This window comes from Phragmites australis, chromosome 10, assembly GCF_958298935.1.
Source record: "Phragmites australis chromosome 10, lpPhrAust1.1, whole genome shotgun sequence".
In the NCBI taxonomy this organism is placed as follows: Eukaryota; Viridiplantae; Streptophyta; class Magnoliopsida; order Poales; family Poaceae; genus Phragmites; species Phragmites australis.
Window position 1 is genome coordinate 1,111,511 of NC_084930.1, and position 106,381 is coordinate 1,217,891.

Genomic DNA, 106,381 nt, shown 5'->3' on the forward strand with positions numbered 1-106,381 from the left:
TGCCGACTCACGAGCCTTCTTTGTCGCTGTTGCTGGTGTTGGTGGTACTCGAGGTTGGATGGATGGCACTAACGGCTCAAGCAGCTTCGGCTCGGAGAGGTGACAGAGGGACCTGAGTGTGATGCCGTGGATGTACTCGTTAGGGTGCTAGAGGTTGTTGTGAAGGTTCTAGCAGATGAGGATCATCTCCAGCAATACCTTCCCCATGACAGTGTCGCGCTTGTCGTCTTAGCAAGGCTGTCGTCGAACTTGAGGTCCACCTTTATCTCGTTCGCGATCGAGCCTTTGCCAAAGTGCACAACTTCTCTATGGCCCCTAAGCCCGTCGGATCTGCTACGTAGGAAGTCGGTGGATCTAAGGGTAGGAGTTGGGAAAGAAGATAGATTATAATAATTTGATGTTGTTTGTTTTTTATTGTATAATCTACATTTAAGATTATAAAAATTATAATCTGAATGGTTAGAATTACAATAAAACAAACAAACAGACCTAACTAAACCGTAAGGATCAACTAGTCTACAACACGTACACTTAGATTAATACAGAAATTAATTGATGTAACCGTAGCTCGGAGAAGCCATTGTCGATCTCGGTCCCTCGGAGAAGAATAGCGACAGGAACCAGTACTAGGTTGAAGTGGCCACACATCAGTGATGCAGTGTTGAGGGCGAATCAAACACGTGCGTGAGTCATGGTGGGTCCAAGGCCCACGGTCAACTCGGCTTGTTAGCCGATATCACAACCAACCGATTGCTAACCAAAGAGAGTAGAGAAGCAAGGCAAAGGGCAACCAATCCATTGTAAGTATTTCCAAAGAGAGCAAAGATGCTAACCACTGCATGTCAACAGCCCACAAATCATCAGCCTACTCCATTGCTTCATCAGAGATTTGAAGGGTGTGATGAGTAGTGCCAACCATCATGTACACTGCATGTCAACGATACAGAAAGAGCAATTTGCCACATGACACAAACAGCGCACAATAAGGGCAGCACAGAAACAAACCCCACGATAAATCAAGTGCAGTCAGACATGGGATAAATCAAGTGACACAACTACGAGCACATTCAGACACAATGAAATACCCAAGGACAAGAAATAAAACACTGATCGCTTAATCTAGCATACCCAAACTGATATTATCACAATGTTAGCCGATGACAATGGAAACAGTAATCTAGGTACAAGCGGGCATTGCCAGTGGGCCAATCACGTACCACACCGCGCAAACACCCACCCCAGTGGCGCCAACAAGGAGCGCTATCCGTAATAGGACGACGAAAGTAAAACATCATGATGTGAATTGAAACTGAATAACTCTAGTAGATGGATAGGCTCCTTATAGTTCCACCACAGGGCCTTGTGTTGCCGCTCCAATGTTGATCGGAGCATCTTGAGCAAGCTCACTCGTCATCGTCTTCATCCTGCAAAGGAAGCAACAAACTTTAGCCTCCAGTTGGCAGTTCTAAACAAGCAGCTACCGACTTAGCCTTGTATCAACTTCGATTTGTGACCAACAACTAGACTTAACCGACCAATGAGAGTCTACTTGTCAAATCATCCGAGCGAGTTACTTCAAAGTTTGAAAAAGGGGTTATTAGGTAGATTAGATGCCGAACACATGGGCCTTCTTATTACTATCAAATTTCATGCAGTGAAGACAAGTTCAGTATGTGATACACGAAACAGACGTATACCTCTTCACTACCCTCGTCGTCATCCTCATCATTTACCTCGGACTTCGACTTGTCAGATTCCTCTTCGTCTTCCTCCTCTTCCTCCTTGGCAGGAGCCTTCTTGGCAGCAGTGCTCTGAACAAACCAAGACATGATTAGTACCGAATATTGGGATGCAGGATAAAGCACCAAGTATGCGTTCCTACCTCGCCCTTGTTATAGGCAGCAATGGCCTTGTTGTACTCTAGCTTGAGCTTATTGGCCTTGGCTACATAGGGAGCCTTGTCCTGCAATTAACAGCCACGTGTGTACGTTTCTCTAATCAGCACGATGTTGGTCAAATCTATCAACAACTACCACCAACTGAAAACAAACTAGACGGTGTCTCGAGGAGGCATACCGCATCGCTCAGGGATTTCCACCTGTCACCGGCTGCTTTTCCCACCTGAAAAGTTACACCAGCAGAAACAAGAAAATAATCACGACACCATATGAACTAACTAATCACAGATCACAGAGTAATTATTATCGGCTCGGCGACAAAAAAGAGTGGTTTTTAATGAACTTACAGCAGCAACAGACTTATTCTTGGGGTTCTTCTCCTTGAACTCCTTGCGGAATTCCTCCCTAACCACAACTAGATCAAACGACCACGCAAAAATAGAAAAAAATCTAGGAGGAGAAGAAAGGATCTCACATGAACACGAAGAAGGCACTGGGAGCCCTCTTGGGCTTGTTGGGGTCCTTGCCGGCCTTTCCCTTCCTGCCCTTGGCGGCAGGCTTCTCCGCTCCCTTGCTCTTCACCGCCAACCTAACAACAAGAGCGGGAGAGAAAAGAAAAGGTCAAAATCGAAATGTTTCGCGCGCCGTCGAACAGATCTGCCGCGACAAGAAGAAAAAGCAACACGAAAAGGGCGTGATTCTTACTTGGCGTCGGCCTTGACGGCGCCCTTGGATTTGGCCCCCTTCATGGCTGATTCCTACGGAAACACCCACGGAAACGGTCAGATCCGCGCGAGGCGAAGCGAACCCCGCTTCGAATCGGGCGAAACGGCGACGAATCGAGGGCGAATCGGGGGCTTACCTGGACGCGAGGAGAGGAGGGGAGAGCCTGGCCTGGAAGGGGAAAGGAAGGAGACACAGAGAGGGGGAGAGAGAGAGGGAGAGGGGCGTTGCAACGAGGGGATAAGAAGGATGCCCGACCCCGAGGGCATATCTGCGAATCCGCCCACTTTGCGAGGGCCCGCATCCAACTCCTAATTTGAATTTTCGTACCGATCGAGAGTTTTTCTCACCTGAAAGCGTACCCCACGCGATGACGCGTGGGTCCAACGAGTCGTGGGACCGGGATGTCATGCGGGTGAATACCCGGTGACGCCGCCCACGCACAAGTGGTGGAGGGGGTATTGGTGGTTACGCGAGAATCCAGGGGGTTAGATGGGAAAGTGGCGGCGGCAGGGGCTTGGGCGGGATTTTGGAAATTTTCGGCCGCGTTGATATTTTGCGCGGAAGCATGACAGGTGGGGACGGAGAGGTGGGTCCCGCAGGCCAGTGACCCACCCCCGGATATTTTCGGCCACGTCAGCGATCCGCGAGAAGAGGCGTGGTTGGCTGCTGGAGCGGGGTGCAGGGCGCCGTTGATCGCCTTGTGCTTCTCGCTGTGCTTTCTATGGCGCAAACCGTGGCCTGCTTCGCGGCTTTGCAGGCTCCGATCTCATCGATTTCAAATCTCTGGTTTTGCTGCTTTGCGGCGTTGCTTCGTTTGAGTTTTTTTTTTTATGATTAGCAGTGTTTTTTTTCTGATTGCACTACTAACTTGTGAGTCATGTAATTTTACCAATAATACATTGCAAGTTTTACCTTCGATCAATAGTTATTAGAACCTAGCTAAATTTTAAGTATGCTAAAACTAGTTATCGGACATGCAAGAAAGATATACCTATGATTATTCTATTTGTTTTTCGTTATTGCTGAATTGACTCGTAAAATATGCGACAGTGAATAAGGAATCATATAGAGCTAAATGTAGAGTATCGATTGCTTTTGCATAACCACAACTAGGTTTGGAAAACAGTGATAAAGCAATGATCAAAACTTCGACTATTATTACGAATGTCCTGTAGGATCAAATTACTCTTTGTGTTAACCATTACTCTTTACAATGCTCAAAAGGGCGTCAATTGATGCCTCAAGACTTCAAGAATAACCCAAGATTCCTACCGATCGTTGCTAGTATATCGAACAAGATTAATATGTTGCGGTGTTAGTGTCTCAAATTAGAATGGTGTTGGCGCTTGGGCAAGTTAAATTATATCCCACATCATCTTCTCCGACTTCGAACATTATAGAGTCCTGAATCATATGCGCTCTGGAGTGTCGTAAGATCAGAGAGACCAACTCGTCGAGACTCCAAAGGCCAACCCTATCCTAAGACCACTCCCAAAGCTAGTTTTGTTAGACATTAATTAGGTATCAATCTAAGTAAAAAGATGATGTGGCAAATAATATACTAGAATAAAAAAAATCCTATGCTACATACAATACGATTGCCCTTTGCATCCAAGGAGCCGTCTATACACCTAGGGGCTGAGTATAGTATGGAAACTATGTAAAATAGAGTCTATCATTTACATATTAACTATGATAGATTTAGAGTGGCTATCTAAAACTTGATAAATTTACCACAGATCAAAGTTTGTTTGAAGCGGTTGAATTGTAGATTTTTTTTGGATGAGGGATGAATTTTATATGATTCGCCCAATTGTTAGCGGAGTGGATTATACCTCTACAGCCCAGCAGCCCATACGGCCCATCTCCATCTCTGCGTGACTGACTGCTGCGTCCCTCCTCCCTCTCTCTCCGCCGTCGTCTCCATCTCATCCTCCAGCCGCGCTCCCTCCGCCACCTCCGACCCCCCTCCGCTCCCTCTGCGCCGCGCCTCGCCGCCCAAGCTTCAAGCTTCCTACGGGTACGAGGTGTGGCGAGTTGGCATGCCTTTTTTTTTTTTTGTCTTTCCGGGTGATCAATTACATTCCACGCATCTATTACCTGCGGAGAATAGAGATTCCGGTAGCGAGATTAGTATCAGCAGTTCCCACGTTTGCATTGCTTAGTATGGTTGGTCAGTTTGCTGCCCGTTTGTGCGAAACCCCAACTGGGTCTCTGAACCAATTGTTCCACTTGCTTCCTATCTGGGTTTATTGTTTGATTGATGTAGACAAGTCTGTGAGGAATCGAATGGCAATGTCATGTCCTCTTACTATTTTGTACCAGTTTCAATAGTTGCTATTAGGCAAATCCTAATGTCGTGTCATCAGCTTATGGATTTGCCAGGTCCGAGATGGAAGAAGGGCAAGGACAGCAAGGACTTTGCAGCTCTTGCAGCAGCTAATCCCATGTCGAGTATTGTTGCCGAGCTCCAGGCTTCGCTCAGAGATTCAGAATCTGTGGCGATTTTATCGGGCCAGGGCGGGGGCTCGGTTCTTGGAGTCCGACCACACCATGCCGCGCTTCTAAACCGTGCCTCCTTTGGCCGGGCCGTGGAAAATGCAGGAGAGGAGAGACAATGGTTCCAGCTGGGTCCCGAGGAGGTGTTCTTCCTTTGCCATGCTCTGAAGTGCATCACAGTTGAATCAGAGAACAAGAAGCAGATGGGTGAAGGGGAGCTGTGGGATCACTTGAGCTCCACTTCAGAGCCATTCCCTGAGATGTACAAGGCGTATGAACACCTTAGATTGAAGAACTGGGTGGTAAGGCCAGGATTGCAGTACGGTGCAGATTTTGTGGCTTACCGTCATCATCCAGCACTTGTCCACTCAGAGTTTGCAGTGATTGTACTTCCAGAAGGCAAAGTGTTCGACACTAGATGTGGCCGCCTGAAGGTGTGGTCTGATCTAATCTGCGCGCTACGAGCTTCTGGCAGTGTGGCCAAAACATTACTTGTTCTGACCATCAGCAGCAGGAGCTGTGAGCTGAGCTCCCCAGATTGTTTAGAACAGCTGGTTGTTCATGAGAGGACGATCACAAGATGGATACCCCGGCAGCGCTGTGAGCAACAACACAAACTGTGCAGAGAAGAATTCAATAGGGAAGAACAAGAGCACATAAGGGAGAGTGTAGTGTATGACTACTGGGGTCTAATACTAGGCTTCACCATTCTTTCTAGCTTACTTGTGTACAAGCTAAAGTTTTGACTAAAAAACTTAGCATTTTTGTATACTCACTTTGCTGAATGTGAATTTTCCATTTTATTGCAATCCTGTGATGGTACAGGGACATTGGTGTCTTGGTTTTCCATTTTTGTATACTCATTGTCAGTCTCAGTTAGGTTTCTAGATATCTTAACCGCAATTGACCGCACAGGGACATTGGTGTCGTGGTTTCTTGCTTAACCGTCTGTATGTCTTGAATATAACTATGGACTCGCATTTTCAGTACTCTGGAGGACTAGAAAATCGGTATCTGGAGTCTAGACGACCAACATCGCTTAAGCACATTGAAAAAAAAGGTACAGTAGATTCATTCCTTTATACATATGTGCAGAGTTTTTTCTCCTGTAGTTGAAGGATATAGGGTTTTCAGTACTTTTAACATGTACCAGTATCTTACAATTCGATAACGTGGAGATTAGCCTATTGTAAAAAAATTGAACATGCAATAGCTTGCTGAGATTTCTGTAGTAAAGATGACCAAGAAATTTTTTCTGACATGAAGCCTGCAAATATATATATATATATAAATCGTATTTATAATATACTCAACAATGTCATTGACATTTTCTTCTTTCAAGTGACAAATCTGCTTAGAGTAAATATTTTAACCAGCATCATTAGGGGATAATTAGATAATCTTGAAGGTGACTGGGGAAAGAATGACATTCACAACAATAGTGGCTTCTTCTTTCTATTTATTTGAGGCTCCCTGCTTTTTCATGTGGACTGCCTGCTCTATATGGTAATGCACTGTGTGATCCTTCCATATACCACTCTCGAGATACTTCTCGTACAAGCTAGCTTCACCATCATAGTTCACTGATAAAACGGCTGTGCTCCGTGTCCCATAGAGCCCCTTCACCAAGACAGAATTATGTCAAAGAATGTAAATGAGTTCATTGATGAAGTACTACTATGTGCTGGTGTAAAAAAAAATTAATTGAGAGGCTAGCAGATATAGTTTTTCAAGTAACTGAACTCTGAATGTACTTGTATCTGGAATTATGTCAAAGATCTTTTTTCTCACTTGGTCTGTTTGCACCTCGATGAAAATGGAGCTCAGACCATGCTCCCAATTGGGATCACAACCGGTGTTTGGCAGTCTATCTTTATCAGCCTTTGTGGTGTCAGTCATTAGCCTCTCAACTATATCCTTTGCTTCAACCTCAACGTCACCATGCTTCCTAAGAAGTTCCCTGAAGTTCTTACCAAGGCGAACCGCCTACAAGTGCATAAACAACAATGAAAAAGTTGCTCCTTTGGGCACCAACAAACCGTCTGCATGATTAGGGGTCTAAATTCTTGGTAGGGTGAATGGTCCCTAAGAGACAGAACAGCTTGCAATAATGCATTATCATCATATCTAACTTCTTGCACATGCTATGCCATTAATTGAGTTAAATGCTCTGTTGCTTATAACTAGGGAATTACTTTAGACGGTTCAGCTGTTGCTTTCTTGCATTTTTCCGAGCTCAATGTTTGCTTTGTGATCCTGAGTTTTAGTGCAGCTAAAATGAAATCATTAAATAACACCTCATAGGTCATTCAGCATTTCTATTTTTCTTACAGATATATCCTACCTGCTATGCAGAATAAGAGTATCCTGTGCATTTCTATTTGTGAGGCACTCTGAGAGTTCTATGTATCTACAAGTTGTCAATTTAGCATGAACTTGCTTGCTTACCTTCTGCCAAGGGCTGTCTAGCCTTGCATTGGACAACACATGGAGTCCTGGTGAGACGAGTTGAATCGTTGCAGGCTGCCCCTTAGGACGGTTCGACACGTAGACCATGACATTTGCGGTTAGATCAGCCAGTATAAGGTTGAAGCCATTGTATTCATCAGCTTCTTTTGCTACTTCAGTTGCAACTTCAAGCGGGCTCTTGTTGCTCTGCACGGTACAGATTCTGTGGATTATGTTTGGTCTTGAGGTACAATGTTACATCAAACATAATTTCATGTTCATTATCAGATTTTTCTTCTTCTTAAAATACATGCTATAGATTAGCAGCTGTAATTGAAGGAACCAATTAAAATGTTTCCAAAGGTAAAATTTTGGTTTCTATATGGGAATGGGGTACGCACATGTTCCTATGTGCAGTGTCTATACCAATCACTTTCAGAACAAAGGAATAATCAGATAGCGGCTGTATCAGCTGCTTAGGAGAGATTGTGACTAGAAAATATAGTTGATAATGCCAACTTGGGTTGTACAACAAATGAATATATCTTTCCCCTTACCACCTATAGTGACTCAATCATCAGATAAAAACACATATGAACTTGAATGATCTGGAAGAAGCTTTTGATATGTTTTGCTATATACCTGCAGGAACCTGAGGGGCAGGTCTCCCCTAGTTCGTGCGCCAGGCATGGCATCTGGCTCAAGCACATTGGTCAGGAAGGCAAGTCTGCCATCCTTGGTGCACCCCATCCATGTCCCTCCACCAAGTACATCCCTGCCCCCAAGAATCTTCTTTGAGCCTTCTCCCCACCATCCTACTGCTTTTGTAGGCCTGCATTAGTTCATCAAGAACAACAGATGAAGTGATGAACATTGAACTCCCAGCAATGTTGTTGTGTATTCTATATGTTTCTCTGACAGCATTTTGCTTTTGAGAACTGAGTGAACAAAGTGAGCTTGCATGCCAGGATGTTTATGGAACTTCTGTCAGTGAATATGTAATCCAGGAGGGGAAAAAGCTACTCAAATTTCAAAACACAGCCTCATACAGCAGAGCTATTACTTTCAGATTGGCGTACTACAAAAGATAAATAAAACCATGCAAAATCATGTACCTGCTGTGGAACTCATCTCTGTTGAGCAGCAGGATGAGTTGGTGCACAGGGTGAGCCTGCCAAATCCATGCAGCTATACACATGGCTTCACAGTTCTCAGGTGTTTTCTACTCCTTGGTTGGTTGTAAACAACTCCCTTGTTTCGCAACTATCTTGCGTGGTTAGCTGATAATTCTCCCTGCGCGTGCCTTTGTATTTATAGGGAGAAGGAAGGAAGGAGAGCCAGTGATGACAAGGAGCCCACAGAGTCTTTCGTTATTGCCTGCAACCAGGTGCACTGCAATCTGTCATTCTTCTGCCAGAGTTCCATCCTGTTAAATTACCAGGTTATTACTTTGCATCTGAGTTCTTGAGGGCCCCCTTCCTTACCACTGACTTCTTCTATATCTGGGGGAATATAGTAGTTCATGTCAGGATAGCTTCAGTTTGGTCCATTCTTGAGTTAAGATTTGGAACGGACTCTCTGTTACTTCTCTTTTTCCGAAACAGATGGCAGGAGCTCTGGCCATTCATTTCCAAGAGAGAAGCAAAATTACGCCCGTCCAAGAAGGACACCTGAGATAATATGGCTTAGTGCTTGCTTAGGAATGCAAATTTATGCCCTTTTCATGACTTACTAATTAAGCGCAGGGTCAAAATCAGCACCTGAATAACTAACTGTTAGCTAGACGAGAGTCTAGCAGCACCTGAAAACAGGCAGCAGCAGGCCCTGGGAAACTCATCCATATCTGAACGAAACCAAGGGTTAGGTTGGTTCACTCTGTAAATTGGATTGGATATACAAAACCGGTAAACAACGACCTTATCTTTCGAAGCATATATGACCCCCTGTCTCTGTGTATGATCAAAAGTCGAGTACTGAATCCACCTATCTGTTTCCCGTGGGTAGTTGACTTTGATGGCTCATACACGTGTCGCACTTGAATAACAGCATGCCTTGGCCCGCATGGCGGTTTTCAGGCATTCATTATCTACTTTATCCATTTTCAGGTACACGATGTTTCTTTCTTGTTGCAATGCATTTTTGTTCTTTCTCATCATGTTTATCCTCTCTTGTGACAGATATGTTATCCATTTAAAATGCCAGCGTCGTGTGACGGTTTCTTTTCTCTTTTAGAGACAGCAGCTAGATTGTTTAGTGGTAACATAGACGCCGTTGTTTATAGAATTAAATAACTTGTTGGCTCCTGTCAAGGCCATACGTCAAAAGGTTGCAGTACATTACTGCCTCTCAGAGTTGCCATAGATTAGATGTGATGCCAACTAAAGTTCTTAAGATTATTGCTACGACTAAACTTCACGACCGATCCATTTGACACCCATCTGAGACTTACCACAAAGTCAAGATATTTGGTTCTTTGGACCTTTTTCAGAGGGCTGGTCCTGCATTTGGTAAGGACGATAAGTTGGTTAAGTTGTTGGCTCGATCTCACTTATTTGGTTTAGTGGAGAATAGTCATGTGGCACTTGGTGGTTACATAATTGAAGGTACTTGTCATGTGGTGGCTGCTCATGCATTTCACAGTGTGTATTGTGTAAGAAGAGGTAGCCTGCCCGCCCATGCTTTAGAGCGGTGCAAATTACTGTACTAACTAGTTTGAGTGTAACTCTCGTGCATTCTTTTTTACGGAGTAACATGTATTGTCACAAGGTAGAAAACAACTGTTAATTTGTCACAAGATTTTTGTAGTGGTAGAGGCAAGCTTCTCTTTCTCTTTGTGAAACTGAAAAAGGAAGAGATGGAACATTTATTGTGGGTCAGCACAATTAGAAGGGCAATAACACAAGTGCTCATAGGTTGGGGGTCACCGCAACCTACCCTGTCGGCACCCAATTCAATTACTCATCTCACCACGCCAATGATCGATCGATGGATGCAGCACTGCAGGCGTGTACGTACGTTCCTTGAGAGTGATTGCCACCCACTATAATGCATTGCATGGTCGTCAGTCTAACATGCATGCACGCGTCCGTTATGATGAACTGCATGCAAATCAATTCCAAGGGAGCAGGGAAGCGGATGGATCGGATGGCTCATTTTGCCTGTTTTAAAAGCGAGGAAAAAGTTGGTGAGATGCTCATGCATTCAAGTGGATACATTTGCCTTTCCTTTGTTGTTTGGTATGCATAAGCAAGCTTCAAGTCATTGCGTCTATAAAGGTTTATTTGTGCGATGATTTAGTTATTCACGTTTTCTTTTGTAGATTACAAAGGGGGTTAAAACTCTCTTTGTGGTACAAGAGCAGCTACTAGAGTATACTTATTCAAGGTCCGTGCTGTATTCTAATCTCATATACTGATATATACCATGAAAACATTGTGTACATCTGCCAGATTGGTCCGGAAGCCAACACCGAACCATCACCGAGTAACGAACGTCCGGGAGCAGAGTGTCGTCCACCTGGCAGAAGTTGTGTGCGCCTAGCAGGCCGGGCGTCCCGTCCTTGGATCCAAGCAGGTTCACCCATCAGTCGGCGGCGGAACTTCACCTTGAACTCGTCCCAAGGCCCACCCGGGCTTAGCTTGTCTGGACCGCTCCCACCGGAACTCCGGCCGAAGCTCGAAATGGTGGATAGCTTGACTTCATCAGTGGCGCGTCCACCGTGGCGTGGTGATGAGGGCGCCCGGATTGGAGAAGAAGACGAGGACCGCAGCTATAGAGAGGGCGCCGGCGGTGCGGGTGCGACTGCATGGCAGGCGCCTGAATCGGTTGGTGATTGCGGGAGCAACAACCAAATAGCCGTTCCTACAAGTCAGCGGCGGCTGTAGATGCGCGCGCTCTCTCTCTCCCTATATAGGCTAGCGTTAATCTATAGTACCCTGGTATGGAATAGTTATTCCATACTCTAACTCACAAACAAAATAAGTATGATCCTAAATACTATGTCGTGTTCATAAATATATAGTACCCTGGTACTCTAACCAGCTGAACCAGCCAACCCCAAACCACACACAAAATAAGTATGATCGTAAACACTATGTCGTGTTCATAAATGTATTTACTTATACATGTAAATAGTTTACTTCATTAATTTTTGTTGTTGCAAAAGTTCAATATTTTTGGTGACGAAAGTTCAATACCGTTGAACCATCTATACGTATATTTAAGCACATATGCTATTCAAGTTATTCATAATTAGTAATATCTGTAGTCTATGTCTATAAACATCTCAATCTTAATTTGTTCATAAAAACAAGTCATATGCGTTTCATACTTAACACATCATAGGAATTAACTTCATTATGTCTCACAAAGTGTTTTGTAATAACTAATATCTTTCAGTATAAAGAAGTTACTACCTTATCATAAAAAATATTTAGATATATCATTAATAGTTTATGCATCGTGCTATGCCACTTATTCATAATTAGTAATATCAGTAGTCTATGCCTATAAACACATCATTCTTTGTTCGTAAAAACATGTCATATGTGTGTCTTACTTAACACATCCCAGATATTACAAATTTCATTATGTCTCACAATGTGCTGTGTATAATAACTAATATCTCTCAGTATAAAGAAGTGACTACCTGAAAATAAAAAACATTTAGATATCCAGTTAATAGTTCATATATCGTGCTACCAAAAAAATTGAACTTTTGCCAAAAAAATTGATGAAGTAAATTATTTATAAGTATAAGCAAATACATTTATGAACACGATATAGTGTTTACAATCATGCTTATTTGTGCGTGGATGAGGTGGTGAGAGGCTGGTTGGATCGGTGGAGTGATGGAGGATTGGCTCGTTCAGTTAGGTTAGAGTATGAAATAGCTATTCCATACCCAGAGTATACTATAGTAAAATTATATATATAGGAAATGCAACTCCGCAACATATTACACACACCATCTATCTCGGTTGTTCACTCTTCTCAACCATCAGTTAATTCTCACCTACCATATATATTTTTTCACCTAACCCTAGCACAAATCTCAATACAAATAGACGATCGAGATAGACTGTGCGTGTATCATATTGTGAATTTTTTTCCTTCCCTATATATACGTGGTACGGTACACGAGGAGTAGTGGTTTAAATTTGAAGTGAGTTTGTTATGAGCTCTTATTCGTATTCAAATTCAAATTTGTGTGGCCGGAGTTGTTGGGTTCAGTTGAAGTCGCGTTGGGTTTTTCTTTCTTGGTCTAAGTTTAGTTTACATACTACTAGGTACATTATGATTGTTAGGATGACACGATGGTTTGATTTTGGAGTATGGACGTTTCAACACATGCATGCATGAAACACGGTGAAGTAGTGAACGGTGGCGGCGGCCGGGCAATGCAAAACACAGGGCGGGACAGGAAAGCACAGCGGCAGAGCGATGCATTCTCTGGGAATGTTCCTTTCTCTCAGTGGGTCTGAGAGTCAGAGAAGCGACCGCGTTAGCAGTAGCTTAACATGCACCTTAATTTGGTCCCAAACCGCCACTAAATTGAATCGGTATATATGCAATTCGTTTTTTCTTTCCCGCGCTCATCTGAAAAGTATATACATCTCAAAAAGCAGTATATACATATCAGAAAGTAGTATATATATCTCAGAAAGTTTGTATATGTTTCATTTATAAAAAAGTATATACATATAAAAAATTATGTACACCACAGTTACAACATGTATATAAAAAATTGACCATTTTTGTCTTGAAGACGTCATATTTTTCTAACTCAACTCTTAATACTTCAAGTGCAAACTCCACAGAGTGATAAAAAAGATTATCAATATTCAAATGTATCTACAAAGCAAACAAAATGTAAGAAATCATTATATGCTATAAAAAACACAGTCACACTAATCACATCATGGTAAGCAAAAGATCTAGTTATAACATGCAAATCACACTATTTATATCATCTTGAACATCTCAGCTACAATATGGTAAAATAAAATAAGTTACAACATAGTAAAGACTCACGTTACAACATGTAAATAATACAATTACAATATGCTAAAAACTCTAGTTATAACAGGGTAAACTTGTTAAAAATCACCATGTAACTGCCTAAAAAAATAAACAGAAGTAATAGATGACTAAAAAAAATAAGGGAGATAAAGATCTTATATCCAGAAGCATCCACCCTGTGTACAGTGTCGTCATAACGCAAACAAACAACAATGTAATTAATAACCTACTACTCCACTTGTTTTCCATCACTGAATGAGTCGACAATGTCTTCACTGCTTAGCTGAACAAACATACCGAAACTGATAAGTTTCACATTGCAATACAAAAAATAAAAAGAAAAAAAAGAGGAGAGGTGATTCAAAATGAATAATTTGGCTAACAAAATATAGGAAATAAATAAAACAGTTGTGACTGGTTTCTTTCCTTTTTAGATCAGGGTCACGCTCTATCTTCTTCCTAAGAGCCGCAACCTTAGACATTAGTACTTATGGCTGTTGCCCTTTGGAATTGAAGAGAGAAATGTACTTGCTAGGATTGAACTCAGCCTCTCGCCAAGCATCTTGTATATGGCCCTCCGAAATTCCCGTGGGTCATCTATTATAGACTATTGCATAGCTTGCTTTTCATGTAGAGTGAACGACGACGTACATAACAGAAAAGAATCTTTATCATCTGTAAATTGCACATCCTCATCATCTTCACTGCCTCAACATCATCCTTTGAAGCTTTAGCTTGAGCTATATCAACAATACAATTTCTGTTATAACATCAAAGCATGAATTTTGAATTTTTTTTGAATAAGTGTGATGCCAACTAACCTTGAGATTACCATATCAAGTAGGTCCAAAGTTGTCCTTCCTAGTGTCAGCCAAGATAAGACTGTGCATCTTGCTGTTGTAGAGTATGCACCGCAATGTCTGGAACGGATTCAATTCAAGGCCTGACTAGAGATTGTCAAAGTAGAATATCTGCATATATACAAAGAACAAAAATCTAAAAGAACACAAAAATTAGAACCCAGAATAGAGACAAATATAACAAAGAGAATAGATAATAAAGTAGACCAAATGTGAATCAATAACTCACTATTAAGATGTTGCATCCAGTAATAGACGGTTTATTTGACTTGCCCTTTTCAACCCTCCATAGTCGTGCAACATCCCTCAAGTTATCAACTATAGCTTTGCACCAATTTACACCAGCAATCGTACCCAAATCCTCAACATATTTTGCATCACTAAGCCTGATATATGCATCCGTGCTCATGAATTGAAAGTGCATCTAGGCCCCTCTAAGTGGGTTTTGACTTATTGATGACAAAACGATTAAGGATCTAATATGTTTATCTAAGTTATGAACAGGTTTAAGTCTTAGTTGAGAAGATATATGACGTTTGACGCCCGTCGAAAAGAAAGGAGAAGCAACTAGGAGTACTCAATAGGATTTAAATTCTTTTATTTTTGAAATTGAGTCTAGGATAGCCGCTCTATTAAGAGGGTTGCATTTGATTGCTTGATTAGTGTCTCAATGCTCAAGATATCCTTTAGAACCAACAAGTTGAGAGACACACTCACCCACGGACACCGGGTTAGTTCTGCAAAGTTCACTGAGTCCGGATATTCCGGTGTTCACCGGATACTTCGGTACTCAGTATTTAGTCCGGAGTCTCCGAGGTAGACTCCGGTAGAGGGTGCTCGGTTCCGATTTATTTTTGTTGAAAAAGACCGGAGTCTCCGGTGTTCACCGGATACTCCGGTAGTTGGTGATTTTTAAGGCCGGAGTCTCCGAGGGAGACTCCGCCAGAGAGTCTCTGTTAAGCATTTATTTTTTATTTGAAAAAGACTGGAGTCTCCGGTGTTCACCGGATACTCCGGTAGGAGAAAAAGTTTTGACCGGAGTTTCCGAGGGAGACTCCGACAGGGGTGTCTCAGTTAGCATTTATTCTTTTTTGATAAAAAGACCAGAGTCTCCGGTGTTTACCGGATACTCCGGTACCTGGAGAGGCCAGAGGGTCCGGCAAGTCTCCGGATTTAGTCTTTTCGAAAGCCCTGTCAGGACCGGAGACTCCGGTGTTCACCGGAGACTCCGGTAACTTAACAGAATTGTAACGGCTAGTTCTGACACGTTCTGTGACCATTCTGACGCCGTTTTTGGATTTGGGGCCGGATACTCCGGTGTTCACCGGATACTCCGGTCAGGTCTGACAGAACAGTAACGGCTAGTTTTTGAGAGAGGGCTATAAATACTCCCACACCCCATGGCATTAAATGCTTACTGTTGCTGGTGAACTCTACAGCACTTTAAGAACATTCAAAGTTCCTCCAACCACCTCTAGTGCAAAGTTTACAAAATTTAGTGAGTTTGGGTTTGGAGAGAGTTTAAGCCACTTGTGCATTGAGTTCTTCCTCGAGCATTTGCTGTGATCTTTACTCTTGAAGCTTTGTGCTTCTAGACGGCAAGGCGTCGCCCGTAGAGCACCCAATCTTTGTGGAGTGCCATGGGAGGTTTGTAATCAACTTCAAATTGAGTAAGGAAATTCTAGCTTGATCTTTGTGGTCGCTAGAAGATGATAGGGTTGGAAAAGACCCGGCTCTTTGTGAGCTCCTCAACGGAGACGTAGGCACTTCTTTGTGAGGTGACCGAACTCCGGGATAATCTCTCGCGTTTTTATTTGTGCAATTTACTCAATCGTATGAATTTGTGATTTTTCATATAAATTGCCTTAGTGATCATCTTACTAGTATTAATTGTTATTTTAGCTCTGTGATAACTAGTAGACCTAGCTACAACTTTAGATTCTAGCTGCTCGCTTTAATTTGTAGTTGTTCTTGATTTCATGTATAGACCGGAGACTTCGGACTAGACCGGATACTCCGGACCAGACCGGAGTATCCGACCTTCACCGGAGTATCTGGCAGATTTAATCCGATGTTTTAGTTTTAATTTTCAGAAAAACCTATTCACCCCCCTCCCTCTAGGCACTTTCATGAATAACAGCACATTGAATGCAACCATGAAGAACAATATGATGGAGAAGTCATCATCAAATTTCCTTTGTTTGACCAACCAAGCAAGACCAGTTGGAAGAAGCTTTGCATTGGCATTTTGATGTACATGAATGCAACTAGCTTCCGAGAAATAGCCTGTCTTTAGAATTGAATATTGGAGGGTCCCCTCCAGTGCTTGACAAACCAATGACACAGTTAACTACATACACATTGACTTTTATCTCCTTCCCAGCAGTAATTTCTAAACACATTGTATCTGGGGTTTAGCTTGTCCATAAGCCACGAAAGAAAATCCTTGCTCGAGCCTGTTTGGTAGAAGACCTAGCAATCCATCGAAACCCATATGCTTAATCCTGGTTTTTCGTTGGTCGCTAAGTGCATCAACAAATATATTGAACTTTCTAGGGGAACAACGAGCAATAGAACTATTTCAGTATGTACCCTTGTCAACATCATCCTGCTCCTGTATGGAAAAAAACAATACCAAAATCAATAAAAAAAATAGTTGCAACTTGTACTATAAATGAATTGCAACTTCAAAAGAAAAAAAGATAGAACATTTACAATACAGAAAACAAGTTAATTGTAACTTACACTATAAACCAATTACTATAAATAATTACTACATTTTATAACATAAACCAATTAATACAGACATTCACATAACAGTTGCAACAACACTAAAAAAAGTAGTTACAATAACATAACACGAATGAGTTGCACCTAACACTACAATCCAATTACAATAGATCATACATCATACCGGTTACTACTACAAACACATATCAATTACAACATAAATAGTATATAAGTTGTAAGAGAAAAGAACTAGTCAACAAAGAAATACCAACGAATGCAGAACATAAAAAAAAAAAATACTTCACCTCATTAGCATATGTATGTGCGGCCTCCAGAAGAAGATGGCTAGTATCGGTAGTGCGACGCCTCTTCGGCAACACAAACTCATCATCATCGTCAACATTGTTATCGTCATCACATCGAACAATGGGAATCAGTTGCTTCTTGCTTACTACCTTCTTAGCTTGACCCTTCTTGTTGGCCTTGGGAGCATCAACATTACACAATGCCAGCAGGCGAGGGAAAGTCCACAACGCAGTAACCACTGCCAAAGCCCCAGTAGATGATCTAGTTGCACCTGTTCATGCTCCTATTTGAGGTGCACCTGGACCTGCACCTGCATCTAATACATTTTGAGAAGTGTCTAACTCAATCTCGATGAAAGCTCAACCTCGGAGGAATCTGTTTCGCCGGTCCAGTGACTTGGCATAAAAAGGCTGATCTTGAGTGATTTCGTCCACAAGTTTAATCTTCTTTATCTTTTCAGGTAATACACATTCTCTTCTCATTGTGGCACAAAGATCTCAAACAAATAAAGATGAGGATAAGCATTAGATGAAAAAAATGCCTCAATCAATATGACAAAAGAAAAATGAATCTAAATAATCACACATTATTGCAACTAATAAAAATGATGGTATATAATACAAAAACCATGATGCAACCAGTTACTACTGGTTATAACACTAGGTAACCATGTGCCCACAACGGTTATCAAATGTAACTGATTCAAAACAAATTGCAAACCAGTTGCAACTTACACATGATTTAGAATTTATTACAAAAATCAACATTCTAACTACGGTTTCAATAGAACAAACTGCTGATTTCATTTTCACACCCAAATCAGAAACCCCCTAAAACAACCAATTCATTTGAATTTCATCACAAATTGCGCTAGTCAACTAAAATCAACAAAACCAAACCCGAATCATTTACTGCTAACAAACAACATTCTCAAGTACCATTACTCAATTGCTGATGCTAGCAACCAACTGAGAAACCATAGATCGCAAAAATAGAATCTGATACACGCGGCGGGGGCAGATCACTCGTTCCTTCGAGATCGAGATCCTGATGAAGATGGGGTGCTGCTCGTTCAACACAGTGAAGGATGATGATGGAGGGATGCTCGAAGTAGAGGCAAGGCACTCGCAAACTTCTGCTCCACATCGTTGCGCCCCACCACTCTAAAATCCCGATGCGGCATCACTACATGCCAAATCCTGGGCGCATGGAAGGGTGGATGCTGGCAGCGGGGCTCCCCTGTAGGTGAATGGCGATGGTGATGCCCTCGAAGAAGAGAACCACCGCTCCCGCCACTACTCCCACCGGCGAATCCTGGTGCGGGATCCCTAGATCCTTGTGAGCAATGTCTACAAGCGCATGAAAGCTTGTTGGATGGCCGTGCAGCATTGGTTGCGGCGGATTTCGAAGGGCGGAGGTAGGATGCAGCGGAGCGATCACGGTAGGGTGGAAGCGATCACCATGATGGTGATGAGTGGGGGATTTTGAATCAAAATCAAAATGGAATGCCGGGGGGAAGGAAATACGAGGGGATCGTGCAAAGCGGTTCTAGAAAAAAGTAACAAAACCTTAGCACATGGGCTCGCATGATTTTTTAATAGCAATATAGCTACGGAAAAAATGGTTGCCGATTTTCACGTCAGCCACATTTTAAATAAAAAATAAAAAATAAAAAATAATTTGTAACCTAATTATTTACGATTTGGAAAACAAATGGTCTCAATTATTACAGTCAGTCAAGCCAGGCTGGCGAGTTGCAATCTCGCTATGCATATACTTGTAACAACTCTATGTCTGTAATTACAACTAATAGTTACAATCACTCTATACTACATGTTATAGCTTCTCTATGCGCGTAGTTGTAACTGGTTGCAATCGTTGCTCACAATGTGGGAACGTGCTCAATGCTTATAGTTGCAACATGTATTTGTAATCACCCTATGCTAATAATTGTAACTCCTTTATACACGAAGTTGCAATTGGTTGTAATCATTACTTATTCCCCAGTGGGACTGTGGGTGGGACCGTGCTCTATGCCTATAGTTGCAACATGTAATTGTAATCACTCTATGCTCATAGTTGTAACTATCGTTGTTCTGTCTCCATTGGGCCCGTAGAGTCGGTGGGTGGGAGTGCGCTCAGGGCGCAGGTGGCACGTGTTGGGTCTGTGGGGTTGGTGCGCACGTCAAAGCCTAGTTGGCTACTCGGTCGGGCACGTGCTAGGCCTATGTGTGCGTACCTGTAAAATATATATTATGTATCTAGGCAAACTGTAGTTTACTATTGCGGTACATCCCATTATAACTAAAAAACTGTCAGTTATAATCTGCGACAGGGAGTTACAATTTGCGAGACAAGAAGTTATAATCAGACGTATAAAAATTTGAGTTGCAATTGTGTTATGAATGAACGTAACTCGTGTTGCAATTATATATTTCTGGATGCGCGGTTGTAACTAGTCTATCTAGCGGATTGTAACTGACAGTTTTCTGAGTTGTAACTAGATGTAGCACAACAATAAACTACAATACATCTAAAATGTAACTCGATAGCTTCTCATGCTGTAATTATATACTTCTGGACATGCGATTATAACTGTTTTAATTAGCGGATTGTAACTGGTATTTTTCTGAATTGTAACTAGGGGTGATATAACAGTAAATTATAGTGTGGCTAGGCGCAGAATATGACGATGGCTATTATTATCTGGGGCTGGGGCTGGGCCGGGCCGCAGCATCCGGTGGTGCAACAAGACGTTGAGCTGCTGCTGCTGCCCTTTCCGCGTTTCTCATTCTGGCTTTGAACATGCCCCACTCGTCAAAGCAGCGTTGCCTGACTTTGCCGGCGCCTCCCGTCTCGGGGTTGCCCTGCCGCCCCAGCGTCGGCACCGCGCGATGCGCCACGTACTGCGCGTCCACCACCCCGATCTGCTCCTCTGCCTCCTGCATGCATGAAATGCGCGCAATGATTCATGCATGATCGTTGCACTCAAGAACTACGCATCTCCAGAAGACGAGAGCTAGAGATCTAGCTAGCTAGCTAGCTAGTGATCGATCGCCTTACGTCAACGCATCTCCAGAAGTTGCCGTCCAGCCCCCAGCCATGGACGAGGTCGTTCTGGACCATGTGCCAGGCGCACGCCCATGCGTCCCTGGAGAAGACGGGCGCCATGATCTCCACGAAGCCGCTGCACGGCCGCTGGTGCACGTCGGCGCAGTTGCCGGGCCCCCCGATGGTGTTCTTGTGGATCTCGCTGCCGTTCCTCCGGGTGGTGATCTCGTACGACTTCTTCCCCCGGGTGATGTCCAGCCCCGGCTGCGAGATCTCCAGCCCGTGCTTCCTCACCAGCCTCACGTACTCCTCGCCGTCGAAGGTCTCCACCCCGAGGTCCTCGTCCCAGATGAAGATGTATTCGTAGGGAGCCACTATGCTCGGGTGCAGGAACCGCTTCGCATACCACCTGCATTTTTAATTTTTCCATTTGTCAGTTTCAGGTTGCACCAATTAATGATTCGTCGATGAACTTGCAGTTGTGTTGCACCAATGCATGGCTGCTCCTCTCACCATTTGGCCTGCTTCCTGGCGCTGATGTGAAGGACCTGCTTGGACCACTCGAACTCGTCGTCCCACTCCGTCGTGCGCCCGTCGTAGTGGAACAGCACCACGTCGAAGTTATCGGAGAACTTGTGAACAGTCGCGTTCACGTTGGCTTTCTCACTGTACCCGACTGTCAGCGCCAAAAGGTACTTGCGAACAGGCGTGTCCTGCTCCATTCAGTCATTCAGCCCACAATGCAAGTTTATTTTTTTTAGCATTCTTTTAATTCCACAAGTTTAACACCGCATGCACACAAACATACAAATTTCCATTGATCAAACCATGAACAAGTTCAAAATGAAAAAAAAGTTGAGAGTTATTAAGACGGAAAGATAAGAAAAGGATCGGCAAAAATTAGACCTCTCGAGGGTTTCCCCACAGCCGGCGCAGGTGAAGATCAGACTCTGAAACCACGATATTCGGTGGCAGCCTCGCCGCGCCTTTCGGCTTTGCCGGCGCAACAATCTACAGCACATCAGATGCCGATCGAAAGTTCAGAATCGGACGATCGACGAAACCTGTGGCCGCGCAGTTTGAATTGAATTGTACTCCTACCTCTGAAGTAGTGGCATTTGGCCCCAGGACAGGAGTCGCCTCCACAGTTGAAGTGCTGTTTGTGACTGGCACCCAAAATCTGCCTAGTATGTTTCTGCCACTGAAGGTGGAGTTTGCATCATCACCACCCACACTCCAAGGGAATATGCCACATTGAAGCTACATGCATACACGGTCCAAAGGAAGATACACGTTCGTTCAGCCGATAAAGTTAGAAGCTCAAATTTTGATGGCAACTATATATATGCATGGCTAATGCTTACCTCTGCAGAGATGAAAATGGAGTCCGTAAAATATGTACTGAAATGTAATAAGATGGTCTGATTTGGTGTCTACTGTCGGGCAGATTAGTTTTCGCTTACCATGCTGGGTGCTGAGCTATGTTGAGAAATTCTATGCTGTTCACGCTAACTGGGTGACCGTTTTTGGTTCATTCATAATGCTCACCTTTGGTGTTACAGGAAAAAACAATTCTTACCTTTGGTGTTACAGGAAAAGAAACGCCGATGAGGAACCCGAGCGCTGCCGTAGCTAAGGCCATCAGGATGGGGTTTGCTTTCATTCTCACTATATATAGATTCACTAGGAAGATATATCACACCACACTGATGTTAGTCGAAAATCAAAAGTAGAATTGAGAGGGGAAGCTAGTACAATGGTGGTATTCGCTAACTGATGTACATGCATGCCATGCATCTCTCTCTTCTCTTTATATATAGATCTGAAATGGAATCATGGAAGTGTTCTGACCTTGATTCTAAAGGAGAATAGATTGAAGTACCCAAGTAGCAAGAGTAGAATCATGCATGTTAACTTGTACAAAGTAAGAGATCGAGCTGCCTTAGACTTGCATTGAAAGCAGTTTCTACGATGGATTGGCATCCATAACAGCTGACTTACAGCCCTATCACTTCAGTGCTCCCTAAGCTACACTAGTCAAAAACTAGCTAAGGCCGACCACATACATATATAGCTCAAGATGGATAGGACTAGCATTGCTTATTTTGCGGTTAAGGCGGTAATATATATATATATATATATATATATATATATATATATATATATATATATATATATATATATATATATATATATATATATATATATATATATAGGACACATATTCTATACTCCTAGGAGTATGTACTCCCACATGCAATATACCACCTAAACAAACACTTTATACTCTTTTATCATTTTTAGTATACTCTAATACTAATTCTAAGATACTCTAATATGAGTTGTATGAAAAAAAATTCAATGTTAGCCTTTCATTTTTGCTATATACTCTTTTTTATACATAAAAGAAGTATATACGCAAATTATGATAAAAATCATGGAATTTCATAAAAATTTTCGTGGGATTTGTATTGTAGTATCTTATAATTACTAATGAAGTATATTTAAAGTGATAAAGAAGTATAACACACGTGTAAAAGTGGTATATGAGAGGTGGGAGTACATACACCCAGGAGTACATACTAGTTTTCCTATATATATATATATATATATATATATATATATATATATATATATAGGAAAACTAGTATGTACTCCTGGGTGTATGTACTCCCACCTCTCATATACCACTTTTACACGTGTGTTATACTTCTTTATCACTTTAAATATACTTCATTAGTAATTATAAGATACTACAATACAAATCCCACGAAAATTTTTATGAAATTCCATGATTTTTATCATAATTTGCGTATATACTTCTTTTATGTATAAAAAAGAGTATATAGCAAAAATGAAAGGCTAACATTGAATTTTTTTTCATACAACTCATATTGGAGTATCTTAGAATTAGTATTAGAGTATACTAAAAATGATAAAAGAGTATAAAGTGTTTGTTTAGGTGGTATATTGCATGTGGGAGTACATACTCCTAGGAGTATAGAATAGGTGTCCTATATATATATATATATATATATATATATATATATATATATATATATGAAGCATATTTGGTACACCCAATAGTATGTACTCCTACATACGCATATTTCATTACGTATGGAGTATCTCATGTGATAAATGGTATGTACATGGAGTATATGAGTATATAAGATCATTCAAGTGATATGTATAGTTTTTTAGTTGGTTTGCACATTTTTTTAGTGTATTACATTTTATATACAAATACAAATGTATTATCAAAATCTAATAAAATTGATAGATTTCTTTTCTATTTTCATGTAGTTTATATTGGAGTATCTTAGAATGAGTATATAAGTATACTCATAGTGATAAATGAGTATATACAGTTTATTTATGTGGTATATTATAGTAGGGAGTATGTATATATGTTTGCTTGGTTGAAAAATGCTTTTCCAAAAGCTGCTGTTGAAAAATGCTTATAGAAAAGCTATTTTTGAATTGGTTTTTGATGCGGATGAAATATATAATATCTCTTTGAACATTATTCTTTAGAAGCTAAAAAACTCCTCGACTAGCTTCTAGCTTCTTAGTAATAATAATAGTCTTTTGCTAGCTTCTACTTCTCAGAAACTATTTTCAGAAATGGACTATTTGGTTTAATTTTCTGCTTTTGTGTAGCAAAAACTAACAGAAACTGAATCAAACAGGCTCATAGTTATACTAACGAAGACGTAGAATAGTGAAAAGGTCATGATGCATGGTGGATGCTAATTTACTACCTGCATGCACTAGGTGTTCTTCTATCAGTAAACTAGTTCTGGTGGCATATGCAGCAAGAATTGCACTTTTTATCAGTGCTTGTGACAGATCAATCTCTGCTCATTCCATGTTTGCAGCCAGGGTTCAATTATCGACGGTTACTGCTCGAAAATCGTGATAACCGAGCTTACCACTTCGCATCGATAATAGAAACTAACTGGTTTTCGAATTTGAATTCAAAAAATTCAAAAATAAAAATAAAAAACCCTAAAAACAAGAGACAATTCTAAGACCTTCTGTGAAAAAAATTCAAAATGTATTTTGCATCATATTCTATAGGGAGGAAGTTTTTTAAAAAAGAAAAAAATTGAAGTGTGCAATTCATTTATTAACTTATGTTAAGATAAATCTTAACATATAAACACATATTTTTTTGTGTAGGAATATCTTAAGAGGATCTATAAATTGGTTTCACTTCATTTAGATTTTTATTAATTTCTCCATGATTTTTACAAAGTTCACAAGCATAAAGTGATTATGTTAAGAAACAGCACTGTAATTAACCTTTTTATATCTACCATTATTTTTCCTACATAATCATAGTATAAGTAAACTAATAAAGTGGTTTCACTAATTTTGGAGGTGTGATGACCTAGTTATAAATTAATCTAGTTGCAAAACATTTACACAATCTTGCATGTAAAAAAATATTTCATGAGTTCATGTATTTTTAAAGGACATAGGATCATGCAATAAGACTAGCAAAATTGGTTTCATGATTTTTGGATTAGCAAAGAGTAAAGTATGCATTTAACTATGTTTAGCAAATATATTTTCTCACATAAAATATTCAACTTTTTTATGAGTATAAATACTTTTATCATGTAGATTATGTTACAAGGAAACCAACAAAGTTTGTTTGACTTGATTTGAAGCTCAGATGAATTAGTTATTGATTTTACAAGGTTAAACTATTTTTAGTTTTTTTTTAACTCCACTAAAATTCATGAAAACTGCTTGATAAATCGCTAAAACCGAACAGTTACCGATGAATTAAAAAATATGAAAAAACAACTCGATAAATCACTAAATGCGATCGGTAACCATAGCAAATCAACCGGTTACCGTTCAGTTAATTCGGTCTGAATTCTCACTGAATTTCAAATTTAAACGAGTGAATTTTGAGCGAATTCTCATTAAATTTTGCCTGATTATCATGATAACCGTAATTTTTGGTAGCCACAGGCGAGCAGTTTTCAGGTGCAAACGGTTTTGTGAACTTGTTTGCAGCTTGCTAGTCTACAGTAGGTATGCTTCTTGTCCTTTCTTTTTTTATTATCTTGCGGTGAAGGATGGCATTGACCGGCACAGGCTCCAAGGTCAACAACGCCAGCCATGCATGCACGAACGAGAATGTGATGTATACGGTATGGATGCTCTCTTCTTGCCCATATACTTATATATATGGATGATGATGAATATAATGGATCAGACCATGTGCTGCTTCGCATTGCATTCCTTGCACAGCATGAGACCAGCGGGAGGAGTGCGTGCCCTCTCGGATCGATGGCAACTCTCTCTAGCTAGCTCTTGTTCTCAAATGCCATCTGGTCCCCACAATACTATTCCCGTTTGCTGCCATCTGGCATTTTCTATTATTATTTCCGACGTGGCAGAACATGTGAAGTCGTCGCTTCTTTCTCCTCCCTTGCTTTGTTGGTTGCGGAAAAAAATTCTACACAGTCGTGCTGCAAATAGCTCACTTTAGAACACCATCTGGATACCACCACGTGTCCCCAAGCAACATCTCAAAGCTCGCAGCGCCAGGTCCTAGCGGTCGAGCCGAGAGAGTGATGGAGCCAAGCCTGCCAGGTCCAAGCGAGCGTTCGCGATGAGTGATCGAGCTGAGCCTTGCGCAGCTATCCATGGCGCGGGGGCGCTCGAGGGGTTGAAATGGTGGCGTCATGCTACCTCCTCGCCGTGGCGATGCTCTGCGCGGAGGAGGGAGTACATAGGACCTCGGGGAAGCTTAGCCGGACTCTCCTCCGTCGATTCCCTGCTCGGTCCTGCTGTTTTCCCGCCCCAATCGAGCTCACCCAGAGCGTCTTCCCCAACTCTGATCGCCGCTCCCTCGACTCCACCCGCTGCGCAGCTTCTCCAACCCAAACAAGCTCTTGCCCCCCGCGCCCCAGGGAAGTCCGATGTTTGGATCGCGTGAGAGCATCAAGATCATTTTGGCGCTTGTTTACGTAAACATGTGATGGATAAGCAGATAGAGTATGCTCAGTTGAATGTGTTGACTCACAGACAGTCAACTACAATTCTTATATTCCAAATATATGATATTATTGGATATACATTTTATATGAGAGCACAAGATAATAAGGACGCCAACCAAAATAGCTGTGTCCTTATAGATGCCTAAGACCGCAATAGCAATAGGAAGACCTACTATGGATTCATATAGGAGATCTATGAGCTCGACTATAGAGTATCAATGGTTCCTCTTTTTCGATACCAATGGGTTGGACTCCCATGGGGCGTGAAGATCGATAAGTACGGTATGACTACAGTGGACAAAAACTCGTTGGATACAGAGAAGAATAATTCATACTTGCAAACGATGTTATGCAAGTCTTGTATGTAAATGACTAGAACCCAGCTAACAAGGAGGAGCGTCACATGCTTCTTCAAGTAAAAAGAAGGACTGTCAGAGTGGAGAATGTCATCAATGAGGAAGACTACAATCAATTCGACGCACTACCTCCTTTTGAAGATGATGTCAATTTAGGTCTCATGGAAGACACCGATGAACCTCCCTATACATGCCATGATCATAATAAAGGTGAATCGTTAAGCCAGAATAAGTAGTTTTATTTGCATATTAATGAAAGACATGAATTACTATGTATGAGTTTATTTAAGATGTAATTATACCGTATTTATGTTATGTAAGCTTCAATTTGTAGTTTATGTTGGAATATGTCTTTATTATTGAGCACATTGATTTTTAATTTTTAATGAATTAGCAATAGCACACTCACTGTTGCTATGTATTACTATGTATTAATGAATTACTATGTATTAACGAAGGTGTCATTACTATTGATTTACATTAATTATAGGTATGGGCATATTTCTTTTTAATTTTTAATGACTTCAAAAATTATCCATAAAATTAAGATACATAGGAAGCTCCAATTATATTTTTTAATTAATTAGCAAGCTCCAATATAGTAATCTAGGTATGGACATATGTATTTTCTATTTTTATTGAATTAGAAGACTTAACAATGAAATTTAGGTATATAGAAAACTTAATTTTGGTATATAGCAAGTTCAAATTAAAATAAATATGTATTATGATTGGAGGTTAACAGAATGTTAATAAATGTAGATAGGACGAACACAATCGAGTACAATTGAGTAGTGCAATGGTTAGTTTGTTCGGACTTTGAGGCCACATGTCACAGGTTGGACGCTTGTGCTCAGAACAATTTTTTTTACTTCGCTATGCAGGGGGGGGAGGGGGTGTTTCACTGCCGGCTAAAGTCATGGGCTGGCTGTGAATCCCGCCTTCACTGCCAATACATATTTGAGTTGGCAATGAAACCCCCCTTCATTGCCGGCACACCCTTTGTGCCGGCAGTGAAGCACCCCCTATATAACCTTAGCATCGCCTGCACCCTCCCAGACTTAGGAAAATATTCCCCCTTCCGCTGAATTTCCTCACGCGTCATCCTCAAGCATCACCACCTCCGCCTTGTCCTCACCCATGCCGTTGGAGGACCACAAGCCCCCTCCTAGACGCAGTCCCCGTCCTCCTCGACGCCATCGTCCTCATCCTCGATGCTGGCCCCATCCTCCTCCCCGACGCTATCCTCATCCTCCTCCCTGACGCCTAGCCCACGCACATGCAGCCGCAGGCCAGCCCGGGCACCCCACTGCCTAGACCTCTACAGAGGCTACTTTGCCGCCATCCGTCAAGGTGCCAACCCATTGAGTGTATCTACATGTTACCTCGTCGTCCCGTCAGTGTTCAACCGTTGCCGTCTTGCAGGTACCGGCCATTCTATAACCATTTGTTCTATAGTTGAATTCATATAAAGCTTTTACAGCATAAGAAAGGAGGTTGTTTGAACTAGCGTCTTTAGTTATACTCACAAATGATACAACTAAGTTGGATATTTGTGTGATTTGCTTAGGAATCCCACTACGGTTAGGTAAATTTGATTATATATACAAGTCTGAAATAGAGAGTCCTATATTATTATTAGATTGAGGTGCTTGAGTTATTTTTGACACTGCATTTTGTGATATCCTTTTGATTGTGAATGATGAAACCTATGATCGATTTTTTCAATCATATGTCAGGTTCTTGTTGGAAAATGTTTGTAGCTTCTTCTTTACTCACAGTTGCATTCTTCTTTACTCACTATTTGTCAGCTACATTCTATGGAAGCTTGTCTGAAACTATTTGTAGCTTCTTCTTTACTCACTGTTGAAAAATGAAACCTAGATTTGGGCTGATGTCTATTTCACACTACCTAAACTGTTGTGTCCATGGACACTGCCTGAACATGAGTAAAGAATTGTATATGCACTAATTGGAAATACTATTTGTGTGTACTCTTTTAACTAGCCAGATGAATACATTCACATATTGAATTCAGTCTTTCTATATATTTCCTTGAATTGTTTTAGCTTTCAACAGATAGTTGTACTATGCAACAATTATCATTCTTTGGTATTAGATAACTTTTTAGTTGTGACCACCTTGTGTTCTTTCACACATCTACCATTTTGCATCATTATGGCTCTGTGTCAACATTTCTGCTGCAGTTCTCTTTCTACACTACATCATTGTAATAATTTGCTACAAGTAGTAATTGTGCTTGGTGAGTATAGTGTTCAATATATGTAAATTTCCCTTCACATAGCATGCTTGTGAAAAAGGGGGAACATTGGCTTGTGGAGGTACATGAGTGGTGAGCCCTGCTGGTCACATGATGAGCCATTGAAGTATTTGGTCATAATTCTACCTTATTATAGCACTATTGATAGATAATATAGCTAGGCAACAAGTTAATTAAAGTCCTAGAATAAAATCTAGGGTCACAAAAATCTAACGTCGAACATTAATCACTGTGCCTTTCATCCCAATCATCTTGTGCCATAGAAATTGTGCCCATGCTGGTTTCACACCAGGATGACATACTTACATGCTGGCATATACTTAATTTTTAAGTTTTGAAGGAAGATATTTATTTAATATTTTAGTTTCTTAGATGACATTCTAAAAATTAATTTGTTAGGATAAATTATATATGTACTAATTTAACCATCTAGCTAGTGTGACACTTTCTATATTGTCACATAAAATTGAAAATATCATGATTCATTATTGTTCCACAACTGAACTGTGAATTATTTTTTAAGATAAAGGATTCAAAGTCATTCACCTTGAATGTCATACTCATCTAGCCACAAACAAAGACTCACCCAATAAGGGGCCATTATTCTACTTCCCTGGAGGATCTAGCGGATTGAAATTCATCTCTTCGAGTCTGTTGTCTTCGGTAACAAGTTGTTTTGGCTGGTAAAATTAGTACATACCTAGTTATTGCTGTAAGGTTTTTGTACATAGCTGCTGATCATTTGCTCGATAGAGGTATTGTGATCCCCCTTCCCCTCTACTCATGCTTGTTTCCATACAATAGATTTACAGCAGTGTTAGATATGGAGTGAGGGGTTTGCTGTGCTTCTGTACCTTAAGGTGTTTGTGTGTGTTCATATTGGCACGATCCTTGTGGAACAAAATTGGTTTAGCTTATTTTTGGACTTGTAGTGCCCCCTCACTCTAGCGTGACAGATAGGTTGGTTATCTGTATGCAACTGGGCGGCTGATCCATAAATTTGTGTACCTGTGATGTTAATTAGCTCACTTTGAAATATTAGCGGCATAATGGGGATCATTTCCATGGTACACTATTTAAATATATTAAAATTCAAGTATCAATGATGTTTTCAAGTAGCAGGCACTTGTCACTGCCTCATCAATTGTGCTGGTACCATGTATTCTTGTTGAGGCACCTTGTTCTCGCAAGCATGTCGACCGGGTCGACACGTCAGGATTTGAGGTCGAGTTATGAAAGTGCAAGAAAGGATATTAAATCTCCTTCTGCACCCCACACATGACTTATAGCTTGTACTTTTCCAGTTAGTCTATAAGGATCAGACACTCCTCTATTTTTTAAACATATCCAAATCTTTTTTGTTTACAAGTGTGTAAGAAGATAAGTCCAGATACTAGGTACTTACGTGGCACTTGCAGAAATTGTCAATTGTTTGCTGAACTTCGCTTACCATAGATACTTAGATGAAAATAATGGTGGTAACCTAGTTCAGCTCCCTAGGTGACCATCCTTCCACTCTTCTAAATCTTAACTGTGCATTTCCTCTCCAACTCATATCCTAATCTTATCCTGCAATACAACTCAAATCACGATTATCAGGACATGGCAGCGATGAGGCAAAAAAGGCTAAAATAGCAGGACCTACATCACGATTCTATTTGACAATATTGGCGATAATGGTTTTTGTTCTACATTGAATTTTAATTTAACTTTTAAATAGCACTCAACCAAAATTTGAAACACTAAAATTTAAGTTCAGAAATGTAAAGTCAAATTTGAAGCCAAAATTTAGTTACTTTATGAGTGTAAACATTTATAATAATGAAATATGATTATTTTGAGAAAAATATGTTCCAAATTTTTAGATTTGGAATGAGTAATTTAAAATGTTCAATCAAGTTTCATTAAATAATAGTAGTTCATATTGACCTAATATAATTATAGAAAGAATAAATTTCATAAAACTACACTATGATCTGAAACTATCGCAAAGCCACACGTCTAAAAACTAAATTTACAAAACTACACTTCTAGGATTCAAATTAAAAAAACTACACTTATTTTTTCAATTCATGTCACAAAACTACACATTTATGCTCATCTTTATCATAAAACTATACTTTTTTGGGACTTAAAAGTGTAGATTTGTGATACGAAATGACAATAAATGTGTAGCTTTGTGATATGGCATGACAATAACAGTGTAGTTTGGTGATAAATATGTATTAAGATTGGAATATCATTGCAATGTGCAATAGATGAGTGATGTGCCTTTTTCTCACTACTGATGAACATAAGATGGTATGACATTGATGTGACACTCATCATTGGAAAAGAGATTTGCATGACTAGCTAGAAGTAACAGAAAAAGGCTGTCCTTTTTTTTTTTACATCTCCCAGCTCTAGTTTCAGTGCTCCTCTTTAGTAAAGAATCAAATTATTCCAGCTGCTGCAAGTATATGCTCTCATGAGTAAGTGATACATATTAGATTCCTAACAGGTATTTGGTCATGTTTATGTCTTCTTTCTTAGTTGTCAGGACATGCTAATTTAATTCGAGAAATTAGAAATGTGGCTCCTTGAAATGATTTTAAAACTTGTTCTCTGTATTGAGGATTTGGTCGTGCAGTGTTGTATACTGTTCTCATCTTTTGCCACCAGATGGGTTGTATATTTAGTGTGGTTTGTAGTATATCAATATAATTTTGCTTAAAAACATGACAGTTGGATGCTTCAAGTTTTTTTGCATTCATTTTTTTTGCATATTTTCTAAAATTTAGGATTATTATGATATGGTATGTTCTCCATTGTGATTGGTAAAGTGGAGTGTTCTCCAGTTGAGAGACATACCATACACAAGTTAATGGATTCAAAAGAGCATGTTACAAAGGATACAAGTCCAAACATGAATATGTTGCAGCATTCAACAATTAAGCCATCCAAGCTGAGTTAAAATTGGCTAATTTTAAAAAATAAGGAAAGGAAGTGTGATTTCATGTGTAAAGATGTCATAATCCTAGTTCTAGTTATAATCATCATTATTTGTCTTTGTAAGATTACGTGACTTGTAAGATCAATGAGTCACTTGCAGTACCTTTGTGCATATTTGTGCCTATTTTGCTATGTAAGACGTGACTTTTTTTGTTAAATATGGTCATAATATACTAATGTATAATATTGTATGTGTATGCATTCTATCTATAGATTCCCTCCTTGTTATCTCACTCTTTCGATAGCCTCTCTCCCTCCCTCCTTCCTCATCTCTCTATCTGTAGAACACTCAACTGCTCGTTATCATCGTATACAAAACTCTCAGGAAGGGATGACATCACCAACCACTCATCGTCATCATATCCAGAACACTCAGGAAGGTAGCTCCTCCGATCTAGCCCACGTGTCGGAAGGAGATGTGTTGCCGTCAAACATTGAAGAAGGTAGCCCTAGTACCTACTTCAACCTGGACAAAACAGACACTAGTGGAGGCAATGAGGTAATTCATAAGTAGATGCATGCATCTATTGTACATATGATCATATATGTTCTCAATAATTTTTTGCTTATGTGTAGATGCCTGATTCTTCAGAGGGTCATGGCAATGATCAATCCCATGAGTGGCATCGTGTCAAAGGTCCTCAAAGATACCTACAGGACGATTTGTGATCATGGAGGTCTCATCAGCAGGGGAGCCAACTGCACTAGAGAAATTTCTGGGCCATACAAGTCAATTTGTGGGATAGTTGTTAAGGATCATATGCCCATCAGCTACAGATTGTGGACTAGCGAACGAGGTGATCCGCACGTAGTTCCTGATTCAATCAAGAATGACATCTTGTGGCCCTTCATATTAGGGAAGGTCGAGTTCCCTAAAGAGACATATATGGAAGTAGTTAAGCTTAAGACGCTAATGATCACGAGCCTTTCATTTAAGAATTGGAAGGGCACATTGAACAGAACCTATGTGCAAAAAGGTACAATGCTGATTCCAGTAAATGACTGGAACTGGAAGATCATTGACAAGCCTTTGCGGAGTACAAGTTGTCAGAAGAAGCACATAAGTTGAGTGAGGTGAACAAAGAAAACTTGAAGAAGAACCTTTACCCCCACAGAGTCGGCAGTCGTGGGTATGTGAGGAAAGAATGGCAGTGACTACAAGAGCTAGATGAACTGCGAGACAGAGGTGTCACACCTCAGACAGAGGGATGGAGCGAACAATCAACGTGCTTCCTTCGTGGGAGGGGTGCTTCTTATTCGACTGATAGAAGCTTATGCTTTACAACCTTCAAATACCAGGAAGTGACGCAAACTCTTGCAAAAAATCTTGTGAACACCCACACGCAGTCTACACAAGGCTCTTTCAAGCCAGATAGGGATAGGGACGAGCTCACCTTGGCCCTAGGAAATAAGGAGCACGGTGGTCACACACGAGGCGTTGGTGTGATGGGTTGAAAATGTGGATTCTCAGTCATCGTCGATAGTTACAAGAGTCGAAGAGATCCTAAGTAGAGCAAGATGCAGAACGAGAGACATAATGAGCAAGGATGATGAACATGTTTAAACTTGCGCTACAACATGAGAGGGAACATACGGATGAACAAAATAAGACAAGCAATACAAGAAGTCATCAGGCTTGAACGAGGTACCATTGGAGCAAACAAGATTAGCTGACAACGTCTCCTAATGTTGTGCACTCCAACCCTGGTGGTCGTTGGAGTAGTTGTGCATCCATTGGAGTTCCAGGAGCTGACTTCACCACTTATCCCATAGACCACATCACAACACAAACACCGTGTGAACTACATATTGGTGCTAAGAACATTACAATCAAAGTGGCTTGTGACATGGCTTATCCCTGTGTCGTTCATGGACTTTTGCACTAACGTCCGATACTGGAGGGCTACGTCATGGTCAAAATAGATGAGGTAGTTGATCATTGTCGTCATGTTGAGGTGGACTACCCCGTAGAGGAGGGAACGAACACTATAGGAGAGAATGAGCACACATTCATCGCGTGGGAGAAGGCTTACATAGAGTTTCTACCTATGACAGCTCCCGAGAACCTCTCCTCTCTATAAAACCTCAGGTCATCATCGCCTCGTAGATCTGTAGATCTCCCTCTCCTCAGCCATCTCTTAGAAGAAGTCCACCTACTTAGACATCACCTCGAAGAACTCCACCGCTCAAGAAGCCATCACCATCAAGAAGCCAATCATCATCTCATAAAACACGATCAGGTTCTGCAGCATCAAGAAGACAACATCATCTAAGAAGTCGGTGACATCTAAAAAGTTAGCAGAACCTAAGGATGTCTATTTAATTAATGTTGAGCAAACTAAAAAGATTGTGAATACCAATGTAATAGCTCATTTCTATTGTGGGGAACCGTCCAAACAGTATTCAAATTAATCATCAGGAGGATCATTATTCATAATCCAACCTCGACAATTAACTTGAATAACATTCTGGTAGTCCCGGCACGTGTTTTGTGCCCAAGGATCGGAACACACGCCTCCAACATAGTACATCACAACATAGTTTAATAAAGAGTAAGTAATAAGTATTTATATTACAAATATTAAGCATGCAACTTATTCGAACAATTTATAACAAAAGCGAGCTAGGAGGAGACAAAAACGCTCAACTCCTAACTACCCAAAGATCTACGCAGCGGAAGAAAACTATACAACAAAAGGATATAGAGCCACATGCCCTTAGGCTCCATACCAAAATACTGAGTTCAGAGTAGAGTGTGCTACACCTACTCGCCACCCTGATCGGCAGGCACAAAGTAGCCAAACATTGCCTCTTCCTTGCCGACCTATGAACCTGCATCAACTTAAGGGCAGCACCCTGAGTACGAAGGTACTCGCAAGTCTTACACAATATAGAGCACATATACATAGCTCGACTCCAAGGATCATGCATTAGCTAGTATCAAGGATTAAATATGCAGTTAAGTGAATTAAAGCGGTAAGCAACCTAGATATATGTGTGAGCAACTAACTTGACCTTCATATATGAAACTACCCTGCATCACCAACTGAACATAAGTGATTGTAATTAACATGTGTATCAAAAGTATAACAAGTACCAACTCTGACCACTCCCACATAACCACCATGTCCATACCACCACCACAAATCCACAACGAACCTCTACGACCGATACAGATGAAATAATAGCATGCTCATGATCGAGAGCGCGGCAATTCAAACTGTTTATACACCATGCAGGGGGATACTCCTGTAGCCACACAACACGAGGACCATACGGTTTGTACCACACGCTAAAGTGCACACAAGGGGGTACCCGTGACAACATTTTCCAACCAGCCCCAACCGTGTGGGGGCATGCATCACTCAGCGCAGCGATACTAGAACTACTCTCGGAGCAAACTAGTACCGCTTACAATCCCGCCCGCTCACACCGTCGATGTTCACGCCCACAAAGCCACAGTTGCGAAGGTATTCGGCTCGCCTTACCATTAGATCGGTATGTGGTGAGTAAGGTAAGTGCTAAAGCCAATGGTACCGACAAACGGCTTTAAACGATGCAAGCGGTCTATGGTACTCAGGTTTTCTCTCGTGACCTGCCCCCTGGACTTTCCATCGAGGCAGACGACACCCCTAACACCGCCCACATCTCATCTCATACTCACCACTCACCAACCATCTCGCCATCAGCATGTATTTGTAATCAATAGTAATCCATATACTCGCGAACAACGGAAAACACCGTCGTTCGACTTCTACCGAAAGACATAAGCATTGCTAAGCATGTACATCGTACTCATACCTAGACGTAACACCATCTCTAGGCTACAAGGAAATTACTTAAACAATTGACCAAGGTAGAAAGATACAATCAGCATAGGTTCTACCCAAGGGTACCCGACACATACATACATACATAAGCATATTCATCAATTGAGACTTCCAAATTTGACATGGGTGGAATATGTTAGTTGCTTTCCTTGATGCACTGGCTCACAAAGGTGTGGCACCTCAGGATTGACCTCGGTCTCTAGGATCGATGGATCGGCGTGTTCTAAGAAACATAACGCGTGCAATGATAAGCATAAATGAAATGCAACAATCTAAGCCACAAGGTATAAATGATGAAATGCCATGAACATATACTTTAAAATGTAGGAAAACATTTTTCCTAACTAGAACAAGTCATAAGAAGACTAGCAAAATTGGTTTAATCTATTTTGGACTTGTAAAGAATTAATGGTGAATTAATGAAGCTTTAACCTAATTAATTAATCTTATAAATTTAATTCATTATTTCATGGTTGGGGATATTTTTAATAGGTAGAGTAGGTTATTATGAAACCAAAAAAATTTGTTTCATAATTTTTGGAGCTACAGAAAATTTATTATGAATTTTACAAGTTTCAGCAAGCAGTAACTGTGCTGTCTGGGTATACAGCGGTCAGACCGCAGGTATACTGGCGGTTAGACTGCCAAGAGTCACGGTCAGACCACAGGAAACGCGGTTAGACCACCCCCATGTAGAGGGTTTTGGCCCCTGGCAGTCTGACCGACCTTGGGGTGGCGGTCAGACCGCTAGGAGTCGCCGGGGGCACTTTGGGAGCTCACCAGCGACGATTTCAGCGACATTTGGAGTGGGGACTTGGACCTAGAGCATCACATTGACTTCCTCTACCGCGTAGGACAATATGTATACGCCGAAATCGACCAAAACTCAACTATTGCTTCTAATTCATCAAGAACTCATGAACTTCAAACCCTAGCTCAAAATTCGAAATCCAACCATCTAAAAGGTGGATCCTTGCCATGGGAGTTTAGGGGACTCACCCAAAGGCCTTTACCAAGGTTGTGGACCACCGATTGAAGCAGGAAATGGAGGGAAAAGCTCGAGAGGCGAAGAAATCTGGTGTTCTTTACATTTCAACCCTAAATACCAAAAGACACCAAATCCGGCTCAAATCCTCCGGGAAAACGAAAATGAATTATGGGGATGGATAGCTCATGAGCTTGTGATCGCAATGATACCACATACTCACCTCAAATCCCTCTCTTGAACTCGGATTTTGGAAGAAAAGAAAGAGGGGGTGAGAGTGAGAGGGGAGGGGAGCACGGTGGGGTGGCGTGGGGGAGAGTGAGGAGGAGAGAGAGTGAGCTGCCACTCTAGAGGGAGAGAGTGGGGTGGTTGGCCCACTCCGGTGGGGCCCACATGTTAGAGAAAGAGTATGTTTTAACTGTAAATTTCATTCTTTTCTCTCCTGGATCTCTTCCTCTCATCCAAATGATCTCAAATGAATTGCATTAGTAATTCAAATTATAATTACGCAAGTTTAAATATAATGCTTAAAAGCATGATTATACTTAATTGCGTGATTAAGAATTTGGGACGTGACGTCTATCCTCTAGCACCTCCACTGAAGCCTATTGTGCTTGAAGATAGCATTATTTTATTCATGAATATAGCCAAAGTTAAATAGACAGGGGTGGCTTCAACTAAGCCACCGACTGACTATGAAAGCATCAGCAAGAAGCAAGCCAAGAGCAAATCAGGTTCAATTGTTGAGGATGCTCCAAGCATTAGGGGCTTCCTTGCTACTTCTGAATTATCAGCAAAGCAACTAGCATGTCTTGTTGCGGGAGCGAAAATCCCAAAGTTGGATGTTAGATGGCTGTTTGAGTTGAAAAAATCTTTGGTCAAATCAGATATAGAAAATAACGTTACAACTCAAATGCGACAATTACATTTGTGGTACTTAGAGTAATCCAGGCAGGGTATAGAGGCGTGCCCTATAAGATACATAGATGAATATTTCATCAGCAAGGACGGCTCCTTCTGGGTGAAATTCGAGTGCTTGTATGAATTGTACCAAGAAAATATCCTCAACGTCTCCATAATCAGAGCATGGACTATGTAAGTGACTTATATATATAATTCATGATATATGATCTTGTATCTTGAAATTGCTGGCTAACTTCTCTGTTTTTCATAGAATGGGGATCCATGCATGCAGATAAGAATTAGATAATAAAGTAGTATTCATCTATCCTGGGCTCATAAAAAAAGGAACTTATACAGACGAATCCAGACTTCACTGAGGACTACTTATTGAAATGTCTACTTTACCACCAACATAAGACATTCGTACTCTTACCCTTCAGCTTTGAGTATGTGTTTGTACGCTGGGACGTTTTGCTTTTATGGGCAACTCTATTCTAGTACTAATTTGCTATGGTGATATATTTCTGCAGTTTTCATTAGATCCTCTTTATCATCCACCAAGACTTGAGCAACATTATTATCTTGAACTCACAAAAGAGAGATAAGTCAACTTAAAAAGTCCTCATTGACATGCCAAATAGGTAACTCGATCATTTAATTTTCACGTTGATTGCATCTAAGTTTAATTAGTATTTATATTCACATGCAGGATGTACATAAGATACTGTAAAAAGAGTGTTGTTTACTTTTCATACAGGAAGCAGTTTGGTGTAAAAACCGACCTTTTAGTACGTAAGGAATATTCATGTTTTGCATTTCTTAATAAATAAAATGGTTCAATTTATTCCACTAACGAATGCTTTCCTCTTAAAGTGCATCAGGCAGCCACCCAATAACAATCTTTATGGGTTCTATATTCTTACTTTCATATACGCATTCAATGGAGATGGAGAAATTGTCAGGTTTAATGATATTGAGGTATGCAATTACATGTTGATACATTCTTTTTTAATTTCTATACGTATTCAAGCACTAATTCTTTCGATTATTCAAATGTAGCGCTTCAAACAACGCACAATTTGTAATACTCCCTGCGGAAATACATGCCATTCAAGAACAAATCGTTGGGTTCTTCATCAGACATGTTATCAACCCAAACGATGAGTTTCATGAACCGATTATGTCGTCGTCGCGTGAGAGACTTTCAGATGATACCATACCTTCTAGTAGAGAGTATGTGATAAGAAAGAAGTCTAATAGGTTGTTTGGCAGCGTATATATTACCAAATGACACCATATTAATGAAAGATATTAATTAATATTATTAATAAATGACATGAATTACTATATATTGATAAAATTATTTTTATTATTGATTTACATTAAATATGTCTCTTATTGTATGTATGTATTGAGAGGGAGAGAGAGACAGAGAGAGGAGAGGAGAGCTAAAACACTGTCGGTTCAAGGATTCATCTGGCATTAATTTTATGGGCATCACTACCGGTTTTTCAGGTCGGTAGTGATAGTCCCAACCGGTAGTGAAGTGAGTTTTAGAGTCAGCAGTGATGTGGTTTTCTGTAGGAATGAAAACCGAAAATCATATATTATAAAACAGGAAAACCGACTATGATAAATCCTTAATGCAGTAAATCAGACATTATAAAACAGAAAAACTGACAACAGTAAGATCTCCATTACAAAATAGGTAAACACTAATTCTAAATCCGAAAAACCGACTAACGGAAAATCCCTATTAAACATGCTGGATGTTAAATATGAGTTATATATATCCAATCAATCGAATGCTTCACCAAATACAAAAATGACAAGAAGAAACAAAACGGAAAAAAAGAACGAACGATCGGTTCAGCACAATTATACGCGCTCTTGCTCAAAACTGTGTTACTCGGAGTTTGTAGAACGAAGTTTTGATTCTTTTTTTTTCTTTTGTAGAAGGAACATTGAAGAAGATCATCAGAATGATTGACATCGAGTCTTTCTAGAACAGTAGAACTAAAGTAACCATATATAATTTCCTTTCTTTTAATTTGTCTAGTACGTAGCTGCTTGTACCATGAGTTGAAATGAATAAATTAAGAGCCTAAATTCGCCAGCCAACAACAAAAAAAAGGTACTTGACGGATGATCGATGAGGATGATGATTATTATTCCGGTGGTGCAACACGAGGTTGAGCTGCGGCCGCTGCCGCCCTTTCCGCGTTTATCATTCTGGCTTTGAACATGCCCCACTCGGCCCAGGAGCGTTGCCTGACCTTGCCGCCGCCTCCCGTCTCGGGGTTGCCCTGCCGCCCCAGCGTCGGCACCGCGCGATGCGCCACGTACTGCGCGTCCACCACCCCGATCTGCTCCTCAGCCTCCTGCATTCATGAAATGCGCGCAATGATCCATGCATGAATACATACTCCACAACTACGTATCTCCAGAAGACGAGAGCTAGAGATCTAGCTAGCGAGCGAGCTAGTGATCGATCGCCTTACGTCGACGCATCTCCAGAAGTTGCTGTCCAGCCCCCAGCCATGGACGAGGTCGTTCTGGACCATGTGCCAGGCGCACGCCCATGCGTCCCTGGAGAAGACGGGCGCCATGATCTCCACGAAGCCGCTGCACGGCCGCTGGTGCACGTCGGAGCAGTTGCCGGGCCCCCCGATGGTGTTCTTGTGGATCTCGCTGCCGTTCCTCCGGATGGTGATCTCGTACGACTTCTTCCCCCGGGTGATGTCCAGCCCCGGCTGCGAGATCTCCAGCCCGTGCTTCCTCACCAGCCTCACGTACTCCTCGCCGTCGAAGGTCTCCACCCCGAGGTCCTCGTCCCAGATGAAGATGTACTCGTAGGGAGCCACTATGCTCGGGTGCAGGAACCGCTTCGCATACCACCTGCATTTTTAATTTTTCCATTTGTCAGTTTCAGGTTGCACCAATCAATATGGGTCGTCGATGAGCTTGCAGTTGTGTTGCACCAATGCATGGCTGCTCCTCTCACCATTTGGCCTGCTTCCAGGCGCTTATGTGAAGGACCTGCTTGGACCACTCGAACTCGTCGTCCCACTCCGTCGTGCGCCCGTCGTAGTGGAACAGGACCACGTCGAAGTTGTCAGAGAACTTGTGAACAGTCGCGTTCACGTTGACTTTCTCACTGTACCCGACTGTCAGCGCCAAAAGATACTTGCGAGCAGGCGTGTCCTGCTCATTCAGTCATTCAGCCCGCAATGCAAGTTTATTATTTTTAGCATTCTTTTAATTCCACAAGTTTAACACCGCATGCACACAAACATACAAATTTCCATTGATCAAACCATGAACAAGTTCAAAATGAAAAAAAAAAGTTGAGAGTTATTAACACGGAAAGATAAGAAAAGGATCGGCAAAATTAGACCTCTCGAGGGTTTCCCCACAGCCGGCGCAGGTGAAGATCAGACTCTGAAACCACGATATTCGGTGGCAGCCTCGCCGCGCCTTTCGGCTTTGCCGGCGCAACAATCTACAGCACATCAGATGCCGATCGAAAAGTTCAGAATCCGACGATCGACGAAGCCTGTGGCCGCGCAGTTTGAATTGAATTGTACCACGATATTCAGTTCGGAATTACACTAAAGTAAAGAATTGAATTGTACTCCTACCTCTGAAGTAGTGGCATTTGGCCCCAGGACAGGAGTCGCCTCCACAGTTGAAGTGCTGTTTGTGACTGGCACCCAAAATCTGCCTAGTATGTTTCTGCCACATTGAAGCTACATGCATGCATGGTCCAAAGGAAGAAACACGTTCGTTCAGACGATGAAGTTAGAAGCTCAAATTTTGATGGCAACTATATATATGCTTACCTTTGGTGCTATTTGTACAGGAAAAGAAACGCCGATGAGGAACCCGAATGCTGCCGTAGCTAAGGCCTTCATGATGGGGTTTCCTTTCATTCTCACTATATATAAATATATAGATTCACTAGGAAGATATATCACACCACACTGATGTTAGTCGAAAAATCAGAAGTACAATTGAGAGGTGAAGCTAGTACAATGGTGGTATTCGCTAACTGATGCACATGCATGCCATCTCTTTCTTCTCTCTTTATATATAGCTCTGAAATGGAATCATGGAAGTGTTCTGACCTTGATTCTAAAGGAGAATAGGTTGAAGTACCCAAGTAGCAAGAGTAGAATCATGCATGTTAACTTGTACAAAGGAAAAGATCGAGCTGCCTTAGACTTGCATTGAAAGCAGTTTCTTCGATGGATTGACATCCATAACAGCTGACTCCTACAGCCCTATCACTTCGTGCTCCCTAAGCTACATATGCACTCTAGTTAAAAACTAGCTAAGGCAGGCCGATACACATATAGCTCAAGATGGATAGAACTTGCATTGCTTATTTTGCGGTTAAGGTGGGGTGGGTAGGGGGGGTAGTATACTAACGAAGACGTAGAATATTGAAAGGGTCATGATGCATGGTGGATACTAATTTACTGCCTGCATGCACTAGTTGTTCTTTTTATCAGTAAACTCGTTCTTGAGCCTCCCTATGTTTGCGGGCATATGAAGCAAGAGTTGCACTTTTTATCAGTGCTTGCGACAGATCAATCTCTGCTCATTCCATATTTCAGCTCGCTAGTCTACCGTATCTATGGTCACCCTCTTGTCCTTTTCTTTTTTTTCATCCTCGGGGGCGAAGGATGGCATTGACCGGCACAAGCTCCAAGGTCAACAACGCCATGCATACATGAATGAGAATGTGATGGATATGCTCTATTCTTGCCCATATACTTATATTTATGGATGATGATGAATATAATGGGTCAGTTTGAATCTCGCATGCCAGTTGCATTGGGTCCATGCCAAGCTGAGAAACCAAATTTAATTGTGACTTGATTTATATGTGATGAGTGATTGATAAGTTTGTCGATTTGGTTTGTCATGTTTCGAATTGTTTGAGCTTGGTTCGCTTAAAGTTCATCTCTGTCCAAAGTCCAAAGTCCAGTCCAGAATCCGGAACATCCGGCCCAATCAGAATTCAAAATTTCCGGTCCCAATCTAGAACTTTCGGGTGAACTAGAATTCAGAACTTTCGAGTTTAATCTGAAACTTCCGGATTGATGCAAAAACCAGACAGAGAGGGGTCGCTTGGAGGTTCATCTGGAACTTCCAGGTTCCACGATTTTTAGGGATTCGATTTTAATTTGGAATGTTCATTGAATTGTTTTGAGGTTTCAATTGAGCATTTTGATTATGGTCTAGTTGGAGTTGGAGTTGGAGACATGTGTTTATTTATCTTATAGTGTGCAGGTGATGGATGCAACTTAGCGGTCGTTGGCGGGATGATCAGGGTCAAGTGGGGTACTTGGTGCCGGACAATCAAGGAAGTCGGGCGGAGTCAAGGGTGATCCTAGTTATACATACGGAGGTAAAGCAAAGTATGGAAGATGGATGGAGACGGCGTGCTGACAAAATCAAGTGAAAAGGATGCCGGTGCAAGTGATAAGGCAGCCTGAGGGATCGGGAGCGGGAGAGAATTACCAGCGATCATGATCAAAAGATGGAGTACACGTGTTGACATTAGGATGCTTGCTTTAGCAAGTGGTGAGTCATGCTTTGACAAGCGTGCTATGGTTTCACGGTTTGACCTCAAAATCGTGGGAAGGATGGAAGTGCACATGACATCATCGCGAAGCTTGCGTCGTGGTGGAGCTAAGTTATGAAGGCACCACGGTCGCTCAATGTATGGAAAAGAAAATAGACTAAAATACCCTTAATGGTAGGTAGAAGTGTACTATAAGAGAGGGGTATTTTGGGAATAAGTTAAGAAACTTAGGAATCAAGGAACATAGGTTATAAATAGAGAGGTAGAATTATATGGGAGAGGTGAACTAGCCACTTGAGCTTCTTTGACACACATATGAGAGCCTTGTGTTAGTGTTTTAGAGAAGAGAGATGAGTGATTAACCTATGTATTAGGTGAGAGTTTTTTAAGGAAAATTTTTGTAATCTGCCAAAAATAAGGTCAACCTGATGTGGACATCACTCCCTCGGATACATACAATGATCCTCCATTGAACTTTCAAGGTCCAATCACAAGAGCTCGCGCACGACAATTAAATTTAGAGGTGAGCTCGTTCCTAAGCAACTCTTTATATAATTTTGAGAATAGATTACTACCTAATGATTATGTGTTGTTTAGAAATCATGGAGAGGACAAGGAAACACATAGAGGAAGGCTTGGAGGCGTGGAGGAGCAGCTAGGACGTCCAACAACAGCAGGAGGTCCAGTCCAACTCGAGTCCGAATCAGCCTCGGCCTCCAGGACCAGCGAGCAATAAAACGGACGCCCAGGACGCATCCGGACTCCGTTTTCGACGATTCACATATGGTTGGAAAGATAATTTCATAAGGAAACCAATGGCGTTGGTTTGAGATCCAAATTCCTTCTGAGTCAACGGGAAACGTCGAAACAAGTCAGCGTCCAGAATCTGTCCCGGTGCTGCGTCACCGTTTTTGGTCCGTTGGGCCATGTATCGTGTTGGAGTCCATTAGGGACGCGTCTAGGGGTCCTTGGCCGACCCTAATCCTTTATATACAGTAGCCGCCGCCCTAATTAGGGTTGGGTTTTGCTTAGATTATTCTGTCAAGAACAGTTTCGCCGTTTCGTCGGTTTGTGAGACCCCAACTCGTGAGATTAATCATTCATCTGCAATTTGGTTGCATTCTCCCTTGTTCTTGCTTGTGTTCTTCGATTCGCAGGCAAGGATTTTAGCCTTCTTGACGAGGTCAACCGTGCAACGCCGGTTGATAACCAGAGGAGACGTGGTGCTGCGATTGCGGGGTTTCGGATCGTGTTGTTCGGAAGTCGGATCGACTTGTGTCTCGTTTCCACCAAATCGAGAGTTACCAGAACCTTTCGGAAGATCGGGAACCCTTGTTCATATTACAACCTTTGGGAGTAATGAAGTTCATTTTCCTTCTCATGATTGGATTCACCTCCTTCTAGTTTCACTCTGTTGGTTCCATTGCGTTTTTGCAAGTTTTTCATTTTCGGTTGTGATTTTTGTTTTCATGCTTGAGCTAAAAGTTTTCGTCTTATTGGAGTTGATCTTGTCATTGTTAGAGGCATAAAATTTACGTACAAAATATACACAATTGGGTGTTGAATTCCCTTGCCTCTAATCTATTGACTTGGAGACCATCTTCACCCGGTGTTCATCTTTTGATCTTTGGGTGATTCTTCTCAAGTTCCAAGATTTGTGTGGGGATGAGTCATGGATTTGTTTACTGTCGAACCTAGTGTTCGATTCCAACCATGACATCCACCTTTTGGTGGATTTGCAAGTCTAGACTTTGAATTTCCAGCCAATATTTTGTCCAACCTGAAACCTCCGATACAAATCCGGAACTTTCGGATTGAAGTGTCACTTTATGATAAAGAACCCTGACACGAAAGTTCATTCGAAAGTTATGGAACCCGGATATTCTAGATTTCACCCGTAAGTTCTGATAAACAATGTCTTTAGCAATAAACAACGTTTCTAGCAATGAATTCTCTCTTCTCATTGGATCTTTCTGTGTCCTTTGAGTGCACCTTTTTTTTTCGAGTTCATGCTGCATTTTGGTGTTTTGCGTTGCTTTTTTGTGATCCATTTTTTGGGTGCGTTGGGTGACATAATAGGAGAAGGCCATCAGTTTTGAAAGAAATTTGTGAGGTGCCTATTCACCTCTATCTAGTCGCCGTTCTCGATCCTATAATGATATCAAAGTCGGTTTGATCACCTGTTGACCTTAACCAGCTTTGTGATCTGTAGGCAATAATAAAGAGAAGTGGAAAGATTTCGATGTTTAATGACAGTGATTTTTCGTACTTGAAGGTGTGTATGGAGGCTTATCTTCTAAGCCAAAAAAAGTACAATATAGGAGGTTGTAGACTCCAACTATGACCTTCACCATGGTCTTAGCTCTCACTCTTAACCTGGATGGAACACCATACACTGGCTACTACTCATAGGTGATGCACCTTATTCATCTCACAAAATGATACTGAAATGCATGTCTAAATATGTTCTAGTTTCCTAATTGTTTTCTTGTTTGATTGTTCGTGCATGTCAAAATATGTTCTAGTTTATTCTATGCAGGACACTGATATGGTTGAGACCGAGAATTGGCTATTGATCAGCTTGGAAGAAACTGAGACAACACCCCCCTCCCAAAAGAAGGCTACACTGCAGAAGCACTTGAGCAGCACAGGGCTGAAGAGCAGAAATAATTCTGTTGTAACATAAGCAAGCCTCAAACAAGATCATTAACCCTAAATCAGACACCAACTTAAAGCGGAAGCGCGAATATGGGTACCTGAGTTCGGTGATGACATTAGGGGTTGACGGTGAGGTTGGAGAGTGTCGGTGTAGATGCAAATGTTGTCAATGGTGGCGCCGGCTGTGGTCTTCGCTCTGCTGCGGCGCCCTAATGTTGATCGGGAATACGTGTGAATGTTGGGGGGAACAAGGCCTCACAAGATGGCTTGCCTTGTGAGGTGCCGGCTCCCCCTCATCTATATATGTAGGCGCAGCACAGAACGGGACCGCAACCATAGTAAGTCGGCTGCGCCACCGATCACGGCGCTAGGTCAAACGGGACCCCCTTTTGTCGGACGTCAGTTAGAGTTTGTTAGGAGAGGGGGCCCGAGATCATATCCAACAAATTCTACACTGAGAAGCACTTGAGCAGAAAGAAGCTCAATTTGTAAATTTTGGTTTGGCTTGTACAATTCAGTGTAATGATCAGTTTGTAAACCGATCGGTAATCAATATAAATTCTATTGTCAATTTGAGTGAGTCTGCTCATGTATTATTGCGTTGATTGTGTTCAGTTGGTTAATCCTGAAATTGTGAGCATCTCTGAGCTGTCTCAAAAAGCACACTTCCAGTTCTGGTAGTTTTCCAATTCATGGTTGTTTTTTAGTTCTCCAACAAAAGAACCTTGCATCTGATTACTTAACATAACTTTCTTATTCCAAGAACAATTCATGTAAACTGATCACTTGCTTGATTCATACAAAATCAGAGCCACTCAAATGGACAACAGATTTTATATTCATTACCAAAATCAAATTGATACATCTTTCCTGTCATACTGATACAAACTGATACAACTTTTGTGTCAAACTGATACATCTCCTCCTTGCTTCTCTTTACAAACTGAGGCTGTATTTACAGGCTTCTCCTCTTTACAAATCAGATTACAAATTGCAGCATTAGTGCATTTACAAATTCTGAATCAATGAACAGAATTGCAGCATTGATGTAAGTACAGCTTTCTCCTCTTTACAAATCGAGGCTGCATTTTTTTCACCCTTTTTGCTCAGTGTTCATGCACTGCAAAAGTTGCAATGTACAAACCACTCCATTGAACACTCGGTTTCAGTTTCACCATGCCAAATTACATGAGAGATGAAACAAACATCCTATTGCTCCTGCTCTGACACTGTGACAAGCAAACAGAAACCAAAAGAATGGAACAAGCTTCTGGTCAGTAGAGATGAAACAAGCTTCCTATTTACAATTTTTTTCTGGCTAGGCTCAAGCACTTTGTACAACGCTGCTCTGGTGGATTCAGAGCTTTAGCTTGTGGTGGATTCAGAGACGCTGCTCTGGCTTGCGGCTTCAGATATGCTCTGCAGCGTCGGTGAACAACTACACAAGCTCGATTAAACTGATTTCCCCACTAGCAAGCATTACAACGCTGGGAATATCGCGGCCGTGTGCCTCATCCTGCGCCAGCAGCCGCACCGCCTGCCGTTCCTCGAGCCCGAGGCTGCGGTGCCCGACGCCGAGCAGTTGGCGCCGCTGCACGCCGCGGCCGCGAGAGACTGCGGAGAGGTGAGGAGGCTGACCGAGCAGCTAGCGACGCGGAGGCGGTGGCGGTGTTGATGGATATGGGCGCCGACACATCGGCGGCCGACGCGCACGGGAGGAAGGGGCCGAGGGGGAGACGGGCCCGACGGGGGCGCCGCGGAGGAGAGGGCCGAGGGGGAGACGGGCCTGATGGGGGCGCCGGGGAGGAGGGGTCCGATGGTGAGACGGGCCCGACGGAGGAGCTACGGAGGAGGGGTCCGATGGCGCTCCTCCGATTTTGCTGCAGCTGCGGGCGGGCAAACTTGAAACTTGGGACCAAATTGCGAACAGTTCAACTTGTGTAGGGGTCTTTCCGCAAAAAAATCCACGGCGGGATGGTGGGCTCGCGGGGCGCCTTTAGATACGGATCCGAGGGTCTAGAGCGGCGGTTTGCACAATTACACACACAGTTGGGTTTGCACCAAAATTTTCGCCTAATTTTAATAGCAACTCCGAGCTTATGGTGGTCACCGGGTGTTACAGCTAGGGTGGATTTACTTCGAAATTTTGGTCGACTAGCTTGTTACGTACTCTGTCTAGCTGTCGAATTTTCACGAGGCAAAGGGACAGGGAAAAAGTATGCCATGGATGCAGGGGGAAGCTGAAGTCGATGGATCCTATCCTTGACGGTTGCATGCAGCAATTCATGGAGTCCGTCCAGGAAAGAAATACAGTACCCGGCATGGCAACTCAACTGCATGTAGATCCATCAGAATTTCTCTGTCAGAGAGGCGAGAACAATTACTCCTTGGCGACTGCGAAAGAGAGAACAAATTAAGATCCTCAGGGCTTGGCTTGGTCCCTTAGTCGTCGCCTCGTCGGTGTGCTGTGGAATACTAGCAACAACCTCTGAATGAAATGGCCGGACGGCAAGCACGACATGACATGGATGGCGATCGCATCCATGTTTTGGTCTCCTTTCCCGCCGGTGGCGCGATTAATAACTAATGGTGGAGCTGAGTTACTAGCTGGAGTCGTTGCTTCAGACCAGACGTCTTTGTCTTAATCCAAGCCGAAAATTACTGTCCACATAGACAGACCTCGGAGGTTGACTTAGCAATTCTTTCATTTCAAGATATACATATATAAAAAAGATATATCTAAAAATTACACGTGCATACTTTAGAGTTATGGTATGCACAAATATTTTTTTTTTTTTAAAGTCTGAACATGAACATTTTATTCTAGTTTTGGATTTTTATACATCTAACTTGCAACACTTATATGTAATCCACTTAAATGCGTGGCAAAAATAGATGAAACGTTTAATAAATAATACATTTGTTCGTCTACATCTTAATTGCAGTTATGTAAGTAACTTTGTGAAAAATCGTAAGCAAATTAGAAAGGATCCATGAGCAATTTAAAAAACAAGTTAATGCAATTTAGATCGGGTGTTCAACAAATTTTGTAAACAAATTAGAACTATTCAAAGATAATATAAGATCTAGCTGCTACATATTTTCAATAAAAAAAAATAAGAGCAATTTGTGAATAATTTTACTACAAGCAAATTTTAGAAAAGCAAATTGGTTTAAACTCACAAGCAATTGTGTATATTTTTAGGAGCAAAATATATGTACATGCATAAGAATCAAGCGTGCACATATCGTTTTTAAATTTTACTAAGAAAAGAGATTCACTTGGGAGTTGTGATGGCATGTGTTCGCTTGGCAGAACAGATTTACTGACACTGACAGAAAGGTTCATTAGTTATGAATTACTATGTGATCCATCATATTTACTATTATCACGTCCCAAAATACTAATCACGTGATAAAGTATTTATAAGCATCATGATATTATGTTTATATATATTCGTTTCATAACTTGAATTTAAACATGTTTTAAAAGTACTTGGAGATAGCTGAGAGCTCTTTCAAAAAAATCCTAGATGCCTTGGTGATAAAAAAGAATAGAGAAAGGTAATAAAATCAAGTTTTCAGCATAAGATCGTCCTCGTGGTCTGATCGGAATTCCCCCACGGTCTGACCACCAAGGGGCAGCCACGTAGACTTGCCACGTGAGCTAGCTCCACTTAAGGAAGTCGGCCAACTCTCTCTCACTCACACTCTCACTCTCACTCTCACTCACTCCTTCACACACACCAAGAGAGAGATCACCTCGATGTCCACGACAACCGGAGAGGACTCCCTTGAGCTCCCCGAAGGCATCCTCGAGCTCATCCCCTTTACCCTCGTCATCGGTAAAGTTTCCACGCGAGTTCATCCACCTCAAGCCTCAAACCACCCTGGAGCACGATCTCCAAATCGGAGCTTCCCCAGACTGATCCCTTTCAATAAAAAGCTTTCCTACACCAAGGTGAGACATCCCCTACCATTTCTCCATCGTTGCCGTGCTCGAATCGGTCCTCATTTCATTTAATACACAAGTTCAACCTTATCTTAGATCCTATCCGTGGAGTTTTCCAAGTTTGGCTCGATGAAAGTTATCCAAACCACCCTAGAAGCATTCCACTAGTTCCATAGAGCGTTTTGATACTTTTCATGGTTGAAGGTTTCGCCGGAGCCTTCTCTAGCGGCCTCACAAAGTGGCGCTGGCATGATCTTATGGTCTGACCACCAGACAGTGGTCTGACCGTCGATATACCGTCGGTCTAACCGTTAGAAGCCAAAACTTTCTGCACGCTGACGGTCTGACCACCACTTCAATACCAATTTGACCGGTAGACACTTAATGTTATATGCACTTGGGTTGTCTTATCTAGTGTTTCAAACTTCGGAAACCTAATCATTTGGTGGTTGGAAATGTTTTTGAAACGTGATGCTCTATTAATTTTCAAGCATGCATCATATACACACTTTTCCATCTTTTGATTATTTTTTAATGCATTCTTGCTTCGTTTAGAATTACATCGACGGTCCAAGCAAATGAAGGTGATGTTGATCTACTGGAGTTCTGTGAGTGTTGCGCTAGGAGTATCAGACAACCGCTAGAGCAGCAAGACAAGCATCTAAGCATACTCAACCTACTACTTTGGATCTGTTATGTATGTTTGCATGAGTAGTGAGTCTATTGTTGGGTTTAGATGGGTAGAACATATGTTGATAAATTGCATTACCTCTATCTTGAGTTGTTGATTATCTATATCCTTGTAGCCTTGATAACATCATTAATGTCTAACTTACAAATTATTCAAAATACTTAGAAATGTATAGATCCTTAGTAGAAGATGAGCAATGATTTAATCATTGTTTGCGAGCTTAGGGCTTACTTATTGTTTACAAACACAATGACAGTGATGTGAGTTACATGAGATGTGAGAATGAAGCAAGATGTGAGCAGTGCTACGGGTATCTTCTGCACCGAATGAGTTCCTTGGTGTAGTCCGGGAGAGGAGCCCGGATGCCATAGATCGCTTGCATCATTTAAGCACCATCTGTTGGTGCAGTTGGCTTTAGCACTTTCTGTACTTACTATATGTCATATATGGGAACGATAAGCTAAATAACTTTGTAGATGTGGTCTTTTGGCATGCGAGTTGATGGTGTTGTGGGTATAATAGGCTTGTAAGTGTATCAAATTTGCTCCGAGAGTAGTTCTGGATGACCTCCATACCTATCAGCGTATAATCAAACGGTTGGGGCTTATTGGAAAAGGTTGACACGAGTATCCCCTTACGTGAGCCAATATGGACATGTGAGCCGTATGGTTCTCGAGTCATGTAGGTAAAGAAGTACCCCTGCAAGATGTAAAAGCAATTCAAATTATCGCGCTCTCAGTCATGAGCATGCTTCTGTCTATTGGCATCGGTCGTAGAGTTTCTGAATTTGGGGATGTATGATATAGAATGGTGTGTTGGGATGGTTGGAAATGATAATTGATTACATAAGATTGTTCCAGTTACATTTATATTCAAGTTGTTGGTTACATGGTAGAAAGATACTTTTAGTTAAGTATAGAAACTCACATGTGTATGTCAAGTTGTATTTCGCTTATGAAATTTACTTAACTATGTGATCGATTCGTTACTAATACCTCAATGTATTATCTTTGAAGTCAAGCTATTATATGTATCTATTATGAATTAAGTCTTACGAGTACCTTCGTACTCACGCTACTTTGCAGATTTTACCGGTGAGGAGAAGCTCGTGTTTGGCTACTTCACGTCCGTCGATATAGGTGGTAGGAATGAGTTGTGCAGACTACTCGTGTGGAGCCTAAGGGCTTCAACTAGCTTTTGGTATTGATAGGTATTACTTTTCCGCGGTATAGTTTCTCTAATTTTTTGTTGTAAATTGTTGAGTACTTAAGAACTTGTAATACAATTTAATTATTCAGTTTTTCTTAAGTTTTTGTTGTGATGATATATGTTAAAAAGACACGTGTTTCGATGTTAAACATAAAATACGTACCGAGACTATCAGAATAATATTCCAATTAATTATTATAATCATAATTGACCATTCTAATTAATTAAAATACTATTTAAACAGTTCGTCGCAATTACCGTTGCTGATGATGATAGCATGGAGTGAAAGTCACGCAAGCTTGTAGTAATTGACGAGCAAATTAATTAGGTTGGATATGATCCACATCTTGTTTGGAATCTGACGAATATATATATGCACTCTCATGTGACTGTAGTACAAGAGGATCGGACTACTACTCCATCACAAGGAAACTGCAGTTGACTCCACTCTACCCACCAGATTCATTCTGATTTTCGGACCAGAGCAAGAGAGAGTAACCTGCCCGCGAACTGATGCCGCTCGGCAAGCAACCCAACATGTCTGTCTTCCCAGGTCACTGACTGTCGGGCTCACAACAACACAGAGCTCCCATGTCAGTGACCACTGACAGAACATATATGCATGTACACACACAATCGTTAAGTTCGGCAGAAACTGATTCCCCTTTTTCTTTTGTTCTAATTTTCTTTTAGGAAGGAAAAGAGGAATAGTACTCCAAGTCAGTTGATTGCAGTCATAGTAGTGGTGAACGACAGAGCGAGTAGTGATAACTTCCTCCTCCATCCCATCCCATTGCATTGCAGTTCCCTGCCCCTTTTCCCTCTCCTCCCTCACTCCGCAGTTGCAAATCTCTTCTTCTTCTCTCTTCTCCATCGGCTCGGTTCCCTCCTCAGTTCAGTTGCCTACACAGGACAGGAGAGGAAAGGAGAGGAGACGGGAGGGAGAGAGGCTGCCTGCCCCTGTCTCCCTCTCGCTCCCCCCATGGGGAACTGCGCCAGCGCCATCGATGCCTTCGTCCAGGGGGGCAACAGAGCATCGTCCTCCGCTCCTGGTAATCACCAAGGGGAGAGACCGCTCGCCGTTTCCTCCTCTCGTAAAATTTCAATCTTTGGGTTAATTTCTGAGGCCTCCTTTTTAGTGGACCCTTCTGTTTAACAATCGATTACAAATCATTTTTCTTTGTTAAGAGTGATCATGCCCATTCATTGATAATTACTGGAGTATCTTCGTGCAAGAAGCATCTTTTCCTGCACCTAATATTTTGCTCGCTCACTCATGCGGGTGACAATATTTGATTGCGTACAGTGCGTCAAATTGTCCTCTTTCAATCCTTTTACTCACATTATACCGCCATTTCCTCTTTCTGTTCCTGCAAATTTCTCTTCTACCGGTCTAGTAATAATCCTGCCACTTAATTCACGACATACTCCCTCTCTGTATCGACTGAAGATGTGTTTGCAGTTTCAACTAAAATCCCGCTTTTCCAACAAGTTCATTTGATTGCACGACTTTTCTGTAGAACTTAGAAAAGTTTATCCGGGCCTGAATCACTTGGTCCATGACTTCTGCACTTGCACCATATGCTGTGTTACCTCATCACCAAATGCAAAGGCAAATTAATATGCATAACAAAGTTCTGATTGTTTATCCATGCAACTCAAGACCTCACATCACCTAATGCCCATACAGGAATATCTGCATCGAGGAGAACTAGTAGCTCCACCACCACTGAGAAGCTGTCAACCATTAGTACCAGCACCTTCATGCCATCCACAGTCAGTGGTGTTAGCACCGATGATGATTATCAAGAGGGCCAGATCTTTGAGTCTCCAAATCTCAGAATCTTCACCTTTGCGGAACTGAAGAGTGCCACCAAGAATTTCAAGCCTGAGACAGTGCTTGGGGAGGGCGGATTCGGGAAGGTTTACAAGGGATGGGTCGATGAGAAGACCATGAATCCATCCAACGGTAGCTCCGGCGTGGTGGTTGCTATCAAGAAGCTCAACTCCGAGAGCGTGCAGGGAATGGAGCAATGGCAGGTAATTGTCAAGTTGCTGGTTTTTCATTACACTATAAATTGCATGGGCTAAGCAGTGTTAATAGTGATTCTTGTAATCAGGAAACTAGGGGAATGAATCAGTGAATACTTACAAATATTTCAGTAGCCATTAAAAATCATAAAAATAAACCAGCGGACTAGCTCATGTTATAATTGTCACATTTGAATGTTTGTGGCAAAGTAGAGCTTGCTGGCCTTTTCAAATTCTTACTATAACATGTAAATATTCTTTTTACTGATTTTTATGTTTTTTAACTCTTGTGTTGGTCTGCTTTTATAAAGATTCAGCCTGAAGAATCACTATGACTACAGTTATTTTCCCCTATTTTATTTAGATCAGAACACTCTAGGTGTTTGGCTTTACTGCATGATCCAGTACTCTCAATAATTGTTGCACACTTTATATTTGTGGTCTTTTCAGCTAGTAGTGCTTTTTTACAGAATGATTTTGGATTTAGGCCATAGCTTCCCTTTTTTTTCTGATGATGTATGTAGTGCTATTTTCTGTAATATATATGCTGTTATGCTTCTCTCTCAAAAGGAATTGCTTGTTTCCAACGCAGTCTGAAGTGAATTTCCTCGGGAGGATTTCACACCCCAATCTTGTCAAACTCTTGGGCTATTGCATGGATGACAACGAGCTACTACTTGTCTATGAGTTCATGGTAAAGGGGAGCTTGGAGAACCACCTCTTCCGAAGTGAGTCTTTTAGAAGACGACATTTTTCTAATGATGAACAGTTCTCTTTATGCCAATTCGTTTCACCCTCTTTATGCCAACTTTGCAAGTTTTGGTGCTTAATCCGTGAATACAATATCATTTTCATTAGATATTATATATCAAGTACCAAAATCAATAGTGCCATACAACTAACGAGCACTTTTGGAGGATGTCACATGTCAGCATCAACCTAATTGTCCAGAACTAGACGATATCTTACTGCTGCTGCCTTCAATTATTCTTACCATGTCAACTTGAAAATTTTAGATCAAAACTTGGCGCCACTTTTTTCTTGTTACTATTTCTGGGCCACCAAGGGACTTTATGATGAATATTCCTATTTACTTCAGCTTTAGTGCTAACTATTCACCGTTATCAGGAGGGGCAGTTTGCAAGCCACTGCCTTGGAGCCTCAGGCTGAAGATTCTCATCGGTGCAGCTCGTGGCCTTGCCTTCCTTCATTCCTCAGAAAGACAAATCATTTACAGGGACTTCAAGGCTTCAAACATCTTGTTAGATTCGGTATATACTTTTTTCAGAATTATTAATAAACCAGATGTCTGTTGTCTGAACAATATTCTAATCAGCCTGCAACCATGTCATGTTCAGAACTTCAATGCAAAGCTCTCGGATTTCGGATTGGCCAAGCATGGTCCAGACGGTGGAGAGTCTCATGTGACAACAAGAGTCATGGGAACCTATGGCTATGCAGCTCCAGAGTATGTTTCTACCGGTATGTCTATCATTTTTTTGTGGGGTATGTATATCAGTTTATCCCTTATGCTTGACAATTAGCGTAAGCAGCATAATGAACATCTGTTCATAGTGCTAAGTATTAACTGATTCAACTTTCATGAACTAGGCCACCTGTATGTGAAGAGCGATGTGTATGGCTTCGGTGTTGTGCTGCTGGAGATGCTCTCTGGCCTGAGGGCGCTGGACCCGAGCCGCCCCAGCGAGAAGGTGAACTTGGTGAACTGGGCTAAGCCATTACTGGCTGACCGGAGGAAGCTCAGCCAACTCATGGACAGTCGGCTTGAGGGGCAGTACCATTCCAAAGGAGCCCTCCACGCTGCTCAGCTCACCCTCAAGTGCCTGAAAGGTGACCCCAAGAGCCGTCCGTCAATGAAGGAAGTCGTGGAGGCTCTCGAGCAGATTGAGTCGATGAAGAGCCGGACGAGGGAACCCAGGCACAGCTCCTCGGTGGCGCGTGGCCTGGGGCATTCACCGAGGATTGACAGCACTAGGAAGAACTCCAGGGGCAGGTAGATGATCATAAGGATATAGGATGAACTGATTTTTTTTTTTCGAATACGCGGGACAACTGCGCATCTTTGTATTAAGATGGAATACACAGGACGAACTGATTTTGATGCGGATACTGTAAAGTTAGACCACAATTTTTGTTGTCATGACGAAGTTTATGCCAATCATGATGATCAATGTAACAGTATAGCAAAAACCCACAGACTTGGTAGTTGTCATATACTCAAATGCATGAATTCAACCATTTTTTCCACTGAAGGACTATGTGAGCTGAATTGCGTCGGATTGCGCCAGAACAGCATTCAATCATCGTCAGCCCTTTTTTTTCCTGGTTGGTCATGATTCTGTAGAAGTGCTGAATTTCTGTGGTCAGATGCGAAGAAAGTAAACAGTTGAATTCGAATCATTATCAGAAAGATTTTAGCAATCTTTGTTCATAAAAATATTCTAATTGCTGAAAATCCTGAGATAGTGATGTTGGATTCTTGCTTGCACGCTCTTACAATTAATTACTCCTGGTTGTGGCTTAAACTAATCTAATAGTCCAAAGCAATGTGGCTCTCTTCCATTCTTTTTGGTTCGTTTCTAGTGGGATGTCCACTAACAAAGCCAATCTAGAACATTAACAAGTAATAACTTGCAGTGGTAATGGGGAATTTAGAAATGATTTCAAACACTTAAAGTATTTGATGCCGTAGGGTTTAGGCCTCCAATTACCACTAGAGAAAAGATGGGTCAAAAGTTGTAGCTCGGTTGGAACTAAGCCTACCTGCATATGTCATTAGTCGGCAAAGGAGGTGTCTTTCAAGTCCATCTCTACTTTGTGTTCTGCTAAGCTCATTGGGTACATATAAGGATTATATTTGATGTCATGTTTAATAACGTTAGGGAAAGTAAGCAGGCATTGCCAAGTGAGTACTTGATCATTTGCCCCTTCTGATCATTGGGTACAGATATGGATTACCTATTGATCCTTTGCAAATTAGCTTATCATTGGGTGCACGAGTTGAGAGGAAGAGCATAATATTCTCCCTATATTTCTCTCTAAAAATCAATAATCTGAGTCTAAATTCAGAAAACCGAATGTGTTTATGCTATTTTTTGGGTGCAAATTCAGCCTTCCCACTGCTGCCCTCAGTGTACATAGAATTGTAATTTAGCTGCGGCCTTTTCTCCAACTTAGCTGTAGTCATCCAATGATCTCAGAAAAAAAAAGAGGTATGGAATAACCAATAATCATCCCCGTTTTGCATGGGTGCACGTAGCATTTTTATTCCCGTAATCCCGACCAATGTTCCTTCCATTCCAGCTGTGATAGATTCGCCCTTCTTCCTGCTACCTCCACCCAACTCTCGTCCCCAAAAATCCATCTCCACCGAAATAAAAAAAAAAAGGAAAAAAGAAAATTCACATCCACGCCACTCCACTCGGCCACTCCCCCTTCTTTCATGGCGTCCTCCTCCGCCTCCGCCTCCTCGTCGGCGGCCGCGGCGGCCTTCCCCAGAAGCCTCTTCCCCCAGCGGCGGAGGCCCGGCCTCCTGGCCCTCCTCCTCGTCCTCCTATGCTTCCTCTCCGTCCAGGTTGGTCGGTACCCATCCCGTTGCTTCACGCTCCTCACTGTTCCCCGCGATGGCGAAATGTTAGGTTCGTCGCACGAACCCTAGGGATTCATTCCTTCTCATTGTTCCTGCCGCTTCGGCTCCGCAGGTCGTGATCCATGTGCCCTCCGCCAGATCGGCTGTGTACCAATGGCTCTTCTCCGATCACCAAACGTAAGAACCGTACCTATCGCTCTTCATTCCTATGCGCTTAAAGGCTCTAACTTTGTTGTTATCTTGTGGTTCTGGATTTTCAGCGAGCGCGAGGGTCCCAACAACTGCCCTGGGTGCGGCAATTTACAGGTTATTATCCAACTTCGGCAGCTTGGGATGCACAATTGAATCATCTTGCTTGCCAAGTTACCAAGTGTGCATTGTGATTGTTTGGCAGGATGCGGACAATGCCGATAAGACCATCGCGTACACGGACCAGGATGGCCGGATCAAGCTGTTCAAAGTTTCCGCCAGAGAATTTGTGTCATCCTCTATCTGGGAGAACCCTTGGATGCCGAGAGAAAGCCAGCCGGTAGCCGGAACTGTATTTTGTGAACCAAAATGTGTTATTTGTGTGTACAAGTTAGTACGTTGTTTTATTTTATAGCGCTCACGTGTTTTTCTACTGTTGCAACAGCAAGAGGCTGCTGAAGAGCTTCTACTAGCCACCGGATCAGAAGCCACCAATCTCTCAAGCGTAGATACCTTGGCAACCAAAGGCATTGATCCGATTAAATTAAAGCGGCAGGTAAATTTTTCTTCATCCTATATACTGATAAAGAAAAGGATGGTTGTTCAAGCCTGTGTTGCGATCTTTTTTTGTTTTGCTCCCTGCTGTGTTAACTCTTCACCATCTGAGTGGATTTGGCACATGAATATTTCTCCTGCAGGTATTTCGGCGTAAAAGAAAGGAGCAGCGGATTCAGGAGTTGCTTCAGATGGACAAGGAGGTCGAACTTGAAATGCGAAATGAGGCAACAAACAACTCAAGAAACTTTGATAATAAAGTAAGAGGCAGCTACAACATATGGAGATTGGAGTTCCACCATACCAATACAGATTCTACTCTTCGGCTCATGAAAGATCAGATAATAATGGCCAAGATATATGCCACCATTGCACGCTCCCAGAAGGAACATGACCTGTATGCGTCACTCATGAAGTTCATAAAACAAAGCCAAACAGCTATTGGGGATGCACACATGGATAACGAACTCGATCCGAGGTACTTCATTTTTTTCATTTCCAAAGATTACTCAGTTTAGTTGCTTCTGCACTTTGGTGCTAAAGGATGAATTGTTTGACACCCCTCATTTCTGCAGTGCTTTAGAGAGAGCAAAAGCAATGGGGCATGCATTGTCTTCAGCTAGAGATGTTCTGTACAACTCTGGTGAAGTATCAAGAAGATTGCGCGTTATGCTGCAGTCTACGGAACTAAATATCGATACAGTGAAGAAACAGAACACATTCCTGGTTCAGCATGCTGCAAAGACGGTCCCCATGCCCTTGCACTGCCTACATATGCAACTGACAACTGATTATTATTTTCGTGATGGTGTCATCAAGGAGTATTTTCGTGATTCTACTTTGAAGGAAGAAGAACATAAAGCAAAGCTTGAGGATCGGTCACTCTATCACTATGCTATATTTTCTGATAATGTTCTTGCAGCTTCAGTAGTGGTCAGATCTACTGTGACAAATGCTAACGAACCAGAGAAGCATGTGTTCCACATTGTCACAGATAGGCTTAATTTTGCAGCTATGAAGATGTGGTTTATTAGTCATCCTCCTCATTTGGCTACTGTCCATGTAGAGAACATAGACAATTTCAAGTGGCTCAATTCGTCGTACTGTTCTGTTATACGTCAACTTGAGTCAGCTCGGCTCAAAGAATATTACTTCAAAGCACATGATCCATCATCACTCTCTGATGGAAATGAGAATCTGAAGTACAGGAACCCCAAATATTTGTCTATGCTCAACCATTTAAGGTTCTACATGCCAGAAATACACCCCAAGCTTGATAAGATACTGTTTCTCGATGATGATGTTGTTGTACAGAAGGATTTGACACCACTTTGGGATGTTGATCTTAAAGGGATGGTAAATGGTGCAGTTGAAACCTGCAAAGAGAGTTTCCACCGCTTTGACACTTATCTCAACTTCTCACACCCAAAGATTTCAGAGAACTTCGATCCGCATGCTTGTGGCTGGGCTTTTGGAATGAACATGTTTGATCTGAAGGAGTGGAAGAAGCGAAATATCACTGGAATATACCATTATTGGCAAGATTTGGTAAGTAGTGGAACAAGAAAACTGCTGTTAATTTTATTGTTGAACTACATCTATCCCACCACGAATTTTCTGTCTATGATAGTCATGCTAAAACAGCATAACCTGTAATTAATTTTGCTCTTTCACTTACTAAGAGAAGACCTGTTGCAGAATGAGGACCGCAAGCTGTGGAAGCTGGGTACATTGCCTCCAGGACTAATTACTTTCTACAACCTGACATACCCGTTGAATCGTACCTGGCATGTATTGGGCCTTGGGTATGATCCAGCTGTTGACATTGCCGAGATCGATAGTGCTGCAGTGGTTCATTACAACGGGAATTACAAGCCCTGGCTGGACCTTGCCATTTCCAAGTACAAGCCCTACTGGTCCAAATATGTAGATCTTGACAACTCACATGTTCAGCATTGCTACACGAGCAAGCAATGACATATGTGTATCACGCCATCCAGTTTTTCTTTTGGGAGCATAAGTTATTCAATAGGAGGGAGTTTGGCAGAGTAGCGGTATGTAACATAGTTCATTCTTCATAATCTTGTTTGGCAGAGTAGCGGTTAAATATGACTAGCCGGTTGAAGCTGCTCAAACACACTCAGAAAAGAAGGAAATGTACTGATGACTTCAAGGATAAATATAGAAAAAAATAGTTAGTATATGGTAGTGATTGTTACGATCTGGCATCACTTAGTCGCTGAGTACCGAGGTATGCATCTCTAATAGCACGCATCTCTTCAGCGGCATCGCTCGTCGAAAGCCGCTCTCTGGGCAATTGCTTTGAGCATAGGACACCAAGCTGGATAATGGCAGCCAAACATTCCTCGGTTCTGGTTATAGCTCTTGTGTCGTTGGCATGTATATTGTTTGCTTCATTATGCAGCCAGATGTTGGAATCTGCTATCTCCATGGCCTTGTCCGGAAGAGCTGCCTCAGCAAAGTAATGCAGGCTTAACCCTTCTCTGAACATATCGTCTGTGGGGCTCCTTCCTGTAAACATCTCCATCAAAGTGATTCTGAGACTGTACACATCACCATAAGTTGATACTTCAGGCTCTTCTCGGTATTAGCAACTGCACATGTGTTTCAGATACATGATATGATATAGCAATTTAAAGAAGTAAAAGAATATAGTATAATAAAAGTGAGATTTGTATATATAAAATTCACAACATGATCATATAATTTTAGAAGGTAGGAGAATGGTGAGTACTTGGATAGGATGGTGGAGGAGGATCATATTGTTCAGAGTTGACTATTTGTAGCGATGTTGTGAGGAGGATTAAGGTGATTATCGATTTGTAAGGGGATAAAAATAATTCTCACATAGTATATTAGTGTAAAGATAGCACGATGGAGGCGACCTTCGTGTTAGACGGCAATGGTGGCGACGTGCGGTGGTGGTGCACCATCTCCAGAAAGTCAGCACGATAGGCAAAGTGCGGAAGACGGTGCACTCTCTATAGAAATCCGACAGTGAATATATGGAAGATAAATATTGAGTGTGTAGATACGAAAGATAAATAATAGAAGATTGAATGTATTTTTAGAATATATGAAAGATAAATATTAGACATCTAGTATGAAAGATAAATAATAAGATATTAAATGTATTTTTGGAAAGAGAGACGGAGTTCAACTTTGTTCGGTGATAATATAGATATTCTACAATTGATTGAAACAATCTGGGAGTGTAAACAGGTATGTATAAAGTTCTTCAATGAGTTGCATACAAATAGTATGAGCAAGTGTTTCAAACGTATGAGCTGAGTTGCTTCCTTGCTTGAATTTATAATATGCTTTTATTTCTCCAAAGTCCACCGTCGCCCATGGTTTGTGATTCTTGTGGCAGTTTCTAGTAATACGGAGTTTGGCAAATCCTGGACCCGCAAGATGCCTTATTTGACCACAAAAAAAAAAAAGAAAAAGAAAAAGAAAACCACGGCGGGGATCTGCATGCCGGCCGTTTACATGTTGGGACCAAATGTATGTTGATCTCTGAATTGCAGCATGCAGCTATCCAGAGTCCTTGATAGGGGGGAAAATAAAAAGGAATGATATATAGTGTATCATCCTACGCTTCATTACAGCTAGAGCTCTGCAATCTTTCTTTTTTTTTATCTTAATCGTATCATGTGTGGCTTCTCTTCAGTCATGTCTTAAGGAATTATCCTGAATGACTGTACATTATTTGTTTAAACCTCAGAACAGTGCCGACAGCTAAATTAAAACTTAGCATGGTTATATATACCATTGCTCGTGCAAGTCTTAATTTGTCCAAAGTGCGTACACGGGATTGTTTTGTCGATCAAACTAAGTTTGCTAGTGATTTGACTATATGGTAGTGTAAACGGAATCCAAAGTGCATGTCATTGTCAGTTTACAAAGAAAAAGAAAGGAATAGTATCCAGATGAAGGGAAATATAATACACAGCCGTAAGATGCCATATCTGCCTACCTGTTATTTCATTCAGCTTCGTAGACACAGCGAAAAGGACAAGTGCTCACGGGGTGGTCGTTATCTAAAACACCGAGGATTCCATTGTAGTACAGGCACCTTCATATCATTTTCGTACGATCCAAATCTGCACCAGAAATTCTAGAAGAAAAAGAAATGTAAGACATAGGTGTTATGATGCACAAGCATCCCACAAAATTTCAGACGCAAAAGAATTTGAGAGAGGGACAAGTGAAAAAGAGAAATGATGTTCTTGGGGGGTGCCAGACGCTGCTGCATCGTGCTCAAATGTTTACAGTAGTAAAGATTTAAAAAAATATTGATGATCTGAATATGATCACTAGTTTTGACGAATCCTGGATCTGCAAGCAGCAGGATGCATGTCGTTATCGATCAACAATGCTGACAACGTTGATCAGATCAGGTACCGACTTAACCGAAAAGAGACGACCTCCACTTGCATTTCGAGGATCACCGCGCGCCGCCGTCGGCCGTGACTGGAATGCAACAATGGCCGAGTGGAGCATAATTTTCTGAAGAAGCCGAAAATCCCAAAAATGCTATCCAAATCCAGGGGTAGATGGATCAGCTAATCACACACCCAGCCAAAACCGAAATCAGGTGCATCATCTAAACAGCAGGAGCTCTGCCAAAACTCCCCATGTCTACGGGGGAATCAGCGAAGCATAATCCTGCAAAATATAGAACTCAGATTCATTCGGGAGAGGGACAAGTGAAAAGACATGTTCACGGGGGTGGTCGTTATTGGGAACAACGACCACCACCAAATCACTTCCTATGATCCAAATATAGCACCAAAATTTTTAAAGTTTGGATCCGAGTTCGAGGCGCATCATCCCGCCAAAATTCACGCTCAAATAAATTCTGCAGATGGAAAAGCAAAAAAGACAAGTTTCCATGGCGGGGTGGTCGTTATTTGAAATACCGACCACCCCGCATCAGTTGCCACCGGAGTAGACATGCGCGTTCTGAGCGGAGGAGTGGAGCTCTGGATGCGGGGAGGAGGAAGATGATGAGGTAGGAGAGGGGAACATAAAATGCATGGTTCGCTTGGTCGTGCAGGCGCGTCCGGCTCCGACCGGATGTCCCGGCGGCGTCAGAGCGCGCGAGCGGCGAGGACGGCTGGCGCTGCAGAGAGTGGCGGCCTCGTCGTCACAGTGTAGGAAGCCGAGTGCAGAGCTCTCGTCCGTGCTGGATTCTGCATGTTCTCTCAATTCTCAGAGTCAACAGGGAAACTCATTAACAACGCGTCTCTTTTGCACCGGAGAGCAGCCATTGGCCCCGCCGCAATGCAACCACCGGTGCTCTCCGGCCGACGACAACGACAACAACAACAGTAGTGCTCATGCACGGCATTTGTTTTTATTATTATGTCTTCCTTACAGAGACGCACCACGAAAGAGTTCCAGGATATGTGCCACCGGTTCACATTTCACAGTTCCATTCACCAGCTACATCAGTATATCACTACCATACTTTATTCATTCATCGTTACAACGATGCTGAGAATTTCACGCCATGTCCCGTCCAACTCGTTTGATTGAATCCAGCACGGACGAGAGCTCTGCACTCGGTTTCCTTCCTTGCCCATCTACATGTTCGGTTTCAGGTTGAGCCTGGACGCCAGCTTCTGACCAAGTGAAGCGTCGCACTGCAACACAGATTAATATAGTTTCAGTGTGATACAGTGCTCTAGATGCACATAACAATATTGTACATGGTTCGTTGCCCAAAATGATAAGCTGTTGAGAACAAAAAGAAAATATACCTGAGACCAGTAAGAGATCCAAATGCCACGATGTTCATGGGTGACACGAGGATCTGTGAGTGCGTCAACCCACCGCTGGATGAACCGGTCTTGCCTTTGTTTCCATGCCACAACAGTTTTAATTAGTGAGATTGCTTAAATAGCTGTAGTCGTCTACTTTTCTAAACAAATCAAAGAGCTGGGGCCAACCTGGCAGGGTCAAAGGATCGGTATCTCTCACCAGCCTGCTTGAAATTGTTCTCCTTCTGAATAATGCACTGCAAATCAACAGTACCAAGATTTTGTGTCAAACACATGATTGACATTTTACTTCAGAAAGGCACCATTTATACTACATATTTGCAAGCATTATGCTAGTAATTGAAAAAAAAAACATAAAAAGAAAAAGGAAAAAGAATGGAGGGCTCAAGAACAAGTTTTCTAATCGTGGTCCACAATCACCACAGCATAGTGGGATAAAAAAGGTACCAACAAAATTCAAGTATATGAAGTTACACACCTTCTCACGGCAGCCTGTCAGGACACGGGGAGGAATAGGGACCTTCTCAGAGTGACGGGCAGGATCAAACCTTGAAGGGAAGTAGTTGACCTGCGAAACAAAGCAAACAGATATAAATGCAAGGGGAATTCCATTTAATTTATGTCAATAGAAAGAAACACTGCATAATGGACCGACAGTCCAACATAAGATGCATCCTAACAGACTTGCATGCTGAAGGAGGCTAAAACTCTAAAAGAAGACAGTACCTCCTCATCCCTGTGCATGAAGTTCATGAAGCCATCATGGTGGTTGTTGTGGTGAGCACATTTTGGTGCATTCACAGGAAGCATCAAATAATTCGGACCAAGACGGTGCCTTTGGGTATCAGCATAGGAGAAAATTCTCGTCTGGAGCAGCTTATCATCAGAATAGTGGATTCCAGGGACAATAATTGCTGGGCAGAAAGCAATCTGTTCATTTTCTGCAAAGAAGTTGTCAATGTTCTTGTTCAGGACCATCCTTCCAACGGGCTGCAGCGGGATGATATCCTCTGGCCAGGTCTTGGTGACATCAAGTGGGTCAAAATCAAATTTATCCTCATGGTCAGGATCAATGGTTTGGATGTAAAGCTTCCATTCTGGGTAATTCCCAGCTGCAATAGAATCATATAGATCCTTTGTGGCATGGCTGTGGCAGGTGCCTCCTACAGTCACAGCTTCATCATCCAACAAGCATTTCACACCACAAGTAGGCTTCCAATGGAATTTGACAAGGTGAGGCTTTCCATCCCTGTTGATCAAGGTGTATGTGTTGACACCAAAACCCTCCATGTGCCTGTAGTTGAGTGGGATACCAACATCATCAAAGAGGAAGGTGAACATGTGTAGGCTCTCTGGGTGGTGTGAGAAGAAATCCACTATTCTCCAGTTCTCCTGCAAATTAGTCTTTGGATTTGGTTTGAAAGCATGGACCATGTCAGGGAATTTCATCCCATCTCGGATGAAAAACACAGGCATGTTGTTACCCACAAGGTCAAAGTTACCCTGAAAAAGGCATGACGAAAATCATTAGATACTATCCCTTGGATATAAAAAGGTCGATATAAGGCATCAACAACTGGGAGAAAGTAATAAAAAGCATGGCAAATCTCTAGGTGAAACTGAGCATAGATAAATTCAGTAATGAAATATTTGTGATTGCTCCTTTTTTTCCTGAGAAGATTTATGATTATCCATGTACGAATTATGAAACCGTAGTGTGTTGTTCTTTTAACCAAAGGAAACTTATATGTCTCACAATAGGTCAGCAGCAATTGTCTGCATAGAAGAAGCTCATCATGACAAGGTAAACAGTCAATTTCATAGGCCAATAACTGAGATAAACAATTATACATTCCAATTAGCAAAAGGATCCAGCAATCGTTTCATCTGTATAAAGGCCCGTGACAAAGGACTTATCTACGGGGCTAAAACACAATTGAAGTCACCATAATTCTAATGCAATAGTTGAAATCAGCAAAATATTTGATATTACAGTCTTTGATGAATCAATACGACATATTGACATAAAAATAGTAGCCAAGATGTCATAGAACTTGCAGCTGTTTTGAAAGAAAGCTCATATTCAAAGCATAACAACAAGCAAAACAGTTAAGTCTTTTTCTGAGAAACTAGTTAAGATGTATCGTCAGTACCTCTCTAGTGTAGAACTTTACAGCAAAACCACGTGGATCCCTCAAGGTCTCAGGGCTTCCACGTTCATGCACAACTGTAGAGAACCGAACAATAACTGGGGTCTGGACCCCAGGAGCCCGGAGAAAATCAGCACATGTAAGGTGAGAAACATCATGAGTCACCTCAAAGAAACCCTTGGCACTGGCTCCCCGTGCATGAACAACACGTTCAGGGATACGCTCCCTGTCAAACTGAGCAAGCTTTTCAATCAGATGATAGTCCTCGAGGAGGATAGGTCCTGCCAATGAAGAAAACATCAAGCCATAAATCAGCCATGATACGTATTGACGAACTCCTAAAAGAAAACATTATCCTTTTTCTGACATCATCGCTGGAAACATATAAAAATGTCAGAACAACCATGACATTCAGAACAACCAAAAACTTCTAAGCACTTTTGAAGTCAGGGCCTTTTTTTATTTGCGGAGGGGCCAGCAGTAAGGAAAAAGGAAAGATCCTACTGAGTAAGCGAGTCTAGGCAATGTTGAACACATAAGAGGTGAAGAACGAACCTTTAGCTTTTCTTGTAGTAAATTCAATCCTACGCCAGATTATCGTCAAAAGTAAATCTATCATGCCACAATGAACTATGGTGATCACTCACTCCACTATCCTGAAAGTGCCCCTCACCTTAGATAATCACTATGAATTGATGGTGACATGTTGTATTTGTTATGTTCTTTTCCCTTAAGACTTAATGGTATGACAGTGGCTGGCGAAAATATCAGGACAAAAGTTTGAGACATAAGGTTTATTTTCACCTTACAGTTGATAAAAAAAAAATGTAACCTTTAGACAGCACAACAAAAATCACAACTAAATTCACTGGCCTACTTCTAGCAGAGGTGAATTACTCGTAGGGAATCGCTGAAAAGCATATAAAAATGAAAACTTTGGGTCACCAAAGAATAGCAAGGCAGACTGTTGTGAGCCAAGCTTCGACAGTCCACAGGCCCAGAGATCACAACAAAAAACAACCAAGAAGCCTCTAGTTCCCAAGGGCTAGCACAGATCACCACGGCAGAACGATCTTAGCTCACATACATCAAGCACGTATGCTAGCTAGAGTTGGTGTAAAGAGAAGAAAGAGAAATCGAGATCACAGACAAAACAAGTCACCACCGACAGATGGAGTTTTGGTCCTGACCTCGCTCTCCGACGGTGAGCGCGGAGTTGTTGTTCCAGACGGGGGCGCCCGAGTTGGTGGTCCAGAAGCTGGAGTTGTTGCCACTCGACGGCCGGTGCTGCAAGAAGGGGCGAAAAAGGGGGGCACAAATCGAGTCAGATGGGCGCATCAAGGAGGGAAAAGACACCAAATTAACGATCTAAGAGGGTAAAATCGATGAAGAAAAAAGGCACCTTGTATGGATCCATGGCTGGCTGGGATCGCGGCGGGATTGGGGAGGAGGCCTCTTCCCTCTGGGGTTCGTTTACTTGGGGGAAGAAGCAATGCTGGTTGGCGATAAGGAGTGGGGAGAGAGAAGTTAATTTATGGGGAGTCGAGTCGGGCGGGGGGAGGAGGAGCCGAGGGTTTCGTGCTCTGCTCGCTCTCGTTTCGCTTCGCGCCTCCCCCTCCACGTGGACGGACCTGCAGAGAGAGGGCACCTGCTACGTTTGGTCACTTTGGTGTGCGTGCTTGTCACGGAGTACTCCTCCTTCCTGCTGCAGGGCGGCGCGGCGGCTGCTGATGGCGAACGATGATGAGATAGAGATGGCATTGGTGGCCTCCTTGGCTCCTTGTACCGGCGAAGTCGGTGAGAAATCGACCATCCATCAGCCGGATCTCTTCTGTTCATACGACGTGTACCTACCTAGGCTGATCGATCGTGACATGGGACCCCGTCGTGTTCTTTTTCTCTTTAAGTTCTGGATTAGCTAGCTTAGCTTGAGATAACGATCGGCATCGCATTCTCGATTAAATAAACTAGATAGATTAGATTGAATCAACTTTATCCGATCCACGCCGAGTCACGGTCGATCGTCGCATGTGGCGTGGATTGAGCTTTAGAAAATTAGATACAATTTGAAGCAACTGCTCTTTTTCTCAATTTCTCCCAGACGTCTCTTGGCCGTTGAATCTCGATCCAACCGTTCACAGCTCATCTTCACCCCTCAGTTTCTCTTCCCAAACAACAACCCTCGTATTCTTCTAGACCCATCTCCACTCATCTTCACGGCTAGATCTGTCATTATGCTGTGCTACCATGTTGTTTCACGGATTTAAAACTTACGTTGAATATTTATCTTTATATTTACTAATTAGATGCTCTTTAAAAGCTCTACGGTGATCCTAGATGAGACGCACTAAGAAAAAAGATAAATTCTAAAAATTCTAACAAAAAACAAAGCATCTGACCATCGATTTAGTAGACTAAGAACAACGACCATTGAATCTAACTTGCTTCTAAATTACCCACATATACTATTATAAAATAATGACCTAAAATATCCCATAAATCAGCTTTGAAATTACCCATGTATGCCATTAGGAAAAAATAACCCAAAATACCCCTATATATGTATGTAAATTACACATCTTCACCATTATGAAAAATCAAACTCAAAGTATAATATATCATTGGGGCCACCATCATACATGAATATAGCCATGGATACCACTATGGTTGCACCAGGCTACCAATGAGATTAGGAGGGAGCGAGCGTATAGATTTCTAGGTTTAGTAATCAAGAAAGAGGTTTCTTTAATATTAAATAAGAATTATGTAACTTTCTAGTATAAATTAATTTATTATATTTTGACCAAAATATTATAACACACACATGTGTGTGTATGTATATATATCGATAGTTTTATTCTAGATGACATCCGGCATCACGAGCACTGTAGTGCTAGCCGAAGTGCCTGTTCATGCCATTGCAATGCAATCTATGAGATGGAATTCTAATTCTTAATAAAATTCAAAGAGAGTGGTGCAATAAGAACTAGGGTTTCAACTTAACATGTAGAGCCAAAAAGTTGTGTTTACAACTGCAACCGTTAAGAATAAAATTGGGAAGCCAAAATGTGGATTCATGAAATCGCGATAGATAGACTGCAGCTGAGAGCTGACATAGCCCAAACTAATGTTTCAATGATACACACGTCGAACTCACGCGGAGGTGCAATGCGGAAAGGAAAAACTATAAATGAGAACGACTAACCCATGCAAAAGCATAAGCTAATGAACTAGTATGTATATACGAGGAACCGTTTAGATAATATTCTAACTAATTATTAGAAGGATCATTATTCATAATCATAACATTGATAATTAACTAGAATATCATCCCGATAGTCCCAGCACGTGCTTTGTACCAAAGATCAAAATACATGCCTTTGCAACATATATATCACAACAAAACTTAAGAAAGAACGAACAATTTACATTATATTACACATCTTTAGCCATGCAACCATTTACACCAATTTACAACAAAATACAACAATATCTACGCAGCGGAAACATAAACCTATACAACAAAAGAGAGTGGAGCCACATGCACATAGGCTCCACCCCAAACGCACGATCTCTGAGAGTAGGATGAACTACTCTTACCCACCACCCTGATCGGCAGGCACGAAGTAGCCAAACACCGGCTCTTCCTCACCGGCAGCACCTGAAAACGCAGGCACTCGCAAGGCTTAAATCATATAGAGCACACATACATAGTTTGACTCTAAGGATTATTCATTAAGCTATTAGCAACGAAAAACCACATGGTTAAGTTAAACATAAGCGGTAAACAACCTAGACATATAGATATAAACAACTAACTTAATCAATAACAACATAATTCTACCCGACCATAACCAACTGAACATAAATAACTCAAACTATTAAACATATATGTAACAAAGACCAACTAAAACTTCTCCCACATATCCAACCATCAACCACAAGCAAAAACTCAACGACCGATGCAAATGGATAGAAGTATGCTCGTGACCGAGAGCGCGGCATTTCGAAACATTTTTACACCTTGCAGTGGATACTCCTGGACCCACACGACTTGAGGACCATACGGCTTGCATGACCACACAGGTCCATACAAGGGGTACTCATGTCAACCTTTTCCAATAAGCCCTAACCATTTGGATCATGCATCGCTCTGCGCGGAGGTACTAGAACTACTCCCAGAGCAAACTAGCACCTCTTACAAGCCCATCCGCTCACACAGTTGATGTTCACGCCCAAATGATCATAGCTACAGAGGTATTCGGCTCGCCTTACCATTAGATCGGCATGTGGTGAGTAAGGTAAGTGCTAAAGCCAACTACACCAACGATCGGTGCTTAAACGACGCAAGCGGTCTACGGTGTCCGGGTTTCTCTCCCAGCCTGCCCCAGGACTTTCCTCCGGAGCAGATAACACCAATAACACCGCCCACATCTCGCCTCATACTCACCACTCATCCAACCATCATCAATCCATATCCAACATTGTGATCATTATGAAAGTAAATATCACCTATGCTCGCGAACAATGAAACAATTTACTGCTCGACTTCTACCGAATGACCTATACATTGCTAAGCATTTTGATTTGACTCGTAACCTAGACATAAGCAATATACTCAAGGCAACAAAGAAAGTATGAACAACAAATCAAGGTAGAAGTAATGCATTCAACATAGGATCTCCCCATTTGTACCCGATCTCGACTCGACATATGCAAACATACATAAGCATAGTTCATCAATTTTAGACTTATTCAATTGAACAAAAGGTGCAATATGCTTAGTTGCTTGCCTTGTTGCTCTGACGATTGTCTAATACTCCCCGCACGATACTTACAGAACTCCGGGAGGTTGGTGTCGCCTTTAACCACAACCGGGTCACTCGCTGGTTCTTCGCTCACTAAACAAGAACACGTGCAATGATGAGCATGAATGAAATGCAACAATATATGCAACCGTATGCATATGAATAAAAGCCATGAAATTATGCTTTATAATACATGAATATTTTTCCTAGTTAGAACAAGTCATAAGAAGACTAGCAAAATTAGATTCACCAATTTTGGACTTATAAAGAATTAACGGTGAATTGATGAAGTCTTAACCTAATTAATTTATCCCAAAATATTAATTAATTATTCAACATCTGGAGACATTTTTAATAGGTATAAGAGGTTATTATGAAACCAACAAAGCTAGTTTCATAATTTTTGAAGCTACAGAGAATTTATTATGAATTTTGCAAACCTCACATCGTCTAATGAACAGTAACTACGGAGCCTCCGCATTTTTTCAGAGTATCTGTGAATTTTTGTGGAGTCTCCAGACTGCGGAGTCTCTGGAAAATTATCCGGAGTCTCCGGACTTTCCAGAACAGCTGTTCTTCGCGGGGGAAAATGGCTAATTTGATTTGTGAGCTTCTCCATTCTAAAGGGAAACATGTTTGAGATAGTTTAGAGATTATAGAATTCACTCATCAACCTAGCAACACGATTCCTAACTCAAATCTTCCCAAATCCTTTAATTTAGTACAAAACCTCAAGAACTCATGAACTTCATAACCCTAACTCCAAATTCGAAATATATCCAACCAAAATACAGATTCTTACCATGGATGCCTAGTTGACTCACCCAAAATGGTTTGTTGAGCTTGGGGACCGTCAGTTGAAGGAAGAAAGTTCGGGAAGAGAAAGAACATTGGTGCTTCTTATGCTTCAACTATGAACACCAAAAGACATCAAAACCAACTTGAATCCTTCGGGAAAACGAAAATGAATTGGAGGGATGGATAGCTTACGAGCTAGTGATTGTGTAGACACCACGTGCGCACCTCGATTCCTCCTCTTGAGGTGGGATTTTGAGGGAGAAGGAGAGAGTGCTTGAGAGAGAGGGAGAGGGGAGCTGCCCCTTTGCTTCTTTGGCCGGTTGAGCATGGGAGTGAGGGTGGGAGCAAGTGGCTGCACGTGAGAGAGAGAGAGAGAGTGAGGTGTGGGGTCAGGTGGTGGGTCCCACATGTTAGAGAAAAAGTCCATTTCAACTGCGAATCACATTCTTTTCTCTCTCAAATTTCTTTCTCTCATCCAAATGACTCAGAACAAAGTGCTCTAGTGTGCCTAAATAATTTACCTCGAAACTAATTATGGTGCTAATGATGCATGATTAAGTTTAATCATGCAATTACGAAATTTGGGACGTGACAAACCTCCCCCCTTAAAAAAGAATCTCATCCCAAGATTCGAAAATCCTTGGGAGAAGGTGATAGTGATGAACATAGACACGTGAGATGTTCTAATGTGCACGTAATTACAAGTTTTCAAAAAGCTCAGGATACTCAGAGCGGATCTTGTCCTCACACTCCCAAGTCGCTTCGTCCTCGGTGTGGTTGCTCCACTGGACTTTCACAAACTTGATAGAATGACGCCGAGTTTTGCATTCTACTTCATCTAATATCCGGATTGGTCGCTCACAATATGTAAGATCCAGTTGCAACTCTTGGTTTGCCACTTCAATGACTTCGGTTGGGATCCAAAGACATTTCTTCAGTTGCGATACGTGGAAGGCATTGTGAACGGCGGAGAGGGACGGAGGAAAGTCCAAATGATATACTACCTCTCCACCCAGGGCAACAATTCGGAATGGTCCCACCTAATGAGGCGCTAGCTTCCCTCTGACTTGAAAGTGACGAACCCCTTTGAATGGAGACACCTTGAGATACACGAAGTCTCCATTGGCGAATTCAAGATCTCGATGGCGACGATCCACATAGTTCTTTTGTAATGATTGTGCCGTGAGGAGACACTTACGAACTGTCAGAACATGCTCTTCTGTCTCTTTGACCAAATCCGGGCCTAGAAAAGCTTTTTCACCGAATTCGGACCAATTCAGGGATGTTCGGCATCTTCAGCCATAAAGAGCTTCTAACGGTGACATCTCAATACTTGATTGATAGCTATTGCTATATGAGAACTCGGCGAACGACAAGCAGATTTCCCACTTCTTCCCATATGTCTTCTAGAATTTGGTTCACCTGTTCAGTCTGACCATCGGTCTATGGGTGGTATGCAGTACTGTGAAAAGAGCTCGGTTCCCATAGCTTCATAGAGGCTCCTCCAGAAATGAGAAGTGAATTGAGTGCCACGATCAGAAATGATCTTCTTCAGAATCCCATGAAGGCAAACAATCCGAGTGAGATATAACTCCGCATATTGCTCGACCGAATACGTGGTTTTGATAGGAAGGAAATGAGCAGACTTTATATCGGTCCACAATGACTCAAATCGAGTCATAACCTTGAGAAGTCCTCGATAATCCGGCAATGAAATCCATGTCGATTTCCTCCCACTTTCAGGAGAGAATGGGTAAAGACTGGAGCGTACCGGCTGGCTTGAGGTGTTTGACATTGACTCTTCAGCTGACATCACACTCGGCAACATATCGAGTGATTTCTCGCTTCATGCGAGTCCACCAAAAACGTGGCTTGATACATTTTTGTGCTTCCTGGATGGATGTATAACAAAGAGTCATGAGCTTCATCTAGAATTTTCTTCCTCAATGTCTCAAATTTCGGAACCACTAGCCGGTTCCCAAACCATATGACACCTTGATTGTCCTCAAAAAAACACGTGGTCTTGCCTTCCTTCACCTTGTCTCTAATTTGGGTCATGCCCTTATCACCTTTTTAAGCTTGCTTGATTTCATCCAGAAGGGTGGACTTGATCTCTAGTTTAGTAAGAAAACCATCCGGAACCATTTCAAGTCCAAGCCAACGGAATTCATCACAAAGTGTGACATTTCTGGGCTTGATCACAAGATAATTGCATCGAACCTTCCAGCTTAAGGTATCGGCGCCCACATTCGCCTTGCCGGGATGATAATGAACTTCCAGCTCGTAGTCTTTGATCTATTCGAGCCATCTTCATTGCCTCATATTCAGATCCGTCTGAATAAAGATATAGTTGAGGCTTTTGTGATCCATATAGATAAGGCATAGATTCCCCAGCAGATAATGGCGCCAAATCTTCAGAGCGTGCACAGCCGCCGTAAGCTGTAAGTCATGAGTTGGATAGTTCTCTTCATGGCGCTTCAACTGTCGTGAGGTATAAGCAACAACTCTGCCCTTCTGCATAAGGACACATCTGAGGCCTTAGAGGACACATCAGAGGATTAGCTCACTAACTCCCTTAGGCTTTGGACTCATCCTCATCAGCCGATCGGAGGTAACATGCGACATGCCACGAAGGCAAAAACCATGCAAGTGAGGTAATCACTAGCGATCCATGAAGGCATCAGCCACAAGGGGCACCATATTCTCTGTGAGAAGCATTATCGAACAGCCACATAGGCATGGTAGTAGTAACGATGCCATGAAGGCGTCACGCCATGAAGGCAATGGAGCCACGAAGGCAAGGGTGATCACTATTGAGCGACGAAGGCTATGAACAAATAGTAGCAATCGACAATAGTGTTTCTTTGAATAACAACAAGCATCAACAGTATGGTGAGTACCATAACAACAAGGTCACCACAAGGCAGGACAATAGTAAGCCTCCATAACATGATGAGTACCATAACAGCAAGGCCACCACAGAACATGGCCATCCAATAGAAGCATCCAAGGTGAACTCACACACTCGTGGCAGTTCGACAAGCAAAGCCAGAGGATAAGAATTTTCAAAGGGGGCTCGCGTGACATAGGCATGCACACAGATGTACGGGCACACTAGCCTCGGACGACAGTGGCCAGAGATGTGCAAGCTTCTACGGCATAACGGTCGAAGCACATGAGCGTCCAGAACACGGCTGAAGCGCTTAGCTTCAACGATGAGTTTGGAGCCCATAGCTTTCACGATGCGTAGAAGAGCGAGGATCCTTGCGACACAACATCCGGGACGTGGCCTTGACAGCACAATGGCAGGAACAACAATGAGCTTCATGGCATAATGGCCGGCCACAAGCACAGAGAAAAAGCAAAAGGAGGCGGGTCCTGTCTTGGCTACCTGACAAAGGGGCAACCATAGGACGAGCTGTCGGCCGGGGATGATCAGCACAGTGGCACGAAGGAAGGTCAGCTCAGACAAAGAGCACAATAGCGCAGTAGCAACAACCGGAGCACACTCGCTTCAACAACGTGATCGGGGTACTGGCTGCAACGGTGTAACCGGATCACGGATCATGATGGCCAGCGCACAGAGGCTTCAACAGCGACGTCGGTGCATGTACCTGGGTCAAGCATAAGCGCAACAACGACATGACCCGACACATGGCACAAGCACGCGCATCTGACATAAACTGAGAGCTCATTAACGACGACAGGATGGTTAGTCGGCACAACATGGAGCAATTAAGCGGACTGGAGGGAGGACCGAAGCTAGGACTCACCAGAGAGGGTGACATCGGCCACATGGCTCCAGCAAATCGACATTGTCGTCGACGAGGGTGACTTAATCAAAGAACAATGACGATGAAGGGGATTTGAGTGCTCAGCATGCTCACGGCGTGCAAGGCAATGTGGTGGCGAGCTTGATGTGGTGGAGGCAACGAGGCGAGGCTTCGCCTGGGCTTCTTCTGATCCCCTTCTCCCTTCCCTGCCTTTTATAGAGGTTGTCGAGGTGCCCACAAGATAAGATATGGCCCAGATCAAACCGAATCCGTCGAGATTTCCCCGTGAATCATGGTCGCCTTTACTCTCCCGAGCCCCCTCACCTCTATGCCATATCTCCCCCGTCTGTCGGCCATGGAAACTCCCTCGCCACCACCATCTCTGACCACTCCAGGGTCCCCCTCGCCACCATCGATTCCGACCATTCCACCCACCCCTTGTGGCCCCACACCTTCGTCTGACAACGAAGAGGTAGCTCCAGCGCTAGGGAGTTTAGATGGGGCATAGTCCGACTTCGGATCGACCTCCTCCTCATCCATCGACTTAGATTAGGAACACTTCCTGGAAAAGCTAGCACCAAAGATGCACCAACACGAGGAGGAGGAAGAAGAGGAGGAAAAGGACAACGAGGAGGAGCACGATTGCGACGAGGAAGATGAGGACGTGCACGACAAGTCAAGCGACAACGATGATGACGTCCCTGATGACTTCTTTGTCATCGGCAATTCCAATGGGGAGGCATAGGCGGTTGTCTGGTGGTTCTTTTGTGACAACCGACGGTCCAAAGTTCTTTTGCGCGCGTGGCCGGCGGATTGTTTCTTTTGGTTGTACAGTGACTACTAGTTATAATGATGAGGGTCTTAAGTTCTATTACAAAATGAGGCATTCAAACATCGGAACAATTCGATATAATGATGAGGGTCTTAAGTTCCATTATAAAATGTGAAATGAAGTTATCGTATATGATTATCTCGGTTCATATTTTTTATCAAATGCCTCATTTGATGCGTTATGGTCTCTCAACTTTTTTATTTCAAAATGCGTGTCTATGTCGCTACCATTTTTCATGTTAATGGTCCAGATCTCTCTATCATGTTAGCTACATTAGTGGCAACTCCTACACTACACTCAAATTGTCTGTGTGACTTACATGTGGGCCCAATGGCACTCTATCCTGTCCAATACTAAAAGGTGGTGTAAAGTAAGGATTCATGGGCTAAAACCTGATGCAAGGTGCAACAAAGGTTTAAATTTGGTGCAATATAATAATATGGTTTCAAAACAAAGTGTTTTGTGCAATTCACTCAATAGTATAAGCGCGTGAATATCGAAACTCTTGCAAAATGAGCTCAAAGATCACATATGGTTGTTAAATAAAAAAAAAAAATCACTATTGGTTATCATTCCATTGCAAGTAAGCTTGTGTTCGATGACAAAATTAACCAGCTCGAGCCCAAAATAAGCAAAATAGTAAATACAATTACGGGAACAGCTGGTGCTCCAAATGTTCAATTTTCTAGAGGGACAGCAGCGCTGGTTTCGTCGTGTCCGTATCCAAAAGTTGACATGGGACAGCAAAAGAAACAAACGCTTCAACTTTAGCCATGCATGTTTTGTACATTTGCGAGTTTGAAATGCGCGCTAGGCAGTGCAAGTGAGCTAGACGAGCATAAAAAATGGAGCACCTAGGCAAGCGTCTAAAACAAAATTTAGCCGGGAGATTTGAGGCTTGTGGTTATGTCCCGTTTGGAATCCAACTTTCTAAAACAGGCCTTCAAAGTTTTAAAAAATCGTACACAGTTGGTAATTCTTAAAATAAAGATATGAAAGCTGTAAAACAGTTGCATCCAACCATTTCATTACTAGCTACCTAAATTTCAAGATGTGCTTAGTTTTCCTTAACTTGTGTTCATTGCCATAAAATTCAATTGAATTCCATCCTTTCCAAATCCAAATCTCTAGTTTATCTGTTTCACACCGGACCTCCTTTTTTAACCATATTTCCACAAGGAAGATGATGAAAGTAAAGAATGAAGAAATTGCTCGGTACCCCTTGCACATTATTGGACATTGACTTCTCATTCTTCTCTAGGGAGTAGTGAACCAAAAAAATGGCGAGGCCCCGTTTGGAACAGAGATTTTTCAAATGAATTTTGCAGGATTCCCATTCCTCCATTTTGCTGATATCATTGTGGGTTTGGAACGAAGGAATGGACGAGAAACTTTCAGAGGAAAGACGAGCAAACCTGTACTTTTGGAGGAATGGAAAAATGAGCTCTAAGCTCATGGAAATCTTTCTTGCAACACTCACGGGTGCGCTCTCGCACTAATCAAGCTTACCTGGCGTTCTTCTTCCTCATCCGAGAGCTACAGTGTTAACTTAGCTTTGACTTTTGACTTCATGTTTTGACCATTGATTTGTGCGAATAATTCTAAGCATGTAACATTTGTAAAGTATTTTATGATAAATCCAGCGAGAATATATCCAGTTTACTTTAGTAAATATTATGTAACTAATTGCTAGTCAAAGTGTGAACTTAAAAGTCAAAATTGTTAGTTATTAGAAAACAGAGGAAGTATAATTCTTGTGTTATAAATTCCTACGATTCAAATAGCATAATTTTCCATTCTTATGTTTTATATTTTGCATTCATTCATTACAAACAAAGATTGACAGAGTGGAGCCCATAAGCGAAAACGACCAGCAGGGATGAGCTGCAAGCAAGGTACGGTGTAGGATGGATGGAAACGAAAGAAAATTTTATATCCTATTCTACAAAAGACTATCTCTTCTGTATTGATACGTGTTTACTCTCTGCTCTTCAGACTAGCTATTAGATCACAAAATAGATATTATAAAAAAATATCACGAGAATCTTTCTTAATAACTATAAAATTTACTTCCGATGGAAACGACCATCCATGAGCATTGATTAATTCTCATCGTAGTACTACTTTCTTCAATAATGTTCTTGTCCTTTCAGTACTAGATTACGCAAATAATGTAGTAATACAGCTAGTATAAGTGAATCACTTTTCTTATATTAATTTCTACATTTGTTTTCTAGCTTCATTTAACTGAGCATAGAGCTTCCAGTTAGTTACCGTGTGTTTGGTTAGACGAAGGAGTATAAGCGATGGAATTGTTCAGGATGAGGTCTCGTCTCCAAGTTTGGTTGGTTGAATCCAATCAAATCATCTTGGATAGAGTGATGCATTTTTAGAAATATTACATCCAGATATTGAACGATCCCGTGCATAAAAATTGGCCGAACGACTCTATATAGGTTCTGTCAACTCCATAATCACTTATTATTAGTGATAATCAGTGGTTATTAAGGATTTTTAGTTGAACATTAGTTATAATGAGATGTTATTAACCATAACTAATTATTATTATTATAAGTATTTAGTGATGATTATTGACAACTTATGTTATGATTAACTGGAATTAGTAATGATTAGTATTATTTAGTATAGTTTATTGATAATAACAGATATAAAAATTATTATTTTAGTTATTTATGGATATAATGCATGGCTTTTAAGCAACTAAATATATTCTCGTATCATTCTATACATCCAACCAAATATATTTTCGTACTATCTCATAAATCTAACCAAACAAACTACATGTACCACCTCACCCACAGCCATCACATCTCATATCAACCAAACTACCTTACTCATGCATCTTGCCACGTTTTGATACGCCTCAAGTTAGGCAGGTTTTTGGTTTCATAGCCACACCTGTGCCAAAATTCTTTTTTCACCAACCTGGTTCCATGTGAAAATGATTCAAAAAAAGTGTGGCAAAATTCACCTAAACTTGTCAAAGTAAATTTGATGGACTACGCTTAGGCAAGTTTAGCAAGAGAATGTGGCAAATGTCGGCAACCATAGTACAAACTTAAATTCTTGCCGAGCGAAATAATCATCGGAAGTCAAGATTTCTCTTCCGAATGTCTCGACTATAATCAACCCGATTACCTCACTTATTCGTGTGTAATAGGGCCGTTAGTTAGTCGCGATACTGTTACAATTTTTTTAAAAAACTATAAATAACGTATTACAAGTAACATTATGGTGATCTCAACAATCACTGGGCTCATAAATTTGGGTGTGAAAGAGAGATTTCCCTATAGTAGTGAGAGAGAGAGAGAGAGAGAGAGAGAGAGAGAGAGAGAGAGAGAGAGAGAGAGAGAGAGAGTAGTTAGTTAAAGTGTTGGGTCATCAAGTCTAGCAAAGTGTACTTATTTTGAAAGCAGGAGCACATGTGGAATCCACGGCCTGTGTGCGCATAGCCGTTGAGACCGCCCCACCACTCCACTGCCGTCCAGATCCCATCCGACGGTCCCTATCCCACGACCGTTGCGTTTAAACGGCTCGGACAGAGCCGCAGCAGCAGCCCTTCCCCTTGCGGCCGGGCCCAATTACTACTACTGACGCGTCTCGGTCTCGCCTGCCCCTATTTTATCGCTCCCGTGTCCCGTCTCTCTCCTCCGCTCCCAGCCTCCTCCTTCCTACCAGAAGAGCGGCCACCACCGGCATCGGCATCGGGAGTGAGAGAGAGAGAGGTCGCGGTGCCCTTCTCTCTCAAATCTTGTCTCGGTAGGACGATCAGTACCAAGGTTCGTCAGATTTCCCTCTCTCTCTCTTCTCCGTGGGTTCTGTAGCGGTGCCATCCGGGCCGTGGGAAAGAATGGTTCTTGGATGCGTTCTTGAAAGGGAGTTCGAGTTTGCTTGGAGGGAGGGTCTGGATCGTTTCTTGATCTTTTTTTGCGCTGGATTTGGTTTCGTGAGCTGGCTTCTCCTTGGATCTCCGGTTACATTGAGTAATTCAGGGGAAAGATTGGCTGAAAGCGATTACATACCGAGGATTCTTTCAAGTCGTAGGGGCCCGCCCGATCTGCTCTTGATGGGTTCCTTGGCCTAGTATTTTTCTTGGATCTCCTCTGCACTTTCAATTCCGTTAAAGGAACTAGCTGTTCCTTTGAAAGGCATGTCCTGGAAGTTCTTTTCTTGCGACCTTCTAGGCTGCCATATATCAAAGTTCCCTCTTTTGCGGGGTGGGTTTCTTGAGCTATCAAACATATAACTAGTAGCTCAACAGGATTTCTTTGTTGATTTGACTTCGAATTCTTAGCGTTTTCATCGATTTCTTGACCTGTCTACCTGCCAAAATTGTCGTTTGTGGGTCCTTCCCGACGTCCGACGGAATATCAGGAGAGATTCAAACCGAAAGGCCATGCCTTTTGCAGATCCATGCATGCGACTTGGCATTATGCAGTCATGACACCTAATGCTGGTCCTTGTTTCTTCGATTTCTAATGTAGAATTCGGTTTGACTTTCTTGCTGCAGGAGTTCACCAGTAATGGAGAATCGTGTGCACGCGATGAAATCTGAAAACTATCACCAAGGTATCAACTTTCTCCGATTCTCTGAAACGTATGCTATTCAGTGTAGATAGGTTTGTTGCTGTTCCAAGAATAATCTCAATCTGCGCCGACTCTTTCGAGAAGGTGTTGCAATGGAGGGCGTCAAGTTTGTGCCGGAGGCGGCGAATACGAACCGGAGAGTCCTGCGTGATATAAAGAACATCATAGGAGGCCCTCACCAGCACTTGGCTGTGACCAAGAGGGGACTGTCAGAGTAACCCACCGATCTACAGCCAAATTTGAATTTTAGCTTGCATGTGCTGGATCTCGAAGTGGTTTACATTTCGTTCCATGTTTCAGAAAATATGTTGCTGCTGTGGATCCTATTAAGGATCAAAATAGCTTTGGTGGACACCGTCCCGTTACCAGGTTTGCAGCTGTTCCTCACTTTAACTGACCATTCAGGATCGAATTTTGATGGAAGGTTAATGAAGTGTGACTTGCTCTTTTGGCAGAAAGTTTGCTGCAACATTGTCAAACCAACCTACAAGTGCCCATCTGGTAATATTCATTAAAGTAATTCAAATTGTTGCTATTTTGATAATTTCTGCCACATGCACTGATGTTCATTTCTCTAAACTTTCCCATTATACAACTTAATATTGTTGTGGGAGCCAGATATTGGAATACTATGTACTGTGTGTTTTGATAATTCGCTGAGAGATGCTGCCGCTTCTTATAGTAAATATGCACTGCTGTTCATTTCTCTAAACTTTCCCATTATATAACTTAATATTGTTGTGGGAGCCAGATATTTGAATGTTATGTACTTTGTGTTTTGATAATTCTCTGAGAGATGCTGCTGCTTCTTATAGTAAATACGGCAACTCAAATATTCAATCTGTGCAGTGTGAAAGCAGCTCTTGTGAACTTTAAATTTTCTCTTTGAAGCCACATATGTTAAATTCAGATTTTGCTAATGGCAGATCATGTTTTGATCTATGCACTGAATCTTCTTATTTGTACTGACCGCTCTTTTATGTAGTGTAATCTTGAATGGGCATATACATAGAATTTGAATATGCTATGATTTTTTTTATCCTTTTCCTGCCACATAAATGCCGTACAATTTTGACAAGTCATAGTATTCAAGTATCAGCTCAGATATTTAAAATTATTGTGCAGGCGCCCATTGGAAGTGAGAGGCAGAAAAGAAATGCAGAGACAGCATTTCACACTCGTGCAGATATGGAAAGCAGCCAAAGCACCAAGATGTCTGATGACATTCCCTTCCAGATGCTATCTGAGATGGACGAAGTGGTAAATCTACCATCATATATTCAGAACACATTATTTAGCCCTTTGTATACGTAGTAGATGTACATCTGTCCATTGTCACTAATACTTGTCATTTCAGATGACTTCTGAGCTGAAAGAGATCGAGATGGAAGATATTGAGGAGGCAGCACCTGATATTGACAGCTGCGATGCAGGAAACTCTCTTGCAGTGGTTGACTACGTTGATGAAATTTACAGCTTCTACAGAAGAACTGAGGTAGAATTTTGAGACCCATCCCGAAGTTATTTGCAATTACCATGTTTCTTAACCTGTGTGATCTCATTGCAAAATCTTGTATACGTAGGGTTCAAGCTGTGTCGCTCCTAATTATATGTCAAGTCAGACTGATATAAATGAGAAGATGCGTGGAATTCTTATTGACTGGCTGATTGAGGTGAGAATTTTAACCTCAATCTGTGTTGCTCGTAATTATTAGTGCATTCAGTTTCAGTATTCTTCACATGGTTTTGAACATCTCAGCATTCCATGCTTCCATGTGCAATGCAGGTGCATTATAAATTAGAGCTGTTGGAGGAGACACTGTTTCTTACTGTGAATATCATAGACAGATTCTTGGCACGTGAAAACGTGGTGCGAAAGAAGCTTCAGTTGGTTGGTGTGACTGCTATGCTACTTGCATGCAAGTACGAAGAAGTGAGTGTCCCTGTTGTAGAGGATTTGATCCTGATTTGTGATCGTGCCTACACAAGAGCTGATATACTCGAAATGGTAACAATGCTAACATGTTGTTTTTCAGCAAAAAGAAAGACAAAAACATCAGAGAACTGACATTGACATTTCTGCAGGAGAGGATGATAGTGAACATACTCAAGTTCAACATGTCAGTGCCAACTCCATACTGTTTCATGAGAAGGTTTCTTAAGGCAGCAAATTCTGACAAGAAGGTTAGATACGAGATGCACACTACTTATAGTGGTTGACAAATGTTGTAGCTATAGCTTTTTTATTTAGTACATTGACCCTGACACAAATGTTTGTCATCTACAACTGGATCAGCTGGAGCTCATGTCTTTCTTCATGATCGAGCTGAGCCTTGTCGAATACGAGATGCTGAAGTTCTGCCCGTCTATGCTAGCAGCTGCCGCCATCTACACAGCTCAGTGCACCTTGAATGGGTTCAAGTCCTGGAACAAATGCTGTGAGATGCACACAAAATATTCTGAAGAACAGCTGATGTAATTGACCTCCCTACTCGTTACATCTCATATGTCATACCAATTCAGATTATGCTTTTGTACTTACAGTTACATGGTTCCTTCCGCCTTGCAGGGATTGCTCCAGGATCATGGTTGTACTACACCAAAGAGCAGCTCTCGGGAAGCTTACTGGGGTTCATAGAAAGTATAGCACTTTTAGGTATGGCTGTGCAGCAAAATCGGAAGCAGCGACCTTCTTGCTGGAAGCTTGCTAGAACTAATTGGCTGGTTATACACACTCTAACTACTTCATTGAGAGAGTGAAAGAGGGGTGTATATAGAGGCTGCCTCGATTAAATTACAGAGGGGGTCTGCATATATGCATATGCAACAGCTGTTGCAGCAACCATTTGATGGGCTGGGTTGGTGTGCTTAGTTTCAATAACTTAACATCGATGAAAATTGCTTTATGTTGTTTAGGTTATTTCCAATTATATTCATTGGAATTTAATTCTTACATTGTATCTTGGGAATTCGTCATTTGTTCTGTGACACCTGCAATCTGAAAATAAACAGTAGTTGAATTTCCTGTTCAGTTGCCCCAATGATCCTTGATTCGCAGAAATTATTCTCCTTACTGTAGCATTTCATGTTGTGCTTGCTTTGCACTAGCAGCATAATAGGCCAGGTGTGGACGGCACGCCCTTCACCATCGTTGTTCATATCTCAGTGTTAGCACTTAGCAGTCTCGTATCTGAGCACAAAGCTTTTATTTTATCATCCCCTACTGTAACACCTCAAGTTCGGAGTGCTACTTCAATCAACCTATAAAACCATTGAACCTAAAAACATAGAAATCCTACAAGGTATAATTGAAGAGATAAATAAAATTTATGTATCAGCACACTAGCAACATAGAAATCCTAGCAAACGAGGAGCATGTCTCGATCATACACACGGGTCAAAATACACAATAGGACTAAGTGTCGCTATCGGACAACATAACAAGATTTAAATAAAAGCTAAAGGTGAATGTGCAAACGACGTGCAGCTACCCATCTTGTATGTTCATACGAATTGCTTTAACTATTTAGCTATAGTTAATTAAGCATTTATCTTTAACAAAGATATTAAGATGGGCATATTAACATTATTTGAAAAATATAATTAAGACAATACAACATCCATATGCTATAATCCGTTAGCTAAGATTTCATCATGGTAGTATCATCCAAAATGGTATTAAAGACTCTTTGTCAACATAAGATCGACATCAATAACTTTAAAGTAAAGATTTTGATATGAATGCATATGTATGCACATGACATGCTCTTCCTCACCTTTACCTCTCCACGGGCAATATAAGGGAGTGCGTCGTACCCCTCCATAAAAAAACGTACGGCGTTATAACGGTATGGTCGCGACCATAAGACGGTAATAAACTTTCAATGCAAAATGGCATGCTTATGATATGCTTTAGGCATAACAACAACATAACTTTCAAGAAGTGCATAATACTTCAAGAATTGCATACTATAATAATGAACAACTGCAAGTGACATATCTCACTTCCTGCACTTCATAACTCAAGAATTAGGTAAACTTTGGGAAAAGTGAATATTAAGGCAACAAGCTCATGCATAACCGAAAAACATAACTTCCAACATAGGTATATACTTCATGATTCGCATACGAAAAATATGAAGAATGGCAAGAAATAAGACATGACCCACATCCTTTACCTCATAATCCAGGGAAAACGTTGAATCTTCAGAAGGCAGAAAGTAACACACTCACATTTAATTTAATAAATTATTAGTAAGTGCGGCAATTAAAAGATGGAGTCAACCAAATAACAAGTTAAAACGTAGCAATCCGCTATATTCACTTGCTTTCACCGACTGACGATGACAGGAACTAGCTACATCTTAAAGCGGCACCACCTAAACTGTAACACCCTAGGGTCCACCACAAGCCCGAAGTGCCACTAAACCAAGCTACAAGACTGCCGAGCCTTAAAGAAAAGTTCTCCAGTACCTCCCCTATAACTAGAGGTACAACTAACCAACCATCACATAGCGAGAGATAAATAAATCATCACACTAACATAAATAAGCATTCTAGCAAAATGAGGAACAAACCTTGATCATACTTTCATTCCACAACAAGGCAAACATACAACACACTAACTAAGAGGCACCAAATTGACATTACACCCTAAAAGACAACGAGTGGAGGTGATTTGTGCAAAAGCCGTGTTGCTACCCATCTCACATGCTCGACGTCACTACGACGTCACCGCAAGGCGCACCTAGAAAGATAGTAAGGGTGAGATTCAAAAATCTGAGCAAGTGAATTACTTTAACAAGCTATTGAGCTATAGTTGATTAAACATTCATCCTTAACAGAGATATTAAGCTAAATAGGTTAATATTATAAAAAACATAAATAAGCCTGATAATACAATATCCACATGCTATCATCCGCTAGCTAAGATTTCATCTTAGTAGTATCATCCAAAACGACATTAAAGACTTCCTGGCATCATAAGATTGACATTGATGTATTTAAAGTAAATATATCCATATGAATGCACATGTATACACATGTTATGCTCTTCCACACCCTTACCTCTTCCCGTCGCCGCTCGTCAGCAGACCTCGCGCCCCGCGCCTCGCCTCGCGCCCCGTGCAGCCTCCCCGCGCCCCGCGCCGCGCAGACCTCGCCCCGCGCGCCCGCTCCGTCGCCACCCCTACAAAAGGTGGTGAACAGTGCCTTCACCCACCTCACTCCTACTCATTCTCTCTCTCTCTCTCTCTCTCTCTCTCTCTCTCCCGAGCCCCTCCGCACCCCGCCGCCTCTCTCTCCGAGCGCGTCGCCGCCGGTGAGCTCCCCGGCCCCCTTCCTCCCTCTTCCTCTCCCCCTTTCCCTCCCCTTGGGAGTACCTGGAACTCCGGTCATCGGCCGTCGCCCTCCTGACGCCGGGCCGTCGCTTCCCGTCGCTCCCCGTCGCTGGGCCACCGCCCTCCCGCTGCCAGCCGCCGGCCTCCTCGGCCTCGGCCGCCTGCCGGCCAGATCCGGCCGGCAAGGCCCGCCACCGCCCTCAGCCGCCGCGCCGCCGCCACCGCCATCGCCGCCCGAACCGCCCCTTCCTCTCTCTCCCTCCCGTTCTCTCTCTGCTGCCCGAGCCGCCCCTCTCCACTCTCTCTCTCTCTTTTATCTCTCTCCCCTCTGTGTAGCTGACAGGTGGGCCCCTTTGCTAGCTGAGCCGAGCCGCCCATTTTAGCCTGAGCCGAGCCACCGAGCCCACCGACAGTCGAGCCTGAGCCGTAAAATGGAGCCGAGCCGAGTCGTGAGCCGACCCAAACAGAATATTCCTGGAATATTCTCCCATTTTCTTTTTCTGAATTTCCCTCCCGGTAAAACTTTCGAAGCCCGTTTCTCCTCCGTCCTAACTCTGTTATCATCAATTCTTTCACTGATATTCATCTAAATTCGAGATATACCCAATCATGAATATTTCATAATTTTTGTAAATTATTTGGTCATTGTTTTAATTGTTTGATTGATTGTGTCTTTGTCGTTGTTGCGATTATTAGAGGAAGGAGCATTCGAGGAAGACCCCGAAGACCCGGAGTTTGAAGAAGGAGCAGACGAGGACTTCAACGAAGGCAAGTCCTACAACCGTTGATCATGTTGATCCTATGTTTTTAAATACAACCCGTAGAGCCATTGTTTCAAACAATAGGAGTATGCATGACTAGATTAATAATTGTGATTTTAAGAAATGCTAGAATATTTATGACCCAGCTTGTTTATCCCATGCCTTGTCATTGTCACCTATATTCCGTTGAAACCCTAGAAGGTTCCCAACATCAACTATAATGATTGTTTGGATGAATGCTTGTTTACTAGTATGCTTAGGATTGCTTTGCTCAAAAGAAAGAACTAGATTATTTACATGCGATAATCATGCTTTACAATGTGAAGTGATGCGTGCTTGGTGCGTGTGCGTGTAAAACTTGTGTTCTTGTGAAAACTCTAGAGTAGTGTTGACGAGGGTGAGTAAGGTGCCCCACGAAGGTGGGAACTACCTTGGAGCAAGGTTCGCCTTTGTGGTGTTCTTGCTGGGAGACTCTTGCCTCGATCGTATAAGGACCGGTTCGCTGTGACATCTCACCTAGTATCCACTCGTACAACCACATGGCCTGTATGGGCAGGACTTGACCTAACCCCTCTGACTTAGTGCGGTACCCACCCGGAGGCCAATAGTGGCAATGGGGACCAGGAGAAGACTTGGGTAGTGTGTAGCCCAAGGTCCGGCTGGTGATATTGATTGAGGCTATGTCAAAGTCTTGGGATTGCTAAGTGGTTCTTCCCGTGAATCTTCTAAAGCCCTTGGTATCTTAGTGCCCCATGGGTGGATATTGTGGCTTCGTTGTGAGGTCGTTGCGTCTCGTTATGACAGCTTCACCAGTTGCTAAGGTGGGAGCCTGTGCATATTTTATAGGTAAAGTGTACAACCTCTGCAGAGTGTTAAACCTATCCGGATAGCCGTGTCCTCGGTCAAGGACGTGCTATGGTTTGATCACAATGATTACCTTGGTGTGTGAGTGGGCTGTGTGCCCGTGTTTTCACAAAAGAAGGGTTTTGGCTTTGTGCCCTAAGCCTCCTGGACTGTGTGTCCGCTGGCAAAGTCTTGTGGGAACTGGCGGGACGGATGTAGCTCCCCCACGGCCGTCAACCCCCATAAGCTCAACTTATGTGTTCTCTTCGGAAATATTTTTATTAAAGTTAGTCTTTGCAAAATGAACCTTGCATCAACAAAACTAGCTTTCCGCAAAACCTAAAAGACTCTACATCTTGGTACTCTCGAACACAAGGACATGGACTTCACATCTGATCTTGGTACTCTCGAACACAAGGACATGGACTTCACATCTGTTGGTGCCATGCTCTTGGTACTCTCGTCCACGGTATTCTGGACACTGAGCATACCCAAACCTCATCAGCGTCTCCCAAAGGATGAGGGGAAAGCCTTGCACGTCCAAGCAGTAGGTGGTGGTCCATCCGTCTCCTTCCATATGCCAAAGTTTTGAAGAACATAAATGAGTTGGGATTGAGGAAAAACTTTTGTTAAAATAGAGCATCAAGGTATATAGGCAATAGGGGTAAGAAAATTTTGTCAAAATAGTTTGTTATAAAATTATTACTCCTTTACTCGACCAATCCTAGGGTTTTGCCCTACAGTCAAGCATGGCTCTGATACCACTCTGTCGGACCCCTCCTTTGGGGTCACCTCGTGTAGCTCATACCAATCCCTGTATCAATAGCTGGTACGCACGAACTCCAACAAAAGTAGATATCACAGTCATACATCGAATAAAAACAATAATAGAGTACAACACAGAGTTCATTACAACAGAAACCCGTAGGCATAAATTAATCAAACCCTCGAATCACAACGGAAACACACAAAAGCGACTCAAACCCTACAGGCAGCTTGAGTGCAGACAAAACCGGCTTCTCTAATCTTCATCTTCTCTTTCGACGAAGTCAGCCTCTGGATCATCTGGATCCACAATTAGCAAGTGTGAGTACGTAAGGTACTCAGCAAGTCCTACCTCAAGGGGGAAAATTAGACGCTTAAAGGTAGATCAAGGATAAAGCTGTAGAGTCTTTTAGGTTTTGCGAAAAGCTAGTTTTATTGATGCAGGGTTCATTTTGCAAGGACTAACTTTAATAAAAATACTTCCGAAGAGAATACATAAGTTGAGCTTATGGGGGTTGACGACCCTGGGGGAGATATATCCGTCCCGCCAGTTCCCACAAGTCTTTTGCCAGCGGACACACAGTCCAGGAGGCTTAGAGCACAAAGCCAAAACCCTTCTTTTTGAAAACACGGGCACACAACCCACTCACACACCAAGGAGATACTCACGCCGAAAAGCTAATCATTGTGACCAAACCATAGCACGTCCTTGACCGAGTACACAGCTATCCGGATAGGTTTAACACTCTGCAGAGGTTGTACACTTTACCCACAAGATATGCACAGGGCTCCCACCTTAGCAACTGGTGAAGCTGTCATAACGAGATGCAACGACCTCACAACGAAGCCACAATATCCACCCATGGGGCACTAAGATACCAGGGGCCTTAGAAGATTCACGGGAAGGACCACTTAGCAATCCCAAGGCTTTGATATAGCCTCAATTAATATCACCAGCCGGACCTTGGGCTACACACTACCCAAGTCTTCTCCTGGTCCCCATTACCGCTACCGGCCTCCGGGTGGGTACCGCACTAAGTCAGAGGGGTTAGGTCAAGTCCTGCCCATACCGGTCATGTGGTTGTACGAGTGGATACTAGGTGAGATGTCACAGCGAACCGGTCCTTATATGATCGAGGCAAGAGTCTCCTAGCAAGAACACCACAAAGGCGAACCTTGCTCCAAGGTAGTTCCCACCTTTGTGGGGCACCTTACTCACCCTCGTCAACACTACTCTAGAGTTTTCCCAAGAACACAAGTTTTACACGCACACGCACCAAGCACACATTACTTAACATTGTAAAGCATGCTTATCACATGTAAATAATCTAGTTCTTTCTTTCGGGCAAGGCAATCCTAAGAATACTAGTAAACAAGCATTCATCCAAACAGTCATTATAGTTGATGTTGGGATCCTTGTAGGGTTTTAACGGAATAAAGGTAACAATGACAAGGCATGAGATAAACAAGCTGGGTCATAACTATTCTAGCATTTCTTTAAAAATCACAACTATTAATCTAATCATGCGTACTCCTTTTGTTTGAAACAATGGCTCTACGGGTTGTATTTAAAAACATAGGATCAACATGAACAACGGTTGTAGGACTTACCTTCGTTGAAGTCCTCGTCTTCTCCTTCTTCAAACTCCGGGTCCTCGGGGTCTTCCTCGAATGCTCCTTCTTCTAATAATCGCAACAACGACAAAGGCACAATCAATCAAACAATTAAAACAATAACCAAACAATTTACAAAAATTATGAAATTGACATGATTGGATAGATCTCGAATTTAGATGAATATCGGTGGAAGAATCGACGAAAACGGAGTTAGGACAGAGGAGAAACGGGCTTCGGAAGTTTTGCCGGGAGAAAAATTCAGAAAAAAAGAAAATGGGAGAATATTCCAGGAATATTCTGTTTGGGTCGGCTCACGGCTCGGCTCGCGGCTTGGCTCGACTCGGTTTCACGGCTCAGGGCTCGGTTTTGGGCTCGGCTGAGGCTCAGCGGAGTCGGCTCGGCTCGGCTCAGCTGTCGATGGGCTCGGCTCGGCTCGACTAATGTGGGGCCCACTCGTTAGCTGTGGAGAGAGAGGGGGTATAAAAGAGAGAGAGAGGAGAGGGCCGGCCGGCTCGGCTGCGAAGAGCACGAGCGGGCGAGAGAGAGGGAGGGGCAACGGGCGGGGCGTCGCGCCGGCGCGGCGGCGGCGGAGCACTGGCCGGGGGTGGCGGTGACCGGAGGGAGGCGACGGACCGAGGAACGGCTTTGGCCGGCGCGAAGAAGCGGCGACGGCGCACTAACGGCAGAGCGGCGGCGGCCGACGGTAGGAGGGACCCAGGTACGCTCTCGGGGGGGAGGGAAAGGAGGGAGAGGGAAGGGGAGAAGGGGGGGCAGGGCGGGGCTCACCGGCGGCGGCGCTCGGAGTGAGGTGGTGAGGCGGCGGAGCGCTCGGGGCGAGAGAGAGAGGTAGTGGGGGTGAGGTGGAGGAGGCACTGTTCATCGTATTTTATAGGGGTCGGCGACCGGGCGGCGGGCGGGGCGAGGTGGCTCGGGGCGCGAGGTGATGGCGCGGGGCGCGAGGACTGCCGGCGCGGGGCGACAGGATGGCAGGCACGGCGCGGCGCGGCAGGCGGCAGTGGCAGACGAGTCACGGGGAGGGGATGGAGGAGAGAGGAAGGGAGAGGAAGGAGAGAGAGAGAGAGAAAGGGGAAGGGGAAGAGAAATTTAGGGATTTGACAAAAACGCCACAACAAAAAAGCAAAAGAAGACATGCTAATACGACCAAAAACCCCACAAACAAGGCGATATAAAAAATGATGGAGAGACATCTACCACTTTGCTTGTAAGATGTTGAGAAATAACTTCATCTAACGAGGTCAAAGCCGAACAACAAAACAACACACGAACAAATTCTCGGTGGATGATAGCACTGTTTTATCAATTACTTCTAAACCGTTTGTCCGAAATGAGCAAGACTGGTGCTAACGGAAAGATATCGATGAGATCTAACTTTCGTGTTAACCATATGGTCGAATTCGACACTAATTAAACCTTGAATTCAAATTAATTTGTTGCACGCTAAACGGATTACTGAAACACTAATCCGACGACAAAAACAACCGACCGCAACTATCTACAAGCGTCTAAGTAATATGAAGAGGTCACCTTGGGAGCGAAATTGCAAATCAATGACGAAATCCGATGAACTCGCGAAAAAAAAAACTTCTTGTCCCTTCTTCTTCTTCCTCCTCCTTCACTTTCCTCTCCTTGCTCATTTCTTCTTTTTTCTTTTCCTTCCTTCCTTTTCCTTTCCTTTTCTTGGCCGGTGGGCCCCTTCTTCTCTCTCCCTGCCTTCAGTAAGCCCCTTGACCCAACCTCCTCCCTGTGCTCCCCCCAGCCTACGGCCTCCACTAGCATCACCCGATAGCAGGAGGTCACATAACATAGTGTGTCGGGTGACCGGGGTGGCGCAGAGGTGAGCGGCCGAGGTGGTGTGGTGACGAGCAGTCGAGGTGGTGCGACGACTGGTAGGGCGGCGGGTGGCGAGCTTGACCGGGGTGGTAGGGTCTAGGGTTTGGGTGGAGATGGGTGGTAGTCGGACGAGCGACTGGGTGGAATCGGGTTAAGGACTGATCCCATCTTTTTTTTTTCTCCCAACCAATGATCTATACTTGTTGGGATCACTACGACTTTATCAAGTGCTCAAACAGAACGTTAGGTAGCAAAACAGAATCGTCTCGATACGATTTTCACGTTCATAGTCTTTGATCGTCCATCCAAGTAACGAATCACGAAGTCTACGTCTGAATTTCTAAAAATCCTCAGGTATTACATCTATAGAGTTAGATGCGTGAAACATGCAGCATGTTTCAGTGTGTCTCGCGCTCATTTGTTCCTGGTCCCGTTTTCATGTGTTTGAGGTGTTGTCCTATATTAGAAAGGCGGACACAAAATTATGTCTATTAACTTAAGCATGACACAGTCATTTTCCTGTTGGTCATGTTGTGCAGAAAGCCTCTTAAGTCACAATCATGTTTCTTGCTTAATTAAGCTGGCATTATTTTAAGATCAGCACAGTGTTAAACCCAGGCTACGTTCACGTGTCTTGCATTTGACCACATTTTTCTACAATTTAACTGATTTTATCTCCTGTCCTAAATATCTTCTGCTTTTTAAATGCTTTTCTCTATGCTCTGAACAATCAAACATTCAAATGCGTCTAAAAAGTAGCAATGCTACCAAGAGGCTCATGACGGTGTGTGGGGTATCGATTCAAAACCGGAGCCTTTTCAGCCTGAAGCGGTCGTCTGCAACTCGGAATAGTACTAGTAGTTTCTGAATTTTATTTAGCAAACAGGCACAAGGAAATTTGCTATTGGACTACTCGTCTCAAATGACGTGTCAAGATGGCGCTAACTAAAAAGTTTTACTCGTCTCAAATGACGTGTCAAGACTGTGCTGACTGAAAAGTTTTACACGGAATTTTGTAGTATTCAGTATTCACAACCCCCAAAACCTACTCTAGTCTTCAAACACGAATTGTACGCAACTGTGCTGTAAATTTTCGTTAAGATTGAATTGGGTGCTTCCTATTGCTTGATTTGAGAACAGAAGCAGAGGGCCAAGAGAGCGCTCGAGACACCAAAACAAAAACCAATACGTTGGAAGCATGTGAGAGAAAGAAAATCAAAGTCGGCGCACCTTTCTCACGTGTGTCGTCACAGATCGGCATCCCCATCTCCCTGAAAACTACGATTCCACCTCGTAATCTGCTCTAATCAACTTCAACGCCTACTCCTCTCCCAATCCCAACCCTGAGCCCCGTTTTTTATTTGTTTTTTTTTATGCGCTAATCGATTGGACTCTCCGATTGCGGAGTCTTGCTCTCGCTAACCTTGCAATCTCCTGGTGGTTGGTATCCGTTGATCCCTCCTGCATTGGTTTGCTCCCTGCTCAGATCCGATCCTCTAGGTTTGTATGTTTCGTCCCGTTCCTCTTCTTGATCCAAAGATAAAGCTGCGGTGCCTGTGGGGTTGGATCGATGTTTGACTCAAAGTTGCCGCCTTTTGCTCCCAAGTTCATCCAATTGCTTGATTTTTGGCGTCATCTTCGATCTTTGATGGGAATTGGGCGGAAAGCTATGTTTTTTCTGTTTGCTTCATTCATGTGCTTAGATTTTCCCAAGTTAAACCGTGCTCTTCATTTGAGTTCTGATGAAGGATTCGTCCTTGCTGGTCCATCTGATCTCATCTCTTTCCTTTTTGTGCTTGCAGGTGAAGACAGGCGGAAGAACAGAAAGCTACTGCCTTTCGGTGGCTGCTTGTTCCAAAAGGAAACTAGTACCAGCTGGGGGTTGTGAATTATGATGCTCTATGAACTGGAACAGAAGAAGGTTGTGCGTGTATTGGCTACCAAGGGGGCACAATTTGAGTACAACAGGAGCCGCGGGACTTAGAAAAGAGAGGGCGATGGAGTTGAACGAGCAATTGTTCGCAGTTCTCACCAGCTATGCGCTGCCTCTTTGGGCTACAATCATTGCCGGGATTTTCGTCGTGGTCTCGCTCTCGCTGTCCCTATTCTTGCTGTTTAATCATCTGTCAGCATACAAAAATCCGGAGGTTGTGATCGCTATTTCTAATTTGAATCAACAAAGTGATAAATTGTTAGAGCTGTGTTTCACTTGATCTTCTCACTCTTTGGTGCTGCATCTGTGTTAATCTTTTCAGGAGCAGAAGTTTCTTGTTGGTGTCATTCTCATGGTGCCATGCTATGCAGTCGAGTCGGTAAGGTGCTCTGTTGCAGCTTTGTTCAAGAGATCTATACACTTGCAGTATTGGATGAGATTAATTTATCTGTTCAATTTTTTTTTACTACATTGCTTAACATTTTATGAGAACTCTTGCAGTACATATCATTGGTAAATCCGTCAATAAGTGTTGATATCGAGATTCTGCGAGACGGTTATGAGGCCTTTGCTATGTACTGTTTTGGGCGGTATCTAGTTGCCTGCTTAGGTACTCATTCAAGAAGTCTCCGTTCTGAAGTTGTTATCCATATCTTAATCCTTCTATATAATCTTTTTTTGTTCATGCTAGGTGGGGAAGATAGGACAATTGAATTTCTGAAGAAGGAGGGCAGTTCAGGTTCTGATGTACCACTTTTAGGCCAAGCATCTGAACAACGATATGTGAACCATCCTTTTCCAATGAATTACCTGCTGAAACCATGGCCTCTTGGCGAATGGTTCTACTTGATCATCAAGTTTGGGCTAGTTCAGTATGTATGTGGCTCTTTATCTCCCAACCCTTGTTCAGTATGTCATAGAAATTCAAACCAATGCATTTTCCTGGTCCTGGGACAGGTGATAATAAAATCAATATGTGCTATCCTTGCGGTGATTCTTGAATCCTTTGGAGTGTACTGTGAAGGAGAGTTTAAGTGGAACTGTGGGTAAGAGACATATACACATTCAACACATTGATCCTTTCACCTAACAATTCTTGCACAGGCTTGTCTCATTATGCTATGTTGTTACTGTGATATTATTTTGTTGTCAGTTCTTAATCCAAACGCATTTGTGCTCGTTTTCTTTTAAACTGTTGGCCTGCATGTACGTATCATACTGTTATATCACTTGGTGTATCATAGATTCAGTTGTCCTGCACCTATAGTCCAGTTATGACTTGCAACTTTCATGTACCATATATGCCGAATTATTTGCTAGATTTCATGGCCTATTACATTATTGCCTTGAATGGCCTGATTTCTTGTGTTTTGTGTCGTGTTAGATGACTCTCACAAGCTGCACACATGAATTTGGTAACACTGCACTGGATTGGGTTACAGTTTGTGTTTGCATCTAATTTATGGTGGTTTGACCCTCCTTGTCTACCACGTCTTGTAGTTCTTCTAGGGATGCCCCATCCTGTATTGGAATAAATCTATACATAACTCAGGTTTTTGTCTAAAATTGTGCACTTTTTGAAACTATAGGGTTTTTGTTGTTTCTTTGTTTTCCCTGTCCTCTCTTTACATATTATCTTTTGTTGGACATGTGCTAGCATTGGTGAACTTGTTCATGCATCTGATGATGTAGGAGTTCAAACATATTTGTCTTGCCCCTACTGAGCTATTGACTTGTCTACCAGGTACTCTTACACGGCTGTGGTTCTCAATTTCAGTCAGTCATGGGCCTTGTACTGTCTCGTTCAGTTTTATGCTGCCATAAAGGATGAGTTAGCCCATATAAAGCCTCTTGCAAAGTTTCTGACATTCAAGTCTATTGTCTTCTTAACATGGTGGCAAGGTATAGCAATCGCATTGCTCTACAATTGGGGCTTGTTGAGAGGCCCCATAGCTCAAGAGTTGCAGTTCAAGTCCAGTATTCAAGATTTTATTATCTGCATAGAGGTGATCAATTCCTACTTTACCTTTTCATTCATGGGTGACCATTTTGGAACCTTTGCTGTATGAGTCAACATTTATGCATGCTTGCATTTCTAAGGTTTATTTGAAATAAACCCTAAAAACGGGTTCTGTATTCCGATGCAGATGGGTGTTGCATCTGTTGTCCACCTGTATGTCTTCCCTGCGAAGCCATATGAGCTAATGGGTGATCGTTTCACTGGAGGGGTTGCAGTTCTTGGAGATTATGCTTCAGTCGACTGCCCTCTAGATCCAGATGAAGTTAAGGACAGCGAGCGCCCAACCAAGTTTAGGCTTCCCCAGCCAGATGATCATGTGAGGTGTTCCACAGCCATAAAAGAAAGCGTTCGTGACGTTGTACTTGGGGGCGGTGAATATGTACGGAAAAATGTTTATTCCTTGCTACTACCTTCATCAGTTTTACTTGAAATATGTTTTTTTTTTTACCTATTTTAGTTAAACTGAAATATCATATTTGACTGGATATCACAGATTGTCAATGACTTGAAGTTCACTGTGAACCATGCGGTGGAACCGATCAACGAAAAGCTGCACATGATATCCCAGAACATCAAAAGGCACGAGAAGGAAAAGAAGAAGAAAACAAACGATGATAGCTGCATTAATTCGCCAACATCCTTGAACAGGGTGATCAGCGGGATTGATGACCCGCTCCTGAATGGGAGTTTGAGTGACAACAGTGGTCCCAAGAAGGCACGGAGGCAACGTAGGAAATCAGGGTATGCAAGCGCAGAGAGCGGTGGAGAGAGCAGCGATCACGGCTTAGGTGGGTATGAGATCCGAGGACACAGATGGATTACCAGGTAGTAACAGTTAAAGCTCAGTCTGTAACAAGGTGAATTTCTTGCTAAAGCTGGCTTTTTCTTGGCTGCCAAAAGGCGGTAATCGAACCAACCAAAGGGACGACAAATCTCTAGTGTGGTTCAGATGTAAGATCTCTGTCATGATTCTGCAGCGCGGCAAATTGAGATGAGCAATCAGTCTGTTGATTCTTTCAGCTGCCGAGGTCTTGATCCTGTTTTTAAGATGACAAGCTTACAGCAAGTGTTGGAAGCAATGTGCCTGTACATCATCGTTATCTTATGGAACATAGCTAGTTCACACAGCATCACTTGTAAAGTACAGACTAGACCGAATTATAGAAAAGAAGAAAGAGAATATAGATGTTTCTATGTTGAGGCCTGAGATGTTCTGGCAGCCCTGTGATTTTTTGCTTTCGTTGATGTTACCATTTCACTGCTCGTTCTTCGATTGTGTGATTTTGAGGAGGGCCAGGTCAGATCAGATCGTCATCATACTATGCTTAATTGTGTGACTCCATCGACAAATGAACTGAAGATAGGACTCTGTCCATGATGTGGCACTTTTTAGCTTTCTGACTTGGAGTGAGTACTGTCTTTATTTCTCCAAGCAAGCAAGCAAGCGACAGTGTACATTATGCAATCTTCATCTCCCACGTGGCCACACAGCCAGAAAAGCAGAAAACCTCTCGTTTTACGACAGATGATCTGATGATCACACGAGTATTTCACTGCACCATCTACTTTACACGTCCTCATCCTCATCACTGGAGCCGGCTAAAAGCCTGAGGATAGACGATCATTTGGTTTTCACTTACAAGAAACTACAAGCTCGTTTGTCTGATTAACAGCCACATCTCATACGATGCAGATGAGTTTGTCTCTACGTTTAAACACTAACCACTTTAATTTGTTAGAAAAGCTACACATGTAAATCCAATGCCAGAATGGAAAGCAGCTTTGGTGCTACCAGTTAGGCCCTATTTGCTTCATCTTCTGTTGGCTTTTGCTATTTAAAAGTAGAAAGTTGAATCAAACAGTCCGATAGAAACTAATTTGGAGAAGTTTTTTAGATTCTGAGTGATGATATTACGAGGGGTATTACATATATTATACATTTTATCCGTATCAAAAGCCAATTCAAAAATAATTTAAAAAAAAAAGCTCAATCCAACCAAATAGTTCCTTAGAATAATACTGATCCAGTTGCACAAGCCATAGTATCATCGTACAAATTTTGCACCAATTTGAAACGTAATTATTTGTCTGTATTTTTCTTCAAAATAGCTTTTTTTTGGCCTCTTAAGTCTTTGCCTCAATTGTGAGGAGGGACCACGTGCAGGCCGAAAAAAGCCAGTCGGGCCAAAAGCGCCCGGGCTAGTTCTGGCCGTCCACGTGGCGCGGCGGGCCCGCAGGTCTGCCTCCTCCTTGTCGCTTCCGCAGCGGCCGAGAGAAGAAAGAACGGTGAGGGGAGAAGGGGCCAAGAAAAAAAACCACGCCTTGATTGCTCTAGACGCGACGCCGCACAGCACAGCACAGCACGGGAAGAAGACGCCTGCCTCCGGCGCCCGCTATAAAGCTGCGCCTGACAAAATGGGACTCATCCGCCTCCGCAATGCTGTGCCTGACGTCGTCGTTTTCCTCGCCGTCTCCTCTCCTCCCGCCGCCGCGGCTCTCGCCCGCGCCCGCTGATCGGGCGGCGGGGCCAGGGATCGTGGTGAGCTGCAGTGATTCAGGGTGTTGCTTCATTTCTTCTTCTTCTTCTTCTTGGGTGGTTGGGTGGTTTATTGATGGTTGTCTCTGGATGTGGTGGTTCCGCAGGGTGGCAGCAATGCGCGCCTGAGTGTGGTGTCTGTCCCGTGTTCGGCTCGCCGCTCGTGGCCGGTCAAGGTAAGTCTTTTGCTCAGATTGGGAGGCATGAGGCCCTGTTCTTGCAGGGAAAATGGAATTCCATGATCATTACAGAGAAAATTATAGAGAAAAAACATTGGAATTTGTCTATTCGAATACTGTTTCGGGTTTGGGTGAAACTAGACTGTAATTTGCTAGTGTTAACCTGTTTTATGAAGTGAATCGGATTTAAGTTAAATTTCTTCAAATTTTTATGGCTGATCGTCATCTGCTAGTAGTGTGCAGGGACCAATTGCTACATTGTGATGTAGTAGTAGCTTCTGTTGCCGTGCAATTCTAAATCTGACTGCCATGTGTAATTGCAAGGTGAAGAGCAAATTTTCCTCTTCAGTGACTGCGCAAGAAAATAAATCTATGGCAACCGCTGAAGAGGATGTTGACTGTCTTCCTATATATGAGATGGACCCGAACTTGGAGGAATTCAAGGACCATTTCAGCTATAGGATGAAAAGATACCTTGACCAGAAATGTTCAATTGAGAAAAATGAGGGAAGTCTTGAAGAATTCTCTAGAGGTTAGGTTTAGCTCATGCATTCAGAATAGCATTTATAGCATATTGTATAAATTACTACTTTCTTTGCATCATCTAGCTTTCTGGTTCCATATTTTGCAGGCTATTTGAAGTTTGGGATCAATACAGATGGTGATGCAACTGTATATCGTGAATGGGCACCTGGTGCACAGTAAGTTCTAATGTTATCAAGCTAATACTTGTTAATGACCTTGCATTAATGTTAGATATACTGACGGATTGCTACATCTATTCGCTTTGTTTGTGAAGATATGCTTTGTCTAATAGCAACTCAGAAAGTTAATGATACAGCACTAGAGACTATCAATGCTTGGGACAAAAAAACTGCTTGAGATTCCACTCTTGTGCAAGACTATCATGTCTCAGCTGTTAAGTGAAGCATCACCGTTAGATCATGATCTGCTGAAGAAATTAAGAAAATGTTTTCCTTTTTCTGATTGTGGTTGTGATTACTTAATGCTGATATTTTTATATGAAATACCTACCTCCTAATTGATTAATGAATTTGACTTGGAAACTTTTACTTTATGGATGAAGGGAAGCACAGCTTGTTGGTGACTTCAATGACTGGAATGGTGCGAACCACAAGATGGAGAAGGATAAATTTGGTGTTTGGTCAATTAAGATTTCCCATGTCAACGGGGAACCTGCCATCCCTCACAATTCCAGGGTTAAATTCCGCTTTAGACATGGGGATGAAGTATGGGCTGATCGAATTCCTGCATGGATTCGTTATGCAACTGTTGATGCTTCTAAATTTGGAGCTCCCTACGATGGTGTCCATTGGGATCCTCCTGCTTGTGAAAGGTCTACTTCTACTGCCTTCAAACCACATTGTAACATAAGCAATAAATCTTAGCAAAAAAACAACAACAATAAAACATGTGACAATATCATGATACTTTTTACCTTCTGTTCCGCAGGTACGTGTTTAAGCATCCTCGGCCTCCAAAGCCTGATGCTCCACGTATCTATGAAGCTCATGTGGGGATGAGTGGTGAAAATCCAGCAGTAAGCACATTCAGGGAATTTGCAGACAATGTGTTACCCCGCATACGAGCAAACAACTACAACACAGTTCAGTTGATGGCAGTTATGGAACATTCTTACTATGCTTCTTTTGGATATCATGTGACAAATTTCTTTGCAGTTAGCAGCAGATCAGGCACACCAGAGGACCTCAAGTATCTTGTTGATAAGGCGCACGGTTTAGGGTTGCGAGTTCTGATGGATGTTGTCCATAGCCATGCGAGTAATAATGTAACAGATGGTTTAAATGGCTATGATGTTGGACAGAGCACCCAAGAGTCCTATTTTCATACAGGAGATAGGGGCTATCATAAACTTTGGGATAGCCGGCTGTTCAACTATGCTAATTGGGAGGTCTTGAGGTTTCTTCTTTCTAACCTGAGATATTGGATGGACGAATTCATGTTTGATGGCTTCCGACTTGATGGAGTTACATCAATGCTGTATCATCATCATGGTATCGATACGGGGTTTACTGGAAATTACAAGGAGTATTTCAGTTTGGACACTGATGTGGATGCAGTTGTTTACATGATGCTCGCAAACCATTTAATGCACAAACTCCTGCCAGAAGCAACTGTTGTTGCTGAAGATGTCTCAGGCATGCCAGTCCTTTGCCGGCCAGTTAATGAAGGTGGAGTTGGGTTTGACTATCGCCTGGCAATGGCTATTCCTGATAGATGGACTGACTACCTGAAGAACAAAGATGATTCTGAGTGGTCAATGGGTGAAATAGCGCATACTTTGGCTAACAGGAGATATACTGAAAAATGCATTGCATATGCTGAGAGCCACGATCAGGTACAGGCATATGCTTTTTCTTTATGGGCTATACTATAAGGACCTTTATTTAGATGTTGTAAATTAATTATTTTATTTCCTTGTGGGGTAGACAAATAACACATGGGGTGATGGTCTTTTAATATCTTTTAATCAGACAATATTATATTTTATCATATTTTCATTCTGATAGCTAGTAACTGCATTAATTATTCTTAAAAATTTACCAGGCCCTCCGAAGCATGTCTAACAATTTGCAGTTACATGCTATCATTTTATATTCTACTGGAAATTAATTTCACACAAATTTTCAGTCTATCGTTGGCGACAAAACTATAGCATTTCTTTTGATGGACAAGGAAATGTACACTGGCATGTCAGACTTGCAGCCGGCTTCACCTACCATTGACCGTGGGATTGCACTCCAAAAGGTTCCATTTCTCCTCAAGTACTGGTGAACTTGGTTTTATATGATGGAAAATCTCGTTCTATGCACCAGACCAATAAGACAAAAGGCAATGGAATAGGTCGAAACTGTGATTGAACCAGCGGCATGGAACGGATTTTTCCTTACAAGATTCTTGAATTCGTTCCGGCTCCTCCTGATATATTTTTCTTATTGTGTTCTAAACATTCCAGATGATTCACTTCATCACAATGGCCCTTGGAGGTGATGGCTACTTGAATTTCATGGGGAATGAGGTGAAACCTTAGTGGTCTATTAAAAAACCATTTCCCGTTAGTGAGCTTTAATGTACCATTGTACCCTTTCATTTTTTTTTCCTTTTTGCATTTTGAGGGTTTCACATTCAAGGTTGAACCTCTGCTTTCTCTGCAACCCAACTGAAGAATGGCTATTTCCATGATTATTATTAGTCCGAAATAATGTTTGTCTTTGCGCATAATATGTGGTCTGTTTATTGCTAGTAATCCTCTTGTGACTTGGCCAATATATATGTACAACATGGCATACATGTGACACTTTATTGATCAAAAGATATATTTTATACTGATATTTTCTCTTAAGTGCCACAAACATCTTATAGAGATATTACCAAGTCTGTTATCTGTTATCATGCTGGAAATAAAAACAAGTATTTCGTACACTATCTATGTTTGTTTTAGCACATGAGAGACCTTCGACAAAGTTCCTTGCACAAAATGGACAGCTACATTTCATTCCTTATATCTTTCTTTTAACTAATAGTGATGTGTGTTTAATTGATTGTGCAATTACCTTCTAGTTTGGTCACCCAGAATGGATCGACTTTCCAAGAGAAGGCAACAACTGGAGCTATGATAAATGCAGGCGCCAATGGAGCCTTGTTGACACTGATCACCTGCGGTACAAGGTTATGTCTATGGATACAACCCTTAATATTTTTCTGTTTTGCTATCATTTTAGGCTCTCTTCCATCATTACTTTTCCTCTATCACTCTTTCTCTGTACTAGCTATTTGTAGTGGGTTCCATCTCAGTTTTACATTGGGTTCAGTTTCAAATGTGCCTTTCCACACTTTGTTAAGCCTGCATGGTACAGTAAATTGCACAAAACCAGTACTTGTTGTTCAATACGCTGATCGCGTTTGGCCTGTGAAAACCTACAATTTTTATTGACCCTTGCATATTACAAATGTGGAATACATTGTTTCCATGCATTGATTGGTATGGCATTTCCTGAACTCCATTTTGAAGATCAAGTAATGTATTTTTCAATGATTGATTGTTTTGTTGAAAGAAATTAGTTTTATTCTGTCCGGTCTTTCTACCTTTCATCTTTGTAATTTATCTCGGCTGACGTCAAATTTTCTCATTGCTCTAATGTTAAACAGTACATGAATGCATTTGATCAAGCAATGAATGCACTTGATGAGAGATTTTCCTTCCTTTCATCATCAAAGCAGATTGTAAGCGACATGAATGAGGAGGAAAAGGTAATAACTAGAGAATATTTAGTACGGGAGCTTGTTGCACCAATTATTTCTTTCTTAGGAAGAATAGTAACTCTGACTTGCTTGTGTGTTCTATTTTACTGAGCAAGGGAGGTCTTCTTCAGGAGTCCCTTACCATTTGATGTGCATCATTTTTTTTCCTTAAAATGCACTTTTCATTTAATTTCTACTTCCTTTCAGGTTATTGTCTTTGAACGTGGAGATTTGGTTTTTGTTTTCAATTTTCATCCCACAAATACTTATGAGGGGTAACTGACCTATTGCAAGCTGTGCCTTTTGAAAGTTCTTTTTGCCCATTGTCTAATGTGCTTAATATCATCTCCACTTTGTAAATAATATGCAGTTACAAAGTTGGATGCAATTTGCCTGGGAAATACAGAGTAGCACTGGACTCTGATGCTTTGGTCTTTGGTGGGCATGGAAGGGTAAGTAATGATGATAGATGCTGGAAAAATGTTTTTCCCCTCCTGTAATTGGTGCCATCAGAATTGTATCAGACTGTCGTATTTTCAAGATTAATTTCTGTTATGCCACAGGTTGGTCACGACGTGGATCACTTCACATCACCTGAAGGAGTACCAGGAGTACCTGAAACAAACTTTAATAACCGCCCTAACTCGTTCAAAGTCCTTTCCCCACCCCGCACTTGTGCGGTAATGTTCATTTATCAACTACGCTTTTTTGACTGATGGACAAAATGCTATCTGTCGCAGTGCAACATCAGTACCTCACAAAACATTTTTGCTATCAGGCTTACTACCGTGTGGATGAAGAGGCTGAACAGCTTCATAGTAAAGCAGCAACAACTGCTGAGAAGATTTCTCCAGAGTCCATTGATGTTGATGCTACTCCCGTCAAAACGCCTACGACCGAAGAGTCTGAAGAACCAACCGATGGGGAGGCAACATCTGGTGGCAGTAAGGGTTCAACCGAGGATGATTCTGGCAAGAAGGGAAGGAAGTTCGTGTTTCGGTCCTCTGATGAAGACTCCAAGTAAAGCACCAGATCCTTAATCAGGACTGGCTGCTGGTGCTCCTGTAATAGTTCTGCTCTATAGCCCATAGTGGACCGGTGGTATTGTAATAGTGTTGTTCAAATTCTGGCTTGGCTTGGATTTGGTATTGGTTCTTTAGCTGTAGGTCACCGAGTACTGCATGTACAGTTCTCCAGAAAAAAGAGAAGGGAATAATCTGGGATAGTGTGTGTGGACAGAGAAGCCATGGCCTTCACCTGGATCTTGGCCAACTATGGCTGGCTACATGTGATGTGCCCGATATGTAATATAGCAGTTTCTGTCCAGAATAAAACCTTAGGTTTGTTTGCATTTTGTACTGCCTGCCTTGATGAAAATATATCTAATGTCAGTCTGTTTCTGAAGCGAAGAAGTGAGGAAGCTTCTCACTCCCTTTTTCCTGTCTTGTTCACGTTTCAGCAGGTCACACTGGCTTTCAGCTCCACTCAGGCTCAGGTGGCATGCTGTCACACACAGAGAGGCATCGACCTTTTCATGTCTTTTTTTTTTCTCTCCTCCAACTAAAAGATCACTAACGACCTTCTTGCAGGTAAGGTCTTCCTCCACGATGCAAGAGCAAGGCCAACCATCATCATTCACAGCACTGAGGTGACTGACCCACCAACAAACAGCAGCCTCTCTCTCTCTCAGCAGTCAGCACAAAACAGAGGACATGCAGTAAGTATGCATCTTTCAAGACTTGGACTGCTTCAAAGAACAGAGCTTCTCTTTTCGTTGTGTGGTGATTGGTGAGGCTGAATGTCACTGCAACTGGATGCAATGCAACCATGGACTTGACTCTTAGCAGCAAGATCGATCAGCAACGACTTGTGCAGCAAGGAGCTAGCTGATCGAAGAACCGGTCCAATTGACGTGGATGGCTCCAATTCCATTCTCAAGTCTTCCTGTCTTGATTTATCTGGTACTGCACTACAGCTCATCTTGTGTCTCCAGTCTCCTAGCACCAGACGATTCTACGCTTGTCACACTAAAAAATCATGCCATACTACTTTCTTTTTGTTCATGGTATGATTCCTTTTCAAGCACAAAAAATAAAGATATGCCGGCCAATGTTTTGCTTTAAATTCCTCAAGGTTGCTGCGACGAACTATCATCACTGGCACTGCATCATGAACTGGTACTGATTAAAGAAAAACCTGATGTAAACGAGATGTTCAGATAAGACTGCAAACTTACTGCATGTTTTGTTTTTCTGGGAGTAATTACTGAATGTAAATTCTGTCAGTCACCAAAAGAATCAACTAGGAATTTTCGTCATTCACTCAGTTATTTCCTTGTCGAGGACTGAGGAGATCGTGCCAAGGTTGCTTCATAGGAAGGTACAAATTAACTAAAGGTGCAAAAAAGGCTATTGATATAGCTCCTTTTCAAATTTCAACATGCACACACTGTTAGTGTCCAGAGTCCAAGCGGGTCCATATATAGTTGCAAATGCTAAGGTACCTGAAAAATGCAACCACTTTAGCCAACCGTTAGTCTCTTTTTCGCAGCAGCAGCCAAATTATCTGCAATGATTTTCTACTTGGAAAGTAATTTCGTCAAAAAGGAGAATAATTTCAAGACTTGGAACAATTCAACACGGTTTTAGAGAGAGAGAATAGATTGAGAAAGAGAGAATTGGAGATATCTGAGGAGAGCACCATCAGGAGGAACCTCATCATGTCCTCTTCTTGGAATTTCTTGTGAAAGTCATGAACATGCATGACTGACGGATACACAGAACGAATTGGACTGTCAGGACGTCAAGCCATCAATTATCTTGTTGAAGATACATATCATACTGGAAACTTACTATGCTTATGAGGCTTCTTGGACTTAACCATAGTCTTTACCAGTTCAACGTATTTGTCAAAGTAAAGCCATCGATATCAAGAGGAACTCTACGAGGTAATGCAGAGCATGCCTAGAGCTAGCTCTACACAATTTTGCAGGAATCATCGCAATTCTTGCATGTTTGCAGGAAAATCCCCATATTTTAAATATGGACTGATTCTGTTCACAGGATATGTTAAAAGCCA

General features: G+C 42.3%; 11 protein-coding genes and 1 long non-coding RNA gene across 20 annotated transcripts; 7 read left to right on the top strand and 5 right to left on the bottom strand.

The window, feature by feature from the left end:
- Positions 1-1,094: 1,094 nt before the first annotated feature.
- Positions 1,095-2,911, bottom strand: LOC133931207 (DNA-binding protein MNB1B). Of its 2 annotated transcripts, none has more exons than XM_062378045.1 (8): positions 2,761-2,911; positions 2,604-2,656; positions 2,374-2,487; positions 2,246-2,303; positions 2,077-2,121; positions 1,883-1,963; positions 1,734-1,811; positions 1,095-1,424 (listed from the first exon to the last, which is right to left on the bottom strand). In XM_062378045.1, exons 2-8 carry the CDS (start codon positions 2,645-2,647, stop codon positions 1,404-1,406), a joined length of 441 nt encoding a protein of 146 aa, XP_062234029.1. In that variant the 5' UTR covers positions 2,648-2,656; positions 2,761-2,911; the 3' UTR covers positions 1,095-1,403. The 2 variants fall into 2 exon arrangements, with proteins under 2 accessions (XP_062234029.1, XP_062234028.1); XM_062378044.1 differs by having other exon boundaries at positions 1,698-1,811; positions 2,761-2,910.
- A 1,573-nt stretch (positions 2,912-4,484) lies between these two features.
- On the top strand, positions 4,485-6,007 carry LOC133883306 (probable tRNA-splicing endonuclease subunit Sen2). 2 transcript variants are annotated; one of them, XM_062322588.1, is made up of 2 exons: positions 4,485-4,651; positions 4,994-6,007. In XM_062322588.1, exon 2 carries the CDS (start codon positions 4,997-4,999, stop codon positions 5,867-5,869), a length of 873 nt encoding a protein of 290 aa, XP_062178572.1. In that variant the 5' UTR covers positions 4,485-4,651; positions 4,994-4,996; the 3' UTR covers positions 5,870-6,007. The 2 variants fall into 2 exon arrangements, with proteins under 2 accessions (XP_062178572.1, XP_062178573.1); XM_062322589.1 differs by having other exon boundaries at positions 4,485-4,644.
- Positions 6,008-6,552: 545 nt separating this feature from the next.
- On the bottom strand, positions 6,553-8,868 carry LOC133883305 (uncharacterized). Of its 2 annotated transcripts, none has more exons than XM_062322585.1 (5): positions 8,687-8,868; positions 8,214-8,403; positions 7,572-7,778; positions 6,867-7,109; positions 6,553-6,743 (listed from the first exon to the last, which is right to left on the bottom strand). In XM_062322585.1, the coding sequence occupies exons 1-5, from the start codon at positions 8,767-8,769 to the stop codon at positions 6,579-6,581; spliced, it is 888 nt and encodes a 295-aa protein (XP_062178569.1). In that variant the 5' UTR covers positions 8,770-8,868; the 3' UTR covers positions 6,553-6,578. The 2 variants fall into 2 exon arrangements, with proteins under 2 accessions (XP_062178569.1, XP_062178570.1); XM_062322586.1 differs by having other exon boundaries at positions 6,915-7,109; positions 8,687-8,867.
- A 129-nt stretch (positions 8,869-8,997) lies between these two features.
- Positions 8,998-11,569, top strand: LOC133883307 (uncharacterized). Of its 2 annotated transcripts, XR_009902854.1 has the most exons (5): positions 8,998-9,475; positions 9,576-9,676; positions 10,567-10,755; positions 10,891-10,955; positions 11,021-11,569. It is a non-coding gene; the product is annotated as an uncharacterized LOC133883307 (long non-coding RNA). The 2 variants fall into 2 exon arrangements; XR_009902853.1 differs by having other exon boundaries at positions 8,998-9,676.
- An 8,502-nt stretch (positions 11,570-20,071) lies between these two features.
- On the bottom strand, positions 20,072-22,381 carry LOC133931374 (uncharacterized). The gene is made up of 6 exons (XM_062378243.1): positions 22,119-22,381; positions 21,641-21,799; positions 21,446-21,550; positions 21,053-21,252; positions 20,552-20,948; positions 20,072-20,430 (listed from the first exon to the last, which is right to left on the bottom strand). The coding sequence occupies exons 1-6, from the start codon at positions 22,200-22,202 to the stop codon at positions 20,191-20,193; spliced, it is 1,185 nt and encodes a 394-aa protein (XP_062234227.1). The 5' UTR covers positions 22,203-22,381; the 3' UTR covers positions 20,072-20,190.
- Positions 22,382-39,825: 17,444 nt separating this feature from the next.
- LOC133931275 (uncharacterized) lies at positions 39,826-42,213 on the bottom strand. 2 transcript variants are annotated; one of them, XM_062378127.1, is made up of 7 exons: positions 42,036-42,213; positions 41,751-41,868; positions 41,550-41,657; positions 41,306-41,410; positions 40,913-41,112; positions 40,410-40,806; positions 39,826-40,289 (listed from the first exon to the last, which is right to left on the bottom strand). In XM_062378127.1, exons 2-7 carry the CDS (start codon positions 41,838-41,840, stop codon positions 40,077-40,079), a joined length of 1,113 nt encoding a protein of 370 aa, XP_062234111.1. In that variant the 5' UTR covers positions 41,841-41,868; positions 42,036-42,213; the 3' UTR covers positions 39,826-40,076. The 2 variants fall into 2 exon arrangements, with proteins under 2 accessions (XP_062234111.1, XP_062234110.1); XM_062378126.1 differs by lacking the exon at positions 42,036-42,213 and having other exon boundaries at positions 41,751-42,027.
- A 10,491-nt stretch (positions 42,214-52,704) lies between these two features.
- Positions 52,705-56,315, top strand: LOC133883568 (probable serine/threonine-protein kinase PIX13). 2 transcript variants are annotated; one of them, XM_062322919.1, is made up of 6 exons: positions 52,705-53,063; positions 53,702-54,051; positions 54,635-54,770; positions 55,171-55,313; positions 55,401-55,548; positions 55,654-56,315. In XM_062322919.1, the coding sequence occupies exons 1-6, from the start codon at positions 52,994-52,996 to the stop codon at positions 56,058-56,060; spliced, it is 1,254 nt and encodes a 417-aa protein (XP_062178903.1). In that variant the 5' UTR covers positions 52,705-52,993; the 3' UTR covers positions 56,061-56,315. The 2 variants fall into 2 exon arrangements, with proteins under 2 accessions (XP_062178903.1, XP_062178904.1); XM_062322920.1 differs by having other exon boundaries at positions 52,707-53,063; positions 55,401-55,524.
- A 1,064-nt stretch (positions 56,316-57,379) lies between these two features.
- LOC133883687 (probable galacturonosyltransferase 3) lies at positions 57,380-60,444 on the top strand. Its single transcript, XM_062323069.1, has 8 exons — positions 57,380-57,637; positions 57,765-57,829; positions 57,913-57,958; positions 58,047-58,181; positions 58,287-58,397; positions 58,540-58,874; positions 58,972-59,944; positions 60,095-60,444. The coding sequence occupies exons 1-8, from the start codon at positions 57,506-57,508 to the stop codon at positions 60,371-60,373; spliced, it is 2,076 nt and encodes a 691-aa protein (XP_062179053.1). The 5' UTR covers positions 57,380-57,505; the 3' UTR covers positions 60,374-60,444.
- A 3,310-nt stretch (positions 60,445-63,754) lies between these two features.
- On the bottom strand, positions 63,755-68,025 carry LOC133931212 (catalase isozyme B). The gene is made up of 8 exons (XM_062378049.1): positions 67,759-68,025; positions 67,547-67,643; positions 66,360-66,637; positions 64,933-65,709; positions 64,685-64,774; positions 64,375-64,442; positions 64,186-64,279; positions 63,755-64,068 (listed from the first exon to the last, which is right to left on the bottom strand). The coding sequence occupies exons 1-8, from the start codon at positions 67,771-67,773 to the stop codon at positions 64,009-64,011; spliced, it is 1,479 nt and encodes a 492-aa protein (XP_062234033.1). The 5' UTR covers positions 67,774-68,025; the 3' UTR covers positions 63,755-64,008.
- A 12,132-nt stretch (positions 68,026-80,157) lies between these two features.
- Positions 80,158-84,200, top strand: LOC133930041 (cyclin-B2-2-like). The gene is made up of 12 exons (XM_062376735.1): positions 80,158-80,367; positions 81,099-81,157; positions 81,260-81,389; positions 81,476-81,544; positions 81,631-81,676; positions 82,301-82,435; positions 82,533-82,670; positions 82,759-82,848; positions 82,962-83,183; positions 83,261-83,359; positions 83,472-83,650; positions 83,745-84,200. The coding sequence occupies exons 2-12, from the start codon at positions 81,112-81,114 to the stop codon at positions 83,884-83,886; spliced, it is 1,296 nt and encodes a 431-aa protein (XP_062232719.1). The 5' UTR covers positions 80,158-80,367; positions 81,099-81,111; the 3' UTR covers positions 83,887-84,200.
- A 9,275-nt stretch (positions 84,201-93,475) lies between these two features.
- Positions 93,476-97,568, top strand: LOC133883405 (protein LAZ1-like). 2 transcript variants are annotated; one of them, XM_062322724.1, is made up of 9 exons: positions 93,476-93,851; positions 94,154-94,498; positions 94,607-94,668; positions 94,786-94,894; positions 94,976-95,160; positions 95,242-95,330; positions 96,029-96,290; positions 96,432-96,683; positions 96,798-97,568. In XM_062322724.1, exons 3-9 carry the CDS (start codon positions 94,645-94,647, stop codon positions 97,131-97,133), a joined length of 1,257 nt encoding a protein of 418 aa, XP_062178708.1. In that variant the 5' UTR covers positions 93,476-93,851; positions 94,154-94,498; positions 94,607-94,644; the 3' UTR covers positions 97,134-97,568. The 2 variants fall into 2 exon arrangements, with proteins under 2 accessions (XP_062178708.1, XP_062178707.1); XM_062322723.1 differs by having other exon boundaries at positions 94,607-94,663.
- Positions 97,569-98,637: 1,069 nt separating this feature from the next.
- Positions 98,638-104,654, top strand: LOC133931214 (1,4-alpha-glucan-branching enzyme, chloroplastic/amyloplastic-like). 2 transcript variants are annotated; one of them, XM_062378052.1, is made up of 14 exons: positions 98,638-98,843; positions 98,948-99,016; positions 99,344-99,551; positions 99,651-99,720; positions 100,107-100,376; positions 100,493-101,399; positions 101,693-101,809; positions 102,018-102,080; positions 102,623-102,730; positions 103,211-103,312; positions 103,511-103,578; positions 103,674-103,755; positions 103,867-103,983; positions 104,082-104,654. In XM_062378052.1, exons 1-14 carry the CDS (start codon positions 98,742-98,744, stop codon positions 104,325-104,327), a joined length of 2,529 nt encoding a protein of 842 aa, XP_062234036.1. In that variant the 5' UTR covers positions 98,638-98,741; the 3' UTR covers positions 104,328-104,654. The 2 variants fall into 2 exon arrangements, with proteins under 2 accessions (XP_062234036.1, XP_062234037.1); XM_062378053.1 differs by having other exon boundaries at positions 99,350-99,551.
- The last annotated feature ends 1,727 nt before the right edge of the window (positions 104,655-106,381 follow it).

Bases quoted from the DNA above. Each gene is read 5' to 3' on its own strand.
- LOC133931207 (XM_062378044.1), bottom strand. From the start codon at position 2,647: ATGAAGGGGGCCAAATCCAAGGGCGCCGTCAAGGCCGACGCCAA. The intron at 2,122-2,245 runs GTAAGTTCATTA...GTAACTTTTCAG, and splicing joins AGAATAAGTCTGTTGCTGCT to GTGGGAAAAGCAGCCGGTGA. The intron at 1,812-1,882 runs GTAGGAACGCAT...TGGTTTGTTCAG, and splicing joins CTGCCTATAACAAGGGCGAG to AGCACTGCTGCCAAGAAGGC.
- LOC133883306 (XM_062322588.1), top strand. From the start codon at position 4,997: ATGGATTTGCCAGGTCCGAGATGGAAGAAGGGCAAGGACAGCAAGGAC.
- LOC133883305 (XM_062322585.1), bottom strand. From the start codon at position 8,769: ATGTGTATAGCTGCATGGATTTGGCAGGCTCACCCTGTGCACCAACTC. The intron at 8,404-8,686 runs GTACATGATTTT...GAACTAATGCAG, and splicing joins AGAGATGAGTTCCACAGCAG to GCCTACAAAAGCAGTAGGAT. The intron at 7,779-8,213 runs GTATATAGCAAA...TGTACCGTGCAG, and splicing joins TGCCCCTCAGGTTCCTGCAG to AGCAACAAGAGCCCGCTTGA.
- LOC133931374 (XM_062378243.1), bottom strand. From the start codon at position 22,202: ATGAAAGCAAACCCCATCCTGATGGCCTTAGCTACGGCAGCGCTCGGG. The intron at 21,800-22,118 runs GTAAGAATTGTT...GTATGCATGTAG, and splicing joins CTTTTCCTGTAACACCAAAG to CTTCAATGTGGCATATTCCC. The intron at 20,949-21,052 runs GTGAGAGGAGCA...TTAAAAATGCAG, and splicing joins GCCAGGAAGCAGGCCAAATG to GTGGTATGCGAAGCGGTTCC.
- LOC133931275 (XM_062378127.1), bottom strand. From the start codon at position 41,840: ATGAAAGGAAACCCCATCATGAAGGCCTTAGCTACGGCAGCATTCGGG. The intron at 41,113-41,305 runs GTCTAATTTTGC...CTGAATGAGCAG, and splicing joins TGTGGGGAAACCCTCGAGAG to GACACGCCTGCTCGCAAGTA. The intron at 40,807-40,912 runs GTGAGAGGAGCA...TTAAAAATGCAG, and splicing joins GCCTGGAAGCAGGCCAAATG to GTGGTATGCGAAGCGGTTCC.
- LOC133883568 (XM_062322919.1), top strand. From the start codon at position 52,994: ATGGGGAACTGCGCCAGCGCCATCGATGCCTTCGTCCAGGGGGGCAAC. The intron at 53,064-53,701 runs GTAATCACCAAG...ATGCCCATACAG, and splicing joins AGCATCGTCCTCCGCTCCTG to GAATATCTGCATCGAGGAGA. The intron at 55,549-55,653 runs GTATGTATATCA...TTCATGAACTAG, and splicing joins GTCTATCATTTTTTTGTGGG to GCCACCTGTATGTGAAGAGC.
- LOC133883687 (XM_062323069.1), top strand. From the start codon at position 57,506: ATGGCGTCCTCCTCCGCCTCCGCCTCCTCGTCGGCGGCCGCGGCGGCC. The intron at 57,638-57,764 runs GTTGGTCGGTAC...TCGGCTCCGCAG, and splicing joins TATGCTTCCTCTCCGTCCAG to GTCGTGATCCATGTGCCCTC. The intron at 57,830-57,912 runs GTAAGAACCGTA...CTGGATTTTCAG, and splicing joins CTCTTCTCCGATCACCAAAC to CGAGCGCGAGGGTCCCAACA.
- LOC133931212 (XM_062378049.1), bottom strand. The intron at 64,280-64,374 runs GTTGGCCCCAGC...ATGGAAACAAAG, and splicing joins CGATCCTTTGACCCTGCCAG to GCAAGACCGGTTCATCCAGC. The intron at 64,069-64,185 runs GTATATTTTCTT...TCTGTGTTGCAG, and splicing joins GGATCTCTTACTGGTCTCAG to TGCGACGCTTCACTTGGTCA.
- LOC133930041 (XM_062376735.1), top strand. From the start codon at position 81,112: ATGGAGAATCGTGTGCACGCGATGAAATCTGAAAACTATCACCAAG. The intron at 82,436-82,532 runs GTAAATCTACCA...TTGTCATTTCAG, and splicing joins TATCTGAGATGGACGAAGTG to ATGACTTCTGAGCTGAAAGA. The intron at 83,360-83,471 runs GTTAGATACGAG...CAACTGGATCAG, and splicing joins CAGCAAATTCTGACAAGAAG to CTGGAGCTCATGTCTTTCTT.
- LOC133883405 (XM_062322723.1), top strand. From the start codon at position 94,253: ATGAACTGGAACAGAAGAAGGTTGTGCGTGTATTGGCTACCAAGGGGG. The intron at 95,161-95,241 runs GTATGTGGCTCT...GTCCTGGGACAG, and splicing joins AGTTTGGGCTAGTTCAGTAT to GTGATAATAAAATCAATATG. The intron at 96,291-96,431 runs GTGATCAATTCC...ATTCCGATGCAG, and splicing joins ATTTTATTATCTGCATAGAG to ATGGGTGTTGCATCTGTTGT.
- LOC133931214 (XM_062378052.1), top strand. From the start codon at position 98,742: ATGCTGTGCCTGACGTCGTCGTTTTCCTCGCCGTCTCCTCTCCTCCCG. The intron at 99,721-100,106 runs GTAAGTTCTAAT...TTATGGATGAAG, and splicing joins GAATGGGCACCTGGTGCACA to GGAAGCACAGCTTGTTGGTG. The intron at 102,731-103,210 runs GTTATGTCTATG...AATGTTAAACAG, and splicing joins CTGATCACCTGCGGTACAAG to TACATGAATGCATTTGATCA.